The sequence below is a fragment of the Strongylocentrotus purpuratus genome, unplaced genomic scaffold (genome assembly GCF_000002235.5).
Source record: "Strongylocentrotus purpuratus isolate Spur 01 unplaced genomic scaffold, Spur_5.0 spur5_scaffold_19, whole genome shotgun sequence".
Lineage (NCBI taxonomy): Eukaryota > Metazoa > Echinodermata > Echinoidea > Camarodonta > Strongylocentrotidae > Strongylocentrotus > Strongylocentrotus purpuratus.
The window spans coordinates 6,599,774-6,728,393 of record NW_022145604.1 but is presented as its reverse complement, the minus strand read 5'-3'; the positions used below and the strand labels follow the sequence as shown (position 1 = coordinate 6,728,393).

Here is a 128,620-nt window from a genome sequence, read left to right as displayed (position 1 = left end):
TGAATAAAGCCATTGCCATGAAACTTTCAATGATGATAGATCTTAGTCTAACTTAGAACTGCGTGACTTTTCAAAGACTCAAAATTATCGTGACGTCATCTAGACGCCATTTTGTTAAAATCAACTTATGATCATATCTTCATAACGGAAAGCCATTTCTCATTCATATTTGTCATGATCAAAGTCAATATCCGCCCGGTCAATTTGAGGACAATATATGCGCGTAAAAATGCGCGTACGCGTAGGTGCGCGCGTTTACGCGCGCTTAAAAATTTAAAATGCTCTAAATCATCCCAAAATTTTTTTGCATACGTTTAAGGCCATATAGAGCATTTGACAAAAAATCTCGCTCACGCGCATGCGCGCGCGTTTTTTGCGCGTACTAGCATTTTGCAACATAGAATCCCAATATTTTCTCCGTCATCGTATTTTGTACATTTTTCCAAGCATTTTGATAATTTGTTCACCTTTTAATAACGCAATGAGCGTCCGTCAAAGTTGACAGCACGCGCGGATTTGCGTGATCTTTATCCACAATACATGGGCAAAAAATGCCTATACAAAATTCATTGTAACTCTTCAGAATAGATAGAAACTCCCAATATTCTTTCATATGTGGATAGATTATGAAATGGAAATATGATTTCATGTCTCATTTGACTCTCAATTAACTCATAATGTCATCATAATGGCCTCCGAACTCGAAATTTAAATTTGCATATTATGACGGATGCATATTTTTGGAAAATTGATTGTATCTCTGTAAATATTGCTTTTTTTTTCTTTCAAATTTTGATATGTTCTAGCTGAGACAATTTTCTACAAATGCAGTGTACATAATTGTCCAGTTTGACAAAGGTATCATGGCGTATTTTTGCAATTAAAGGAGGCATGTCAATTTTTCAAATTTTGCGTGTATTGTCTATGGGACATGACTATTTCTCAAAACTGCATTCTACATTTCCGTCTTTCGCGAGCAACATCTCCGTTTTTTTAACTTTGTTTTCCGTGAGCTTCGGATATGTTGTAGCTGAGACAATGAGCTATCTCCAATGTGACTTCATTTTTCGATCATATGCCGGGATCATGCTCATATTTTACTTGCAAAGTGGGATTTTAGAATTCCATTTTCGTTTACGTGTAATCGCTATGAGAAATGTTTTGGTATATGGGTAACGCACTTGACTTCCGACCTTGAGATCCCGGGTTCGAGTCCGGGTGTCTCCAACAATTTTTTCTCCACCTTTTTTTTTCCTTTTGACCTTTCACTGTACCATCTCCTTTGATTATTTAAACACGTAGAATCGCAAATAATGTAATAAACAACCCTATTTACTTTAGTGTTTCCCTTTTTTCACTTAATCCATTACTTTTTGCGTGTAATCCCTGTGGGAGATAATTTTTTCTCAAATCTGGATTCTACATTCCTGTCTTTTGCGAGCAATATCGCTGTTATTTCTGCTTGGATTTTGTGCTATGTGCTATCTAAATCACCCCTCATTTTTTCAATAAGATGTCAGGATCCCGCTCATGATCATGATCTTCATCATGATTATCATGATCATCAATATCATAATGATGATAATCATTTATCAATTACATTTTCATTTCTTTGAATAAGATAAAATCGTCAAAATGTGTTCTTCGTGATATAAATTAGAATCAAAGGTGTAACTGGTTACTGCGCAGGGTCAATGGTCATATTTTTTCAATCTATCTTCCCTACATCTATAATGATCAAGGGGACACAATTTAAACTTGACATATGGATAGATCTTAATGGATGAAGCATTTCATAAAATAATATGATATCGTATAATGCATTCTTTATTATGTAAACCATTAGCATACGTATCACCTAATTCGTCAAAGTGACGAATTAAAGTCTAGTTTATTATTATTCTTCCTCGAATTTGTTCGCAGGATATCTCAAGACTGAATAAAGCCATTATCATGAAACTTGCCATGATGATAGATCTTAGTCTAACTTAGAACTGCGTGACTTTTTAGAGAGTCAAAATTATCGTGACGTCATCCAGGCGCCATTTTGTGAAAATCAACTAATGATCATATCTTCATAACGGAAAAGTATTTCTCATTCATAATTATCATGATTAAGATAAATGTCCGTCCGGTCAAGTTGAGGTCAATAAAAGTGCGCAAATGCGCGCGTGCGCGTTCGTCCGCGCGTTTACGCGCGCGCAAAAATTTAAAATGCTCCAAATCATCCCAAATTTTTTTTGCATACGTTTCAGGCCATATGGAGCATTTGATAAAAAAAAATTACGCACACGCGCATTCGCGCGCGTTTTCGCGCGTACTGGCATTTTGCAACATAGAATCGCCGATTTTTTTCTGTCATCATATTCGTTACATTTTTCCAAGCATTTTGATAATTTGTTCACCTTTTATTAACGCAATGAGCGTCCGTCAAAGTTGACAGCACGCGCGGATTTGCGTTATCTTTATCCACAATACATGGGCAAAAACATGCCTATATAAAATTCATTGTAACTCTTTAGAATAGATAGAAACTTCTAATATTTTTTCATATTTGGATAGATTATGAGTCGGAGATTTATCCTCAATTAACTCATGACGTCATCATAATGGCCTCCAAACTCAACATTTCAATTTGCATATTATGACGTCAGCATATTTTTGGAAAATTGATTGTATCTCTGTAAATATGGATCAATTTTCTTTTTAATTTTAATATGTTCTAGCTGAGACAATTTTCTACAAATGTAGTATTCACAATTGTTATTTTTGACAAAAGTATCATGGTGTATTTTTGCGATTAAAGGAGGCATGTCAATTTTTCGCATTTTGCGTGTATTCTCTGAGGGACATGACTTTTTCTCAAAACTGGATTCTACACTCCTGTCTTTCGCGAGCAAAATCTCCGTTGTTTTAGCTTTGTTTTCGCTGAGCTTTGGATATGTTGTAGCTGAGACAATGAGCTATCAAAAGTGTGTCTTTTATTTTTCGATTAGATGCCGGGATCATGCTCATATTTCACTTGCAAAGTAGGATTTCTGAATTCCATTCCCCGTTTACGTGTAATCGCTATGGGAGATGTTTTGGTATATCGGTAACGCACTTGACTTCCAACCTCGAGATCCCTGGTTCGAGTCCGGGTGTCTCCAACACTTTTTTTTTCACTTTTTTTTCCTTTTGACCTTCACTGTACCATCTCCTTTGATTATTTAAACACGTAGATTCGCAAATAATGTCATAAATAACCCTTTTTACTTTATTATTACCCTATTTTCACTTAATCCATTACTTTTTGCGTGTAATCCCTATTGGAGATGACTTTTTCTAAAATCTGGAGTCTACATTCCTGTCTTTTGCGAGCAATATCGCCGTTATTTCTGCTTGGATTTTGTTGATTTTTTAGTATGTTGTAGCTGAGACTATATGCTATCTAAATCAACCCTCATTTTTTCAATAAGATGTCATGATCGCGCTCATGATCATGATCATGATCATCATGATCATCATTATCATAATGATGATAATCATTTATCAATTACATTTTCATTTCTTTGAATAAGATAAAAATCGTCAAAAGGTGTTCTTCATGATGTAAATTAGAGTCAAATGTGTAACTGGTTACTGCACAGGGTCAAAGGTCATATATTGTTTCAATCTATCTTCCCTAGATCCATGATGATCAAGGAGACACAATTTAATCTTGACATATGAATAGATCATAATGGGAGAAGCATATGAATGGGAGAAGCATTTTACAAAATATTATATCGTGTAATGCATTATTCGTTATGTAGACCATTATCATACGTATCACCTAATTCGTCTAAGTGACGAATTAAAGTCTAGTTCATTTTGATTTCGTTTATAAAGTGGATAAAGATATTGCATAGTGATGCATACTCTAGGGTTATGGTTAATGGGCAAATAACATCAAGATTTCGTGTAGGAAGGGGATGTAGGCAAGGGGATCCAAATTCACCATACTTGTTTTTGTTGAGCGCCGAAATTCTTGGGATGTTAATTCGAAATTCACACTCTGTGAAAGGAATTTCTGTCGGTTCAAAGGAATTTAAGATCCTTCAGTATGCAGATGACACAATATTGTTTCTTGATGGCACAGCTGCTAGTTTCTGTAATGCACTACATATTTTGGACCTATTTGGAAACTGTAGTGGGCTGAAGATCAATATCCAAAAAACAAACGCAATTTGGATTGGGGCCTCAAAATGTAATGAAGATATAGAATTAGAAGGAAGACAAGTGAATTTTGTACATAATGATTTTTTTCGTTATCTTGGTGCTGACTTTCATGTTGTTATTGACAAAATACCAGATTATAACTATGATAGAATTTTTGACAAAGTAAAACGCCAGATGATTTCTTGGATCAAAAGGAACATTACGGTTCTTGGAAGAGTTACAGTTGCTAAATCATTACTGTTACCACAGTTTAATCATCTTTTTATGGCAATCCCAGATCCTTCAGCTAAGTTAATGAAAACCATAAAAGTTAAGTTCTTTAACTTTATATGGAAGAATAAGCCAGATAAAATTAGTAGGAAACAGGTTGTTGGTACATATGAAGAAGGGGGACTTAAAATGCCAGATATTGAGTTTTTTAACATGTTACTGAAGTTAACGTGGCTTCGAAGAATGGTTTTAGGAACATGTAATGATGTTAGTCATTTAATGCAATCGTTTTTAACAAAACCATTTGTAGTAGGGTTTGGTGATGAATATTTTCGGCATTGTCTCATGAAGTTGCTAATCCTTTTTGGAGATATGTGTTTCACGCTCTGTCTATGTTGAGTCGTAAAGAGGGAGATGATTGGTTAAGTTATCCGTTGTGGAGAAATAGCTCAATAAAAATTGGACAAAAATCTGTATTTTTTAAATCTTGGTATGAAAAAGGCATCAGATGTATAAATGATTTGATTGATGATAAGGGAAAACTTCTGACTCGTGAGCAATGTGAAAAAAAAATTCTGCTTGAAACTAAATTATTTGTCTTATTATTCTGTAACTCAAGCTAAAAAGTGTCGATATCAAATGCATATTGAAAAATGTGAAAAAAATGTAGTAGATCCTCTAATGCCGTCACATATCAAAATATTAGTACATGACATAAACGGTTGTCAATATATTTATAAAAACAAATTGTGTTAACTCAATATGTATGAAATGGGAACGACATTTAGATTATACCACTGAATGTATAAGAATGCAGAAATATCATAGAATGATATTTCGTTTTACTCCAGATATTGGTTTACGATATTTTCAGTTTAAGATAGTAAATAAGATTCTGTATTTGAACAAGCAACTGTATAAGATGAAAATAGTGAGTAACGATAAATGTTCGTTTTGTAAAAAAGAGTTGGAAGATATTGTACATTTCTTTTACAATTGTGAAATCAGTAAATCAATCTGGAAGGAAACGGTGAAATGGATAAATGAAGGTTCTCGATTACAGATGGAGTTCTCGATTCGGTTCTCGATTACAGACAAAAGAAACAATGCTTTAAATTGCACGGTGACTTTGATTAAGCATCAACTATTTGTTCAAAAGCTTAATAACAAAATTCCCAATTTTAGTTCTTTGAAGAAGAAAATTATTCAATATTATGAAGACGAGAGATATATCCATCCTATATCTGGTATGCATAACAATTTTTTTACTAAAAATGGCAGGCACTTCAACATTTGTTTGTATGAACAACAAGGAGAGAAATGTGAAAGTATTCTGTTTTGTTTGAGTTAAGGAAAGACTTAATTTCATTGAGTTGTAAAAATGTTTATTTGACTCAATAAAATAGCTTATGGAGGGTTAAAACGTTAAAAAAAATGATTATGTATGGAATAAGTGACGAGTCGAATATTATATTACATACGATCCACAGAACAAGGACTAGTACTAATACATATTTTTACACTTTGCAGGTTTTTAAAAAATATACTTTATCACCTAAAATGTACTTCTGCTATCAGTAATATGAAGACTATAATCGACCTATATTCGAATTGTAAATTTTTTCATTCTATAGATCTGTAATTAACATCAAATTATTTCAATCTGGACAGCAGAAATCCAAAATTTATTTTGTAAGTGCTTTTACACGTATTAAGAACCAGAGCAAAATAACACTGAGTTCCTATAGGAAATCCATTTATTCAGATGGCCATATCTCATCCAATAATTAACATATTCAATTGGTTTTCGATATTTGGACGTAAATTTAGATGCCCTTATGGAAAGTGAAGTTCAAATTGAGAAATGTTAAAAACAGATTTTTATGATTTCACAAATTCGGTACTATATATTTCACAAGCTCGACAACTTCCACTGGGGTAAAACGTGTTTCTTTTCCCACCTTCCCACCCCTTAATTCCTTTTGTTTGAGGATAAAGCAGAATATAAGTGTGGGGTTTCATTGTTCAGTTGCTCTGTGTTGAAATGGTTGCAGGGTTGACATCCTGTTTGAAGAAGAGGGACTGACGTGATATTAGGGACTTTTAGATTCACACGAAGACAATAGGGATTGCTACGATCGACGTCCTTTTAATGCACTGCCTTGAATGGACGTTACACGTATCAGTCCACGCAAATCTAAAAGTCCCGAAAGATAATCAATGAACATGAACGTAATTCTTGTGTGAAAAACTGGTAGTATCGATGGATGGTTGGTTTAAGCTTGAAATGGTTTAATTTGTTGGAATAAATAATTGGTTATATACTAGTGGTTTGTAGGTTGGGCCAAAATGTACTATGGTTGGGCTTGAAATGGATGGTTGGTTGGGCTAGAAATGTCCTAATTCGTTGTTATAAATGTTTGAATATATTCGAAGATAGGGCCGAAATGTATTGATGGTTGGTCGGTTCGGCTAGAAATGAATGGTTGATTGGGCTAGAAATGTTTCTATTTGTTGTTATAAATGTTAGAATATATTCGCAGGTAGGGCCGAAATGTACCTAAGGTTGGTTGGGCTAGAAATGTTCCGATTTGGTGGTATAAATGTATGAATATAAACTTCGCAGGTCTGACCGAAATGTACTAATGGTTGGTTGGTTGGTTGGTTGGGCTAGAAATGGTTGGTTAGTTGGGCTAGTAATGTTTCAATTTTAAATGTTTGAATATATTCGCAGGTAGGGCTGAAATGTACTTATTAGGGGATGCGATCCCAAGGGGACAGGGAGGGGGGGGGAAGGACACGTCCCCCATTTTTTTTTCAGGGGGAATCGTCGCCCACCCCCCTCCCCAATGGAAAATTTGAAAAAGTGCAACTAAAAAAGGTATAGCAAATACTGACTAAAGACTGCAACACACTTTTAGGCTTTGTCCGGAGGGCCCAAGAGTGCAGCGTTTAGACTAAGAAAAAAAAATCTTCTCGCTCGATCGCTACGCTCCGTCGCATGATACCAATTTAAAATATATGAGTATAATATTGTAGAAAAACTCTATTCCGTTGGTATCACGTAAGCACAGTTTACACTGTATATTAAACAAGATTAAGAATTATAGAAATCATGGAGTTAAATAAACACACAGTAACCCTGAACATCACGTCTAACTCTGCTACTTTATTGACTCGTAAAGGCATAACATGGGGGCAGCTGTAAAACATAAGAATGTTTTATCTTATGAACTATATACAGAACTAAATTTGTTCTTGAGTATTTATATGTATCACACTACACACTGATTGTAAACGTATACATGCATGTATCACTGCGCAGATAACCCGAAAATCATGGAGTAAATAAACACACATTAAATCTGAACATCACGTCTAACTCGGCTACTTTATTGACTCGTAAAGATAATTATAAATGTTTGAATATAAACTTCGCAAGTTGGACCGAAATGTACTAATGGTTGGTTGGTTGGTTGGGCTAGAAATGGATAGTTGGCTGGGCTAAAAATATTTCAAATTGTTGTAATAAATGTATAAATTTCGCAGGTTGGGCCGAAATGTACTAATGGTTGGTAGGTTGGTCTGGCTAAACATGGTGGGTTTATTGGGCTAGAAATGCCTTTTATTCGTTGTTATAAATGTTTGAATATATTCGAAGATAGGGCCGAAATGTATTGATGGTTGGTCGGTTCGGCTAGAAATGGATGGTTGATTGGGCTAGAAATGTTTCTATTTGTTGTTATAAATGTTAGAATATATTCGCAGGTAGGGCCGAAATGTACCTAAGGTTGGTTGGGGTAGAAATGTTCCGATTTGCTGGTATAAATGTATGAATATAAACTTCGCAAGTTTGACCGAAATGTACTAATGGTTGGTTGGTTGGGCTAGAAATGTTTCAATTTTAAATTTTTGAATATATTCGCAGGTAGGACTGAAATGTACTTATCAGGGGATGCGATCCCAAGGGGACAGGGGAGGGGGGAGGACACGTCCCCCATTAATATTTTTCAGGAGGAATCGTCGCCCCCCCCCCCCATGGAAAATTTGAAAAAGTGCAAAAAAAAAGATATAGCAAATACTGACTAAAGACTGCAACACACTTTTAGGCTTTGTCCGGAGGGCCCAAAAACGCAAAAATTTTCTCGCTCGATCGCTACGCCCCCTCGCATAATACCAATTAAAAATGTATGAGTATATATTGTAGAAAAACTCTATTCCGTTGGTATCACGTAAGCACAGTTTACACTGTATGTTAAACAAGATTAAGAGTTATAGAAATCATGGAGTACAAAAAAAAAAAGTAACCCTGAACATCACGTCTAACTCTGCTACTTTATTGACTCGTAAAGGCATAACATGGGGGCAGCTGTAAAACATAAGAATGTTTTATCTTATGAACTATATACAGAACTAAATTTGTTCTTGAGTATTTATATGTATCACACTACACACTGATTGTAAACGTATGCATGCATGTATCACTGCGCAGATAACCCGAAAATCATGGAGTAAATAAACACACAGTAAACCTGAACATCACGTCTAACTCGGCTACTTTATTGACTCGTAAAGATAATTATAAATGTTTGAATATAAACTTCGCAAGTTGGACCGAAATGTACTAATGGTTGGTTGGTTGGTTGATTGGGCTAGAAATGGAGAGTTGGCTGGGCTAGAAATATTTCAAATTGTTGTTTTAATAAATGTATAAATTTCGCAGGTTGGACCGAAAGGTACCAATGGTTGGTAGGTTGGTCGGGTTAAACATGGTGGGTTTATTGGGCTAGAAATGCCCTAATTCGTTGTTATAATGTTTGAATATATTCGAATATATTCGATGTCCAAAGATGTAATGCATCGTTCTAGCTTCTGCTTCATTAGACAACTTTTAATTACAATGAAAGTGCTATGTTATGTTACGACAGGCGCGTACGCAGGGGAGGGGGGGGGGGGTTAGGTGTCGAACCCCCCTCAATTTTTTTAAAAATAATAATTTAAAAAAAAAAAAATTGTGCAAATTGGTGATCAAAAAAGGTGACCTAAACCCCCCCCCCCAAAAAAAAAAAACCAACCGAACAAAATATCGATCGGTCAAATTTCAGGACAAAAAAAAAAAATGTGATGTTACCCCCCCCCCCCCCCCCCCCCGGCTGATTCGTTGCAAAATTTTTGGGACCGAAAAAAAGAAAAAAAGGTCCTCTTAACCCCCTAATTATCGGACAATAACATAGGATCTGGTATCGCCGAGACTATTTGCCTGTGTCTGTGATGTAGTAGATGGTTATGGCATTGGTGATCTAAGTCAGAGACCCGGTTGCGATTCCCAGCGGAGATGGTTTTTCTTTTTTAATCTTTGCAAAAATTTAAAAATGAGGAACAGCATTGAGAAACTTCTAGATCTAAGCACAATTAGTAACTCATTTCATAATTTCAATGATTATTTATATATATTTATATATGTGTGTACCGTTATTTATACACATATTCATTTATATATATATATATATATATGAGCAAAATAAAGTACATTATGATAAAAATACGAATTTTTAATATTTTTCATTGTTTTAGGTTAATTTGACCCGACTTCAAAATGGCCGAACGACCAGTCTACAATCCCCATGGACATCAGAATACCGCCTACGAACATCCTGGAGCATATCCACAACGTCAACCGGTAGCTTTTCCGCAAGGCCAACCAGGGATAGTGTATCCGCCAGGTCAGGTCGTCATCACTCAAGGGGGCGCCACACATATGTACCAAGTAAGAATCTCTTATTGAGGGATCCATTTGGTGTTCCACAGGGTTACGTGGCAGTGGCGGATCCAGGGGGGGACCCGGGCCCCCGGGACCCCCCCCCCTGGCAAAAAAAAAAGAAGGAAAAAAAGAAGGAAAAAAAAGAAGGAAAAAATGAAGGAAAAAAAGAAGGAAAAAAGGAGGAAAAAAAAGGGGGGGGGGAAAGAAGAAGGAAATAAAAGGGGAAAGATATCAAAGGTATCAAAATATGCTCATCTGACCGTAATTTAATGCTTAAAACCCCTGAGCTTCTGGGGTCTCGGCCCCCTGGACCTCACGCCAATTATTGTCATGCCAGTGTCACAAATAAGGTATCAAAATGTGCTCATCTGGCCGTAATTAAATGCCTAAAACCCCTAATTTTCCGGGGCTCCACCCCCTCGACCCCACCAGTAGCCCTAAGGCGGACCCCTGCATGCTTGTCTGACCGTCATTAAATTCCTAAAACCCCCGAGCTTCTGGGGGCTCCGCCCCCTGGACCCCACGCCAATTATTGTCCTGCCAGTGTCACAATTAAGGTATCAAAATATGCTTATCTGACATAATTAAATGCCTAAAACCCCTGAGCTTCTGGTGGCTCGGCCCCCTGGACCCCACGGCAATTCGTGACCTACCAGTGTCACAAATAAGGTATAAAATATGCTCACCTGACGATAAATTAATGTATAAAACCCCAGAGCTTCTGGGGGCTCCGCCCAGTGGACCCAGTGATGGATCCAGGGGGGGGGGAGCGACGTGTAAAAACAGGTTAATTTACCCTTTTTAGGGAGATGGCCCCCCCCCCCCTACTGAGCGAAATATTGACCGGCATGATTTAATTTCTGCGCACTAAATTTCAAATTGATTTCAAATTTGGGCCCCCACCCCTAAGAAATCCTAGATCCGCATCTGCCGGATACGGTAATACACATTGGATATTACTTCCTGTAGAAAAAATGTGAAATGTACATTCATCAATATGCAAATGAAAAACTTGAAACTTAGGATGAAGTGGCATTTCTAACTTGTGCACATCTTAGTTTACGATTCATGCAACTGTTTTCACTGTGATTGTAAAATGACATGACGAACTCGTATATGTATGTATGAATATCTTCTCTTCCAATCCATGTCCTTAACCTAACCCCTTCTCTCTCTCTCTTTCTCTTTCTCTCTCTCTCTCTCTCTCTCCCTCTCTATACATGTATAATATACAAATGATGCATGCGCATGAGTTCATTGTACGATCTATCCGCACTCGAGTTGAGGCTGTGTGTATCTATCGCACAAAGCCGTTAGGCTGAGTGCGATAGATACATACAGCATCAACGAGGGCGGATAGATCGTATAATAAACGAATAAAAACATGCATCATTTGTTTTATACAACGAAACTCCTTAGATCCTTGTTATTTGATGTAAAAAGAATTAATTCAAGATTGTTTCGTGACAGTATATGGCTGACAAATAAATCTCAAGTTTTAATAAGTCTCAATGTAGTGCGCACACTTAAGTATAGATATAGCAAGCGCACTTACCTCTATACCTATTTACGCATGATGCTGCGCAAGAATAGGCCCACGCACTTTAAGCGCTCTAACATCTACGCGCACTACTGCGCGCTCTGAAAACGAGTTCAATATATTGCACTCCTTTTCATGAAAATGAGTGCAATATGTTCAGTAAATGAATCACACGTGATCGCGCATGACCAATCATTTGATAAGGATTTGGGAGTGAGTTGTATAAAAATTTGTATACACTCGGAATAGAAATTATTTATAGTAAGATTCCAAAAAAAAAATTAATATATACTTATCTTTTCTACATGAAAATAAATATGAATTAATCCTCGTAAAGATGATATGTAATTGGAATAGACCCATTAATGAATATGAGTGAGTATAGCCATTTAATCATAAACGAGTCTGAGAGAAAATTGCAAAAATGGGGCATCTGGTCTTTCAAATGTTAATGAGCATTGGAGGTATCCCATGGCTCGTCCGCTATCTTGGGTGGAGATAAGAGGCATATTGGCCTTCAGTGCTTGTCAAAACCGTGCAGTCCTGATACTGCAGTTGACATCCAGAGCACATTTCTCCTAATTGTTTCTCATTTATATTGCTGACCGAGAATGTCTTGCACATATACACAAGTTTACCAACACTTACATGGCTATTTGCTCTATTTTATCAATTTTTTGTTTGATCAGACCTTCTAACGTTTAAATGATTGGGCCCATCCAAGCATGACAATTTAAAGACTTGACCCTTACTGATGTTGGAAGAGAATGAAGTCTTTTAATTTATATGTTCTTATATTTCATTGACGGTTTATAAAAACAAATTAAAGTATTGGGGGTTACCCCCCCCCCTCAATTTTTTTTTGCTCAAGGGGGGGGGGGATGTGCTGACTAGAAAAAAAAAAGATTGCTCACTAACACCCCCCCCCCCCCCCCCCCCCCCCCTCCACTGAGCGAAATATCGGTCGGCGCGATTTTCAATGTCCAATTTCCATGAATTTCATCTCAACATATACATCACTAGCTCTCAGTTACTTAAGATTCAAAAGCACTCCACTCCTATAGTTAAAGATTACCTCGACAAAAGATTGACATGCTAATATTGTCAAAATCTTATTTCCCTACTAATAATGAATTACCAGAGTGGAACAGAGAGAACAAGGGTGAGATAGACACAAGCACACACGACCACATTTTAATGCACACGCTCCGGAACATTGCAAAGAAAAGTTGCACCTGCTAGGCCACCACCCCTGTCTAATAGACATATAATGAGAGAGAGAGAGAGAGGAAGGAGGGGGGGGGGGGGGGGTGTACGTGTAAACTACCTAGGAAAGTTTTCATGCCGCCTCTTTTGTAATTCCCAATAATTTATCATCGTCTGAACCCCGTGACGTCATGGGACTTTAAGTTCATTTGCCGTGAGGCCCGTTGAAGATGAAGGGAGACGCGCGAGCGCACACATAGTTATACACACACATGAATCATTTGCAATTCTAAAGCACACCCGTTTAAACATTGCACAAACAGTTGAACCCACAATCCCCCTGCCAAAGAGATGGATAATGACAAGGGAGAGAGAGAGAGAGAGAGAGAGAGGATGGGGAGGGTTGTACGTCAACAATACTAGGAAAGTTGTCATGCTGACCTTTTAATTCCCAATAACTTATAATCGTCTGCACTCCGTGTGGTGATTTTGCCGTGTTAACCGATGGAAATGAAGGAAGATGGAGAAAGAGAGAGAGAGAGAGAGAGAGAGGCGCGCGCACACCCACGCACACACACATACTTGTAAGGACCTGGGGGGTGTTTCACAAAGATCCTAAGTTGAACTTATCTCTAAGTTTGACTTAAAATTTATGGGAAGCCATTAGCATCCTTGAAAACATTTTGTAATTTTTTTTTAGAAGGCATAAAATGTTGATTCAAATCATTGTATTTTCTATTATCATGGGAGATTTCATGTTCTTGATGTGGAATTGATGAAAAGTCTAAAATACTCCAATTTTTGCTTTTGAATATATTTCATTTTAAGGCTCCAATGGCTGTCCATACTTTTTAAGTCCAACTTAGTGTTAAGTTCTACTTAGGATCTTTGTGAAACACTCCCCTGGAATTGGGGGTATGGTTTTGTCACCGGAAAACGGGGACATTTTACTTAATCAATTACTTGAATTCTAATTATCAGAATGTTATCATAAACAATTCATTTATACCAAAAACAGTTTGCTTTCACAATAATTTTGATAATTTTCATTTGGGTTTGTTTGCATTCGAAGTGGGGGTTCTCACACATAATTATTTTTGTTCTTTTTAAGGAACTCTATATAAACGAGTGGGAGCAATGGCGGCTCTGATTTTTTTAAAACCGTTACAGTTCTCCTTGGATCAGATATAGACCTAATCAATTTTTGTAGAACTTTGCAGGAATTATTAATATGTGATGTATGTCCTATCTGTAAAATTGAAACGTTAGCAGTGTCCTAGTATTCACACTCTCAATCTCTATCTTTTCCCCTCTCCCCTCCGCCCCCATCCCTCTCTTTCTCTCCTCGATCCGTCCCCCTCTCTCCCTCAATCTCGCTCAACTTCTCTCGATCTCTTTTTAAAAATATTTGTATACCTTTTTAATACTTTTGTGGGACTTCTGTAGATTCTATTGATCCGTAATCATCTGAGGTAAGCTCTGCTTCAGGATAAGGAAAGAAAGATCAATAGACTAGTTCAAAATAACAGGAAAAAGCACCCACTTCTTATTCGGCCTAGGCCCATTTTGTCATAAGATAAGACCAAAATATGCGATTTCCAGATGATTTTCTTCGAAAGCAACAAGGATTTGGTTCTTCTATGATTATAAACACGACGATATAGTTTTTCACATATTTTTATCAAATGCATTTTTTACAATGTGTGACCAAGACAATTTTCCATGTGTTCTTCTGAATTTGGATGAATACAAAGAATTTAATTTAACACAAAAAATGAAACCAATAAACAATAAATATCAATAACAATGTAATATAAAGGAGGGCTTTCTTTCCAAATCACAGTTCAGTTGCACAATTACAAAAAGCATGCACACATTTTGAATGTACATACATCTTCTGCACTTGAATCACAGGTTCTCCTCTTCCGCCTGCTACATCGGGTGGCCACAGTGGCGTGTAAAAACAGTAAAACACGTTAATTTTACCTTTTTTTTGGAGATGCCCCCCCCCCCCCACTGAGCGAAATATTGGCCGGCACGATTTTCGAATTTCAGCACACTAAATTTCAAATTGATTTCAAATTTGGCCCCCCCCCCCCTAAGAAATCCTGGATCCGCGCCTGCGTGATATGGCCTATAATTTTCGGTTGGATTTTTCTTATTTCTTGATGAATCATTTGGGCGTAGACTAGTGGGGTCGCTGTGTTAATGATAATGTTTGTAAAAGAAGATGTTTGTAAAAAAAAAAATAGACAATGGGTATGTAGTAGGTATTGTAACGCTTGACTTAGAAAAAGCGTTCGATTTTGTATCATTTGAGATTTTGCTTAAAAAGCTAAAATATTATGGTTTTGATCAAAATTCAATATGTTGGTTTCAGGATTATTTCCATGATAGGGAACAATGCACTTTGGTAGACGGTAGCATGTCACAGAGCAGAAAAGTAACAAGCGGAGTGCCCCAAGGAAGTATCCTTGGGCCATTGATGTTTGTTATCACTCCGAATGATTTATATAAATCAATAAACAAATGTTCCCTTTCTCTGTATGCGGATGACACCTGCATGTATTTTTGCATCAAAAGACCCAAATATATTAGAGAAAGTAATCAATGGTGATTTGAAATCAGCTACGACATGGTTTTCAAATAATGAATTGTTGCTGAACGTTAACAAATGTCAGGTCATGTTAACCGGCTCAAAGTCAAATTTGAGTCGTTTCTGTAATGTTGATATTCGTCTGAATAACAAAAAATTACTTAGAGTAATGGAATGAAAATATCTTGGGATCTTGCTTGATTGCAATTTCTCATGGAACCCACAAATAGACCATGTAAAGAAAAAGGTTTTAAAGACGTATTTTGCACTAAAGTGAATGAGACAATTCACAGATGAAAAGATAGCATTAATACTGTACAAAACCTTAATTCAGCCTCATTTCGCTTATTGCAGCACGATTTGGATGAACGGTAGAGAAACTTGGTTAAAACAACTTCAAACTCTACAAAATAGGTGTTTGAGCTCTGTACTTGGAGTGAATAGTAGATATCACACTGAAATTCAGTATAAAACCCTTGAAATTGACATGCTAAAAGAATACTGGGTCAAACAGGCTTCAGTTACTATATTTAAGTTGTTACATAATCTTGGTTCACCTATTTTATCGTCATTGATCCAATTTAATACTAATTTAGGCTATATGTTCCGTTATGCAAATTCACAAATCCCCCTTCCAAGACCTCACACAAATTTTCTTCAACATAGTCCATCATACCAAGCATCAAAACTTTTTAATACCCTACCCAACGATATCAGAATTATAAATGTTTTAAATCTTACAACATTGAGATTAGTAAAATTCAAGATATTTGCTCACTTCTTTCATCTTGTAGATAATTTTTTTTCCCCCTCACTTTATCACTATGATTCTATTTTGTACTTAAATTTCTGTAAATATGTTCACTTATTATAACTTGCATATTGGTTTGTAAATTGTATTTTCATTGTTTTATATTCTGTTATATGTAATCACGGCCTCGCTGAAAAACAGCGTTTGCTGAATGCGGGCACAATTGTATTATGTTTTTAAACGTGAATAAATAAAATATACCATACCATACCATAAGAATACACATTTATAAAGCGCATGCACTATGCAAATATATTCTACTACGCTGCAAGAGCTCCTGATATGCATAAAGTTTGTTTCTTTCTCTCTTTACCTTTTCGGACGGATGTTATCATTCAATTTCCAAATACATATAGACTATTTACAAAACAAGTAAAATGAAACAAATTAATTATATGCAAGATCAACATCATTTCTTAAAAATGATCATTATAACATTTATATTACTTTCTTAACTTCTTCATTAGCGAAGTATCTTATATTTTCTTTGTATTTCAAATAATATTTCAATGATGAAATCAATGTATTCATTAATCTCTTTGGATTCGTTGGTACTTCCCCAAAGTTCCGCTTTACGTAATCTTTGTATATTACCAGTTGTGCATAATTTATTAGGAAATTAAGTAAAGTAAATGTTCTGTTATTTATTTATATCCAATCAATAACATTTTCGTATCAATTTCCATTTCTATTTTAAAGATGAAATATATAAATCTTGAGATAATTTTTTAACTTGCTGTTGTTCTTTGATTTATGCGTTTCCTTTTCTTTCGTCGCGCTAGTCGTGGCGTCATACTCTCCATCAGCGGCAGTGACATTTCTCTCGTCGGATACACGAGTCGACTCATCGTGACTACCCTTCGACTTGTTGGATGTGTTGCTTGATGATGGTACTATGCTAGTGGCCTTTGCGGCTAGAAGTAAATCTTTTAGATTCGTTTGCTTTCGAGCTGTATCGCTATATGATCCTTGTGTGAGACTATTGGTGTCTGAATACTGATTCTCTCGATCGGTTGCCTGGTGAGGAGAAGCATTCGGACAATTACCTTTCACATGCCTATTTGCATACACATGCGACACTTTACAACATTGTTGCACTTCGACACATGATGGCCATTCTCTAAGCATTTCGAACAAGTGACGACTCCAGTGCTGCTTTGTTGTGGTTGCCCTTGGTGATACACACTCGCCATGACTATGTCTTTAAATTGATATTTTCTTGGGAGGGGCTTTGATGGAGGGTTTATATATAAAGAACACGTTCTCCATTTAGGCAACTTACAACTTGTAAGTTGCCCGTTATCCCTCAGTTCTTGCCGGAAAATGTCCCCTTCGACATTCACTTTCTTTGCCTGTAGATCACTTTTATGATCTCATCACTTACGGATAGTGGCACATCCTTGGTTAAAACTCTCACATGATTTTCTTCTCGGGCCTTGGTGAATGGGTTTATGTCGTGTATAGGGGCGGCGGCCCCTCGGATCTCTAATCCGGTTGTGATTAACTTCACACGGTCAGATTGATTTTCCAGATAAATCCGCCACAAGTCGCCGATATGTTGTATGCCAGTGATATTTGTTGGCATAACATAACTTGGCTAAAGCAACATATTCTCACTTTCTTCAACTAAAATCACTTAAAAAGTGGAGTATTACAGCGTAATTATGGTTCAAGTTCAGTCTTACCTTTCGGATTCAACTGGATATTCAAATTTAATGTGTTTTTTTTTATGAGTTTTTGTTGGTAAAGCTAGAGGATGCGAAAAAAAAAGTCTTGACGTCGACAGCGCCCTCTTTCTGATATGCATAAAGTTAAAAAAGTTTTTTGTAGAAAAACATAACACTTTGGGACTAAAGAACAAAATTTAGGCCTAACGCACTCTTTGCTTTCTCTAAGGCCAATGCAGAGACCATTTCCTGAACAATCCTTCCAGGGGTGAGATGTTGGTATATCTTTCCCCTGCTAAATGTAATTGCAATTCAAAGTGAATTTAAATGAAAGGTTAACTTATTGATTTGGTATCGAATCATTTTCGTTTACATGACAATATACCAACACAACGACGTGGAATTTTCTTTTTGCAACGCTACAGAACAAAGTCTGTATCAGGTAGAGGCATGTGTTTATATTTACGCAATAATAATAATAATCCAATTGAAAATTATTAATGATGTGCTGGTGAAGATGTGCGCTATTGACTTGGATAGATGTTATAGATATAATAAATGTAGGACCTACTTTTAAATTTCTGTGAAATTTTGCTTTCAACATTTTGAATCCATGGCTTCGTTTTCCAGACTTTATCTTCTTTGCTTACTTTTCAAACTTGTCCTCAATTTTTGTTTTACCCCTTTAGCCTGGCAGCAGCAATACCTCTGAACATTACAACGGAACAGCCGGCCTTGGTACGGGGATAGTGCATCTGATCGTAGCTATCCTGTGCATCATTCTCGGCGGGGTTGCATACGTGTTTCCAGTGTATCAGATCGGTTATGGAATCTGGTCTGCCTTCATTGTAAGTTAATCCTTGTTTCATTGGCGATTTTATTTTTTTCGGGGGAGGGGTCTTTTATTTTTTTTTATTTTTTGTTAATTGAAGCCCTAGCTACCCGTGTCATAGATAACTTCTCCCGAAGTTTGAAAACAATCCCCAGTCCCCTTCTTCATCTTGTCAAGTCCATAAAACTGGAAATCTGGGCTCGAATGCTTGAATCGTAAATCCGCTTTGTTGGCCCTACTCTAAACTGCTGTCTGGATACGCCACTGATGGCTCAGGATGCCTTTCAATTTCCATGAAATATTATTGAGTGTTTTATTGCTTCACCTGTTCCGATGTCTTTAAAACGTTTTGTTTTATTGGTCAGTAAAGGGGGGGGGGCGGAAGGGGCGGGGAATGGGTGGCATCCCACATTAAAATCTCCGTCTCTATTTCGTGTACCCCCTCTCTGGCAGCTATCAAAGAAGATCAAAGAGGTCCTGCTTACACCAGCAACTTAATCCTTTCTTAAATGTACGTTATCAAAGAACAGTTGTGGATTAAAAATTTACGTCGTACTTTCTTCTCTAAGATCTCTAAAAGACGGTTCTGCCAGACAGAAAGCAAGAAAGCAAAAAGGGTAACATCGTCTTTTGGGCGATGTTTCTTTTTGACTTTTAACATCCAGGTGTACTTCTTCGTCTGTAATGTATTGAGTACACAATCAAAGGAAAATATTGATCAATTAGGCTGTTTGTGCGCCTTTTGCATTAGGTACCTTTTTTTGTCTCTTTAAAAAAATTCTTTACAGTTCTACATCCCTACAGGAATCTTAGGGATTGCTAGCAAGAAGAAGAACTCGTGCGTGGTAAGTGATGCCTAATAGTCTCTTTTTCCAATTAGGCCTATCTTATTTCTTTGATTTGATTGAATAAATAATTAATTCAACAAATAAATTAATAAATAATTAATCAAATAAATAAAGGCAAACAAACATGAAAACGGGCTTGGTAAATCTGTAAGGGCATACATTCTTTGTCTTGTGTATTTAAGATTTACCATTTTTAGATTCTAAGAGGAGACCAGGGCCGGACGCCTCCTCCCCCCCCCCGTCTAAACCCCTCCCCTCCCCTCCCTCCCAATGTCCCATCCCTCCATTCCTTTCTCATAATGTGACGTCATTTGTTTTCAGATCATCGCATACATGGTCATGGCAATCCTGAGTACTTTCCATGCCTTCGGGATGATAGCATACGAAGCATTTGTAGCCACAGTGCTGACCTCCTTCTATTCTTGTTATTATGAGTCTTACTACAAGTATACCTGTGACTATAATCGTTCGGTGGTAAGTCATGTGGACTTTATCTTTACATTCTATGAATGGGACATTTCACCAATTAAACCTCGTTCAGAAATGACGAGGCAAAATCGAGGCGGGTTTTTTTTCTTCTTCTTTATGATGACGTTGAGTGTATTACACGTCACATTTCTGTATCTTATAACGCAGAATTCATTAAAGACGGGTAGAACCTTTATGCGCGCAGTTAAAGGGAGTGTATCATGACGAGACATGATGTGTCTTCCCCATGGCCCTACTCGGGGCCAATAGGGTATAAAACGACTACGAACGACGCGGCCGCAGCATTCACGTGCGTGGGTTCTAGGACAATTACCCCCTGGGCAATCACCCCACGGAAAATTACCCCCCGGAAAACTACCCCAAAGGACAATTACCACCTTGAATATTACCCCCGGAGAATCACCCCCCCCGAGGACAACTACCCCCCAAGGACAATTACCCCCCGGGAAATTCCCCCCGGAGAATTACCCCCCGAGGACAATTACCCCCCTCCCCCCCAAGGACAACTACCGCCCGAGGACAATATCGCCCGAGAACACTTACCCCCCCCCCCGAGGACAATTACCCCCCGAGGACAATTACCCCCTAAGACAATTACCCCCAAGGACAATAACCCCCGAGGACAATTACCCCCCGATGATAATTACCCCCCGAAGACAATTCCTCAGATAACAATTACCCCCCGAGGACAACTACCCCCGTGGACAATCAGGATTCAATAGCAAACGACGATCTGACACATTGAGAGATGGCTACGAGCCCATAAGGTCCGTGCATGAACCCATATACTTTCAAATACTATATCACGTTGTCTTCCTCATTACTACACATTTCCCTTTATTATAGTTTATGCAACGCCAGTGCGGTTGCTAATTTCCACGAAGGATGTAAGTTTTAGGTAATTGTCCAGCGCTTTGCAAAATGCATAGCGTAAATACATTTCTCTGGAGCAGCGTTATTTTAACTTTTTGTTAGTCACGGTACCCTGTTAAGGAATGAAAAGTTTCTCCTAAATCCCAAAGTCTTTACAGATTATTAATTTTGCATGACTCTGGCTCTCGTCAAGTGCTATGCACATTTAAGAATAAAAAGGAGAAGACATTTTTGTAATCCACACACTAGAAACTATATAAAGTACTGTATGCGGGCACCTTGCCGCCAAATGTACATAAATAAAAAGTGATATATTCGGTCATGATCTTGACACACGAATTTGAGGATATTCGGGCCTCTCGTTGCCCTTATTTACCTTGCTGTCAAAATATTGTCAGCGAGCGAGGAAGGAAGACACTTTAGTATCTTCAAAACAATTATTTTCTCACGTAATTACATATTTTAACCGGTTTTGTTTGTTTTTGTTTTTGTTTTTTTACAAAATCAACGTTTTCCAAACCATTCCCTTGCGGCACCCCGGTTGAAAAACGCTGTGCTGGCGTTACAAAATCAATTTTTGTTTGTTGTTGACATGGCATATCGAATTGAATAATTTGAAAAGACTGAAATGACCTTCATAAATAACATAGAAAATGAAGGTTTATGCAATTTTCTGTAAAAAGCAAATTGGAGAGAAGCTTGCGTTATACGTAACAGTGTTATAAATTCCTCGGGGGGTGATTGTCATTGGGGGTAGTAGTCCTCCGGGGGTTATTGTCCTCGAGGGGGAGGGGGAGTTGTCCTCGAAGGGGGGAGGGGTAGTTGTCCTCGGGGGGATAGTTGTCCTCGAGGGTAATAATAATAATAATAATAATAATAATAATAATAATAATAACGTTTTATTTACCCAGGGTAGCCACCTCAGTTATGAAACTGCTCTTCCAGCGGGCCCTGCATAACATTATATGTTACTAATACCCTTCTCCAATCTAATATGCTGGGCGCCTAGCTAGAAGGCAGAAGGTCCCATTGTTATAAGTCTTTGGTATGACTCGGCCGGGGTTCGAACTCACGACCTCCCGTTCATGAGGCGAGCGCTCTATAACCACTGAGCCACCATGCCCAGTAGTGTCCATGGGGGGTACTTGTCCTCGGGGGTTGTTGTCCTCGGAGGGTAGTTGTCCTTGGGGGGTAATTGTCCTCGGGGGTAGTTGTCCTCGGGGGGTAATTGTCCGCGGGGGGGGGGGGGAACTGGTCCTCGGGGGGTAATTCTCCGGGGGGTAATTTTTCGGGGGGTAATTGTCCTTGGGGGGGGGGTAATTGTCCTTGGGGGGTAATTCTCCGCGGGGTAATCGTCCTACGGGGGTAGTTCTCCGGGGGTAGTTTTTCGGGGGGTAATTGCCCGGGGGTGATTGCCTAGGGGGTAATTCACCTGATACGACGTGTGTGCAACATGCGCGAAACCGAAGCGTGAGGAAAACTTCGGTCAGTTTCGCGAACACTATAGCGCGCTAACCCAGTTAACCAAATCCATTCGTTTACATGCAGTTGTCCAAAAGAAGATGTAGATGGCGTTAAACAGCATTTGCCATGATACACCCCCTTTAGGTTGTGCTCAAAGTTGTAACATGATGCTTGTTGAACATCATTTTACTGACGTTGCATACTAGCATTGCATTATCGTTAATGAACCGTGTGGACATCGCGTTGCAAACTCAGTTGAGACACTCCGTATACACCGCCTATCTTCATGTATTTGTCAGTTTTGTTTCCTTCTAAACCCTCGACCCTTTCATCTTGTTTTCTCGACCTTTCCAACAACTAGGGTGCCGTTTCCGTTCACGCCATACTCGTTATCCTGGGCTTTGTCGAGTTTATTACATGTATCGTGTCTGCTGCCTACTGCTGTGGGGGACACTCCTGCTGCTGTGCCGAAGCCCCGACCACTGTCACTACTGCCACCACGGTATGATAACACGTATACATAACTCACTTAGGTCCTATGTTACCCATCGAATAACGGGTCATGTTTTGAACTTTTCTTCTTCAAAGCGAAAGTTTTCTACGTTAGAGCGAAAATCAGGTGAGAATATACACAGGCCGGGGATCCATGATTCTAAGGAAGTTAGGGGGGGGGGGAGGCTGGCTCACATTAGATAAAAGCTTTCATCATTTTCTAGTGGCTATCTTCAGCTATCAAATAAATGAAGTACTTCTTTCCTCAAAATTGAAATTTTCTATTTGCAGTGTGTGCGCGTGCGCATGTTTGTGTGCGTGTGCGTTTTCATTAGAAAACAACGACAATTTCAATTCAGATTATTGCATGGAGCCATTATATACTAATGAGCATGTTCATAGTTTTGGTTTTGTTGGCGATAATTTATGTTCGTTTTGTAAACAGGAAACAGAAACGTATAGACATCTATTTTTATCTTGCGGGAGTGTTCAAAGGATATGGCAGGCTTTAGTTCAACTTTTTGAGTTAAATGAAATCAAAGATTTAGAATGGCAAGATATATTTGTTGGGTTGGCAGGCAGTTCATATAGAATGAAAATATGTAATACTATAATGTCCATGGTTAAGTATGTTATATTTGAGGGGGGGCAAGTACATTACCAACTTTAGAAAAAAATGAAGAAAAGCATTTTTAACTAAAAGGATGAGGGAAATAAAATAGCCATCAGAATGGGAAAGCTGGAATTATATTTTCTAAAGTGGGAGCAGCGTAGAGTTAATTAAGATTGGTTTTTCCTCTCTACCGTGAGCTTGTTAAAGTGTAACTCTATTTTCGGCCTGGTTAACTTAATTATTTAGTAAATTTTTCTTCAGTTGAGAATGTTATCAGACTTCCACTGAGTAAGTATTGTATGCGTGTGTGGGTGGTGTGTGCGTGTGGGTGTGTTTATGGGAGGGAGAGTGCAGGGTGGGGTAGGCATTGCACCAGCGAAATAACCTCCAAATTTGTTTAGGTTTTTTTTTTTAAATAAGTGAATAACGTGCAATTCTCGCTACCCCAAATAGCGATTCTGCCGAGATCCGGGAAAATCCTGAAATCCGCATTGCATTATGGGATAGCTTTTCGACATTACAGCTTCCTGTGCAGGCGTTCGTGATCACAACCCTCTCTTTCACGGTAGAGTTTAACGGCCTTTTGTGCTAAAGTCACTAATTCTGCCCGAAGCTTTCCATTGCATATTATAATCTGTACCAATTACACTGATTAGCATCGATTTTAGCGTGCGTGAAAACTCTGCACAGCGAACACAGGCGCTAGCGCCAGCGGGATGGGACTCTATACCGGAAGTTGTAGTGACGACCCGAGAGAGTGAACATTACCTCGTCTCGCGAATTTCGAGATTTTCGTACCTATTTAGGGTAGCGAGAATTGACTTATAAAATATGTTTATATACTTTAAGTTTACTTTGTTGCCAATTTTTATACTGCAAATGAGTTTTTGTTTAATTATGTTTATGTATAAGCAATGCATATCAATATAGAAAACGTTTATTTGTTATATTCAATTGTATGTTTTTGCTTGTATTACACATTTGGAGAAATAAAGCAAAATTGAAAAAAGTACGTGTGAGTGTGTGCGTTTGGATTTGTAAGACGTGTGTGAGGGGCGTATTATATGTATACATAATTTTCAAGTGGGGATACACTGGCAACTGTGGATATCCCCAGTTGATAACTTTCTTATTTTTGCTAATTTTGGTAAAAGTGTCCCGAGAGGAGTCTACTACCATTGCCTGCAAGAGTTCCAAGACATCCATATTTTCATACAAGACTCCACATTTTCGAGCGCTACTTTGTGTGTATCATCTGAGATTTTAAAATTCTGATAAATGAACAGCACCTAGTAAGCTCTTACATAAAACAGGAGGTTAAATTCTTGTTATTCTTTGACAAAATGTTATTGTATTCATTTATCTGGCCGCCAAAGAAAAAGAATATAATATAAAAACACCTCAAATTCTAATATCCCCAATGTCATAGTTTTTTTTTATTTTTTTTTTATTCAAGTCTTCTTTATACAGGGTGGCCCTTTCAATAACGAGTATTGCTCTTCCAAGGGGCCCTGTCAAAAAAATAGTTATAGTTAAATATCCCCAGTTGGCACATGTTGTGTGTATGTGTGTGTGTGTGTGTCAGGGGTGCATATCTGTTCTCTACTGTTTAAAATGTAAGCCAGATTTGGTTTTGTTGGGGGCAAGTCGTACTCCCACCGTCCCCCTCTGGATCCGTCATAGAAGACGTATCTTTCCAAACTATAAAAGAGGTCACAGTATGAATAACGTGATCCATGACAATTTTGATTTACACCATTTTGAATAAAATTTGATTGAATCAACTTGAGGACTGACAACAATGATATTATTAATCACAATAAATACAATACGTCTCCAAAGACGTTGTTCTGTCTTAACATTTATGTTTTGGTATTCTGTAAAAAAAAATGTGTCCGTAGTAGAAGTCAAGCTTTATCATTATCTTGTTATTTACAATGGTCTCATGGATTATGATATTCGCTCCTATAAGTAATAATAATATACCGTACTTATATAGCGCATATCACAATATGTCTCTATATGCGCTGTAAGAAAGAGTAAGAAGGAAAGGTGGATAGCATAACATAAGAAGAGTGAGATATGCTCAACATAATTCCTCTCGTTAACATTGGAAAGTATTTTTGAAAAGAAATGTTTTAAGACGCTCCTTAAAGTTGTCAACAGTATCACAGATTTTTAGATTTTTCCAAAGTTCGGCCGATGCAACCTGAAAAGAGCGAGACCCGTAGAATTTAGTTACGAGATCCGACAAAAATACAGCAGTTTAAATCGTAACATTTTTGTTTCTCGTAACAGATGCAGTATGGCCAGGCACATCCAATGACAGTCCAGGGTCCAGGTATTGTGATATTAATCGTCTTGAAGAATAAGCGAGTTCGAAACATAGCTCTGGAACGCATGACCCCAAAATATCCACAGACCTTAGACACGATGAATACTTCCCACCTGTGCATTTTAGAATAATCACTGCAAAAGTGATGGAGGTGCTTCATGAATACCCTTTTTTTGCCTCTTGAAAATAATACTTCCACCTGTGTATCAGATAAATGTACTGTTGGTGCATAAATGAATACTGATAACATAACTTTTATGAGCACGATTCGAGTATTCGCCTCAATAGTTTTACAATTTGGGTACGAATGACCTTTATCTGCCCATGCGCAAATCCTGATTTCGAACTCGCTTGTATTGTATTTCTTGAAAATCGGTTGATTACCGTATATGTTTGTAAAGTTGTCGTGGTCTGGTGAATGCCGGGGATGGATGCGTCAACGGCCGTGGATCACATGGTTCGGCACTAATGTCCATTGGCAAGACACAAATCTGCATTTGCCACTATCCACCAAGGTGTTAAATGTGTACCCGACAGCATGCGAACGTTAATGTGGTTGGATATAAGGCATGTGTGCGCTTGTGAAATGGCGCCTGGCCTGGTCGCAGGCACTATCTTGTGCTGATTAGCAATTTGATACAATGACTGGTATATAGGCGGAGGACCAAAGTCAAGTATCATGATAAGTTTTTTAATTGGTTGCCACTACAAACTAAGCACACCTTGTTTATTCGACATTTTCTTAATCATCATAGAGTAAAGAAGTACTTATCAATTGCACTCAGCACTCCTAATCCTTTGAGATGTCTACACTGCCTAATGTCCAACCACTATCGCCCAATTAATATACCGAGATACTGGCCAAAATAATCCGCAAAAAAACACACGAAAAAACCGACTCAAAATCTTTATTTTTTCATACTGCAGTAACTTTTTCGAAACCGAGACCACGGGGGAAGGGGCACATGCCCCCCCCCCCCCCAAAAAAAAAAAATAAATAAAAAAATAAAAATAAAAGAATCCAAAATCGGTTAAACTTTTTTTTAGACCCCTCCTCAGGACGCAGGACGTCGATAGATTATATGCATGTGCCCCCCTCCCCCCAAACATCAAACTCTGGCTTCGGCCCTGGACATGATTATTTCCGAAAGGGACTTGGTAAAGTTTTCCTGCATGGGTGCATTGTAGTATTATCCAACGGATCATTTATGATGAATAACCTAAAGGAAATAAATAAATTTCCGTTTCCACAGATTAATGGTTGTTAATATTATCATCATTATTATTATTATTGATAATATTATTATTATTATTACATGTACAATTATTGTTGTTGTTACTGTTAGTATTATTATCATTGTTAGAAGTAGTAATAGTTAAACTAGTATCATAATGATTATAATGATGATGGTCATCATCAATATTGATATTAATTGTATTATTTTTATGACTATCATATCATTACTTTTAATATATTTCAACAGAAAGCGGAAAACAGATGTCTCAATACTGATCAATGACATCATGATGACGTGATATCCAGTATCTACACTCAAAAGAATCTCAAACCAAACCTTACTTCAAGATGATTGGCACTAATCGACATATTTACTGAAGAATGTATGAACCAAAAATTTGATATGTTACACATGGTTAAGCTTCAAGTTAATATAGGGATGCCCTTTATCAAACTTGCCGGAGTTGATCTGTCCACATATGAGGGATAATAAGGAGTCACTTTCTTAGGAGTTAAGGCCAATACAAATTATAATGGAATGTATTCCAAGGTTGTGGTTGAATTATTGTTTCAAAAGTTGGTATCAAACTTTTTCCGTCAGGATTTCTATTTTCATTTTTTTTTAATGATTCATCCCACGCCCATCCCCCCATAACGAGTGATTTCCATTCCTATTACATTTTACATACATAGTAAGATTTGTCATAAAGCATGTCGGCACCCCCCCCCCAGGGATTTGCCAACAAGAATAAAATACTATCCAGGTTTCGTGACTTATCCCAAAGCTATAGGCCAGCCTGCTAATTCGGCGGATTGAAAGCTAACGGTGCAAAAACAATTAAGGACACTAATTCAGATTTTATCATCTTCAAAAAGAATCTAAAAGGTATGGCAGTTTCATAAACTGGCTGACTATTGATATTATTTTAACTCTCATATCTTCAAGACAAGAATGGTGTTTCTGAAATGTCACTGTAGGGGTCTCTTTATTACATATCTGTACAACATCATGTATATTTTTGAATACATTATGATTGATAATACACTTGTAATGATTATTCTAAATATTTTTCCAAATGTAATCATGTATTAGAAACAAAATGAATATGACGCATTATATAAATATCATAACAGTTTAATTAAGTAAAAAAAAGATGTACGCCATGTCAATATTGTATTTTTTCCTTCTTCTTTTTACCTTTTAAAATTTTTAATTTTTATCGTAGAATTCAAGAGGCTTATTATGTATATATTAAATTCGGATGGTTTAATATTCGGTTTTGTTGTATTTTAAAAGAAAACGTGTGTATTATATCTTCACTGCTTTTTAACATATGTTTCACTTATTCTAACTCTAGTAAGTTTTTGCACAAATCAGAAAAAATATTTCTCAATTGCATATATGTATTATTATACCTAATAATATGAATAGGAGCAGAGGTGAGTGCTTTTGTCCGAAAAACTGTTTCCGTGATTAAAAGTTTGAAAATCTTTACATCTAGGTCACAAAATGTATGACAGGAGAAGAGAAGTTAAAGATATACCCAAATCCAATCCTTATAGATTCTAAACATACCCAAAATCAACTAAATCTTCATCTATTGTACGTGGTGTCGGATGAGACCGTGGCTTTAAAGGACTTTAACGTCGCTGGTGCCTTTAACATTTAATCAGTATATACGATTATCTTTGTTATTTTGACTTTATCTCATAAAGTAGGCTATCAAAAATTACATACGATATAAAGGTTTTTATATAAACGGATGGTAGCACAGGCAATTTATTGTTACGTGAATATATTTTGTGTATACTATTAAACGAGGTGATCCAACAGGCTTGGTACTTCAGAATAATGTACCATACATTAGGAGCGTTTTCACATTAGGAGCGTTTTCTTATTAGATTATTGTATCATTGTGATGGCGTACTAACGTTTGAATAAATTTATCGAAGATTTATCGCTAGATTATATAAAGTTTGTGTGAGTTTGCGTTTTGGTGTAGCCTGTATTCCACAGCTACTTTCGAAACATCAAGTCGAGGGCATTTTCAATACAATCAGTGGCGGATCCAGGGGGGGGGGGGGGGCACAGGGGGCACGTCCCCCCCCCCCCGGCCAAAACAAAATATGTTAAAATCAGCCCTAAATTCGCCCAAAATATACTGAAAAACAGGGGCGTGCCCCCCCCCCCCGGCCCCTCAAAAAATTATATATATTTTTTTTAATTTTATTTAAAAAAAGAAAGAAAAAAAGGTGACCTAACCCACCCCCAAACGGAGCAAAATGTCATATTAAAAAAAAATTCACGCACCAAAGTCCGGCTCGTAGTACACAAAAGCCCGTTTTACACACCGGACTTAGGGGGTGTTTTAAAAAGGAGGGAACATGCATATGCGTACCCTAAATAACACTGAGTGGAGGGGGCCGGGGTTATACCACATTGTCGAGTGACAAGTTCGCGCATTTCAATGGGTTACAAACAAGGCTATTTAAATTGCCTTATAGGTTGATTTTTCGGAAGTAAATGTGATTGTGTTTTTGTATATTTACCGTGTGAGTTGAATCAACCAATGGGTTTTAATAGACTATATTTGGAAGACCATCTTTTTTCGAAGGAGTTTTAAAGGAGAGAGAGAGAGAGGGGGAGAGAGAGAGAGAGAGAGAGAGAGATAGAGAGAGAGAGAGTGGGGGGGGGGGGGGGGGGGGAGAGAGAGAGGATTTGTGGGGAATAGAGGAGATAACAAATGCAGAAAAAAAGTAATACTGATAGGTATAAAAAGATAATAAGAGACAAAGATTTAAACCAAAAAAAAAGGAGAGACAGCTAGAGATGGAGCAATCGTGTGAAAGAGAGAGAGTGAAAGACAGAAGTGGTGTGTGTGTGAGTGTGTGGCGGAAAAAGGCAGATATATTTGATAAAAAGTGAGTTGCATGTAAACTCAATAAGCATTTCTCTAGCTCTAAAACCATAAGAAACATAATTAACAGCAAACCATCTTCTAATTGATAACATTTATTTGAACTATATCTCGTTTGGAATAAAAAGAAAACACAATAATCATTACCCAAAGATCTATAAAGGCCTATGTACAACTAGTTTTGACCTAAACTTAACTACACCAACACTTGGAACAGAAGAACAGATATTACAGCTTTATACAGGTACCTTCTTACATTATTTAATTTAACAAAGAAAAGGAGAATAGAACAAACAATTAAGGAGAGAAAAGGGCGGATGAAGAAGATGAGTTTCAAAAAGAGCACTATTATGAGTACAAAAATATTCACCATGAGGAACATAATACATGTTAAGCTACGGTCACAAAGGTTTGTAAGAACAATGCCTTCGTACAAATCTCCCTGGTTTTCCATTGTCTGAAAATCATTCGTAAGGCGTTCTTATTAGTTCGTAATGGTATTTGTGACCGAGGCTTAAGGAAAGAATAAGAGAGAAGAGTATAGAATAGAAATAGTGAGAGGGGGAGGGAGGGAGGGAGAGAGGGGGAGGGAGTGAAAGAGAGAGAGAGCATCATGTTCACATGCAGTTTGTGAGCAGTATAAATATGTATATTCATATGTACTGCCATGGTTTAGATTCAAGAAATACAATGCACGAAATTACCGTCCACTTTGTCCCACAAAAATATATAAATTGTGCAATATGCTTTTATTTCATATTATCTACATTTAACACTCATAATAACACATTTATAAACATGATGCAAACATTTCGAAAGCTGGAGAATGACGTCTATCTCAAACTCGTAATGGTCAGTTATAAAATATCTGCATTGGTCCATAAAAAAGGCTGCTACAAGAACTCCCAAGCATTTTTAGACTTTGTATTCTCTTTAAAATTTTGAAAAATTTCCAAGTTTTTGGCGTGATCAATAAGGCAAGTAATTATGCTAATTCAAGACACTTTCAAGCCCTTTATAATTGTAATGCCAAATTCATGATTAGGTGTAACACTGCACACTTATCATTTACACAACATTAAATACAAATATATTCAGTCTCTCAAAAGTCATATTAAGTCCAACTTACTAGGCTATATTTTTACATACAATACAGTGTGTTCTAAAAATTGTACTGAAGGCAATGTAATGATTAAATGGTCATTCTCGTAAAGATAAGATAATGACCATTCAGGTTGCTATTTGTAAATCTAACAAATATGAATAGAATGCACTTGACTATTCTTTGAACTTCACACATATAGAAAAGTCTGATTAGGAGATAGAGGTACATTATTTACATTAATTAAACAAAATAACTACAGTTATTTTGCCAATAAAGCTGTTCTGATATACAAGCTGATTCTTATCTTGAGCAAACTCATAGGGTGGTATTCTCATAAGTTAACCGGGGACTAAGTCTAGACTAAACAAGAATTTTAGTTCACACTTCTATGGAATGCTAGGTATTATCTTCCTCCTTCAATATTCATAACAAATATAATCTATCAAAGACTTTGTTAAATTCAGTTCATACTCATATTATCTTTTCTTCCCATTTCATTGCAAAATTAATTTGTTGGACACTTTTCATTGAAGGATTAAAATAATCTGTACAGGGTAAATGAGTTTGCAACAGGCACTCCATAATAGTGTGGACTAACTTAGTACGCGCTAACTTAGTACACGCTACCGGAATACCACCCATAGTCTTTTGTTTGTTTGTTTTATTGTTTCTTTAAAATTGTTGATAGGTACAAATACAAAGCTTGCAAGACAGAAAGACTTGGGTTATTCTACACAAATATATCTTAATAACTCTACAGATTAAGCATAATGCACTGATATATTACAGGTTATCTTTCAAACAAGCAAGCACTACTTGTATTCTTTCACAAACACACTGGTGAAATGTAGAGTGATACAGAGTTATATAAGGATTTTCTTTCACAGCCTGAATTTTTGTGAAAAAAAAGTTTGTTTGATTATGTAATAAAGATTGCATTGGATAGTGACCCTTTATATACTTCAGCCTCAATGCTTTTACAACGCAGTCTACTGCTATGCAGAATGGTCTCTCAAAACCCATACATAAAATCTTCTGTTGAGAGTCAGAAGGGACGTGGACTCATGGGCTATAAAATAGAGGTACACGGCTTGACCAGACAAAATCTTTGTGCGATTCTGACAAAAAGTTCTACTTTTGCAGTTAAAAAGAAAATGTGAAAGACTCACAATCATGATGGCATCTTTGGCGTAGTAAAACCAATTTGGAATGTACTCATGTTAGGTCTACCTTCAAATTCTAAAAACTTGGTTTGACACAAAGTACTGATATTAGACAATTTTTCCCATGAAGAATATTGACACAGTACTCCGTACAAAGGTTTAGATTTCCTTGAAGAATATGAAGACAGTATTTGGTATAAATATTCAGATTTTTTTTAAAGAAAATGAACACGGCAATTGGTCTTAAGTGTATACAATAAAGATTAGGAAATACATGTTTATGTATATTTACATTGAAGAATACTGCATCTAACAATCTTACAACTTCCAATCAGGGTTCCATTGCTGTCTTTCACTACAGACCCAAATCATTCATAATGGATTTCAAGTAACGTTTAAATGTGAAAGCCAAATGTGCTTTCAATCTAAAATAGCAATCTGTGAAATGTATCATGATGATCACTGTCCCTTTGCAGCTTGGCCCCCTGGATTTTCAAACTGAACGAAAGTGCATTTTAATTTTCTCTACATGATTCTGAATGGTTGGTGATGAATACATGCTCACCAGACAACAAGCTTTAGACATTAGGAAATGAGAAAAGATAGAAATATAGCTATGGATATATACATGTAAGTATACCAAGGTGCTCTAAAAGTAAAAGTGAAAAGACAAAGAGTTGGACAAATTCTTTTTTGGTTTTTTCAAACACACAAACACATATACCAGACACCAAAGCTTGAATAAAGTCTATAGTTTTTCCAATTGGGAAAGAATACAATAGCTTTAAATGAGGTACATGAGTATTGATCACCAACTTTTTAAAGCTAATTATGAAAGTGTTATCAAATGTTCTAAATACAGTTACATATAAGCCACTTGCATGTACAGTACTGATTGGGTTTAGCCACTATCGAAAACATGTGTGCATTTAGTAGCGAGGCCACATATACAAGAACTACAAAGCACACTCATCTGGTAAGAGCCATAAGGACACTTGCCCTGTGCTAAATTATACGAGTTTACCCCCTGCTGGTTTACAGAGAAAGATGTATATCATACAATGAAAGAACAAAAGCATTGCCAACAAATAAAACTTTGAATGTAACAGGCCAACAATAGCAACCTCTTTCAGTACTTATGGTTCAGCAAAAGTTTTACAAGAAAGGAATATTGCCAACATTTAAAACTGTAAATGTGACAGGCAAAATAATTCTATGGAAATAGTGGTCAGCCTCTTTCAGCAAATATGGATCAGCAAAAATTGTACTAGAAACAAGTACCGCCAAAAGTTAAAACTTTTAATGCAACAGGCCAGAAATTTCTTTGAATACAAAGCAAAAGCACCATTGCAGCCTCAGCTTGCAGTACTGTACTTGTGGATCAGGGGATACTGTAATAAAAATTATGTATTGCCACCAAATAAAACTTTGCTGGGTAACTGACCAACAAAATCTTCTGACAAACATGTATTGGGTCAGCCTTGTAGAACAGATTAGTGAATATTGTAATGACGTTATTGTTATGTAAGTAAATAGTACAAATGAAGCCTCGTTCACATAAACATTGCATATTATAAAGTGAAGTGAGCTACATTTTGATATTGTATACCACAAGTACATGTGAGTATGCTTAGGACCCTTTGTTGCATGCAGCTGCTTTTATCACAACCACTTGCCAATCATTTACATGTTAATACAGTTATTAATTTCCTGTGACATTATTTTTTCTTTATCTTTTTCTCTTAAAGGTTGTTTTAAATCACTTCATCGTAACTGAACAAGGGTTGACGAGTATTGCCACGAATCATTTGAGAGAGTGACAGGCCAATCAAGGATATATGAACAAATTAGTTTAATAGCCTCCTAATAAAGAAAATATGGAAAAAGGGCCTCTTCTCTTTGCGATGCACAGCACACACACAACAAAAATCAGCCTTATGCAATACATCTGGTGTATCTAATTGTGTTAAAAGCCTCAGATAATGATAATGATAACAAATAATGATCACGATACAGAAAAAAATTGACACTTTTTTTCCCAAACGAATGAAGATCCCACACTAAGCAAAGTGTGTATTAAGTACAAAAACAGGTGCAGCCTTACTTACTTTACAAAGCTTAGGCGCGGCAAAAAAACCTTCATCAATAGTTGCAGTGATAACAATTTAAGAGATTATATTCATAAGTATTCAAACAAGTATATATCCACTAAATAACAATATGTAAAAAAAAAAATTCTGACATTATGCGAAGATAATATAAGAAATATATTGGATATTTATATAGCGTACATATCCACCACACAATTTTCATACATTACATATAAAAATATAGGTGCTCCAATATCACCCCTTTAGGATACTGATTTTGGTGCTCAGAGTATTCAAGGAATTCCTTTCTACCGGTACCCATTAAACACCTGGGTTAAAAGTGACATATACAGATTAAAGGACATTAGTGCCATAGCGGGCCTGAATCGCTAACCATGTGATCCACAGTCTTATGACATACTAACTAGACCATGACACCTCTAATAAGAGGTAGAATTTTTGCTCCTTTGGTATTATAAAGTTACAGTGTTATGTTTGAATAAGTAAAAAACGACAGTATTTTACACCTTTTTTCTCTCTTATGTTCTTCCACACTTGCATAATAACAATGAAAACGCTCACAAATTATATTTTCACCTCTCCCCAGAACTCAATCTTCTCTATGTCGAAACACATTATGTCGAACCACATTATGTGAGTTAACACGAATCAGGCTCTAAACAGAAGTCAGTTTTCATAAATACTGTACAGTGCTACAAATCCCTTCACCTTACTTGATATAGCTTAATATATATATATATAGCTTAATATATATATATATATATACAGACAGCATACAGTTGTGCAGTGGTATATACATTTAAGTGCAACATATGAAGTGAATAAATAGCATCTACATTTTCATACATACAAAAATATAATCTACGTTTGAGCTGTGATCGTTACATGTGATACCAATGCTGCAATGACTACATATGTATATTGTTAAGTGTAATTAACATTAAATGCTGGTCGTAATGTGGGGCTACGCATATTTAGATCCAAAGCGAGGCGATTTTAGACTTCAGTGTTTATCCTGTATGTGTTAACATTCACTGTACGAATCACGTATTTGGTGCATATCGCCCATGATTTTCATCTTAATCACTCACTAATACACTTCAAACTTCAGAAGGAACATTGCCTCTTCACGATGCAAATTTACTCACTACTTCTAGCACTGACTTTATACATCATTCATCTTTTGTCAGTTCAGAGAGGGTATGAGGCTCTAGAGACTGGGCGTTCAAGAGGAATACTATTACATCTTTGTGATGCAAACTACTCAATACTTCAGCAAACAAGCCAATACCTTGATACACATCACGCATCTCTGTCAAGTACCGAGAGGGTTTAAAGCACCACTGCACTACTTATAGCTACTTGCGCCCTCTATACAGCAAACAATGCCTAATCGGTGACTATTGGTCCCCCATGATCCTCTTTTTCTTATGTTAATTGAGAGCTGATTTGATGAGACAACCACCTGTCAGTGACCTAGCAGGGTGGTCTTTTCCCTTCTGTAAACTAATACAGATGGGCTTTAATGCTGCATAGACTGGGCAGTGTAGAGGGAATAATATTGCTGCTTCATAGCCATCAGCTCTTCGTGCTTGCCGAACTCGGCGAGCTTTCCTTCGCGGATGACGGCGATCTTCTCTGCATTGTGGATGGTTGAGAGGCGATGGGCGATGGTGATGCAGGTTCGGCCCTTCTTGGCTTCATCCAGGGCGTCTTGTACAACCTACCAACCAAGAAACAACAAAAGAGAAAGACATCACTAGAGTGAAACCAGCGAGTACGACCAAAGAAAAAAAAAAGCGGTCTTACAGGCAGGTAATCTGTCAAGGGGAACCAAATATAAAGAGATGTGGTGGCTAGTCTTGATTAAGTTTCTATGGCTTTGTCATTTAAGGTGGGTTTAACGCATCAAGTGTCAACTGGTGTTCAACCTACTCTTTATGTGTGGAACTGATATCTTTGATCTCTTGAAAAGGAACCTTTGATTTAAAGGCATCGTTTAACAATGTTAAATCTGAAATGCATGGTCCTAGGTGTTATCAGTGTCTGTGATATGGTGTAATATTGAAGCCCTAAAAAAAATTCCGCTTCAAAATGATCATGAAGTGCCTCAAAAAAGTAAAAAATCTTTGAGTGACCGTTTTACCATACTAATTTTCCCCGATTTTTATTTCCAATCATAAATATCTTGATAATTAGACAGGCGATTGGCTGGTAAAAGTCATGGGATTCCTGACTGACCTGAAGGTTTATAATTATGATTGCAGCATGAGCTAAATCCAGGGTTTTGATTAGAATCTGAGGCAAAGATACCTAATCCCTTTAAAATTTGATTTCTAAGTGAACGTCATTTCATGGGTCACTTACCCTTTCGCTTTCAGTGTCCAGGGCTGATGTGGCTTCGTCCAGGAGCAGGACCTTGGGGTTCCTGACCAGTGCCCTGGCAATGGCTATCCTCTGCTTCTGACCGCCGGACAGCTGGGTGCCCTTGGATCCAACGTTGGTGTCGTATTTCTGTTAGTTTGGAAACATGGTGAAATGCACGGTGATCAAATGGATAAGCTTTGATTTTGCAGGAGGCTGTAGGAGGGAGGAACTGGCAAGGTTTTGAACTAAACTTTGTAATGAGGCCAGCATGGAAGTAAGATTTTGCTGGCATTTACTTTTACTTTTACTTTACTTTGTGGTTTGTTGGTGCACTCACGGTTTGCCTTCACCCTTATTGGGGGAGGGGGAAGAGGAAAGGGGGATGGGAGGGGAGGAGAGGGGAGAGGGGGGAGAAGAGGAAGGGGGAGGGTGGGGGAGGGGAGGGGAGGGGAGGGTAATCTTTGCAAGCCTTGTGCATTGCTTACTTCCTCCATTGTCAAAGTGACATAGAAGAAAAAGGAATTAAAGTTCTTTTAAAAATGCTTAAAAATGGATTATATTAACTAACCGACATACAACTTCTTTAGTCATTGTCTAACTTTAAGAAAAGATTGGATTTCTTTAGGGGTTTACATCCCTGAGGGGAGGAGGGTGATTTACCCGTCAAGATCTGGAAACATGCTGAAGTGGGAAGCACTGCACATTAAAGGTCTTATGCTAGTTGAACTCCTAACTGCACCCCTAGACCTAACACAATTCCATATGTACATGTATACCTAACCCTAAACCTACATATTTTTTTTTTAGCTCTTTGACAAAATAAACCTTAATGAAATGGGTTTTTCTTGTTTACTCTGGCAAATTTTGCTCTAGGCTCTTCTTCATCAAAGATATGAGTAAAGAGTTATGGTTATTATTGTTGCGTTTTGGTTTAATGTTCGGCTTTAGATTTAGGGATGGTCAGGTTACGTTAGTGGTAGGTCTAGAGTCAACGTAAGGACTCTGATCTAAAATTGATGCAGAACAATTGTTGCAGGGGCATGAGTCACGGAACGAATCAAATGTTGCCAGAGTACATAATGGATCATGAAGGGTATTAGAAGTGTCGTAGTCTAGTGGTTTAAGCACTTGGCTTGAAATTTGAAGGTCGTGGTTCGATCCAGACACGGCACTAACGTCCTTTGGCAAGACGTTAATCTACATTTGTCACTCTCCACCCAGGTGTTAAATGGGTATCCGGTAGGATGCGAAAGTAAATGTGGTTGGATGAGCAAGTGGCGGCCCAGGGAGTAAAGAATTTGCATACATTGTTTGTGGGTAAGCCTTCATACTGCGCCTAGAAACAAAGTATTAGGCGCATTACAAAATTAATGTGAGCTATTATTATTATTATGCATACCATGGGAAGAGAGTCCACAAAGTCATGGATGTTGGACTTTTTGGCCGCTTCGATGCAGTCTTCGATGGAGACTTCCCGAGAGTTGTCTCCGTACATGATGTTCTCTGCGATGGACATGTCGAAGAGGCAGGGTTCTTGGGATACGAGGCCCACCTGGGCGCGCTGCCAGCGAGTGTTGAGCAGCGAGGCGTCGTGGGAGTCAAACATCTGGAAAGAGTTCAAGCATTCCGAAGGGAAGGAACATTGTCAATGACGTGGTGATGGAAGTATTTCAAGTGATAGTGCTGTTGTAGCTATTTACATTAATTGTCATTTTAAGCATTACGAATGGAAGTGGCACTTAAATGATCAAGTTCAATACCATCACTATTGCTACTACAATCATCATTATTATCATCACCACCACCATGATCATCATAATTGTCATCATCAACATCATCATCATCATCATAATCATAATCATCATCATCAGGACAAACACCATTATCACCTCCATCTTCATGACCATAATCATTGTTATCATCATCATCCTCATCAATATCATTATTGCCCCCATCATCACCACCATCTTCACGACCATCACCTTCTCCAAAACTGTTATCAGTAGTTTATTTCATCCATAGAGTGTGGCCAAAAAATGACCGAAACACGATTGTGATCAACTGATTGCACCGCTTTACAAAGGATGCTTCTGGGAATGCAACAAAATACCACAGTCAAACCTGTCTACAGCGACCCCCCAAGGGAAACACAAAAAGTGGTCTTTGTAGACAGGTTCCTTTAGTACATGTTTCAATGAGAAACAATTTTCAAGGGAAACAAAAAATGAGATTGTTGTAGACAGGTGTTCTTTGTAGACAGGTGGTCACTATAAGAGCAGGTTAGACTGTACTTACCACAGTCCCTGAGTGAGGGTCATAGAAGCGCTCCATCAGCTGTATAGTGGTGCTCTTGCCGCAACCGCTGCTGCCGACCAAGGCCAGAGTCTCGCCAGGGTCCACCGAGACGGACAGCCCCCTCAGGACAGGGACATCAGGACGGGTCGGGTAGCGGAACCGAACGTTGTTGAGACTCACTGATCCACCGTAGCTTGCCTGTAGGGATCATAGTAGGGACAGGAGGAGATGAATCAGTGATGATGATGTGGATGAGTGGTTTAAGTCGCTTGACTGGAGATGCGAAGGTCGAGGGTTCGAATCCCCACACGGCACTAATATCCTTCGGCAAGATATTAACCTGCACTTGCTACTCTCCACCCAGGTGTTAAACAGGTACCCGGTAGGATGCGACCGTCATTGTTGGTCAAACAGTTTTGAGCGTCAAGTAATGCCTGGCTGGAATACTCCCCAGTGAGTGGAGATTGTGCACACAGTATGTGCGGGCAAGTATTGAATCCAATGACCAGGGTAATGGTATATCTGTAAAGCCCTTAGAGACATTATAGATGTATTGGGCGCTATATAAAAGTGGAATTGTTATTATTATATACAAGGGACCTTGTTTTAAATAAATCCTTGGTGCCTAGGAATCTCTTTTGTTACATCAAGATTTTGTTACACGATGGCTAAGAGACAATAGAAAACAATGAGCTGGGACCAACAAGACTAATTGGTTTGCTATTATGGAGTACTTTATACAGACATTGCAATTTTATAATGATAGAACATCAAATAGAATTAATAGAAATAAAAAAAGTTGGATTTATAAATTCTTCATTCTAAAAAATATAAGTAGTACTCCAGCTTGGGCAAAACTTTGATGATATGGTATTTTAACACTGAAGAAATTTATTCAGATCAGGGTAATATGTTCATCACAGGAGCTGTGAATAATTTTCAAAAGATTGCAAAAGTGAACTGATTACACTCTTCTTTTATAATTTTTTAATTCTGAGAAAATGAAATTATTGGAGTTCACTTTTTCAAACAAAATTTGAGAGAATCATACCGGTTTCTCCCCGTCATCGCTGAAAGTGTCAATGTCTGGACTACGGTCGACCAAATAGAAGAGCTCTCCTGTTGCCACCTTAGCCTTGGAGAAGTCTGGCACAGATCCTGCAGCGCGACCGAGACCAAAGGCACCAAACATCAAGGCAGAGAAAGACCTAAGGGAGATAAGTAACTCACTTGTAACACACTTGATCCAGGATAATTCAGTCTTAGACTGTTGTCCCTACCCATGGTTTCCTTTGTTTGGGGTCGTCATCATATTTATCTGGGTCATCTTCCACCAGTTCTCAAGTCCAGATTTGAAGCGATTGATAGTGGTACTCTCCACAACATCGCCTGGAAGACCATTCCACACATTGATTATTCTCTGGCTGAATGAGTTTTTCCCTAATGTCTTCTGGCATTTTAGCATGTAAAGCTTAAGTGAGTGACCACGAGTGCGTGGGTAGGTGAATAGAATTGAAATGAGTATCATGATCAAGGAAAATAGTGGCGGAACTTGGTTGGATGGGGGAAGAATTAGCTTGAAAGTAGCTTTGGGGTTACAGTTGGGTTAAGTTTAGAGTTAGGTTTATTTAGAGTTTAAGTAAAGAAATAATCAGTGTTGGGTCCTGGGTTGAAATTAGGAGTTCCTCAAGTATAGGAAATGGAGGTTAGGTTCAGGATTAAGGTTATGAATAACTATAGTCAGAGCTGCCAACCTTGTGCAACCAAACAAAGGAACCATGATGGCAAAAAAAAAGGAATTCATGAAAACAAAACTGACAACCACGCCCGACACTTTTCCAATGCAGAAATGTCCATTCCTCATGCTGTTATTCCCAGATTAGGACCTACATGTATAGTTTATTTATGGGTAGGTAGTTTTTTGGTATTATCGTTGTTTCATTCTTTTTGAGAATATTTACGACTTTCACTTTTTTCTTTTTTCTTTTCGTTTACTATTTCTAAAATTATAAATCTCTATGGAAGTAGTGATCAACATTTAAGGGCATTTAGTTGATGTGCGTTATGTGCAACAACAAAAATACCGTAATTTTGAGAAAAAATTGAATATTTCCGGGAGAAAAGTAATGGTTGGCAGCTCTGTGTAGTGTTAGTGTTTGGTCATTTTATTTCAATTCAGATATTTTGTTAGTCCAAGAGTAAGTCTAAGATATTCTGCAGATTAATTGTCCCCCCCCCCCCCTCCCTGCCAAAAATGAAAACAACTCCCAAAGAACTTACAGGAAAACATCAGGGAAGGTGAGGTCTCCAGTACCCACAAGGTGGGCACCAAGCCGGAAAGTAGCTGAGTATGCAAAGAAGATGGTAGCCTGTGAGAAGCCGAACGCAAGACCGGCGGCGAAAGCTCCCTTGATCCCTTGTCTGTGTGAGAAGAATATGACATGTTTAGTTGTTACAATTAAAAATGGCCTTAAAAATGATATGAAACATGACAATAACATTGCTTTAAGCAAAGGTTTAAATGAAAAAAAAGCATTTAAAGACCAATACAATAACTAGCAAATAAAAGCAAGTTTGAATACTGGAATCCCCGCTTAAAAATGATCAAGAAGTACCTCAAGGAAATAAAAAATTTTGAGTGACCGGTTTTACCATTCTCATTTTCCAAAATAGACTGTAGTGTTATAAAAACATAAACAGTGTTTGAAATTTCGATTTCCCATCATAAATATCTTGATAATCAGACAGGCAATCCGCATGTAAAAGTCATGGGATTCCTGACTGACCTTAAGGTTTATAATTATGATTGTAGCATGAGCTAAATCCAGGATTTCGTTTAGAATCTGAGGCGAAGATACCCAATCCCTTTAAAAGAGGTAAAAGTCAAATAAATGCTAATTATAATAAATTATTGTAAGCATACTTACTTGTACGGAGGGTTCTGGAGTTCACAGTACTTCAGATGGAAGGTCTGTCCTCGGTTGAGGGACTGAACGGTACGTATGTTCTCAATACACTCGGAGACAAGCTGTGAAAGAGGAACATACAAAATAATGATTTTCATCATTAATGAATTTTTTTTTTTCATTATTTTTTTTTTTCTTCATGAGTTTGTTGACCTTGTAGACTATATGATGCATAAAATAGGGCTTGGACAGAACCCAGACTAGTAACCCAGAGTTAACCTGTTATTCTACGGAATTATCCCATCTCCGTAGGCTTTATCAGGGGTGAAAGTGAAATTTAAAAAATAAAAAGGTTTTAGTGAGAGAGAAAAAAAGAAAAAGATTTTAGTAATGCGAGAGTTTGCTCAAGGTACTCAAGCAAGTCATGCAAATATAGCAACTCAACCCCCTAATCTCAGGGACTATCCATTTTTGGAAGAACAAAATCAACAACGAAAAAAATCATCGAAAAAATAAAGAAGAAAAAAACTAGATGGACCTTCGACCGCGCGCAGTCGAAAATGATGCCTCCGCCATGGAGCAATTTTACAAACCAAAACAGAAGCAAGCTATTTTTGCATACATAATGAGTCCTGTGATCTTTGACCTTGGATCTCGCGAACCCAAAATGATAAATCTAATCAGTTCATTGGCTCTGCAAGATACATACATGACTCAATTTTAGCGGGAATCCATGAATTGGTTCTTGAGATAACGCGATCACGAGAACAAGATGTACAGACGTACGGACGGACAACCTGAAAACATAATGCCTCCGGCTACTTTGTAGCGGAGGCATCAAAAAAGGGGGGGGGATAAAAACTGGGGATTTTTTTTTATATAGGGAAACCTATTTAAATCTGGAAATTATCAGGCCTGCTTCATGCAAGACCTAAGATTGGCCTAGGGATGATTCTTACCTTCCCAACCTCAGCCTGGCCACCGGCCATCCCAATGGAGTTACCAGAGACCTAGGATTGGCCTAGGGATGATTACCTTCCCAACCTCAGCCTGGGTACCGGCCGTCCCAATCGAGTTACCCGAGACCTAAGATTGGCCTAGGGATGATTCTTACCTTCCCAACCTCGGCCTGGCTACCGGCCATCCCAATGGAGCTACCCGAGACCTAAGATTGGCCTAGGGATGACTCTTACCTTCCCAACCTCGGCCTGGCTACCGGCCGTCCCAATGGAGTTACCCGAGACCTTAGATTGGCCTAGGGATGATTCTTACCTTCCCAACCTCGGCCTGGCAACTGGCCGTCCCAATGGAGTTACCTGAGACCTAAGATTGTCCTAGGGATGATCCTTACCTTCCCAACCTCGGCCTGGCTACCGGCCGTCCCAATGGAGTTACCCGAGACCTTAGATTGGCCTAGGGATGATTCTTACCTTCCCAACCTCGGCCTGGCAACCGGCCGTCCCAATGGAGTTACCTGAGACCTAAGATTGTCCTAGGGATGATCCTTACCTTCCCAACCTCGGCCTGGCTACCGGCTGTTCCAATGGAGTTACCAGAGACCTTAGATTGTCCTAGGGATAAACCTTACCTTCCCAACCTCAGCCTGGCTACCAGCTGTCCCAATAAAGCTACCCAAGACCTAAGATTGACCTAGGGATAAACCTTACCTTCCCAACCTCAGCCTGGCTACCGGCTGTTCCGATGGAGTTACCCTGGAGGATCTTCCAACCAATCATACCGGCCAAGGACAGGATGGGGAGGAAGGCAAAGAGAAGGAGACAAGCGATCTGCCAGCTGTAGACGAACGAGATCACGATACCAACACCGATGTTGAAGAGCACTTCAAAGATCATACCAAGTCTTACTCCAGTCACCTATTGGTATATAAAATGAGAAAGTGTCATGCCTGAATTATAATAGTTGCATTTATATACCTCTCATTAGAAATCTAGCCATCTGATTGGTCGAAATTGCAGTCGTGATTTTAGCCATGCCCTCATACTCGCCTACCAGTCAATAGTCTTTTAAAAAATGCCCTCATGCTGCAAGTTCCATTGGTTTGCGGGTGAAAATTGTCTTTGAGCGAGCGTGGACACCATACAGTGCTTTTTGTCTGCGACTCCCAAATGATTGAAACTTTCAGTCATTTTTCCAGTGAAGATTAACAGACAGTGTCTCAGGTTTTCCATGATGTTTTAACCAACCTTTAGTCAATAAAAGTATAAGGTGAGTATTCTTGGTAGATTTTTGTTTCAATTCGGCATATAAAAGACAGGCGCGCCTCAGGCAGACCTCGAATATTAAAGCAGTCGATATGTCTTTTATATTCCGAATTGAAACAAAATCTACCAAGAATTCTTACCTTATCTTTTTATTGAATAAAGATTGGTTAAAACAACACAGAAAATCTGAGACACAATAATCTTAATTTGAAAAATGACTGAAATTTTCAATCATTTGGGAATCGCAGACAAAAAGCACTGTATGGTGTCCGCGCTCGCAGAAAGAGCCATAAAAATCCGTCCTGATATTTATGATGTTACATGCAATATTTAGAATATTAAGGCACTTGAAGAGCCATGCGTTTCAGGGAATATTTTTTATCTGATGTTCTTCCACACTTGCATAATACAATGATAACGTTCACAAATTATTTGTAACCTCTTCCCAGAACTCAACCTTCTCTTTAATTTATCATTTCATTATGCAACATTTAAAGTCAAAGCATAAAAATGGATTTGGTAGAGAAATGTGTAGTCTTACCCCTTGTATCAGAGAGACATCCGTCGCCAATTTAGTTGTCAAGGCACCGGTTCCATTCCTCTTGTCATCAAAGAAAGAAATGTTCTAAGAAAGCAAAGTAAAGATAACATAAATATTTCATACCCATCAGAAATTTGCCTTTGATTTGTATCGCTCATTATGAAATTTGGAAGATATTATGACACAGTGAAATATAAATTGAATTTAATCAAGGACTTTTAATTTATACATGTACATACACACAAACGCAAATACAGTCAAACCTACTTTAGTGACCATCTGTCTATAAAGACCACATTTTTCCCCCCTTGAAAATGGTCTCTCATTGAAACATGTACTATAGGCACCTATAAATGAAGACCACTTTTCTTGTCTCCCTCGGGTGGTCTTTATAAACAGGTTTCACTGTTTTAGCCAACCTTCCACAGCAAAGATTAGTGAGCTATGAAAGCCAATGAGGAATAAAATGTACTTTGGTATTATAGAAAAAATATTGGATAAAACAGGAATCTAGGGTTTATTACAAATATTTGAAGGTCCAACATTAGAAATAATAATACCTTTATTGTACCTTTATTGTACCTTTACATGTACTGTAACTAATGGTTAGCAGCTTCACATCAATTTTTTTTGGATTTTGTTTTGTTTTTTGTTGCAAGACCTCAAATGACTTAGAGTCTAAAGACTTGGGTACATAAATAGATATTACGTAAAATCATCTGTTCGGAATCAGAAGGGTATTAACTCTGATACCGGTACTTTAAAACAGAGCGTTAACACCCTTCTGGCCTTTAACAGCATTAATAAATTAAATTTTTTAGAATAATAATAGTATAAAACTGAGGACCATATATAGATGTACATATTGTATGTTCAGAGCCAGGCTCTCAACAGCATCAATATTAAAAAACACCTGACGATAGTATAAAACTGAGGACCATATATATATATATGTTAATTTAGGACATACTGTACTCATAAGCTACTCATGAGGGACCCGAATTCCACAAGCCTCGCTTTCAACCAAGGTCACCTCATCTTTCTATTGTAACGCCATATTCTGTCAACTTGTTATATTCATGTCATATTTGTAATGTGTGTTATGAAAAAAAGCTAAATAAAAACTTGAACTATATAGCTAAGATAAACTATATACAGAATACATATATATAAATGTATATATTGTCTTCTGGTTCTGAAGGACCAAAATGTAAATATCTTACCTGTCTTAGGATAGCTCTGAACATCATGTTACGAAGCCTCAGTGTCAGCTCACCTCCGGACTTGCCAAATCCAACACCCTGGAAAGAAACATCACAATAATAATAAAATAATAATGAATCTCTATAGCTCAGAGATGAACAGACTGTATCAAAATGGACTGCAACATCAGACAACTTGACTTCCTGACTAAAGCCACTAGGCTGACAGAGGAAAGGAAGGCGTGGCAAGCCGTTGTGAAACAGAAGCCATCATACATCCCAGTGATGGTGTGGACGGCCCAAGTCAAAAATAAATCAATAGCGAATTTCTCTATATATGTTCAAATGCGTTTTACGATTATGTTATTAACAGAAGAGGTGAGTGTTTAGATATTTATCCTTTTTGTAACACCTCAGTCAAAGCCGCCAAAGTGAACAATTCTTGGCCTTAATACGCGTAATGAAATTTTTATATTCAATTTGTAGTTAGTCTTTTGTCGGTCTTGTTGATGGGATTGGGGTATTGCTACATTTGTAAAATCATTATTGTTCCTATTCTGTGCAGTGCACTGCAGTTCAAAGCAGTTTCATAAAAATTAGTCAATTCACATCAAAATTGCAACTCTTTACCAAAGAAATTCAGAGTTTGAGATAGAAATGATTATAGCCATTTCTATCCTAGGACGGCATGAACAGCTACATTACATATCATTTACAAATGCAGTTCCTGTCACAGTTAAAGACCCTGTCGGAAGTGAATAATTAAATAGACAAATTATATATATCAACGGAAAGCTTATAAGCCATAGATTACAGTGATATCATATATATATGCTACAGTCAAACCTGCCTATAGCGACCACCCAAGGGAAACACAAAAAGTAGCCTTTGTAGACAGGTTCCCTTAGTATATGATTCAATGAGAAACCATTTTCAAGGAAAACAACATATGTGGCCTTTGTAGACAGGTGGTCTTTGTAGACAGGTGGTCACTAAAGCAGGTTTGACTGTATTTAAGTGTTTGTCAGACGAGTAACTAGCTATTGACTTAATGACATTATCTAATGTGGAGTACATATATTCACAATGACTTTGCGTTAACCAAGCACGGCCCATCACGTCAGCTATACAGGCGAGCCGATCAGGTCCACATGTTTAGTCGTCAACCGTTACTGCCGCAAATTTGACCCATGTTGACCAGTAATTTATGGAAAATCAAGGTTGTATTCTGATTTTGTGTAATACCAAAAGGAAAAATTAACTAGAAATATCGCAATCTGTATTGCCGCGCAATGCGAATGTATCCCCCGGCAGTGGCAGCGATTTTGTGTTATCCTTATGTGGAAGGAGGGACAAAGATTCCCTCTCCTCTTTGTGAAACAAAAGGATGACGTAGAGATTGCCGCAAGTGGCTCAGACTATTGTCAAGACTAGGAGCAGCATAACCAAAACAATAGGTGTGTAGATCAGATTATGATGCATATTTATAGAAAATTTGAAAGAAATGTGATTTGCATAGCGACACAAGATATTCCTTTAAAAATGACCTTTGACCCTATAAGAGATGGTACACTGGGGGGTAGCAGCACCAAATTTGTGGAGGTCTAGAGTAAACTATAATGAACCTTAATACAAATTTGAAAGAAATCTGTTAAGAAATGTGAGTGCACACAAAACATCTATCAAAATATGGCCTTTGACCCTATAAAAGACGGAACATTGGAGGCAGCATCACTAAAATCTATAAGCTTGTAGACTATACCAAGATACACCTTCGTTCAAAATTTGAACAAAATCCCTTTAAAAATGTGGCCTATAGAGCGCACACAAACCATCCACAAAAATATGGCCTTGTACCCTATAGAAGACGGAACACTGGGGGCAGCATCACCAAAAGTTATAGGTATGTAGATTAAACCAGGATACACCTCCATACAAAATTTGAAAGAAATCCGTAGAGAAATGTGGCAGTTAGAGCGCACACTAGAGTGCACACAAGACATCTATCAAAATATGACCTTTGACCCTATAAAAGACGGAACATTGGAAGCAGCATCACTAAAATCTATAGGCTTGTAGATTATACCAAGATACACCTTTGTTCAAAATTTGAACAAAATCCCTTTAGAAATGTGGCCTAAAGAGCGCACACAAACAAAAATATGGCCTTGTACCCTATAGAAGGCGGAACACTGGGGGCAGCATCACCAAAAGTTATAGGTATGTAGATTATACCAGGATACACCTCCATACAAAATTTGAAAAAAATCCATCAAGAAATGTGGCAGTGAGAGCGCACACAAGAATATGATGCGGCGGCGGACGCGTCCGCGGCGGCGGCGGCGGCGGCGGCGTAACGCTGCTGAATCCAAAGTACCCTACCGGCATACTGCCGGGGATACAATTAGATATATTTGTATTCTACATTCATTCAGCTTTCCATTGATATAAAGTTGTATCTTATGCCTGGATTACATTTGGCCTGCGATTAGTCTACGAAGCCCGTATCCTGTCCGTATCCCCTTTTCCATGCGGCCTCTGTGCGGAGGCAGGAGGCGGTCGTGAGATTTTCGTACGGATTCACGGCTCCGCAGCCTTTACGATTTTGTTTCACGAGAAGTTAAACAAATTTGAAAAAATAATTGTAAGCCCGTAGCCCGTATACATGTCGTAGGTGGCATTGCACAATCCCCCCGCTCGGGCATCGCCCAGAGGTCTCGCACTGATTGCGCAGCAAACGTAAAGGTACGATTTTTCGGGGAACATGGGGGCAAAAAATAATTGTACAGAGATTGTAGACTCGTGGGGCATTCATACGACCATTCCACAGCTATCGCAAGGTTGCTGCTCGCTGCCCGTGCAGTATCCGTGATATTGAGCATTCAAATTGCACGATTTCCGTACAATTTCCGGGAAGCCTCTGTACTGATTTGCCCCGGCCTGCCCCCGAGGGCCAATACAATAAATGGCACGATGCTAGTAGATAATGAAAACACAAACATGGTAGCACATAGCCTCCTACGATGTCTACAAAAATTTGTAGACTAATTTATCGTACGGCGCCCGGGGCAAATGTAATCCAGGCATTAATTGGATAGGGTCTTTATAGCTAACCTGTATGATACTGGCGAGTAAGGAGAGTAGGCCAAGGGCAGCAAACAGAACACAGTATATAGTCACTTCATCAAAGAGGGCAGCTCTATCTGTAATACTGTAAGCCTGAAAGTAAAACAATAATGATAATAATAATAATAGTGGCTACTTGTATAGCGCACAGGTCCACCTTTCAGCGCTCATGGCGCTTAGAGAAAAACACATGTAACAAACATAAGAATGGAAAGAAAAAAAATCTCCTAAAAAAAAAAAAAAAAAAAAAAAAATTCAGTTGTGATTTGAATATTTCTGTTGACAACAGTTGACGTATTTGTAGAGCGAGTTCATTCCAGAGTTTCGGACCCATGGCTGAGAAAGCCTGATCGCCCCAAGCACGTTTTATTCTAGGTGTATGAAGCAATAGCGTGTCTGATGACAAGCGAAGGCTTTGTGTGGGATTGTATAACATGAAATGAATAGATTACAAAATTGTGATGAAGATAAAGGAGGAAGAGGAGGAGATGAAAAAGAAGAATAAGAACAAAAAGAAAAAGGAGAACAACAAAAAGGAAAGGGAAATGAAGAAGGAATAGGAAGAAGAAAAGAGGAGGGGAGGAGGAGTAAATGGAAAAGTAAGAGGTTACTATTGCTACTACTGCTAATTCAACAACAAAACTACTGCTGCTGCTGTTCCTACTTCTATTTCTACTAGTCAAACCTGTCTATAGCGATCGCCCAAGGGAAACACAAATAGTGGCAATTGTAAACAGGATCTAGACAGCCTGTGCGCAAACAATTACAAGCGAGGCATTGATCGCAAAGTTCAGGACAATGACGCTCTATTGTTATGTTTTCAATAAGCACAGCCCATAATGAAATGTGCAAGAAACCATCTCCTGTCCGTAATCATTTGTTTTTATTGAAGTTTTTTGTGCCCTCTCATGCTTATATATATCTCCTTTCTAATGCACATTTGTCTTTCCTCCTCTTCTTCATAACCCCACAGGTAGCTCATTCTTTTGTATTATCTTGCCTTACCCCGAGAATCTTACTGAAGACGACAGCGAATCCCGGCTGGACGGCCCCATTGATTGCGGCCCCAATGCATCCAAGGAGGATGAAACCACACTCTGGGGTGTTGAGCTTCCAGACTCGCATCATGCTGAAATGCTTCTCAAGCTCCTTCTCATACTCGTCTTCATCCTGGAATTCAAAGAGAAGATGGCGGTTAAGGGAGGGGAATATTTCAATGTGTGAGGACAGACATGATTTTCACTTATATGTAGGTAACTGTAATGCAAGATAAGCAACAACAAAAATTACTTTTGTGAATTTTAATATGTTTTCATCAAACCATTGATTTAATCCCCTGTAAATTCATTATTGCATCCATCTGTATAGTGCTGTATAATGCAGATGCTTTTATGTGATCTCTTTTGGGTTTTTATTTTACAAGTGCACCTTGAGCATTTGATTTTGTTTCTGTGCCTTATAAATGCCATATATAGTCAAACCTGCTTTAGTGACCACCTGTCTACAAAGACTACCTGTCTAGAAAGATCACATTTTTCTTTCCCTGAAAATGGTTTCTCAATGAAACATGTACTAGAGGAACCTGTCTACAAAGACCACCTGCCTACAAAGACCGCTTTTGTGTTCCCCTATAATCTCACAAAGGGTCTATGAGGCAAAGCCGCATGCATGCATTATACCTGTTTTTCTTCATCTCCAGACATCTGTGACTGTGTCCGTGATAGCACCCGTGTCAGCTTCTTCTTTCCAGAGCCTGCTCTGTAGACCTTCTCACCTTGGCTATCATCTTTGAGAGGAAGACAAAAAGAAAGAAAGAAAGAAAAAATTAACTCAAATGTTGTCCTTTTGTGACATTTACGCATTTAAAAAAAAACCAGAATGTTACATGTATGAATTACACATATTAACAGGGCCCCATTTCACAAAACTTGTCATCAGTGACAAATGACAGTTTTTTGTTATAAGCTACTGAAATCCTTGCTTCTGATTGGTTATCAGCAGATTTGTCACTGATTATTGTCATTTGTCATTGAAAAAAGGCTTTGTGAAACGGGTCCCAGATGAGCAGAAAGAGCAACAGTCACTCATAAATTCTAATGCATTTTGTTGCAGCCTTTACAAATAAAAACAATTTCATTGCAAACAATCATTAAAGACTCTAAACAGGCAAAACAAAATGAAATTGTAAACACTATGTATATGTACAAATGTGCAAACTTTGATTGCAATTTGTAATCTCAATCATGCATTCACAATAGATCATTCAATGGTTATACTGACTTGTCTTGAACTTTATGAGATGAAAAAAAGGGAAAAAATTGGTGGAGTTTGATGAGGCAAAGCTGATTCATTTTTTAGAACTTTAGAAAACTCTGAGCTGGGTTTATTATAGAGAACAACAACCACCAGAACTCTTCATGCTCTAGTTTGTTTGGAGGTCCAGGATGATGACATCTAATCAAATATCAGCTTTAAAGATAAAGACCAGTTATGGTCATGCGATTGCACTGTGAAAGAAACGTGGAATCGATCAGAAAAGGTTGATCATCTAGCATATAAGTATTGGTGTGTACTGCAAGGTTCTGTAATCATCAAAATGATAAGAAATTTGGCCCAGTCTTTGTAAAGTTACAAGCACTGTACACAGAAAGATGTATATGGGACTACGCACAGGTGCGCGACACGTGCATTATATCTATCACGTCCAAATAGATAAACTAATTTACCAAATATATCAATTAGTAGGTGGTTTCCCGACAAATTTTTTATCATCATGTATTAGTCAAAACATATTCTTTCACATGACTGGTGATAAGAGCTTCCATTTCATTTTTTGAGAGGGGGGCGTTTCCAAAACTGGTCTTTACCTTTAAATATCACTTCTCTAATGAAATATTGCAAGTTTAAATTATGAAATTACATTCCACATGACTTTGTCTCTCTACAAGTAAAACCAACCTCAACACAATAACCTATAATGGGATCTTAGATCATACATATTTATGATGCAAATACATGTAATAAAAATACCATACACAATTACCTTAAGAAATATGGATATGGAAGTAACAAATAACATAATGTATTTCTAAATACAAATGTTAACTAAAACTAGGTACACAATAGTGAACAGAAACTTTGGGAAAGCAAGATATTTTTTTTTAATGAAAGGAAAGGAAAACCAATGTAATGCATCAAAAAAGACTAATTACAAAATCCGTTGATAATTTCCTCCCCCATGGGTTAGAGGGGGAGATGGTTCATTGAATGGTAACAATTTTAAACAAAAGGCAAGTGCACAAAATTGTGCAAAACATGCAGAAATTTACACATACGCTTTTCAAAATAAATATGTTTCACCACATGCACATGCAAACATGCAAATAAAGAAAGGACGAGTAGATGGAATACAACGAAAAAATCTTACTGCTTTTGTATATTGTAAAGATAACTAGTGACATAAAGGGGTGTAACATGATGTAAATCATTGATATTCTGGGGAAGCGTGAGAATTAAAGCTAAACTTGAGGTCTGGTCCTGGGGGGTGTTTCACAAAGATCCTTAGTCAAACTTAACTCTAAGTTGGACTTAAACATTATGGAGAGCCATTTGTAGCCTTAAAAAAATATTTAAAAAAGTGAAAATTCATGTATTTTAGACTCTTTATTAATTCCACATCAAGACCATGAAATCTCCTTGATAATAGAAAATATGAATGATTTGAGTCAACATTGTATGCCTTTTAAAATAAATTGTAGAAAATTCAACTTAAAATCTTTGTTAACCCCCCCCCCCCCCCCCCCCCCCCCCCTCCTCCTCCTGGAATCTTATTATCTAGAGAGATGGCTCCAGCAAGTGAATCAGATGGCTTGTTTTTGGAAACATCCAGTTTAAATTTCATCTTATTCTTTGCAAATTTACCTGCCATTATTACCAGAACTCAAGATTACATTAAGATTGGTTGAAAACAACACATAATAAAGAACATTTATAGTTTTTCCGATGAACATCCAGAACTATATGGTAGCACAAGATTCATTTTCTCATAGCAATATTACAAGCATTCAAACAATATCACCTCATAATATTTCATGAATTCAATACCAGTTGCTATGTCAGGTATTCCATAAATAGCCTACAAAGAAAGTGAGATAACATTGTTTGAAGTCTTGCATATCTTGCTAATGAGGATAAATGCACGTTGTTACCCTAAAAGTTTCTAATTCTCCATCTATTAGCTCAACTCTATTCTACACTGTATTATGCACATCTATGCCATGCTATGGTGACAATGTGGTGTTGGTGTTGGTCTTAATTTGGCCTACTGTCTCATATCAGTCAAGGTCTGATATTGGACAGGTGTTGGTCTTATATTTGTCTTGTGTCGGTCAGGTGTCGGTCAGGTGTCAATCTGGTATCGGTCTGACTTTGGTCTAGAGTTAGTCTGAAATTCATTAGGTGTTTAATGTTAGACTGGTGATGGTGCGGGTGTCAGTCTGACAACTGTCTAGAGTTTCTCTGGTGTTGATTAGGTGTTTAGTGTGAGACTGATGATGGTCTGACAACGGTCTAAAGTTAGTCTGGTGTTAAGTGTTTGGTGTTAAATAGACTGGTGATGGTCCGTCGTCAGTCCGGTGTCGGTCTGGTGTAGGTTAGGTGTCGGTCTGGTATTGGTCTGACATCAGTCTGGTGTTGATCTAATGTTTGGTGTTTATCTGGTGTTGGTCTGGTGTTGGTCCGGTCATAGTCTGGTGTTAATTTGGTGCTGCTCTAATGTCAGTCTGATGTCAGTCTGGTGTCAGTTAGGTATCAGCCTGTTGACATTCTGATGTTAGTCTGGTGTCGATGTCATCAGTGTAACTGTCGTGTTACTGAAGCAACTTACCTTCTTCTTCACTTTTACCTCTTACGGCACTAGGGGGCCGTTTAGTAATGATCAATGTTTCAACTTTTGGGTAGCATTGGGTGAAAGTGAGGAATATAAGCAAGTATACAAGGGAAGTTTTTAAATATTGTTCACTTTACATGTGTTATTGTTTAGCTAAATGAAAACAGCATTTTATGGAAATAAACATTACAATACACAACTCATGTTAAATCTTAAAAATATATGTCTACTTTCAATCTACAATGATTTTCAGTATTAAAGTTTATCTTCAAATGTGCATGGTTTAAAATGCAATGACGTTAACCATTTCTGGCAAACAAAGGGTATAACTACTACAGCATTTGTTTCAGTCATATATATATACATTAAGAAAAAGAGAGTTCAAAGATTCAATGTTACCAATCGTTTTTTATGTTCTTTTTTTTTAGATTCAGATTTAGATTTAAATCTAAATTTTTTGATTTTTTTTTTTTTAGATGGTGATGCAGACACACAGAGCTAAGTAGAAAACCAAGGTGAACGTAATCATGACTCCAATCAGATTTTTCTTTTTAGTCCTGAGAATTCAAATCCTAGTCTAGTTTTGTGTGTCTTCAGACAAAGAATTCTAGGCCTGCATGTGGTGGAGTAGGGGTGGAGTGTGGGGGGGGGGGGGGGGGGGGGGGGGGGGGGGTAGGAGGGAGTAGGGGGAGTAGGGGGATTCCTTGAATGATGTGAGCTCTGCGGGAGTCCATACTCATATAGCTAAACCTAGGGTAATGCTGATCAGCCTTGGTTGAAAATAAGTGATATCCAATCTAATTGAATATCAATACCATTATCATCATCACTACCATCATCATAATCATCACCATTACCATCACTATCAACAGCAGCATCACATCATCATCATCATCTTAGTTATCAAAAATATTATTTTTATCATAACTATCATCAATAATAATAAAAATAATAATAATAATACTAGGCATTTTTATAGCACCGACTATCTAGAAATTCTATTCCGAGGCGCATTTATTATTACCCTGGCTTTAGCCTAGCTGCCATTACAGCGCTTCAGCATTTCAAGGAATTAATTCCTGCCAGGTACCATTTTACCTCGCCCTGGTCGAGTGTGGCAAATGAAGATTAATGTCTTGCCAAAGGACATTAGTGCCGTGTTGGGGATTGAACCACGACCTTTAAATTTCAAGTCAAGTGGTTAAACCACTCAACTATGACACTTTGATCATTATCATCATCGTCATCATCACCATCATCAGCAGCATCACATCATCATCGTCATATTTATTATTTTTATCATAACTATCATTACAGGTACTAGAACTTACCCTCTTCGTCATCATCATCATCGAGCGGAACCTCGTTCTCTTTCTTCTCCTCCTCCTCTTTCTTCATGCCCTGCTTCATGACGAGCGTGTGATAAACACCGCCCTCGTTCTTCATCAGCTCTTCGTGGGTGCCCTGCTCGGAGATGACGCCCTCCTTGAAAGCGCAGATGAGGTCAGAGTTGAAGATGGTTGAGAGACGGTGAGCGATGACGAGGGTGGTTCGACCATGCTGGGCCTAAACAAAGACAATACATTACAAGGGTCAACTTATATCTTCATTATATCGAGGGTTTAGTGACACAAAGACGTAACTCCATATTTTGCCAAAATGAGTATACGATATCAAAATGTTCAGAAAAATGTGGGCTTTCCAGGAAACACAAAGACTTAACTCCATCCAACACCCCATTGAAGTCAATGGCTAGTGAAACATAGACTTAACTCCTTAAGGCCCAAGTGCTCAGTGACACATCAACCACTTTTTTTCAAAATGGAGTTACGTCTTTGTGTCACTGACCCCTCGATATATATTCAGTTTAAAAGCATAAAACGCTGCCAGCAATGATGTAATCTTTATTTTTTCCAAAGTAATTTACCAGAATTTTGTATAGAGTTGGAAAGCTGGGAAAAAAAACAGTGGAAGATAGATAGATTACACAATAATGTGGGTTTTCCTGATTAATCTTTGGTAAACTGGCAACGGAGTGCCACTGTTTGCTCTCACCATTTACTGGCATTGGCCTCTCAAGGGAAATACAATTCATGGTCACAAATCTACATTTTTTAATAGTTCATTATTGAAGGAAAAAATATTATCTAAAGATCATAATTGAGAGACCAATGGTGAGAGCAACTAGTGGCATGAACGGCCTGCCATAGTTAAGTCCAACTTAAAGTCGATCTTAGTCTTTGTGAAAGACCCCCCTGGTTCTACACAGATGATATGTGCATGTAATCCGAGCCCCAGCCATTCTTACCTTTTCGAGGGCGAGTTGAACGGTAGCTTCACTCTCCGTGTCTAGAGCCGATGTGGCTTCGTCCAGGAGTAGGATTGTAGGGTTTCTGACCAGTGCCCTTGCAATGGCTATCCTCTGCTTCTGACCACCGGACAGCTGAGCTCCACGCTCTCCAACCAATGTGGAGTAACCCTGGAGTAAGTGGGGGAGGGGGAATGGTTGGGATAGTTAGGAGGGTACTTTCCTGTTGAGGGCAGGAATTCTTAAAGCAGGACTGCACTACTTGTAGCTACTTGCGCCCTCTATATAGCAAACAATACCGAAGCGGTGCCCGTTGTTCCCCAATGATTCCCTTTTTGTATGTTAATTGAGAGCTGATTTGATGAGATACCACCTGTCAGTCTGACCTTGCAGGGAGGTCTAATCCCTCCTGGCCAAACTAGTACAGGCGAGCTTTAATGGGATACTTTAATGAACTTCTAACCTATATCTGTCTGAAACCTAATCTAAGACCTGACTACTACCTTATTCCTGAACAGAGATCAACACTGACAGGTGCCTAGGGCACATGGGTGCACAAACACTTTATCCAAACCAAAGTATATCAAAATTGTAACATAGGCCACATGCATACAGATTATGCAATGTTTAAATCTGAAACCCCTTTCAAAAAGTTAATGTGGAACCCTTCCTTAGTTCCATATCACTGACAAAATAAAGCCTGAGGTAAAAAGTCAGGTTTACCATCTGGTATGATGTCAGTTGTTGGGCATTGGTGCCTTTCAAACTGGTTGAAGACCTGTGAATATCCACAATACGAAACATTTGGGACAAGAAACGTTTCATAATTTGTGAATAACTGCCTTTTTCAAGACTTGGAAAATTGAAGTAAACTAGATGGATCTTCAACTGCGCACATGCCTCCGCCATAGAGCAATTTTACAAACCAAAACAAAAATAATGCGATCACGAGAAAGGGACATACAGACGGACAACACGGCTACTTCGTAATGGAACAGAGGTATAACAAATGATTTTCTTCTTTTTAAAGTGAAAGAATTACTTTTGCAGCAGAATCTTTTGCAAATATGTTGAAATTTCTTGCATGTGAAAGTTTCTGGTTTTACAGGACAATGCCTATATATACCTCTGGAAGTTTGGAGATGAAGTCATGGGCGTTGGCTTCCTCGGCGGCTTTCTCAATCTCTGCCTGGGTGACGTCAAGACGTCCGTAGCGGATGTTCTCTTCGATCGTGGTCGCAAACAGGATCGGTTCCTGGCTCACGACACCGATGTGATCACGAAGCCAGCTCACGTTGAGGTCACGGATGTCGATGCCGTCAATTTTGATCTGATCACGGAGAGATGGAAGTGAGTTATGATTAAGAGAGGGCAGATCATACGCAAGAAGAATTCTGCAATAGAAGTGTACGAACATCAAAAGGCAGCAAAAATGGTAAAATAATTTGTTTACCGTATTTCCCGGCATTAAGGCCGAAACCCTGATTTTGACATTTTGAAGAAAAAAAAAAATTAATTATAAAAAAAAAAATTTTGTTTTGCTTTTTCGCCGACAACGTAGGCAGCAAGCCAGATGATGTATTATTTGAGCTTTCTCTTCAGCCGCAGTTACACAGTCGATCGTGTATTGCGCCATAGCTCGTACTGCGAGGATTGAGGTTGCTTTAGCGATGGCACAAATTTAGATCTAGATCTACCGGTAGATATTGGTTGGTAAGTTATGAAGTTTATTCACGAGATTGACAAAACTTCATGTCAACAGTATAACACGGAATTGTCGGTAAGACATGTGTGGAGTTATTCTAAAAAATGTCCTGTACCATTGTTCAATAACTGGTATAGTCATTGTACTTAGCTTAGTCCCAAATATCTACGAATACGTGCTGTTTCGACTGTTGTTGCGCATAGGCCGCACCCAGACTTTTTGATATTTTCTCTTCCAAAAATACTGCGGCCTTTACGTCAGCAAATATTGTAGCCTTTTTTTAAAATGGTGGTTGATAATTTACATTATGAACTGCAGTGATCTCCCTTCCTAAAGCAAGTCCTTCCTTCTCCTAGACTTGACTGTTTGCTTGTTGTTTGTTGTTGTTTTTAAAGGGATCCGGTAACTTTGTCTCAGATTCTGAAACAAAATTCTGGATTTAGCTCATGATGCAATGATAATTATAAATTTTTAGGTCAGTCAGGAACCCCATGACTTTTACAAGCCGAACGCCTGTCTTATTATCAAGATATTTATGATTGGAATTACAAATTTTGAAAACCGTTCGCCTGACGGTTTTTATAACACTACAGTCTATTAGGGAAAACGAGTATGGTAAAACCGGTCACTCAAAGATTTTTACTTTTTTGAGGCACTTCTTGATCATTTTGAAGCGCGATTTTTTTAGGGCTTCAATATTACACCATATCACAGACACTAATAACATGTAGGGCCGTGTATCTCAGATTTAACAATGTTAAACGATCCCTTTAAGATTCATTTATGGTAGGCTTTATAGATCGCATGTACATGTACCAATTTTTCTCACATCCCACAGCCCCAAAAAAATTTTGTTGCTAAAGATACATCTGAGTCAAAGTCTGTTGTCCAGGGATGATTGTCAGAATTCCCATAACCAACGGACCAAAGGAAGCAGTCATCACCAGTACATATGGTGAAGTGAACAGAATTTGATCAAGTACTTAAGAAAGCGACTGGGAAGTTGTGAGGTTTGGTTCCTAAGAAGGATGCTTTAGAATTCCATGGACAGAAAGAGTTATTTGTGTTAGCAGGAACAAGACGAAAGCTTCTGAGTAATATAAGAGGTTGACAGCAGAGCTTCTTGGGTCATGTTATTCGAAAGAATGGTTTGAAGAATCTTGCACTGACTCAAAGAATAGAGGGGAGGAGGAGTAGGGGGAGAGGGAGGAGTCTGTGGATGAGTAGCTTAAGGAGTGAATTTCTGAAAGTGGAATTGATCTCAGGGAGAATGAATTACTTCATAGAATATGGGACAGAGAGTTGTGGCATTCCATGGTCTCCAACGTCTCAGGACATGGGCCGTAAAGAAGAAGAACTTACACTGCCTTCAGCAACATCATAGAACCTCTGGATGAGCTGGATGCAGGTGCTCTTCCCGCATCCACTGCTGCCGACCATGGCCACCGTCTTCCCAACGTCCACCTTCAGGTTGATCCCATTGAGCACCTTGACCGATGCTCTGGACGGGTACGAGAAATGGACCCCTTCAAAGGTCACCTGTCCGGTAATCTTCTCCTTCTTTCCGTCGGTCGAGAAGCAGTCGATGGTAGGGATCTGGGAAGGCACGAAAAATTCATTTCAGTTTCATAATTCCATATCTGATGATTTAAATGGTATACCCTGGGCATTGTTTCATGAAAATGTCTGAAGTCCAAGTAAGCAAACATCCCACTATTAAAAACACATTTTAATTTTAAAGCGATACTGAACTGATGAACTTTCTGCCCTAGCGTACTGTTTATTGCACAGCGCCATCTCATGGTCAACTTGCCAACAGCGTGTAACCCAATACCTGATTTCAATCTCGCAGACAGAGAACTCAATACAAGAACCAACAGTGCCGCTAAGGAAGCAGCAAGTTACAGGACCATACTGCTACAGCTGTCCTGAGATGGATGGCACTAGTGCCGATTTTGCACTAGTGCAGTATTGCTTTAATAATCATACAAATGTCAATGGGATGTTGGTAAACTTGGGCTTGTGACAGTATCGTGATACAATGCCTTAGTGCGCCAACTGAAATCCGTTGTAGTCATTATTTCTGGGCTGTACTCCGGGTCAAGAAAAATGGTATATATTTTTGCAGGAAGCATAGTACTAAGTTCAAAAGCTCTTATTTGGCAAACACGTTTTCAATTTTACAAAACTTTAATCGCAGCAGAAAGGAATGAGAGATAAATTACAACGTTCACGAAAACACTTTCTTTACTGATGTAATGTCATGCGATTCTTGCTCTAAGCAATGGAGCTGAATACCCATGGAAAACAGCGATTAGATTCCCTGTTTTAGCTCCTGTAAAACATTGCTCATGATATATTATTTACACGTTGCTTCAGCAAATGAAATAATAATAATAATAATAACCTGACAGTCTGACAAGATTTTATAACAGACAGGGAAATCAACTGAAGAAAAAAAAAATGGAAAAGAAAAGAAAAAAAAACGAAAATAAAAGAAAAAGAGAAGGTATTCAAGGATTCTCACCTGGTCTATGACTTCCCAGATGCTAGATGCAGCCGCCCGAGCTGTTGTGAAGTCACTATAGTTTGGACCCGCTTGGCCAATGGCAAAAGCACCAAAGAGCACAGCCAGGAATGTCTGCAGAGGAAAATGAATCAAGGAAGGCAAGATTTAAGATCTGGGACCCGTTTCATAAAGCCTTTTTTCAATGACAAATGACAAAAATCAGTGACAAATCTGCTGATAACCAATCAGATACAAGTGTTTCAGTAGCTTATAACAAAGACTGTCATTTGTCACTGATGACAAGTTTTGTGAAACGGGTCCCTGTTTGTAAGATCTTGGTCTTTAAAAAAAAAAAACTTTAAGTCCCTAGTCCCTTTTCTTTTTGTATTTTATTAAAACAAATCATGATAATCACATATTTACAAGATTCGATAAAGTGAAGAAAAATACAAAATACACAAAAATAAAATGAATATAAAACAAACTTGGCTTGCTTACCGTTAGGATATCTCCAGGTGTAATTTCATTATCTAAATACAGAACTGTGCCATACCTGTATTATGATCGGTAGGGTGGAAAACAGAAATATTAGAAGTGAAATCAAACGAAAAAGCATTGGCATTCTTGGAAATACAAGTCAAACCTTACATATTTCATTGGTAAAGTTAAGGCTAGTTCAGAAATGATGCGACAAAATTGTTGTATCTTATAACATAGAGCTCAGTGAATACGTGCAAGTCCTGGTTGCGTAGAGTTACCATTCATTTGAAGTATTATTTTTTTAAATCGCTGCGGTTTACCTTACCATATCTGAACAAGCCTTTATGGAAGTGGTCTGACACATGCTACAGTGTGAACTAGCCTAAAATTGGGCTCAAAGGCAAGAAGAGCAGCACAATATATATTTTGATACACATAATACTACATTTCAAACCTCAACCCAAAGATTTGGAATACAAGAATAATTACACAGTAGGCTTACGGATGCACCATGTGAGAGAGGGGTGGATTGGGGAGTCTTGAAAAGGACTCTCGGTAATCTTTCTTTCTTTCTTGAGTGTGTGTAGTCCTGAAAAAGACTGTTGGTTATCTTTTTTAGGCAGCATCTAAGAATAATTACTTTGAATGTTTTTTGTAGTCACAGAGAACATTCATGTTGACTTACAAGATTTTAGAAATTTCGAACATTGAATGGAAAGTTAAGTTCTAAACATGGAATTTATTTTCATTGAAAGAGATAGTACACATTGATCCAATGACCAAGAGTGATCATATGGTGTTTGAAACAAAAACAAAAACAAAAACAAAACATTTGCACTTTGGAATGGGTGTGTTCTCACCAGAAGGCAATGGCATAGCTGGAGAACATGGAGAAGAAAAGGAAGCCCTGGGCAAGTAGTGTGGCAAAATCCTTTTTGACCGTCTTTAATTTAGCTTGGTCCAAGTTGCTGGAGTACCTGTATGTGGAACAGTGAGAAGGAAAAACAAAATGGTTTTCTTCACAGGAGCTTGTTTTGGATCGTCTACAAATATCTCAAAGATATTTCCTGTTATTAATTTTTAAGTTTCCTTTGTTTTTGTTTGTTACCAGAGCACTTACCGGAGCTACATGAATCATCTACTTTTTCAGAGCAAGGCTTAGAGCAAATTCACTCATCGTTCCTGTGATGTGGAAAAGTTAATCTTTCAGTTACTGTCATTTAATAGATACACCTGAGTTCTGTTTTATAAGCTTTGTTAATAATAATATTACAAAAATTTAAAAAATGGTGCTTATAAAGTGCTTTCCACCAAAGTCTCTATGCACTATAACAAACAATTACATAACAACTAATAATAAGATAAAATAAATGATATAAGCTCCTGAAAATCTTAGTATCTGATTGGGCCTACCAAGGAGGCTTAACAGAATTTGAAATACAAAAGATTGTTTGCCTTGTTCTAAACTTAGAGTTGATCAAACTAAACTTGTACTCGAAAAATATCAAAAGGAAAAGATTATCTCTACCATAATTAACGGTGTATAAACCGCCCTCGTGTATTAACCGCACCCCTCTTTTTCGCCTTAAATTTTTGTTTTGCCCTCTGTTGGCAGCAAGCCAGGTCAGTGTTAAAAAACACACGCAGGAAGGCCTTTCATTTAACTGCGAGGTGCAGCTGAATGTGAAAGATCATTAATGTAAATTAAAAAACAGTAGAGGACCTAGGATAGAACCTTGTGGTACGCCGTGTAATAGAAGAAAATGTGGAGGAATTATTATTATAAACTACATATTGAGATCTATCAGAAAGATTACTTTCTAACCAAGATGACAGACAAATTTGAGTGTTGTTCTAGTTTCCAAGTGGTGAGTCAACACACCGATTACAGAGCTGGGAGACATTGCCAGGCATAGTGCCAGGTGGAGGGCATAAATCGAAACTTAATCATTTTTTTTTTTTTTTGTTGTTGTGTGTACCGTGTATAAGACGCACCCCCGACTTTGAATTTTTTCGGCAGCAAAAGAGTGTAGTTAATACACCGTTATTTACGATATACATCTTTAATAAATAATTGGTTTCCTTAAGTGAGAAGATGGCTGATTAACCCCTGGGTGCTAAAGGGTTAAGCTTTTGTTGAAGTAAATGATTTAATGGCCTTCTGGCTCTAAAAAGACAAAATTGTACTTAGAGCCCCACTGTATTACTTGTAGCTACTTGCTCCCTCTATATTGAAAACAATGCCTAAGTGGTGCCCGTTGGTGCCTGTTGGTCCCCCATGATCCTCTTTTTTCTTATGTTAATCCTATTCTATGCTAGAGTTGATGAGATAGCCACCTGTCAGTGACCACGCTGGGTGGTCTAATCCCCCTGGCTAAACTAGTACAGACAGGCCTTTAAACTCTTACCTGACCATCTCCTTCTCCTCCCCGTTGAATGCGACCACAGTCCTTATGCCTGAGAAGACCTCACCCGCGATCGCCCCTGCCTTAGCATAGGCATCCAGGGCTTGCTTGGTCATCCGCTGGATAATCTACACGGAGAACAGAAAAAAAGTGGCAAGATGCGTCAAAATTGTAGAGGTGTCACAATTGAGTGGTTAAATCACTTGCTGAATTATAAAAAAAATAAAAAGTAATGGGTTTGAGCCCCAGTTAGGTACTTTTCTCCGTGAGCAAGGTGTTTGATCTACATTGCTCCTCCTCTCCACCCAAGTGCTAAATTCTCCTCAAGAAGGGTACAAAGTAAATTTGTAATACTGCTCTGGTTCTTGCAATAAAGAACCCTACCCTTCCCCCTTCCCTCCATTTCTCTCCCCTCCCCTCACCCATCTCTCTCTCACTCTCTGTCTATCTGTCTGTCTGTCTGTCTGTCTGTCTGTCTCTATCTCTCTCTCTCTCTCTTCCTTCCCTTCCCTTTTCCTCTCTTCCTCCCTCCAATCCCTTGTCTTTTCCCTCACTCCCTTCCCCACTCCTCTCCCTCCTCCTCCTCCCCTTCCCTCCCCTCACTTCCCCCCCCCCCCCTCCCAGCTAAGAAGCATGTACATACCACGGATGTAGATCCCACCAGGGGTACAATGAGTATCAGAGAGACAGCTAAGATGACCAGGGTGAGCTTCCAGCTCTTGACGAAGCCGATGGTGATGCCAGCAACGAACGTGGCCGTGTACTGCAGCATGATGCCAAGCTTGTCTCCAATGCCATTGCGGATCTTGTCAATGTCACTGCATGATAAAAACAACAGATATAATAATTATTATAGTTCGTTTTTATATAGCCCTTTTCAGGACCGAAGGCCCTCTCAAAGCACTTTACAGATATATATTAGAGATGAAATAAATGTCAAAGGGCTTGAAATAAGCAGTTGCCCATGTAAAATCGATCATGTACATGTATAATATCAGGAGGCAACCTAAAGTCATGCCTCGTTGCTAATTGAAACAATTACATTTTTTAATTTTTGCTCCAGCAAATAGCATTTGGCTTTATTTATCATTAAAATAGGGTCAGCTAGGGTTGCAATATTCAACCTAGTTCTTAAATTGTTACCTTACCTTGTTTAATCTTATGTTTGATAATTTCACTTTTGTTCTCTTGTCATTTCTCTGTTTAGTTGTACTTGTATCAATATTGTAAAGCGCTTTGATATAAATCTCTTATGAAAAGCGCTATATAAGTAGAAGTTATAATTATCATTTTTATTGTAATTAATTTTAAGTTATTTTAAGAATCAGGGTTAAATTGAAGTATAGATTTGGGTCAGGGGTTTAAGTTAGGAATTCAGGTAGTGCAGAAAATTGGATGGGGAGCCATATAGTGGAAGGAGCATCTGTCTATTACCATAGCTCAAATATTATTTCACTTACTCTGCAAGCCTTGTGTTGAGTTCGCCGCCTTTATGGACATCAAACCAGGCAATCTCTTGACGGAGGATGGCATGGAAAAACCGAAGCCTCACTTTGTGAATCTGTCTCTCGGCTGCCACGTCCCACAGCACCACCTAAACAAAAATATTTAAAAAAATAAAAAATGAAAAACTGATTGTTCAGATGTTCTGGAGATTGCATTTTTTATTTCTCTCATAAAAAACGAGGTTGTACAACATAGGCTCCTGCGACAATAAGCCAGTTCATAGTTGCAATCTGAGCATGAGCAGATAAAGGTCATTGCAGAACAAAATGTGAAATACACGGAGACAAAATACTGGATACGTGCTCATGAAAGTTATGTAATCATTATTCATTTCTGTACTAAGCAGTGCACTCCATGAAACTCAGGTGGAAGTATTCTTTGAAAAGGGGAAACAAAGGCCATTCATGTAGCACCTCCATCACTGTAGGAGTGATTATTTCAAAATGTACAAAGTGGAACCTCTTCATGTTTTAAAGATCTGTGGATATTTGGGGTCATTGCAGCCATTTACTGACCGTGAACTAGTCTATTGGCCTGCAGTCCACATCCGACACATTTCTGGTCTAAACAATAAAGATGTACCTACATGTAACACTGGCCCTAAAAGTAGTAACCATTATGATAGGTTGTACTTAAAGCCCCTTTCACACCGGATCTGCGTAGAGTTGCGTAGTGTGGCGTACCGACTACGCCGAAATTGGCTGCGTATTCATGAAAAACTAGATGGAATTCGACTGCGCGCAGTCGAAAATGATGCCTCCGTTATAGAGCAATTTTACAAACCAAAACAAATTGAATTCACGTTCAATGGTAATCCATTGACAGGTTCTCAGAATATTGTGATTACAAGCAATTTCTCATATACATATATGACCCTTTGATCTTTGACCTCATGACCATAAAATCTACTCAGTTCATTGGCTCTGCAAGATGTTCTGAGTTAAATAGTAATCCATCTGTCAGTTCTAATGAGAATGCGTTCACAAGCTATTTTTGCATACATAATGGGCCCATGACCTTTGACCTTTGACCTTATGAACCAAGAATCTACTCAGTTCATTGGCTCTGCAAGTAACAAACATGACCTAATTTTGGCATGAATCCATCAATCGGTTCTTGAGATAACGCGATCACAAGCTGTTTTTGCATTCATAATGTGCGCTGTGGCCTTTGACCTACGTGCTCCAAAATCTAATCAGATTGTCTTCCTATGGTGATACACACTATCATTAAGTTTGAAGTTTTTACATCTCCAGTGGTTCTTGAGATATCATGATAACAATCTCAATGTATGGAATTTCATAAGTTGACCTCTGTGACCCTTGACCTTTGACCTACGTGCTCCAAAATCTAATCAGATTGTTTTCCTATAGTGATACACACTATCACTAAGTTTGAAGTTTAAATCTCCAGTGGTTCTTGAGATATCATGATAACAATCTCAATGTATGGAATTTCATAAGTTGACCTCTGTGACCCTTGACCTTTGACATACGTGCTCCAAAATCTAATCAGATTGTTTTCCTATAGTGATACACACTATCACTAAGTTTGAAGTTTAAATCTCCAGTGGTTCTTGAGATATCATGATAACAATCTCAATGTATGGAATTTCATAAGTTGACCTCTGTGACCCTTGACCTTTGACATACGTGCTCCAAAATCTAATCAGATCGTCTTCCTATGGTGATACATACTATCCTTAAGTTTGAAGTTTAAATCTCAAATGGTTCTTGAGATATCGCGCTAACAAACTCAATACAAGGAATTTCATAAGTTGACCTCTGTGACCTGTGACCTTTGACCTACGTACTCCAAAATCTAATCAGATCGTCTTCCTATGGTGATAAATACCAATCCCGAGTCTTAAGTTTAAATCTTAAATGGTTCTTGAGATATTGTGATAACGGTCAAACGGGACGGACGTACGGACGGACGTACGGACGGACGGACGGACGTACGGACGGACGGACGTACGGACGGACAACCCGAAAACATGATGCCTCCGGCACCACCTTCGGTGGCGGAGGCATAAAAATGTTGCTTCGACGTAGTCCCTGTGTAGATTACGCGTAGGCTGGCGTACGATGGCGTATGGTTACGTACCCTGTGCATGGGCACAGTGTTGTTTCAGCGTAGGGTTGCGTACGTTTACGTAGGCCTGGCGTACAGGTTTGCTTACGGTTGCATAAGGTTGCTTACTGTGTGAGCAAGCTTTTACTGCTTCGTCGGACTTGCGTAGAGTAGCGTAGTGTTGCGTAGTGTGGCGTAGATTTGCGTACAAATTGCGTATTTTCCGCTTATAGTGTCTATGCCAAGGGTACGCAAAAAATATTAAACATGTTTAATTTTTTGCGTCCATCTCGCGTACCCATTTGCGTCCCTCCGCATACAGTTACGTAGGCTGGCGTAGGGTAGCGTACGCTCAGCGTAGTCGGTACGCAACTACGCAACTCTACGCAAGGCCCGGTGTGAAAGCCCCTTTAGGGCCAACTTACCCTGTCGAAAAAATACGTGGCTTTCTGTTATCACCACAGAAGCTTTCAAAGATTACGGTACAACGTTTTCACACTAACCTGAAAGTAAGCCAGGGCGAGTACTCCACAACCCAGGTAGGAATAGTAGATGGAGAAAGTTATAATACTGTCCACTGATTCCTCAAAGGCTGCCAAACTGGAATAGAAAAAAATACATATATACAAATTAAAAGTGCAATGACTCACTCATCAATGTATTTCTCCCATTACATAATAAGTAGAACCTCATTATAAAGAGCTCTGTTATGACAAGGTCAATCAACACGCCAATAATATAGTATTAATGACTGCTTTGAGAGAAATAGTTGTTTTTATACGCTCAAGGGAAGGTTAGAATTGTGCTATTACCCGAGGCGTGCCGAGGGTGATAGCCCAATTGTAACCTTCCCGAGAGCGTATAAAAACAACTATTTCTCGAATATTAAAGCAGTTATTAATACTTTTATATGCCAAAAAAAAAAATTTTAAAAAAGAAAAAAGAAAAAAAAAAAACTTTTTTCGAAGATGGGATTCGATCTCTTGCGTACAAAAGGTGATATAACCAAAATCAGCGCCTTAAACCGCTCGGCTATCGCGCTCTGTTACCATTCATTGCAGTTTTTTCTTATATATACATTAAAATGGATTGAAACGGCTTCGCGTGGTGGATGCTTCGCGGCTGCTCCATTAAACAGGCCCTTCTTTTACTTTTGCAATGCATATTGGCACGAATTTAGATCAAGATCTATTGGCAGATGTTGTTTTTTTGTTTTTGGAAGTTTATTTTCGTCTTCATGTCACCAATGCAAGATAAAATTGTCGGTAAGATCGATCGAGATTCAATTGTATTGAAATTACCGACCAATTCTTCGCACACGTACGGTATCCTCGATCGCTCAGACCATTTTTTAACATGTAAATCTATGGGGTAACCATGGAGACTGACCTATTTTCCCAATAACCATGGTTATTGGGATTTTGAACTGTTTTTTAACCATGGTTACCGGGAATTTTCGGGAACAGTTAAAGTTTATGAATGCAATTTCGACCAATCAGATTGCTGGATTACTTAAGTGAGGTATATAACATTGGTTACTGAACTGCAGCTCAGATGATGTTTGATAGACATGTCTTTTTATTTCATTTTAAAGATACAATTGAGTTCTGCTTATGCAAGTACATTGTTATAGAAGATGTCTTTAGGCTAGCAACTGAGAACAGTTTCTTATGTAGTACTTAATAACTTAAGTGTACTGTGAAGTTTTGGAATTACCAAAATGAAAAGAAATTGACTCAGTCTAGCTGAAGATCACAATGAACTGTGCATAGAAAAATTGGACTACACACAAAGGTCTGGTAAAAAATGTTTACCTATATCTCGTCATATTTTGAATATGAGGGCTTTTGAAGAGCAATTTGGGAACATTTCTAGTATGATATACTTCCAAACTGACAAAGCTCACAAATAATTTGTCATTTTTGCCACTACTCGACTACTTCTTAAACAAAACAAAAATGAAGAAAGCGAGGATTACTACAATTTTGATATAAATTTGTATATATATTTTTATACACCATTAGTCTTTTTCAGGACTACACATATTCAAGAAAGAAAGATTACGGAGAGTCCTTTTCAGGACTCCCCAATCCCCCCCCCCCTCTCTCACATGGTGCAACCGCAAGCCTAAGTATAATTGTTATATTAATCACGACTATGAATAATACAGTTGATAAGCACAAAACTAACTTGTCTGTCACGTTCACGGAGGCTGTAGTGATGAAAGAATCTGTGACTTCTCCGAATAGGAGAAGAACGGCAGGCAAGGCCACACCGTGGCAGAGAGAGATCACAAGAGCTAGCAGAATGAACACGACGTCTAGACCAGTTGCAAAGCGAAACTGCAGGATAAAAAAAGGGAATTGAACTTGTAAGTGCTGGTAGGATCTTAAAGATAACATATAATGATAAACTATATAATTCAACGATAACGATAATAGTGGTCAAACCTGGGCCTCCTACCACAAAGGTTTGTAATCACTTGCAGAATGACAATGGCCAATCAAGATCTTTGTTTCATACACATAATGCCCAAAAGGCTGACCATTAACCAATCAGAATCATTGTTTTAAATTTGCAATCGATAGCAAACCTTTGCGTTATGGGGCGCAAGAGTATTTGGAAACTATAATATTGTTAGGGTTTTGTCAATCACACACGATGGTATCGCCAGCATGGATTCATTTGAAGTGGTATCAAATTGAATCAAATCAAATCAAATGTTGCAGTCCTCTTCTTTTCTCTTTCTCCAAGCTCTAGATCTTCCTCTCCTCCTTGCCTATCCCTTTCTTCCTTTCTTCTATTTATAATGTATATTATGTATTTGTGTATTCGGGCGTACCCATTACAAGCTGTTTATCAGGATTCGCGCCTTCTTCCTTGTAATACAAGTTTTTTCATTATATTTATGTTCCTATGTATAAATTGTATTGTTTGAACAGATGTCAAAAAGTCAAGTTGAATGGAAGGAAATAAATGTTCATTTGAATTGAATTGAATTGAATTGAAGGAGTGATATCAGTGGCTCATATATATTATCGTTGATGGCTGTCCTTTTCCTTCCCTCTGCCCTCCTCTTCCTCCATCCTCATTCCTTCCCCCTCTCCCTCCCCCTCCCTCCCTCCCTCCCTCCCTCCCTCCCTCCCTCCCTCCCTCCCTCCCTCCCTCCCCTCCCCTCCCTCCCTCCCTTCCCTTCCCTTCCTCCCCCTCCATCACTCCCTGCATTAAGTGGCTGTTCTTCAGGTCTTCAATTGAGAAACATAACGCTTTGTACGAAACAATCTGTTTATTACCATTTTTAATGGATATTTTAATGGATTCCAGAGACCCTGGGGAACCATCTGAACAATGAATGGTGATCTAGAGCAAAGACCTGAGAACAAAAACTAGGAAATAATCTTGAAATACAAAAACTACGCATAAAACATGGTTCTTACCAAAAACAAAGCCTGTTGCTACGCATTTCTAATAGAAAGTCACGTACGTGGTAGAAAAAAATGGATGGATGGACACTATGCCCCAAAATGAAGAAATTGCTCATTTTTCAATGAATTAAATAGTGATTCTGCAAACTTCATGAAGCAAATTCTTACCACTTCAAACGTGCCCACTACTTTTGTCTCTTTCTTTTCTTCCTTCTCTCCACCCTCTCCTTCCGCAGATCCTCCGTCTCCCTGTTCCTTCGTTCCACTGACATCATTGTAGGCAGGGGGAGGAGAGTCTCTCGCATGCTTAGCAGAAGGAGCGTCCTCATGTATAGGCGACACATCGATCACGGCTGGTCCATCTGAAAATTAGGGAATATTCATGGTTACACTTGCGATACATTTCTGTTAAACTTTTAATCTACAGGAATACAATCCATATTCAATTATTGGTCCATCTAAAAAGGACAACAAATCAAGGAACGTTCTAATATTGGTACCTACTTCAAATTTTATACATGATCTATGGCCCCTATCATTTATTTAACAAACAAAAAACAACAACAACATATCTTTTACAGTACATACAAATAAAAAAAACAGAAGCAACAATTAACTCAACAAGTTGATTTCCTCATTAGGAAATGAGAAAACATCAAAAAATATCTTTGGTGTATTGAGCATCCAGTTTCTCGGTTGTAATCTGACATAATTAGTTATTTATCAACCAGTTGAAATTAATATCACTTGACAGTACGGGTTACTGTTTCAGTTTCAAGAAGAAAGAACTAGCTATTAATAGCTTGTTCACATATGATATGATGCAGAGAAACCTTGGCGTTGTGTGTGTTTGTGTGTAAAATCAAATGGCAGTGAGGTTGAAAATACTTCAAAATAGTACCTCCATGCAACAAAGGTCCAATTGTACATGTTCTCACTATCTGTGTATTATAATATATGTGAGCAATTAATCCATTGATAACTAGTTCTGTTTTCATGGCAATGAAGCTGACATTGTTATGCAGAAAAACGATGCAGTATACATATAGGCCTATATACTGCATGCAAATGAGCCTGTTAATAAAGAGATGACATACCAAAGCTAGCTCCATTTCCATTCATCTGCACTGTTCCATTGCCATTGGAGAAACCCACAGCAGGTGGGTCACCCTCTACCATCTTGACACCGTGTTAGTTATCTCTTGGTTTATCTCTCTTTATCTTGGAGGCCAGGCGCACTGGGATGATTTGCCTGCTTTCTGTTTTGGGCGGGTTGCAAAATGCAGGCTCTCACTGTTCACACCTGAAAAGAAAATAAACAAGCAGAAAATAAGTAGAATTGATGTACAAGGAAGAGGTCTTATAAAGGTGAAATTAAGCTTACGAAAATGAACACACATTGTTAGCAAAAGTTGGTGAATTATAAAACAACAGTAATTAAAACAGAGATGATTGAAACAGTTTTACATTTTATTGAGAGTAATTTGCATAGATGGATTTCGACCAATTAAAATGAAAGTTTGAATCATGCAATGGTCATCTATCGGAAAATGTCCGCTGAACTAAGACACGCAACAAATCACTCCAGTACATAAGGATCGACATCATTCAACACACTGGCGTATAAACAGAGATGCAAACCGGACTAGATATTAAACATGCATGAATCTGAACGGGGTGACCCAAGCTTAGGAGTTTGTGAAAACACACTGCTGATCAAAAGAACACTAGTGGTACATGTACACGGATGATAGGGTAGTTTCTATTATGATGACGATCCAACAGAATTCCAGAAGATTTATTTTCCAAAAAGTGTGTATGATGTTTCATTTTCAGAAGGAAATATGAAACTTTCACAAAACATTTTCAAGTCACAACACACATACCGTACATGTAAGGATATACATATACAATATATTGTTTTGAAAGGAGTCTTGTCAATTTTTATCATACTTGATTCATAGCATGCAATCTGCTCTATATCCTTGTGTTCTGATTGTATAGAAACTTGGGTGGCCAAAGCTGAATTATATACCATATAGTCAAAATGAACAGCAATAACCTGAAAGTTCAAACAAAGCGATTGTTAGCTCGAATAGACCATATGTCAAATTTGACCCAGTACAACATGCCCTCTTCCAATTCAATGATCTACAGTACATGTAGATGCCACTGGGGGATAGGAACTGTGGACCAATAAATCAACACCAGAGCATATTGTACATGCCAGAAAATAGGAAACAACAACTCAAACTCAACATTTTAATGTGACAAATCTTTCCATCCTGGCAAAAACACGAGCAAATGTAGATTAATGTCTTGCTATTATATTTATAGGGCACTAGCTGTAAATTTGAAATGTTCCTGATTGAAAATGTATTGCATGTACATGTATAATGGCTACACTAAAATGAAATTCACACTTGAATATTTAGTACTTACCAATTATAGATTACTGTATTTCACACAATTATCCTACAAACTACAAATAATGTATATTCATGTTTAGACACACTGTTAATACGACATAAGGATTTGTTTTCAAAATTTGCCCATGAATGATTTTCTTGATGACTTGATTTTTGTTAATTTTTTTTACTTGCTGAGTTTACATTAGTACATTTGAAATTTAATCTGTATTCTTTCTGGTACCGGTATATCATTTTTTATTATATACCTCACTTAAGTAATCCAGCAATCTGATTGGTCGAAATTGCATTCATAAACTTTAACTGTTCCCGAAAATTCCCGGTAACCATGGTTAAAAAACAGTTCAAAATCCCAATAACCATGGTTATTGGGAAAATAGGTCAGTCTCCATGGTTACCCCATAGGTTTACATGTTAAAAAATGGTCTGAGCGATCGAGGATACCGTACGTGTGCGAAGAATTGGTCGGTAATTTCAATACAATTGAATCTCGATCGATCTTACCGACAATTTTATCTTGCATTGTTGACATGAAGACGAAAATAAACTTCCAAAAACAAAAAAACAACATCTGCCGATAGATCTTGATCTAAGTTCGTGCCAATATGCATTGCAAAAGTAAAAGAAGGGCCCGTTTAATGGAGCAGCGGCGAAGCATCGACCACGCGAAGCCGTTTTCAATTTATTTTAATGTATATATTAAAGAAAACTACTGTACGTGGTGACAGTGCGCGCTGGCCTAGCGGTTTGAGGCGCTGACTGTAGTTACATCACCTTTTGTACGCAAGAGTTCGAATCCCATCTTCGACAAAAGTTTTTTTTTCTTTTTTTTTTTCTTTCTTTTTTTCTTTTTTTTGGCATATAAAAGTATTAATGACTGCTTTAATATTCAAGAAATAGTTTTTTTTATACGCTCTCGGGAAGGTTACAATTGGGCTATTCCCCTCGGCACGCCTCGGGTAATAGCACAATTCTAACCTTCCCTTGAGCATATAAAAACAACTATTTCTCTCAAAGCAGTCATTAATACTATACTATTCACCATGTAATGTTGTTTTCATGTATAAGTATGTCTTTACATGTATTTTTATGTTATGCAGGGCCCCCAAGTATAACAGTATCTTAACTACTGAAATGATGAAATAAAACAAAATAAATAAAGTAATAAATAAATGAAAAGTGAAAATAAAATGGAAACTTTCAAAATTCTATGCATGTACGCATTTCTATAACAATCTGGTTTTTCTTTTTTCATTATAAGCAACCTGGTACAGATCGATACACAAAGGGTTGCCCTTTAAAAACCAAAGCTCTACACTCTCAACTTTGCTTCGTCAGCTAGTGGCCAGTGTTTACATATCATCCAAAGACTGGCATTCTTAACATATACAAACCGCACATATTATTATTGCCGCACATGTACATGTGCATGCATATGTACTACATGTACACATGCATGAAATAGTCATTGATTTGGTTTCAGAGAGACACCTTATATGATTGTACTACAGCCTTTTCACACACAGCTAGAATTCTATAAACATGATTAGTTTAAAGGGCTTTAAACTAATCACTTGTACATAAAACATCATTCACACACAGAAATTTTGGTGTGATAGTTAATCGTTTCGTGATTAACTACTGCTCGTAAAATGCGCAGTAGTGCCATTGTGCATTGAAGGTCATGTCATATCAATCAAAGCGCACGCTCCATCCAGTTTAAACACGTTTAAACATGAATAACCTTTCACACACAAAATGTCAAGCTCTCTAGATACGAACTTCGTATCTGCAGCCTGCTTTTAGGGGCGTATGTATCACGACTTTGTGTCTATCCCAACATCGTATAAACGATGTTCACACAGGGAAAATTTTCTATAAAGATGTTTAAAACTGTTGAGTTAAACACGTTTATACTAATCATCTCTAGATACAATGAATTTTAGCTGTGTGTGAAAAGGCTGTTGGACGTTAAAAGGGTAAAATCAGATGCACATCTACATGAATATACAGTTAATACTATCAAAAAATACATAAATTTAAAAACAAATTACACACTATGCCTACACCCCCAACTCCTCCCCTAAAATATGTGAATAAAACAGAACAAAACAAGAGAAAAATTATGATGTTATGGCAATGAAAATTTATCTGCATAATTCCTTTTATCAAGGTCCGCATTAATTATCATCTTAATTATGCGCAAAATAGCAGCACTAGCATATTAAATGTACACTATTTTGATGTGGATGTACATGTATCAGTACACAATGATAAAATCCTATCCATGCTTTGGCTTCTGATCTGCCCCTACTTGGTTTACGAAAGGGAAATAACTGATACAAATATTGATGTTGGAAGAGTTACAAATGTCTTTATCATACTTGTTTATGTTTTTATAATTTCATAACATTTCCAAACTTGTTTTGCCCACACTATATTTCAATTTTTCTAAATAAAATAAATACAGTCTAAAGAATGATAAATGATCAATTTCAATGTTTCCCCATCTGCATTTATAAAGCATACTTGCTATCATTTATATACGGTAATTACTATAAATTTTGCCCTAATGCGCGGTTTACTGTAAACTACGTGTACATGTAGGTTGGGTCAAGCTTCACTCAATACACATTTGTTGTTGCAATAAATCATTGCGATAAAGTGTCAAATACAGGGTCTGTGCTTGCAGTCTAGTGTGTGAGAGTGACCACACTATTCAAATGCTTGTGTGTATACACAACAGCTTTGAGAAATGCTGTGTCATCCCCAGAGTGGTTGATGAATGGATGGAGATGCTAATTTCGGCCAACTTGACTTGCTTTTTTTATTTCGTATTTGTACACGTACATTTTGTAAAACACGTCACTGCCATTTTTCACTTTCACGTAAACACATCACATCCATCTTTCACTCTCATATGTACACAGGTAAACAAGTCGTATTCATCTTTCACTTTCAAATGTAATGTGGGCTTTACAATGAAGAGACCATTTCAAAATGTGTTTATTTATATCCTACAGCATGTGAAACTTAAACTACATGTATATGTACAATGATTACTGTATGTTACATAATTCATCTTTCCCTTTCCCTTATAGAGACCATTTCAAATACTTTTATTCACATACATGTACATGTACATGTACAATGTTATGCTTGTGATACTAAAACTATATGTACAATGATTATTATGTTATGTAATTCATCTTTCCTTTCCCTTATAGAGACCATTTCAAAATACTTTTATTCACATGCAATGTTATGCTTGTGATACTAAAACTGTATATACAATGATAATTATGTTACATAATTCATCTTTCCCTTTCCCTTGTGAATGTTTTGCTTTAATTACAAAGAAGAGACCTCTTAAAAACATGTTTATACTGATGTGATACTTAAACTATATACAATGATGACATAATTTGTTTTTCCCTTTCCCTGATGTTTTTGCTCTAAAATGAAAAGACCACTTAACAAATATATTTAAATGTTATGTACTGTATATCTATGCATATACAACAATGATTACCTGAAATCAATCCTAGCATGGCTATGAGGCCAAATCTTGCCAGATGCTAATCAGGTATAGCAACCATTATTGAATACAAACTGCTTTTTAACTACTTTTATTGGGATTAAACATGATCTTTAAAAGCAAAGAACCTATTCAAATGTTGAATGATGTTTTGGAAGTATTTGGTACTCCAAAATAATTTTCTTTAACAATGTCCAAAATCATGTTTGTTACAAGTTCATTTTCTAAAAATATTATTGAATATTAATAAAATGTGTCAAAACTCTGCATGGCCTAATAGAATAATGGAGAACCTTCATTATTTCTGACAAGCCTTTTACTTCATGTTTAACACACACCCACACACACTTTGTTTTTCTTCATTTGGGGAAGGCTAAAAGAACAAGCTATAATCATACACTGAACACAGCTAGTCATGTCATTACCAATTTTTTCTGTCGACACACCTACAGTATGGAAAACTTTTGTAGACATTGATAATGTTTAGACATACATGTCACTGTGTTGACTAAATTAAGTATTCTCTAAAACCCTAGAGTAATTACTTTTCCCTTTTCAAGTAATCTGCTTTGGTTAAAGGATATAGATGAGATATAATGTAAGTCTGTGATGTATTAAATATTATATAAAAGCTTTCAAAAAGTGATCCGCTTTGGTTAAAGAATCTCTCACAATATTAATAGCTTTACAGTTATTTGAGAGAGAAACAAATTGTATTCATTCTAATGTCTCACTATATATTTTTGTTTTCTATTTTGTGTAAGCTTTAATACAGAACAATTTGTGTCAGCATAATTCCAAAGTTTTTTTGTCAAAGTAAATGCTGACAAAAGGCTTTTGATTTCCAACAAAGATACGATTCTCTATAAGCCCACTTGTCAATTTGTTCCCCCCTCCTATACATGTATGCCGATATCTTTATGCACATTAAAAGAAAATATTACAATTGCAGGAAAAAGATTTACTAGAATCCAGGATTTCACTGTGAGTCACCCCCAAATTTACACCATCCTACTTCTATCCAACTGTCGCATTCCAGAAACGCTGATTTTGTATGATGAAATCCTATTATTCTTATCCCAACTCAAACTGAGCTACAACAGTAATGATGGCAATCGGTACAAAAGAGACCATATATGGTAAATGTATTAGGTGCAGGACCACAATACATTCTCTTTCCCTCTTCTTTTCAACCAACAAATCCTTTCAGAGCTCTCAAGTTAAAGAGAGGGTTGAGTTCCGGGAAGAGGTGAACAATTATTTGTGAGCATTATCATTGTTATTATGCAAGTGTGGAAGAACATCAGATTAAATTTTGGTTAAAGAATCTCTCACAATATTAATAGCTTTACAGTTATTTGAGAGAGAAACAAATTGTATTCATTCTAATGTCTCACTATATATTTTTGTTTTCTATTTTGTGTGAGCTTTAATACAGAACAATTTGTGTCAGCATAATTCCAAAGTTTTTTTGTCAAAATAGATGCTGACAAAAGGCTTTCAATTTCCAACAAAGATACAATTCTCTATAAGCCCACTTGTCAATTTGTTCCCCCCTCCTATACATGTATGCCGATATCTTTATGCACATTAAAAGAAAATATTACAATTGCAGGAAAAAGATTTACTAGAATCCAGGATTTCACTGTGAGTCACCCCCAAATTTACACCATCCTACTTCTATCCAACTCATTATGTCACATTCCAGAAACGCTGATTTTGTATGTTGAAATCCTATTATTCTTATCCCACTTCAAACTGAGCTTCAAAAGTAATGGTGGCAATCAGTACAAAAAAGACCATATATGGTAAATGTATTGTGTGCAGGACCACAATACATCCTCTTTCCCTCTTCTTTTCAACCAACAAATCCTTTCAGAGCTCTCCAGTTAAAGAGAAGGTTGAGTTCCGGGAAGAGGTGAAAAATTATTTGTGAGCTTTATCATTGTTATTATGCAAGTGTGGAAGATCAGATTAAAAGTGTTCCCTGAAAAGCATGGCTCTTCAAATGCCTTAATAATATTCTAAATATGGCATGTAACAGCATAACAATCGGGACTGATTTTTATGCCACATGTTTGTGTAGTCCATATACATCTTTCTGTGTACAGAGTGCTTGTAACTTTACCAAGACTGGGCCAAATTTCTTATCATTTTGATGATTCCAAAACCTTGCAGTACACACCATATGCTAGATGATCAACCTTTCTGATCGATTCCACGTTTCTTTCACAATAGGCGCGTCTTCATCATCTCGAGATTGCCAAATAGCCCGCTATTTGAGAAATAATCCCGAAGTAACAAATCGCGTCTTCACTATCTCGAGATTCGACCTCGAAACTCGACCTTGAGAAATTAGCTCGAGATATTTTGCTCAGCGTTAGCGTGTATTGCGAATCTTCGGTCTAGTGAAGACGCACGGGACAAATAGCTGGATATTTTGCCAATAAACAGGATATTTGCAAACTATCCCAAGATATCTTGGGATATTATCCCGACCAACTATCCAGATAATTTGCTACTTCGGTCTAATGAAGACGCAAATTAGCTGGATAGTTTTCAATCGGGATAGTTCAAATAGCTGGATATTTGGCAATCTCGAGATAGTGAAGACGGGCCTAATGCAATCTCATGACCAGAGCTCAACTTTATCTTTAAGGGTGATTGAGCTTTCTTGGCAATGATATGGTACCAGGTAATTCAATGATTCAAGTCACGCTATCTTTTCAGCTCAACACTTGAGCAAAAATGGGTTGAAAAGAGGAGCAAACTTTCTTTGGAAATTGCAAACAAAACCCATCCCCTTGCTCATTGTGTAAATAGCTCTTAAGTTCCTGGCCATGGATCACTGTAGGGATATGGATCACAACAGCTACATGTGGATGGGCTCTCTTTTGTCAATGTTTGGGTGTAAACAGGCCCATTTTACATTGCAATAAAAAGAAACATTAACTACCAAATGCACTACTGGAAAACCCCAGAAACCTGTTGGTGTTTACTTACTCTCTTTTTTGGTGTACATACGGCACTTGTCGCTGCTACATGTATCATTAATTAAGTTTTCTTCTTTACCAGTAAAATTAACTTTCTTGTTCTCTTTTCTATATGGTGTAAATTATTCTGCAATTTATTGTCAGCAGTTATTAAGAAGTGGTAAGAACAACTTTTAAATAACATTACTCTCAAGATTGTTTTCCTTTCTTCAACTTTTCAGTTGATAATTACTGGGAAGTACAGATATCTTATGTAACAGATTTTCCTCTTTCAGTTGTAGTTTCCTACAATGTTTCTTTAAATACGACGTTTCTTCAATGTTTCTTTCTTTTATTTATTATTCTCTTTTTTCATATGTTTCTTTCTACTTTTCTTTCTACAATGTTTCTTTCTACGACGTTTCTTTCTACAACGTTTCTTTATGTTTCATTTACATTTCCTATAGTCTGAACAGGCAATGCATTCAACTTATTTTCTTTTGTCGCTGAATTGTAGGTAATATGTGTGTACAAGGGTCAAAAGGGTACGGTAATTCGCTTCCCGTTTGTAAACAACGCATCTTTTCAGAACCTTTCAAGCGTGCCAGCAGCCTTATTAGGTTCATGGTTCTACAGGAGTGTTGCAATAGAGTGATGTCATCTTCCACGTCATACACAAAGCAAATTTATACCAAAACGAAGACAAAAGATGTGCAGAGCAAATTGACAAGATCAGTAAGATCATGCTATCAAGAGTTATTTCATTCATGTCAAATTGTTTCTTTCTTTTTCACAAATCCACCTCGGATTGAGCAATTACAAATCTTTTCAAAACCTTTCAAGCAATGCCAGCAGCCTTGTGGAGATCTACAATGTACAGGAGTGTTGCAATATACAGTATAGTAATGCCACCCCCCACATCATAGACAAAGCAAATTTGTACAAAAATGTAGACAAAAGATGTGCAGAGCAAATTGACAAGATCACGCTATCATAAGAAGTGTTAATTGTTATTTAAAAAATTAATTTAAAAAAAAATTGTTTAACAAATCAACCAGACCTCAATTTGAGCATGTGGCACTAGTAGCTTACAAATTGAATTGAGACAGCTAAATTTGTAAAGAGTTTAGAAAATTCTAGATACACCTGTACAAGTATTCAAAATTTACTCTTATCAACATTCATGCCTAGCGCTCCAATGTATTTTAAAAAGATATAGGAAAATGGTTTTCCTAGGTGCTTTTAACAAAATATATAAGGGAAATTATTAAAAATTGAGTGAATTGTGATTTTTTTTTTCCCTCCATCAACATCATGAATATTTACCCTCTACAGACATGCATCTTCTATCAATTCTCTTTTTTGAAATACACCATAAAGTGATATCTTTTTTTTTTAATTGCATCATAGTGTGAGAATATTTCATGATAAAAAGCATTTTTTTCTGAAAACCCAACACACAAAAACGTCACAAAAAGGTATCTGGCCAGGAATGATAAAGAAATTTAAAATGTATGATGACATTCATCATACAGCAGTATGAAAATATCTCATTACCGGTGTAAAAAGCAGTTTGTTTGAAAACCCCACAAAAGAAAATCACAAAAAGGTCTCTTGGCAGGAATGATAAAGAAATTAAAGATGTATGATGACATTTATAAAATTGCATCATAGTACGAAAATATCTCATCATAAAAAACAGTTTGTTTGAAAACCACACAAAGGAACGGCACAAAAAGGTCTATTGAAAGGCACGATAAGGATCATCTTTTCAATTCCAACAACAAAGCGTAATTGAAAATTCCACCACTGTTCATTTTTCATCATTACAGATTCAATACCAGGTGACAGCATATTTCTGGGTCAGGTTCGCTCACCATTCACTGCAGGTAGTGCATCTATTATGGCAGGGAGGTGGGATCTTTTTATTGTCGCATCAAGCGTACCATCAACAAAGCATTTATCGGGATGGGATTTGGAGCTATTGAAAAAGAAGTATTGCATGATCGTAAAAACACAAAGTTCAGTACAGATAGTGAACTTTATGGAAGTGTATGGATACTATACTGTGAGTTTTGTAAATGTTGTTGTTGTACTCGTCTCGTACTTCAATAACAGTGCAGCTAAAACCATATAGTCTTAATAAAATAATAATGAACTGTATTCCTATTACGCATAATCGCATATTAAAGGGAAATCCAACCTTGATAAGAAACTGCTCTAGAAGAAAGCAGGAAACTCAGAGAAGCATTTATTATTTGTGAAACTTTGAATGAAATTGGACAGAAAATGAGAAAGTTATGAATTTTTGAAAGTTGCAATCACAGTACATGTTATGGGCTTTTCAAATTGGCTGAATCTGTAATGTCTCTGTGATGAAGTAGAAGACAACTTTCCAATTTGTTCCAACACAAAAAATGACCAAGATTTAATTTTTTGCGAAAAAATGTATGACTCGTGAGAGTTTTTCCTCTTAATTAGAGGACAATAATATACTATCCATAATCAACCTGTATTTTGAGAAGTGCTCCAAGGGAGAAGGCACTTGGGAGAAAAGCAGAAATTTATGATATTTTTGTACACGAATACGGGAGAGGTGTCCGTGTCTATGTCACAATCCACTGACAAAATTGACAATTTGAGCTTTGCGTAGCTAAAATGATCTCATATTTCAAGCATTCATAAGTTATTGTTGGTTTGATTTATTTCAAACTTTCTAATTTTCTTACATACATGTAAAATCTCCACTTTCATACAAACTAACTTATTACATGGGTTGTACACAATTACACATACATGTAGCCCCTCAATCTACCATCTCTTGGAGACTTGGAGAGAAAAAGACGAATAATATCTAAAAAGAAGTACATGTATGTAAAAGTTTCATCAGGATTGTTGTCAGAAGATGTCTGAACTCTAGACATCGAAACTGATACAGGTTAAACTCTTTTGGATGTGATACAAGAACTTTCAAATCATATCTTAAAGCCCAACTGCACTAGCTTGGCCAGGAGGGATTAGACCTCCCAGCAAGGTCACTGACAGGTGGTTATCTCATCAAATCAGCTCTCTCTCTAAGATAATATTCATTGTTAATCCTAGCAACTCTAATACTCTTTTCACACTGGTTTTGCTTAACCCCATACTTTGCTTAGCCCCGTACTATCCTTAACCCCGAACTATTTTTTTGGCTTTTCACACTCGCTGTTTTTAGTCCCGTACTAGCGCCTATTCCGGAATAAGAAAATTCCCGCTGTTCTCACTGCATTTCGTTAACCCCGGATATCGTGTATGTTATGATAGGACATACTTCGCATCTGGCCAGCTGCGATACGCTCCATTGCGTAGTACCGGACTATTTTTCGTTTCTGTTCTCATTCATTTGCTTAGCACCGCAATTGCGGGGTTAGCAGGAGTTAGCACCACAATTGCGGAGTTAGCCCTGCTATTTTGCAGGGTTAGTTAACCCCGTACTATAGGTGGGGTTAGCCAACTTTAGCCCACTTTGGTAAAAACCAGTCTGAACAGAAAGTGGAATAGGCTTAACCCCGTACTATAGGTGGGGCTAAGACCCCCCCTTAACCCCACCTATAGTACGGGGTTAAGCAAAATATTGCCAGTGTGAAAACAGCATAACATGGTATAACTGTACCACTCCGTACACCTATAATGCTTCCCAGTTGCCCACCCCCCCCCCCCCCCCCTCCCCTGAAAACTAAACATTCCATGTGCTATTTAAAAACATTATCTATTTGTTTTCCATTATCAAATCTTCAGTAGCTCACAGGTGTGTACACATACTCCAAGACAGGAGCTCTTGTTCACCCAAGGATTAATTTGGCTCACCCTAGCAACTCCCCTTCCCCTATTGTTTAGTGCCACACGTAACTATTTGAACTTACCGAGGAGATCTTATTGATTGGTATACAAGGGCAGACAGTGTTACGAAACCCTCTATTATGTCATGAGACAGATGTCCTAAATGATGCTAATGGTCAGTCATGACTAGGCACAATCTGTTGTCAGTCGTTGTGCGTAACAGTGTCTGCACCATGAGACTACAAAAGACTCTGTACTTTAGCCGCTCCTGACACAGCCAGAAAGTGACAGATCTAGGCTCTGCTCAAGGATTTAGGAATTGTGGTCAAGTGTCAAATTGCAGTCTGCGCTTGCAGACTAAGCGAGGACCATCAAAAGTGTGCGCTGAGGATTATGGAAAGCTGATCAAATGCTCTCGCCATGGCACAGTGATTACTAATTTAATCCGATCTTATTTGATCATGTTTCCCATTACTTTAAATGACCAATCAATTATATCTGAATAAGGTGTACATTTCGCATTAGGTCTCTTGCTCTCTCTCTCTCTCTCTCTCTCTTCCTTTCTCTCTCTCTCTCTCTCTCTCTAGATCTCTCTTCCAAGACGCATTGAAATAAGACTATTGATTCCATTCTGGGATGTGGACTATACACAAACACAAACATGAATAATAATGGACGGTCAATATTAGTCTATGCAGTTACCATGTCACTCTCTCTTTCTTTAAATAGAGAAGGGTTCACTGAGAACTTAACACCACATAAAGGTATTGAAAGGAGAATCCAAGCAAGATATTAAGTTAATGATACATGTAAGAGCAAGAAAGGACAGGAAATTGGTCAAGAAAAGTACCTGCTAAAAATAAGAAGTTTTATTAAATCTCTGTACCTAAAACATACAATTAAAATAAAACATATAATTTTACAGCTTCATCCACATTATACATGTACATTATATGAAACCCTGCTGAACATCAAAAGTAGGGATTTAGTAATATAAATAGAGGCACTCACCATAGAAATCACAAAGCTGCCAAGTGCCAACTTAGATTTTAATGTCACGATTTTCACAATTTTAAACATTCATTACTTTCAAATTCTAAACAGTTAAATTGTTCAAGTTTTCACCAACTGATTTCTATGATTTCTTTTTCTGCATTTTTTCTTCTTCTTTTACTAATTATTTGTTATTGTTGTTCCTGTTTTGCTGTTATTTCATTTGACCAGATTTATAGGGGTGGGGCATCATGCCCTTATTAATGGACGTCAAATCTGATGTTACGATGGTTTTAAAAGCATTACACAGAAAAATCTGTGAAAGTGAGAAAAAGTAATAAATAAGACATTAGACAGTAATGAACTTCCTGTGTTTTATAATTGATTACAGGAAATTGGCTTCTCTGTGATGTACAGTACATGTGTTCAAGGACCTCTCCCATTTGCTCTAAGCCTCAACTATACTAACAAAATCATTACATTTTATTTTTCATGAAACCATGTTTTATCATGACCCATCCAACTCTTCATCAACAACCAATGAAATGGAAATTGTTGAACATTTGTGTACAAACAAAAATTTGAGAAATGCTTGAAAGGTACTCACTCTGTACATGTACGTCATGGAGTTGCAAATTTAATTCTGATTGATCAAAACTTTATCTCTATAATTTTACTCAAACTATAACTGATCAATTTATGTTCTTTTTTTGTTGCCTTTACTATAACCAATTTAATATCAGGGTAGACTTCCCATAATGAGTAATCCCATGTTTATTATATATCCAGTTGCTTTGGCAAAAACTAATTAGAGAAATATGGAAAAGTAATGATTTCAAAAAGAGATATAATTTAAAGTACAAGTCCACTCCACTGAACAAGTGAGTCATGACGATGAACTGTTGAGATCAGATACATATAAACATGGGAAATTGGTGAATGTACATGTACGTGTATGCGTTGATGTGAAGTTGATACAAAATTACAAAACAAATAAGATACAATCTCTGCTGCAAAATAAATGAATTATGAAAAACACTGAAACAAAAGCTTAATTTATTCAAAGTTCAATATAACTCACACATGCAACAAATAGAGTCTAGATCTAGAAAGAAACAACACCAAGGTATACAAAATAAATATGTTATGTGTGTGATTGTGAATGCTATCATAATGACATAGCAATCACAAATTGTCACATTCACAGACAGACTGCAACTTGCAAGTGCAACACAATTCAATGAATTCAGTGATTCATTTTTGTATAAATGTAAAGCACATAAAAATCAGAATATATAGAATGAGAGTAGCGGAGTTTGGCTAATACTATAGTAATACTAAATTACTAATCATGCTAATATTATATTACTTAGTGAAGCTGCAGTTGGCTCCATACCCACGGAATCGACCCGGCCCGAGGATCGCCGGACCGCGACGGAGACGCAAACTTAACGGTACCTTTCAGCCTCAGCTCTGGCGCTGGCAGCCGCGCATGCAGCGACGGTCAAGGTTCACTCTCTCTTTCTTCTTATTATAACAAAAACGAAACATTTGCGCTTTCCAAGCTAAAAGAAAATATTCGGGTTAAGATTATGAATTATTAAATAGTTAATTAGTAGAGTGTACTTACACCTAGTGGAAAATCACCTAGTGGCTGATGATGGACTTTCGATGATGTCCCTGTTGCAGTCGCATCTATCTGAGCTGAGCATATATGCATGGCATATTATACACACATGATGGGATGCGGTGTAAGAAGGCGTTATCAGCATTACGTCATGCATCGATCAATTAATACGCATGCGCATAACTATCAATAACGCAATCTCGACCATAATATCTAGAGTAGACGGAGAGTTTGTACGTTGTCATTTTATTGTAATAACAGCAACAAAATTATAACGGAAAGAGAGAAACTGAGAGAGAGAGAAGTATAAACATATATGTAAACACCTATATGTAATTGTGGTTTATAAGGTAGTAAATTATAGATGTTGAACTCGAACTGCAGCATGCATATACGGATCGGGGGGGGGGGGCATGGAGAAGGGGGAGAACCATATCTCTATGGGGAGAACTTGGTGGTAGGGGTAGTTATCCTAGCTACTATCCGGCCCGTATTGACTTTACACACACGGACTTAGGGGGTGTTTTCAAAAGGAGGGAACATGCATATGCGTACCCTAAATAACACTGAGTGGGGGGGGGGGGGCAGGTACATAGGAATTAAAGTAAAAGAAGAAAGAAAGAAAGAAGTGTACATATTAATTTTGTGCATATTAATGAGTCTTTCGGAAAAATATGATAATTTTTTTCTTTGCTTTATCATCTCTCTGATGTAATTGCTGTTGTTGTTTTGTTGTTGCTTGTCAGCAGTCAGCACTTAACATATGCCCCGGCCAGAGAATCCTTGATCAGATACTGAATTCTGCCTATCGTTTGCAATTTCAACTTTCATTTCACTCTTGAATTTCCAGCAGTAAATTCAGCCGTAACTGTGATCATGAATTGCAATTTACGATGCATTTATGAGCACCCCCCCCCCCCCCCCTCCAAAAAAAAAAAAAAAATGGTATCGTCCAAGCTCATTCAAAGTCATTATCTAAGCCTAAGCCTTTTCTGTCGTTTGGAGTAATGGTGTATTACTCATTTCAAGACTTATGGTCAGGGGCGTAGACAACGGGGGGGGATGAGGGGGATGCATCCCCCCCACCTCACAAGGTGGGGGGGGGGGTGGCATGTACAATCATCCCCCCAGGTTTTTGGGAATGATATTTGCTTACTTAATAAGTCATAATGATGATAATAATAGTAATAATAATAATGATAACAATTATAATATTAATAATAATAATAATTATGATGATGATAATAATAATCCTCATCATTATTGTAATTGTGTTTATTGTTATTAGCCGCATTCATACGGTGAAAGCCAATTCAGACGGTAAAAAAAAGAAAATCTTACAAGTATTTTGTGGTTATCTTGTGGTTTGGAAACCACAAGATAACCACAAGATTAAACAGGCGCGGATCTACGGGGGGGGGGGGGTAGGGGGTTTAAACCCCCCCCCCCCTTGGGCGGCCCAAAAAAAACAAACTAAAAAAAAAGGAGAAAAAAAGAAGAAGAAAAAAAGAAAAAAAAAGAAAAAAGAACGCACGCTGGAGAGAAACCCTTTCAAGTGCAAATATTGTGAGAAGATATGCAACTCATCTGGTAACTTAACCAAACACATGATAACTCTGGATATAACTGTGTATTTAACTGTTACTTGATTTAAAAAGACGTTATCATGCACTGCTTTTTATGGTCTCCATTGTGTTAATAGATGCCAGGAAAACATCACTTACGGGGTTCAAATAAACACCCAAAAAAAAATCGGCTCGCCGCTTCGCGGCTCGTGGACGATGCTCCGCATCGTCATTATTGGTCAACCCCCCCCCCCTTAGCAAAAAGCTAGACCCGCCCCTGAGTCATCCCCCCCCCCCAGGTGTACGAACCTGTCTACGCCACTGCTTATGGTCCAGGTGTATTTCCTAATTATTATTTTTTAAATGAAGTACGCTGAAGAGACCCTAAAAAATTCGCTGCTCATGCATTCAACTTTAAATTCATCTCAATTCATCTGTGATATAGGCGAAAATCCCCTCCCCTATTGATAAAGAGGGTTTAAATGAAATACCTTTTCCGGCTAAAATATATTCCAATTGTGTTTTGCGCCGTACGGTATTGTCATAGATTTGTGTGCAATAATAATTGTGCATAGAAATCGTAATGTACGTGGGTGGCCGCCCTCTAGCGGGCCGGGATGTTTAGCGGGCCGGGATGTTTATTAAATATAAATTATGAAAAAGTACAAATTTTGTACTTATTCATAATAAGTAAAAATTGTGAACTCGAGTTTCATTGCAGAGAAACATCACAAAAGTAAAAGAACAAGAACAAGGCGATCGGGCTCGGTGATTTTGGGAAAGAGGATACAATAATCTAACCATGTTTACGTTGACCCCCCCCCCCCCTCTCTCTCTCTCTCTCTCTCTCTCTCTCTCATTTATTCCCGCTCTCTAGTCTCTCTTCCTCCCCATCTCTCTCTCTCTCTCTCTCTCTCTCTCTCTCTCTCTCTCTCTTTCTCTCTTCCCCCCCCCCCTCTTTCTCTCTCTCTCTCTCTCAAAGTCCCCCTCTCTTTCTCTCTCTCTCTGTCTCAAAGTTCCTCCCTCTCTCTTTCTCTCTCTCTCTCTCTCTCTCTCTCTCTCTCTCTCTCTCTCTCTCTCTCTCTCTCTCTCTAGGGACACATGCCCCTCTGCGCATTATGTCTGTATCTTCACCACTGGTCTTTCAATTCGAATGGGAATGGTGGGGGCAAGGGCGGAGGCAGCAGAACATCTGAAACTTAACAACAATTAAAAGACTCTGGGATCCCAGAACGGTAGTTTATTGCAGTTACATTTCAGTTCATTGTTTTAATAGTTTCTCAATAAAAGAAGAAGAAAAAAGTTCTATTCTTAACAAAACGAAATACAATACACTGAAACGGGTTACATAATCTGAAATATTACATATCATCTTTATTATATACATGATGTATGTTAAAGATATTCATAATCTTGCGTATGGAATCTGGGGTAGTTCACTATATATTAGGAATAATTTATGGACCTAGAATACGAGTGAAATATGATCAACCTTGAGCGAAAATGATCACAACGAATACCATTTGATCTTTAGCAATTAGATTTACTTTCCTTAAACAAATATCAAAAGAAGATAAACAAGATATACATCATAATACATTGAAGATATTCATAATCTTGCGTATGGAATCTGGGGTATAGTTTACTATATATTAGGAAAAAATTATGGACCTAGTATACGAGTGAAATTATGATCAACCGTGAGCGAAAAATAATGATCACAACGAATATGATTTGGTATTCAGCAATTAGATTGACTTTCCGTAGTATGTAAAAGAAGATAAACTAGTGTAAGTCAGCGAACTGTCAATCCATGAATTCGGGAAAACAGGATGGAATATTTCCATTAAAGCCTTTTCAATTTCAAAATATAAACAAAATTGATCAATTATATTTCCAGCTGCCAACCGCTTTTAATACATGACGTATTCTTGATGAAAGCTATAATATTTAAAGTAAAACAAAGCACATTTAAATGTTCACATTGCATTCAAAAAAGAAAAATCCATCATAGACCAGCTTTATTTATAACCCTAACTAAAGTAGTAAATTTAGCCACGCTTTTACACCAAGGCTCTTGGGATGTCAGTGATTTGTTGTTCCTACCATGTTGCCTTTACCCTACGCCTGGGTGGAGAGTGGCAAATTAAGATTAATGCCTTCCAAAAGACTTTGGCTGGAACCCTTAAACACTCGACTGAAAGTCAAATAAATGAATTACCACACCACAGCATAGAAACATTCAATTCAATTCAATTACATATATTATTAATATATGTAATCTATATTATTAAAGATTACATATATTATTTCATAACCATGAAAGGTCTGTAGTTGTCAGCTCTATAACAAAAGATTCTTTTCCTGCAATACCGGTAATTATTGCCAAGATACCAACGAATAATAACATAACAATACAAGAAAATTAATTTTGTTCAAGGGCATATCGGATAAATCACTTTGATTTATAAAAAGCACACTGGAAATTTTGTTTCTTCATCGCAAGTTTTATGGGAATTTCCATTTTTATTTTGTGCACGCGTGTGTGACTATGCATGTGTGTTCGTGCAACGGATGGCTATCATAATTCTTTCTGAATTTGATGTCATGAAATTAAATTATTTTAGTTCATCTCCAACCAACAATCTGCGCAATCAACTTAAGATAATTATATAACAGTACAATAATCATAAGACATTAGGAATTTCAATTCTGATGTCAAATATTTCTGTTGATTTTAAAGTTTGGCAGATAGGAGTAGGTTCGCCATTTTGTTGAGGGCGAGGGTGATTTGGCGGAAGAATAGGTTAGGATTGGTCTCAGCACAGCTCTTGAAGGAACTCACAGTGAACTCGAGCCTGGATACCAGAAGAGGGGATAAATGTTTCTATCTATTTATTCAGCAATTATTAATCGATCGACCTGTTCATGGATTCATCAATTAGTAAAGTCATCTGTCAATATATCCATACATGAACGAACCCAAATAATTTATCATTTTGACAAATCAGTGATTGACTGATCTGTCAATTAATCCATCAACAAATCATTAAGTTATCTCTTTTTAAAAAACTTCATCAGTCATTCAATATCATCACAAATCAATTTATCAATCAACAAATGAATAGAACATCCATCACAATCCATCAAACTATCAATCAATCAATTAATCAATCAATCAGTTCGTATTCGAAGCTTTATACATATACTTCTGCTCTCAGCAGTCTAAATAAGCTCATCCGCAGAGAGAGAGAGAGAGAGGGGGGGAGGGAGGGGAGACAGAGACATGGAGAGACAGAGAGAGTGGGGGAGACAGACATATGAAGAGGGAGAGAGAGACATAGACAGAGGAAGACAGAGAGAGAGATACATGTAGAAAGAGGGAGGGGGCAGCGAGAGCCACATAGAATGGAGGAAGAAGGGAAGAGGAGAGAGAAGAGAGAAGAGGAGGGAGAGAGAGGGGGAGAGAAAGGAGTCAGGAGTAACAGACATAGGCAGAAAGAGATGATTCAAATTACTTACTGCTCTTTGCCAATGGTATAGCAGCACATGTACCCATCCTGTCTCATAGGGGACATGGCTGCAACCCCTGGTGTGTAGCCTAATGTACTGGTAGACAGCGGAAAGTTACCCCCTCCTCCACTGTAACGAGATAAATGGTTGAAATACGATCAAACCAAACACAATTACCAATACACACACACTTATATCTATACGACATTGTCTGTCTCTCAGTCTGTCTGTATGTCTGTCTATTATGTGCACAATAGGCAACATTATACCAGTGATAAACAAGTATCCAAATTGACAATTAGGCGCAGATCCAGGGGGGGGGGGCGACAGGCCCGACCCCCAGCAAGAACAAAATTGATAAAAAAATAAGACCGTAACAATAATTTTACCTTTTACAATTTTTTTTAGCGCCCCCCCCGACAAAAAATATATTTAAAATATCAAAAAATCTCCCCCCGCTTATTTTAAATCAGAAAAAGTGTTCCCCCCCCCGCTTATTCATTGACTGGCGGAGTTGCCGCTAAATATTTCCTCACAAAAAAAAAAATTGCCCCCCCCCCCTTTTTTTGTTGTGGCTGGATCCGCCCCTGTGGAAAATAACATTTAAAATTTCAACTTTATATTCAATTTCAAGTCAGAGGTAGGCCTTTTGGGGTCTTCTTTGTCCTGAGCGTTGGCAACTATCAAGGAATACTGAACATACTTAATATCGAAAGTATCTTTATTCAAAATTATTTTTCTTACGATCAAAGCTGTCATAGGGTTATCAAAATTGATACTGACATAAAAATACTAGAATCGTTGATGTAGACGGCAACATTGGGGGGGGGGAATTATTTTTAAAAAATCAAAGAATTCTGAGTAAAATTTACCATAACTATTTGGCTTTAAACCTAAACATTACAAGAAATCAAACCGTGGCACTTTATTTTGTATCCTTATTTTCAACCCTTACCTGAGAACGAAAGCCTTATCCATGAACAGGTCTGGTATGGGCAATCCCATTTCTTGAGACAGGATGTAGAGGCCAAGAAGATGGCGGTCAATGCCTTGACCACTGGCAGCTTCGGCCATCAGGGTGAGATGCTTGTCATGGGCTTTCCTCAGTAGAGATCGCTGGTGTGTGGGCTAGACGGAATGAACAATGAGACCAAAGGAGGTGTTTCACAAAGACTAAGATCGACTTTAAGTTGGACTTAACTATGGCAGGCTGTTCAAGCCACTGGTTGCTCTCACTATTGGTCTCTAAATAATGATCTTTAGATAATATTTTTCCTTCAATAATGATCTTTTTAAAAAATTAATTCTATAGATTTGTGACCACGATTTGTACGTCCCTTTCAGAAAACAATGCCAGGAATGGTTAGAGAAACTAGTGGCATGAAAGGCCTTCCATAGCTAAGTCCAACTTAAAGTCGATCTTAGTCTTTGTGTAACACCCCTACGTAATACTAATACACTAAAAAAAAAAGTGCTAAATTTAGCACTTAAAGATTCAATTTTAGCACTTTTTAGGAGCTCGCATAGTGACTGCACTCGAAGTGCTGAGTTAGCACTTGCACCCGGGCTACTTTGCTAGCACCCAAAGGAGCTGACTGTTGTGCTAAATTTAGCACTTAAAGATTCAATTTTAGCACTTTATAGGAGCTCGCATAGTGACTGCACTCGAAGTGCTGAGTTAGCACTTGCACCCGGGCTACTTTGCTAGCACCCAAAGGAGCTGACTGTTGTGCACTTAAAGTGCCAAGTTTTGCTCTCTTTTGGGTGCTAGCAGAATAGCCCTTGTGCAAGTGCTAACTCATGCGTTGTTTGACATGCCCCATCTACATTTGGTATGTGGTCAAGGTGGATGTCCTTCGTCATTTACCACTTTCAACTCTTACAGGAAACATTTATTAAACCAACATCCACAAGAAGAACCTGAACCTGAAGTTGTACAGGGTATGGAGGGTCTAGTTGATGCTGATTTGGGTGTTGCTGTTGGTGAAGTGCATAATCCTGCAGCAGATGATGCATTTGATGATGATGATGATAGGATAGGCCTACTACAAGAACAAGATGGAGCAATGCATAATGACAGTACAAGACACTATGAATATGACAGACAATGAAAGCGGACAAAATATACAGTTCCTTAGGTAGACAAAGGAACATCCCTTCACTGCTATTATGTAAAAATGTGTAGAACAGGTGTCACATGCATATTCACCTGTTCTACACATTTTACATAATAGCAGTCAAGGGATGTTCCTTTGTCTACCTGAGGAACTGTATATTTTGTCCGCTTTCATTGTTTGTCATGTTCATAGTGAGACCAGCTGCATTTTTCATTGGTTCTCTTTTATCAAACACCAACATGACCCATGCTATGACAAACAGAGTGTTATCTGCTGCAACAGCTTTGAATACTGATGTTGTTGAGACTTTTGAGGCCTTGGGTATTGACCTGGAGAATGAAGAATGTAAGAATCTCTTAGCTGAATTTGATTCAAAAACAAATATTCACAAGGTAACAGCTATTATACTAACCGACCAATCAGACCAGGTTATGCAGTCAGCACTCGATGTTAAGTGCTGCATATTGTTATAGCACTCGTTTTCTGCACTCAAATATTCAGCACGTTTCGGTTTCCTTGTTAAAGTTAACCCGTCAAGTGCTGATTTTGGCACTTCAAGTGCAGAATCTCACTCAGCACCCAACATTTAGCACCTCAGTTTTTTGCGTGTATAAGTGTGAAGTGATGCTAAGAATACATTGGGGCTCAGGGATACTTTGCCTCTGGAACCAGGGGCGGATTCAGAATTCGGTTAAATGCGAGAAAATGCGAGGGGACATTCTGTTTAAAAACTACTCATATATGAGAATAAGATATCATTATAAGATATAATAATATTACATATTCTTATTCTTATATGTATAATATGTTGTATATTGTTTCTATCAATACGTACTTACATCTGCCTGACTGTCCAGCATAGCTTTACACCAATCAATAGCTTCCATGGAACAAGATCTCATTGTGTCTGTTCGTCCATGGTAGAATTGACGAGTTGTTGCTGTTTCATATGCTGCACCAGGTCTGGAAATGCAAAGAAAGAGGTAGAGAATGGAAAAGAGAAAGAAAGAAAGAGAAAAGGAGAGAGAGGGGGTGGGGACGGAGGGAATTGGAGAGAGAGAGAGAGAGAGAGAGAAACAGAAAGGGAGAGAGAGAGAAAGAGAGAGACATAAAGAAAGAGAGAACGAGAGAGCAGGGAGGGGGCGATGAGAGGGGGGGGGGGGGACAGGCCGGGCAGGGGGAGGGGAGAGAGAGAGAGAGAGAGAGTAGATCGATTATTGCCTAGTCAATTGTTCTACAACTTGGCACATACCTTTTGCAGAATTGAAAATTTTAATGTAATTTCTTATTTCAAAATATAATAATTTGACGCTTTTAATGTTGGGTGAACACATAAACAATCTAGTTCCTTTAAAAGAAAATCTATCCTTAAATATTTTATCTCCCTTTTCAAAGGTGTATAGCAAGTATGCAGTTGAAAATGAATTGATAATGTGACTGCTTATAGATGAAAACTTACTTATCGAACGCTGTATAGTAGGCTAGCTGGAGAGCTAGCTGTATTGTTGCATCTGGATGCATCTTGTGTTCCTTCATGAAGTCTTTGCCAAAAAGTTTGTAAGTACTATACACTACTTCATAGTTGGAAGCCTAAATGACAAGGGAGGTTTAGAAATGGTGGGGTAGCGGGAAAAAAAATGAAATGCATACATTTCTTGAATATTGTGCAACATTATTCTGCCTTTATGAAGAAGAAAAAAGGATTACTAGATATATAAATGTACATTCCTTGATTCCTGATCAATAATTATAGTGCCAATATCTGATTGTGACCATTCTCACGGTAACGCCAAATCAATGCTTTCGGGCACATCTGTCTGCGCCGGAACTTATCGAAATAAATGTCACGACAGGTGTCCCTTCAGGGCCACCATAGTTTAGAGTTAACGCATAATCCAAGTTGCCTTCGAGGGGGGGGGGGGGTATTTTCTTTTGTCCATCAATTTGAGAATTTAAATTAGTATCATTTATTTCGAATCTTTTGTTTGATATTATTTTGAACTCTTGAGTTTAATCTCCGACCCTGGTTCTACATGTGCCTCATTTATCCAAGCTCTTTCCTTCATAGGGGGGGGGGGGGGGGCTTGATTTTCTTTTTCGGGGGGGGGGGGGCAGGGGTTTAAGCCCCCAAACCTCCCAGAACCGTGACTGGTGAGAAGGGTGATGAAGGCAACCTACCAGTTTGTGATAAGTGTCAGTAGCATGATGTATATCATCCCGAACCCTCTGATCAACAGTGAAGATCATTTCTATCGGCATAAGAATGTCAGATCGTACTGTAGACTCACCCTGATATTTAGAGAGAGAGAGAGAGAGAGAGAGAGAGAGAGAGAGAGGGGGGGGAGAGAGAAACAGAAAGAGAGAGAGAGAGAGAGGGGGGGGGAACAGAAAGAGAGAGAGAGAGAGAGAGGGGGGGGGACCGAAAGCGAGAGAGAAAGAGAGAGAGAGATGACACCGAAAGCGAGAGAGAGGGAGATAGAGACAGACATAATAGAGAGAAAGAGAGAAAGAGACAGAAAGAGAGAGAGAGAGAGAGAGAGGAAGAGAAAAGAGAGAAAGAGGAGAGGGGATAGTCGAGGAAGGAAGAGGAGAAGAGAAGACGAGGAGAAGAGAAGACGAGGAGAAGAGAAGAAAAGAGTTGCGTGTGAACAAACATGGGAAAGGAGAGATAAATAGAAGGATGAGACCACTAATATGGAGAAGACAACATTAAGATAATCAAAAGAAGTCAAAATATTGTAATCACATATAGTGGATAGAAAATTTCTTGGATATGTTTGTGATTCATTGAGGGGGATTCACTCCAAGTATTAGGCTTGTAAAATGAAAGACACCCTCAATTTCTCAATCGTTCATTATTTTTGGTTCTTTTATTTTCTCTTTAAAAAGCTAAAACAAACAAATATAATAACAACAAACAAATACAAAATATTAAAACAATATATCGGAGTCAGGGGCGGCGATTTCCTTCAATGACCGGGGGGGGGGGAGAGGGAGTGGGGGGGGGGGGACGGAATGCGAGGGAAATCTGTATCACCGTGATACCAACGGAATACAGATTTTCTAAAAATATTTACTTGTACATTTTGAAGGATTTTATGCGAGGGAGCGTAGCGACCGAGCGTAAAGATTTTTACATTTCCATTAGTCTTTACGCTGCACTCTTGGGCCCTCCAAAGCATAAAAGAGTGTTGCAACCTTAAGTCAGTATTTGCTATACATTTTTTTGAGGGGGACATGTACCCCCGTCCCCCCCCCCCCCCGGATCGTCGCCTCTGATCGGAGTTGACTCGCCCTCTTAGACATTTTGAACTCACTGGCCATTCTCCTCCATCCTTGACCATCCGTGAATTGATGAATAAGGTCAAGACTACTACTGCCATTCCGTCCATGGGAGCATGCTGCAAATTAAACAGAGATATATTCATCAGGTAAATTCCAACCTGTTTCATTGTTAGTCAATAATATGTCTACAGAATCAAAGCAAAATATGAGGGGGTGCACCCTGCATCCACTGCTAATGATCGATTTCTTTCAGCATTCAGATAACTCTTATTCTTAGTCAAATAATTGCTTCATTTTTTTTTTCAGGGCTGTTGCCAAGTCAAATTTCCTTATGTTTGAGAAGTATTTAAGCTTCGAACTACATGCGTCTCAAGAATGTCATCTTTTTGTTTAATTTTTTTTTATTTTTATATGCATGCAAATTCCAAGGGTCTGTAGTTATTATTGTGAGACTGTTGGTGAAATGCATCACTCCTTAATAAGAGAAGAAAAGATGTAGCTTCGGAGAGTATTGGAATGTAAATGGATAACTCTTATTCTTAGTCAAATAATTGCTTCATTTTTTTTTCAGGTGTACTTATCTATTATGTCACGAGAAGCAATACACTTATTAGCATACTGGAAATGCTTTCGTTCTCTCAATGGAAAATCTATTTGACAGTTCTAGAGGAGCGGGAAAAAAAAGAAAAACATTTTTTTTTTTTTATATGCATGCAAATTCCAAGAGTCTGTAGTTTCTATTGTGAGACTGTTGATTGGGTGAAATGCATCACTCCTTAATAAGAGAAGAAAAGATGTAGCTTCGGAGAGTATTGGAATGTAAATGGATAACTCTTATTCTTAGTCAAATAATTGTTTCATTATTTTTTCAGGGCTGTTGACAAGTCAAATTTCCTTATGTTTGAGAAGTATTTAAGCTTCGAACTACATGCGTCTCAAGAATGTCATCTTTTTGTTTAAATTTTTTTTTTATATGCATGCAAATTCCAAGGTCTGTAGTTATTATTGTGAGACTGTTGGTGAAATGCATCACTCCTTAATAAGAGAAGAAAAGATGTAGCTTCGGAGAGTATTGGAATGTAAATGGATAACTCTTATTCTTAGTCAAATAATTGCTTCATTTTTTTCAGGTGTACTTATCTATTATGTAACGAGAAGCAATACACTTATTAGCATACTGGAAATGCTTTTGTTCTCCCAATGGAAAATCTATTTGACAGTTCTAGAGGAGAGGGGAAAAAAAAAAAAAAAAAAAAAACTTTTTTTTATATGCATGCAAATTCCAAGAGTCTGTAGTTTCTATTGTGAGACTGTTGATTGGGTGAAATGCATCACTCCTTAATAAGAGAAGAAAAGATGTAGCTTCGGAGAGTATTGGAATGTAAATGGATAACTCTTATTCTTAGTCAAATAATTGCTTCATTTTTCTTTCAGGGCTGTTGCCAAGTCAAATTTCCTTATGTTTGAGAAGTATTTAAGCTTCGAACTACATGCGTCTCAAGAATGTCATCTTTTTGTTTAATTTTTTTTTTTTTATATGCATGCAAATTCCAAGGGTCTGTAGTTATTATTGTGAGACTGTTGGTGAAATGCATCACTCCTTAATAAGAGAAGAAAAGATGTAGCTTCGGAGAGTATTGGAATGTAAATGGATAACTCTTATTCTTAGTCAAATAATTGCTTCATTTTTCTTTCAGGGCTGTTGCTAAGTCAAATTTCCTTATGTTTGAGAAGTATTTAAGCTTCGAACTACATGCGTCTCAAGAATGTCATCTTTTTGTTTAATTTTTTTTTTTTTTTTATATGCATGCAAATTCCAAGGGTCTGTAGTTATTATTGTGAGACTGTTGGTGAAATGCATCACTCCTTAATAAGAGAAGAAAAGATGTAGCTTCGGAGAGTATTGGAATGTAAATGGATAACTCTTATTCTTAGTCAAATAATTGCTTCATTTTTTTTTTCAGGGCTGTTGCCAGGTCAAATTTCCTTATGTTTGAGAAGTATTTAAGCTTCGAACTACATGCGTCTCAAGAATGTCATCTTTTTGTTTAAAAAAAAAACTTTTTTTATAGGCATGCAAATTCCAAGAGTCTGTAGTTTCTATTGTGAGACTGTTGATTGGGTGAAATACATCACTCCTTAATAAGAGAAGAAAAGATGTAGCTTCGGAGAGTATTGGAATGTAAATGGATAACTCTTATTCTTAGTCAAATAATTGCTTCATTATTTTTTCAGGGCTGTTGACAAGTCAAATTTCCTTATGTTTGAGAAGTATTTAAGCTTCGAACTACATGCGTCTCAAGAATGTCATCTTTTTGTTTAATTTTTTTTTTTTATATGCATGCAAATTCCAAGGGTCTGTAGTTATTATTGTGAGACTGTTGGTGAAATGCATCACTCCTTAATAAGAGAAGAAAAGATGTAGCTTCGGAGAGTATTGGAATGTAAATGGATAACTCTTATTCTTAGTCAAATAATTGCTTCATTTTTTTCAGGTGTACTTATCTATTATGTCACGAGAAGCAATACACTTATTAGCATACTGGAAATGCTTTTGTTCTCCCAATGGAAAATCTATTTGACAGTTCTAGAGGAGAGGGGGAAAAAAAAAAAAAAAACTTTTTTTATATGCATGCAAATTCCAAGAGTCTGTAGTTTCTATTGTGAGACTGTTGATTGGGTGAAATGCATCACTCCTTAATAAGAGAAGAAAAGATGTAGCTTCGGAGAGTATTGGAATGTAAATGGATAACTCTTATTCTTAGTCAAATAATTGCTTCATTTTTTTTTCAGGGCTGTTGCCAAGTCAAATTTCCTTATGTTTGAGAAGTATTTAAGCTTCGAACTACATGCGTCTCAAGAATGTCATCTTTTTGTTTAATTTTTTTTTATTTTTATATGCATGCAAATTCCAAGGGTCTGTAGTTATTATTGTGAGACTGTTGGTGAAATGCATCACTCCTTAATAAGAGAAGAAAAGATGTAGCTTCGGAGAGTATTGGAATGTAAATGGATAACTCTTATTCTTAGTCAAATAATTGCTTCCTTTTTTTTTTTTCAGGGCTGTTGCCAGGTCAAATTTCCTTATGTTTGAGAAGTATTTAAGCTTCGAACTACATGCGTCTCAAGAATGTCATCTTTTTGTTTAAAAAAAAAACTTTTTTTATATGCATGCAAATTCCAAGAGTCTGTAGTTTCTATTGTGAGACTGTTGATTGGGTGAAATGCATCACTCCTTAATAAGAGAAGAAAAGATGTAGCTTCGGAGAGTATTGGAATGTAAATGGATAACTCTTATTCTTAGTCAAATAATTGCTTCATTTTTTTTTCAGGGCTGTTGCCAAGTCAAATTTCCTTATGTTTGAGAAGTATTTAAGCTTCGAACTACATGCGTTTCAAGAATGTCATCTTTTTGTTTAAATCTTTTTATTTTTATATGCATGCAAATTCCAAGGTCTGTAGTTATTATTGTGAGACTGTTGGTGAAATGCATCACTCCTTAATAAGAGAAGATAAGATGTAGCTTCGGAGAGTATTGGTTGTTCCCAGGTGTACTTACCAGCTGCATGTTTTTCATGTTGGTATTTACTTGGTAGTTAAGCTATTATATGGGAAGATACTGGTTTACAACCCTGTGATTATTAAGGATGTTCCCTTTTTATATGTTGATTATTGAAATGTAATTTACTCCTGAATACTTAATCAATTTGTGATTAATAGATTCAAGAGCCTTCAAAGATTTTCGTACATGACATGTTTTTTTTTTTATTTTATAATTGCAAGGAAGCATTTATTTTGTGTATTCTGTAAGTCAGGCTATTATAGCACCTTCAATGTGGAGAGGGTACATAATCCTTTATAGCCTTATTTTCGGGAATGTTACCTTCAAATAGAAATTTTTAGAGTGGGAGGGGTGGGGCGGGGGAGCTGCAATATTGCATGCCTTACATGTATCAGTTTCTTTCCCAGATGACGGGGTTTCGTTCTTGCTTTTCGTGGGGTCCTTTAAGGTGGGGGATTGGCTCTGGGACTGGGTTAAATTTTCTTGTGTGTGATAGGTTATGGATGTTCTGATTAATTGTAAATTGTTCTCCCTCAACGTGAAAGGGATCAGGGACAGAGATAAAAGGGAACGCATATTTTTCTGGTGTAAAGATAAAGGGGCGGACATTGTTTTCCTACAAGAAACATTTAGTACTAGCGATTGTGAGGACAAGTGGGCTTCAATGTGGGAGGGTTCTACTTATTTTAGTCATGGTTCTAATCACAGTAAAGGAGTTCTCGTTTTGATTGCGCCGAGGATAGATATTGAGATATTGCAAGTCTTAAAAGACAGTGAGGGTAGATATATTTTTATAGACTGTAAGTTTCAAGGTGTTAGGTTGATTTTAGGCAATGTGTATTTTCCAACAAGAAATTTTGAGAGTGATCAATTGCAATTTCTTCGAAAATTACGCAATAATCTGGCTAAGTTAAATAAAGATAACTACCCGGTTATAATAGGTGGTGATTTTAACATGATTAGGGACATTGAATTTGATTATAACGGGAAATCTTTAAACAGGATTTCGAAAAGATTTAATCGAGAATTTGAAAAATTCATGGAAGATTTGCAGCTTTTGGATATTTGGAGATGTAGGCATTCTTTAAAAAGGCAATTCACTTATATGCAAAACAATCCCTTTATGCAAAGTAGACTAGATTACTGGATAATATCAGAATGTCTAGAGGAAATGGTTATGAAGTGCGATATAATTCCATCTGTTGCCCCTGATCATCATTCAATATTTTTACGTTTATTTGACAAAACAGTCAATAAAACGAATGGAAGAAAAGGGTCATATTGGAAATTCAATAATAGTTTATGTGAAAATGAAGATTATGTTAGAGAGTTAAAAAAGAAAATTTGTCAATTAAAAAACGAATTGCAAACTAAAATAAAAGACAAAAGGTTGTTATGGGATTTTTTAAAAATGAAAATTCGGAGCTTTACACAAAAATTTTCAAAAAAATTGGCTGATCAAAGAAGAACAATAAGAACAGATTTAGAAAAAGAAATACAATGTTTAGAACAACAATTGACGGAAAGCACTAATGCAGATACTTTAGAAAAATTGGAAAATACAAAAAAGAAATTAAAGGAAGTTTATAGCTATGTAAATGAAGGAATTAGGATTCGATCACGAGCCTCGTGGTACGAAAGCGGAGAAAGGGATTCGCGTTATTTCAATCAATTAATGCAAAATAACAAAAGAAAGAGTACTATTAAAAAAATTAAAACCTCAGATGGTGCTATTTGCTGCGATGAAAAAAGGATAACTGAAGAAATCCGGAAGTTTTACAGCATGTTGTACAGTAAAGTAGAGTACGAGTGCTCGGATAATTGTTATAATAGTTTCTTTCAAGGTTTACCGAAATTGACTGAAAAATCTCGAGAATACTGTGAAGGATCTATAAGTAATAAAGAATGCCTAGAAATTTTAAAAGAATTAAAACAGAACAAATCACCTGGAAATGACGGTTTTTCTTCAGAATTTTATCGTACCTTTTGGCCGAATATTGGAGATTTAGTTAAAGATGCCTTGAATGAAGCATATAGATTAGGAGAATTAGCATCGTCTCAAAAACAAGCTGTAATTACGTTAATCGCTAAAGATGGGAAAGATCCCTTTTCACTGAAAAATTATAGACCCATTTCCCTTCTTAATGTCGATTATAAAATCTTAACAAAAATTTTGGCTAAGCGAATCAAGAAAGTATTAAATGAGATCATTATGGGAGATCAGGTGGGCTACATGAAAGGGAGGAATATTGGTGAGGCCATTCGCATTATAGATGATATTATTTTTCATACATCCCGTTACAATTTATCTGGTTTTTTGTTAGCTGTAGACTTCGAAAAAGCTTTTGACTCAATTTCACATCAATTTCTTCAAAAAGTTCTGTCGTCATTTGGTTTCGGTCCGTCCTTTCAAAAGTGGGTTAAAGTTTTATACATGAACACTCTAAGTTGTGTATTAAATGAAGGAGGGTCCACTGGTTATTTCAAAGTAGAAAGGGGAGTAAGACAGGGAGACCCTCTTTCTCCGTACCTCTTTATCTTGTGTATTGAAGTAATGGCACACAAATTACGAATAGATAAATTGGTGGACGGAATTAATTTTGGAGATAAGGAAACTAAACTAGTACTTTATGCGGATGATATGACAATTTTTGTTCGCAATAAAAAATCAATTAATAGGTTAAAAGTATTATTTGCAGATTTCGAAAAAATTTCTGGACTGAAAATAAACAACGACAAGACTAAAATATTAAGGTTAGGTTCATGTCAACGTTTAGATTGTGATTTTGCTTTTGGCGAAATAGTTGACTTTCTTAAGGTTTTAGGGATTTTCTTTTCCCTCGATGAACACAAGAAAGAAGATCTAAATTATAAAGAAATCTTAAGTAAAATAAAAACACTTTTAAATTTTTGGAAGCAAAGGGATTTAACACTTATGGGTAAGATTCAACTATTGAAAGTGCACATTTATTCTAAAGTTCTTTATCGGGCGTCACTTACTCCTGTTCCAAAATGGGTTTATGATTCACTGGATGAATTAACTTTTGATTTCATATGGAAAGGAAAAACAGATAAAATCAATAGAAACACCATGTTCTTAGACTATAACCAAGGGGGGTTAAAGATGTTAAATTTTTCTGCACAAGTTAAATCGCAGCGAATTATGTGGATTCAAAAACTTCTAAACAAAGATGAAGACATGAAATGGAAACAATATTTTAACTTTGTCACTGAACACGTGGGTGGAGATTTGATATTTTCATGTGACTATATACCAAGTTTATTAAAAGTGACAGCTCCACAATTTTATAAGGATTTATTAGAAGATTGGGTGAATACGAGACATATAAGGAGTATAGACATTGGTGATGTGGTAATTTTTAATAATAAACTTATTCGATATAAAGGAAGTTGTATATACGATAAGAGGTTGTATGACAAAGGAATTTACAAATTAAAACATATTCTGGAAAACGATGGTAAACTAAAAAGTGACAGGCATTTTATCGATTTAGGTGTTGAAGTAAATGAAATTGAAAAGATCAAGCACTTTTATACCTGTTTACCAGTTTGTTGGAAAAATAATTTTAGAAAGGGAGAAGAAAAAAATAATTCTGGAACTGATTTCACTTTGGGGAAGAAAACAACTAATATAGCTGATTTAAAATCAAAACAAATTTATGTACAATTAATAAAGAAAGATGATTTTAAACCTTTGGTTTTTGAGAGAATTGGAAGGAACTATGGTTTTTCCTGTAAGGAAATAGAAAACATATTTTTAAGACTAAGACAGTGTACACTTAACAGTCGATTAAGAGAGTTTCAGTTCAAACTTATACATAATATATTATATACAAACCATCACCTCTTCCGTTTTGGTCTTGTCTCGACTAACTTATGCTCATTTTGCGAAAAAGATGAAGAAACATATAAACATTTATTTTATACTTGTGAATTTGCACAATCAGTGTGGGAAATGTGCACGAGATTTTTAGACTTTGAAATACATAACTGTAGTTTGGAGGAAATTCTGTATGGGAAAGAGGAGAGAAATAAAGGAAAATATCAATTAATGAATCATGTTTTAATTCTTGTTAAATATCTGATTTATAGAAATAGAGAACTTAAAAAACCACCCTCTTTTAATGAAATAAAGAATAGTATAATAGGGGATAAAGTAGAAGAAAGGAAATTGGCAGCAATGAGGGGAACTCTCACTATTCATTTTTCTAAATGGGAAAACCTGAGTATTAGACAAACAATTGGAACCCAGAGCCAGTCGTCCACCGGTTAAGAGGGGGGGGGGGAATGGGGATAAGGGAGAGGTCGGGTAGGGTAGGGTTAACAAAAAGAGAAAACTTTTCTCTCAGGACAACAGTATAAAAAGAAGTATAAGTTGCTACATTGTTAAAACAAAAAAAAAATTGGATTATACAACTGCATATGTTTTCTTTGAAAATATGAATTTTTGTTTCAAATATGATGTATAGGAACTATGTAAGTTTCTTTTGAAGCCGTTTGTAAGACAAAAATTTATACTGATTTATAATGTCATCACATTTGCAGTGAGAGTTATGATGATTGTAATTTGTACTATGATTATAATTTGTTTCAAGAGAGAAAAGAATAAAAACTGACCATAAAAAAAAAAAAAAAAAAATTACTGGGCCCCATCTAATACAATGAGTTGATATTAATCGCAAATTATTTGCGATCGATATCAATCGCTGCAACTATGTACATAAGAGAGAGGAGACTCCAAAGTTGCGATTGATTGGAGGGCTTACGATTTAATTGGATCAATCGCAACTCTTTGTAAGACAGGGCCCATCAGATCGATTACAAAATATCAGAGAATGTATATTTTTTAATTGCACTATAACATTCCCTAAAGCACAAAACAGTATTTAAGAATCAATGGGAAGCCCGCCTTTTCATAAACATGGGGGGGGGGGGAGGGGGTGTGGTCCAACGGTTTCAGCCAGCAATCCCTTAGGTCCATCACTGTTCTTTATTCTTTATGTAATTCCTAATACTCACGTCACAATTATAACAGACGACGCCGTTGGAAGTGACAATGGCGCTAAAGGTTTTGTCAAACCAGCGATTATGAGGCGTGGGACCCGCAACACCATGCAAGCAGGACTGGGAAATTAGAAAACAAGCAAAATGATAAGAATATTAGCAAAGGAGATGTTATGACATTTTAATTTGGATTGTTAAAACATTGATTAACATTTCATCGTGCTATATAGAAGGTGATTATTGACTTATAGGACACCAGATTGATCTAGATTACAACTAAGTTTCAGGGCAACTATTAGAGCGAATTAATATTATTCTTATGAATGGTATTAAAAATCCATAGACATGATGTATCTTAAATCGTTCTGAGAAAAAATAAAGCATGACAAAGAAAAAGACAATGTCAAAGAACGGCTGATATTCTTTGCTGGTGATCATGTTGACTTTGGTGATGATAATGGGAATAATGATGATGATGATGAGACGAATAACATTACACAGAGCTATCGATGCTGTATAGAAGGAAATAATGTTGATAATAAAAAGGATATTTATTCGAATTCCATTCATCATGATGAACACCCTACCTCTGTGTAGCTCTTGGGACTTCCATCATCCAGAATCAACCCCATGATACTTGTCTTGATGATCTCAATGTGACTTCTGTTGCATGAATCTAGAGATACCAGATGATCGAACGCCTGCAAACAGGAATACAAGTGACAAGATTGACATATTCAAAATATATTAGGCAAGGCAGTGAGATGAGAGAGAGAGAGAGAGAGAGAGAGAGAGAGAGAGAGAGAGAGAGAGAGAGAGAAGAGAGAGAGAGGGGGAGATAGAGAGATAAATAGAGAGATATATATGTAGATAGATAAAGAGAGAGGGGGAGAGAGGGAGCGAGAGAGAGAGGGAGAGGGAGATAAAGGGGGAAATGAACAGTAACGGAAAGAGAAAAGAAGGGCAAATAAGGAAAATAACAAGAAATAGATAACATACCTGAGCATAACTGACCCTGTCGTCTGCAGTCAATGCCCCGATACCTTGCCCTCTTTGACTGCATGATTCTTTGATAAATACCAGCTGTCTGCATGAACCATAGACATAATTGAAAGAGAGATAAATTCAGATTTAAAAAAATGATCTTTTGCTCGATGGCCTTCCCATCTGCCGCTACAAAGTATGATGATAGAGAAATGAATTATGAACAACATTTTGTGTTCATCTGCTCTCCTCTTAGAATTACAGGGGGGGGGGGGTTGTTTCACAAAGATCCTAAGTCGAACTTAACTCTAAGTTGGACTTAAATATTAGGGAGAGCCATTTGTAGCCCTATAATGAAATATATTCAAAAGGGAATATTCAAGTATTTTAGACTTTTCATAAATTTCACATCAAGAACATGAACTCTTTCATGATAATATAAAAATATGAATGATTTGAATCGACATTTTATGCCTTTTAAAATAACTTTTGCAAAATATTTTTCAAGGATGCTAATGGCTTTCCAACTTAGAGACAAGTTCAACTTAGGATCTTTGTGAAACACCCCTCAGGTGTAATATTCACTATAAAAAATCAACCAATTAGGCAATCTCAATAGCTGTATACGTCATTATATTTAAAAGTGTAAACATTACAATGACACCTTCACTGCTATTATGTAAAAAAATAAGTAGCACAGGTGAATGTACATGTGACACCTGTTCTACACATTTTTACATAATAGCAGTGAAGGGATGTTCCTTTGTCTACCACAGCAATTGTTGAGGGTAGAATGAGGAACTGTATATTTTGTCCTCTTTCTTTGTCCGTCATGTTCATAGTGATATAAAGGGACATACATTATAATATGGTATTGAAGTTGCAGGTGATCTAAATGATTTTTAGAAAATAGTTGCGATCGTATTGGAGATAAACTGCCTTGCCCCTTCTACATACCTTAATTTTTTAAAATCGCATTTTAACCTCTTTTTTTTTTGGGGGGGGGGGGTGGGTTATTTTGTTGAGAATTCCCCTTACCTGTGTATCTCTGGAGGGGTCAGAACTTGACCTTCCAGATCAAAGACGGTCATCTTGAAGATATGACCGTTACACATCACATGAATGTGGGTGGGACATGGACCCTCCTGCTCTGTAAGACATTGACAAATTAAACAGGGTTCATTATGTTCAAATTAAAATTAGATCAAGCTTTTGAAATTGAATCTATACTTTTGGATTATCCTCACAAATACAAGGATATAAAGAATTTAAAGCCCCTCTAAAGTGTTGGGAGCCCCAAATTAGCCCAAAACTTGATGGCAAAATTTCACTTAAATTGTATCATGATGTTAAAGAGGATGTCATTTAAGACACATTTCTACACAGATCCCCCCCCCCCAAAAAAAAAAAAAGAAGAAGAAGGGTTTGAAAGGAGTACACAATTCGGGTTTTCTGATGTTTTCCTAAATTTTATATTCATTCATCAATATTCGACTTCAAACACATTTGTTTTGAAAACCCTTGAAGAAATGTGTCCTATATCCTCTTTCACATTATGATACAACTTCAGTGAAATTTTGTCATCAAATTTGTAGGGCTCCCGACACTTTAGAGGGGCTTTAAAGAAGTGAAAATGAAAACCCTCATTAGATTACGTATATGATAATCGCACAAAGGATTTTCTTGATTGAAACGAAACCTTTCATTAATATCATGAAACAGACAAAGTCAATATACAAGAGGAAATAAATAAACATAGAGATATTGGGAAGAAGGGGAGGAGGGGTAAAAAGATGACGAAAAAGAACAAATGAACAGAAGAGAAAAAGACAGTGAGAGAGAGAGAGAGAGAGAGAGAGAGAGAGAGAGAGGGGGTGGGAAACAAAATGAAGAGAAAATGGGAAAATATAGAGTGAAAAGCAAGGCGAGAGAAAGGAGACTGGAAGGGAGAGAGAGAGAGAGGGAGAGAGAGAAAGGAGAAAGTGAGGGAGAGAGAGAGAAAGAGAGAGAGAGAGAGAGAGAGAGAGAGAGAGAGAGAGAGAGAGAGAGAGAGAGAGAGAGAGAGAGAGAGAGAGAGAGAGAGAGAGAGAGAGAGAGAGAGGGGGGTGGGGAAGGAAGTCGAAAGCTTAAAACAAAAATCTTAACCTGTCTTGAAGTATCTGTAGAGGGAGTCCTTCTCTTGTCCTGGTTCCCGACATGCATGGAAGAGTCCTCTCATCTGGTCCATAGAATATCTTTGGGTTCCAGCCCGGTTCTTGTCTCCCGGAAACATCTCCCTACAAGGATCGAACATTTCCATTTTAATTCCTAGCTTCTCTCTCCTTCTCTCTCTTTATTTCTGTCTTTTTTTCCTCTTTCTCTCTTGTATTCATTTCCCTCTTCACCATCTTTTGACTCATCCTCCTCTCTCTTTCTATTTAATCCTTCACAATGATCTAATTTTTCAGTTTGGGTATATAATGATCATCTGGCTTGATATGCCTCAGAGTAATCCAACAGTCTACAGTCTTAGAAATACAGACTAAAATTATTAATGTCCTATTGCTGTTGAGAAAGTTCAATATAAAGGAAAACAATCTTTTTAGTTAAACCTCATGTTACTTAGGTTCTTTTCTAAACATTTCAATTAATTTGTTTCAGCTCATAAACGAAATAATTCTTGCGTTTTATACACAAGCCTAAAATGCTTAGGTCAGAGTTTTCAAATATTTTGAAAGAGAGTTGAGATGAAATCAGTTCTTTTGTCAGTAAGTATATACATTTCTTTCCAACTGAGTTGGGTTGCCGCCACCCCCTTTTTTAAAAACTACTCCGTATTACGCGCGAGTGCAGAAGACTAAACAACTTTTAAAAATATGTCGAGATATTTTTTGTGGCGTTGTATTTGTTTTTGTATATAAACAACTTTTTGCGATTCAAACTGTCATGGCTTACTTTCTGAGAATTTGATAAAAGAAAAGTAGATGCCAAAGGAAGATGGCAGCCCTCTCTAGCTGAGTCCCTTCTTCAGGGGGCCACACCGAGGTCTGGGTGGGCAGAGGTCCGCAGGGATTCTGGAGGACTCCTAAGGGAAGACGTGTTTCCAAGTAGGCCTTATCCTCCCACCATTGCTCAAGCTATGCAGAGAAAGAGACATGCAAAGAGAGAGAGAGAGAGAGAGAGAGAGAGAGAGAGAGGGGGGATAGAGAGAGAGACAGAGGGAGAGAGAGAGAGAGAGAGGGAGAGAGGGGGATAGAGAGAGAGACAGAGGGAGAGAGAGAGAGAGAGGGGGTGAGAGAGAGAGAGAGAGAGATAGAGAGAGAGAGAGAGAGAGAGAGGGGGAGGGGGAGTGGGAGAGAAAGAAAGAGAGCGAGTGTGTGAGAGAGAGGGGGGGGGGGTGGTGAGAGCATATTAAGAAATGTATTCCTATGTAAGCTATGTAGCTTGAGTTCTGCTACTATAAGGAAAGTTTTTGTTTAGGGGGGGGGGGGGTAGGGGGTGACAAGGGGGGGGGGGGGTAGCGGTAGTGCTCCATAGGGATTCTGGAGGACCCCCTATATAACGTAGGCGTGTTTCCAAATAGGCCTCGTCTTCCCAATCATTGCTCTAGCTGTTACAAGATAAACAGAGAGAGAGAGAGAGAAAAAAGAGAGAGAGAGAGAGAGAGAGAGAGAGAAAGAGAGAGAAAGAGAGAGGGGGGGGGGGCGTCAACCTCTGAATCCCCCTATACATTAAGGTTTGTAATTTCACAGATGTTCTCGAAGTGCACATTTTAATATTACCCAGACCTCCTTCTGGTTTCATAGTTTGAGATACGGTACAACTTTAGAATATGCCTATGTTATCTCAGGTAGATGTGAAGTTTGTAAGTACATTGATAGCTTCAAGAGGGAGGTACACGTTAGAACGCTTCATGAATTAACATATTAGGACTACTCTACCCAGTGGCGGATCGAGGGGGGGGGGGGGCGGGGGCCCGGCCCCCACCTGGCCCCAAAAATAGGTTTTTGAAAAAAAAGATGGTAACGCTAATTTTACCTCTAAAAAAGAACGGTAGGGAGAGTGAAGGTGCCGGGGGGATGCAATCGTAATTTAAAGGCAATATACACAATGTTGGTCAAAATCAAGAGTTTGGTTTTAACATTTTGTAGATATAGGTGGGCTGATAACAATCTGATAACCTGTGCGCTTCAGTTAGCCTTGAATGTAAAAATAGGACAATAGAAGTTGCGGTTGTCTGTCCAACCGGCCAAATCTGTTTTCTTCTTTAAACCGAACCTCTTCGTTTTTAAGGATGGATAGAATCTAAGGTCTACATATGATCTATTTAGCATTAATGTCATTTTAATATTATGAGATTCCAGTATTTACAATTAAGTCTCTGTATGAACACGACAAAATGTCGATGACGGATAGGCAAAAAATAATTACTAATATTTATCGATGGTACTAGAGCGAGCCTTTTAGGGGTTGAACTCTTACCTAAATATATCTAACTATTAAAAGATAAATAACCCAAGGAAATGTATTTCTGCCATTTCTGCTTTTACCAACAGGGTGTAGGCTATTCCCTGAACAATAACAAATAATAACAAAAAGCTATGTGAAAATGCATGAATGATGATTGAAACGATACAAATGATGTTTTTACAGTTTTAATTTCATTAATTTATTTTGTATATAGCTCACCCAGTTTTTCATCTTTTTAGACTTCTCTACAAGCTTGGCATGTAACGTCTTGCCAACACCATGACCGAACTCTCCCACAATCCTCTTTGTTTCCTGGTATTCATCTTCCGAAAGAAATGGCTTTACTAAAATAAAGAATAATAATATCTAAAGTTTCTATATTTCCCATGAATTGATTATCGAAATACATGTAATTATTGCACCTAACAAACTTCACCTACAGTGTATAATGTGAAGCTCGCACTCTATCGAGATAACCTTTATGTGGCATACGGTGGCATATTTTCGCAAATGGGGGGAGGGGGGGGGGGGGCAGGCGCGGATCAAGGATTTCTTTTCTCAATTCGAAATTTAGTGTGCTGAAATTTGAAAATCGTGCCGGCCATTATTTCACTCAGTTGGCGGGGGGGGGGGGGGGGGGGGGGTAGTGTGCACAATTTTTTTTTGGCCCTTGAAAATTTGAAAAATCGCCCCCCCCCCACCTTGAACGCCAGGGGATGGGGCTATCTCCAAAAAAAGGGTAAAATTATCGTTTCTTTCCCAGGGCGGAGCCCTCAGAAGCTCAGGGGGTTTTATACATCGAATTATCGTCGGATGAGCATAATCTTATGTGTGACACTGGCAGGACACAATTCGGTGTTGGATCCAGGGCAAACGCGTAGACAGGATTTCATTTTAGGGGGGGGGGCGGTAGTGAGCACGCGAAGCGCGCTCCTATAGGGGGGTGGGTGCAGGATAGGGAGAGTTTCATTAAATTATTAGAAAGTTAGACGATTCGTTGGACCGTTCTCGACTCTTAATCCTTGTTTGAAACAAGTTCCCCTTCCTTCGCGCGTAGCGCGGAAGCTCTGACGTTTCATTAGATTATTAAAGAAAGAAGACGATTCGTTGTACCATTCTCGACTCTTAATCCTTGTCTGAATTCAGTTTCCCCCGCTCCCGCGCGAAGCCCGGAAGCTTTGACATTATATAAATTATTAGAGAAAGAAGACGATTCGTTGTACCGTTCTCGACTCTTAATCCTTTTTCTTCCTACATCTTCTTCCTTTCTTCTTTCTCTTTTTTTTTGGCCGGCGTTTTGGGGGGCGACCGCCCCCACTGCCCCCCTGGCTAAGCGCCTGATCCAGGGGCGAAGCCCTCAGAAGCTCAGGGGTTTATACATCAATATATCGTCAGATGAGGATAATTTTATACCTTTTTTGTGACACTGTCAGGTCACGATTTGGCTTGGGGTCCCCGGAAGCTCAGGGGTTTTGGGCAATAAATTACGGTCAGATGAGCATCCAGGGGCCCGCCTTCGGGCCATTGTTAGGGTTCGGGGGGGGGGGGGGGCAGAGCCCCAGAAGCTCAGGGCTTTAGGCATTTAATTACGTCAGATGAGCATAATTATTCCTTATTTGTGACACTGGCAGGACACTAATTGGCGTGAGGTCCAGGGGTCCTAGACCCCAGACCCCAGACGCTCAGGGGTTTTAAGCATTAAATTACCGTCAGATTAGCATCCAGCCTTCCGCCTTAGGGCCCTAGGTGGGCTCCAGGGGGCAGAGCCGCCGGAAGTCAAGGGGTTATAGGCATTTAATTACGGTCATATTTTGATACCTTTGATATATTTCCCCTTTTATTTCATTCTTTTTTTTCCTTTTCTTTTTTTTTCCTTCTTTTTTTTTTGCCATGGGGGGGGGGGGGGGGGCAGGCTCCCCCTGGATCCGCCACTGCTGGTTACACCCAAGATTTTTCGGAGGCAGGTCATTTCGAAGGTAAAGAGCCTGGTCTCATCTTCTTCTTTTTTTTTCTTCTTCAGTGTCCATGTTTCTGATCCATACATAAGGATGGATTGGGTGAGTACCTTATATAGTTGAAGTTTTGTAACATCTAATGTCTTTGGCTGTCAATATGCTGTGAAGACATTGAACAGCACCCAGGGCTTTTCCAATCCTATTCTTTTATGTCCTCTTTACATTTTCCTGATTGAGTGATGGTACCTCCCAGGTAAACAAACTTTTCCACCTGTAGAAGTTTGGCTCCACCTATGCTGATGTTAATGTCTTGCTGCTGTTTACTGATGACCTGGACCTCTGTTTTGGCAATATTGATTTTGAGGCCAAAGTTTGAGCTCCACTGGTGTACACAATCTACATGCAAGAAGAACTATGTCGTCAGCGAAGCGGAGGTTGTTGATCAGATGGCCTTGGATGTTTGTTCCAATAGGGGTGTCATAGGTGGCATGTATAACCATTTCTAGGATGATGTTGAATAGCTGTGGTGATAATACACAGCCCTGGCGTACCCCCACAGTTGTTGGTAACCAGTCTGTAAGTTCTCCATTTACCCTGACTGCACTAGATGAGATTTTGTACAGTGCTTTTAAGAGACAGATGTGCTTATTTGAGTAGCCAAAGAATCGCATAGCTTTCCAAAGTCCTTCCTGCCATATCGAATCGAATGCCTTCTCGAAGTCTATATAACAACAAAACAGACTTCTGTTCTTTTCAAGGTGCTTTTCTGCAATTTGTCTTAGAGTAAACAGTTGGTCTATGGTTGATCTCCCTGGCCTGAAACCTGCCTGGGACTCTGATAAAATTTCCTCTGTCTTCTTCAAGATTCTTCGTTGAAGGATTGATGCAAATATCTTTCCTGCATGGCTAAGCAAGCTGATTCTCCGGTAGTTTCCGCAGTCGAGCTTATCCTTCTTCTTGAATATGGGTGTTATAACCCTCTTAACCCGAATTGTCTGAATTTCGTTTTCCTCCTCCCACGCGAAGCAAGGAAGCTTTACCGTTTCCTTAAATTATGAGAGAAAGCAGACGATTCGTGGTACAGTTCTCGACTCTTTTCCCTAATCTGAATTCATTTCCCCCTTCCGTGCTTCGCGTGGAAGTTGAGACGTTTCCTTAAATTATTTAGAGAAAAAATACGATTCGTTGTACCGTTCTCGACTCTTTATCCTTGTCTAAATGAAGGTTCCCCCTCCCGAGCGAAGCGGGGAAGCGTTCTTGGCATTTCATTAAAATATTTGAGAAAAGAGACTATTTTGATGTAATGTTCTTGATTCTTAATCATTATTTAAATTTAGTTTCCCCGAAAATTGTAAACCTCTGATTTCTTCAGCTGATATTATAGGAAGTGAAACGTCGCGAAAATACAAGTATTATAGTTGCAGTCTCTCTCGAAGTCGTCATAGCGGATAAAAAGTCACAGCTCGTAGGAAAAAAGAGGACACTTTTTTTTTTCTTCTGGTCTCGAAATTTGAAAATTTGACATTTTGTTCAGTTGGGGGGGGGGGGGGGGGGTAAGGTCACCTTTTTTAGGTCTGCCATTGGCATAATTTTTAATAAAAATTTAAACATTTTATTACAAAAAAAAACAAAAAAACAAAAAAAATCAAAAGGGGGGGGGGGGGGTCACAAAAATAACACACAAAATATACACATAAAAAAACTCAAGGGGGGGGGGGTTAACCCCCCCCCCCCCCCCCCCCCTGCGTACGCGCCTGTTCAAACATGATTGGCTAGTTTGATAATGACGTCGAACGAGCTGCGTTTGTGCTGGCAGTGGTCCAGCGAGCGAAAAAGAGACAACCGGAACAATGAAGAAAAACTGCATGTAAAGTTCAGTAACCCTTGCTAAAGCCAGGGTAATAATCGGGGCAGCGCCAGGAGCGTCACAACGTGACGGACATGCGTGCTATATAAGAAGCCACCATTATTATTATCATTATTAATAAGAAGTTGATGCTTGCAGCTAAACAGCGCCTTCAATTTCTCTGAGTCTTGTAGCTTAATCAATATAGTTCTGAGAAGATATGAACAACTACAAAGCTGGTCTCCATCTATTGCGCTTTACGGAGAAACAGACTCTATCGATTGGGGGACATTGCTACATTTTTGTTTCGGGTCAATAATTTTCATATCTCTACTATTTCTACGTTCGCTAACTGAGCGGAGAGCAGTTCAACTCATTGTGTTGCTGCAGTGACTTAATGTTATAGAGGTGGATCGTATCTTCGTCTGTTAAACAAATTTTATGAGGACAATTTGTAAAATTGGAGTGGCTAATTGGCAATATCGACAGTATTTCAAATTTTCACCACGTTTTATCATGATCAACTACCAATTGTAACCAATTTAACAACACGTTTAACGCAGTTAGAAAATAATGTAGACTTGATCTCTCTGAAAATACAATCATCAATAATTAGCCAGCATACTAATGGACCCTACTCTTCTTATCAGTGGAATTAACCAAGTAACACGATGAGATATATGAAGTCGCTGCTTAAGATTTCTGCGTTCTGCATTGCTTCTGCATTTACTATCATCTACCATAACTGCTCCACGACTTTTCGATTACAAACAGTCACCAAAGGAAGATTACCATCAAGAGCTGGTTTTTCAAATGTGACAAATAAATATGCCAACGCTGTTGGGTATAATGTCACGGCACAAATGCAAATACTACCAGAACCTGTGGGATATAATGTCACGGCACAAATAAGACCCGAACAGAAACCCACTTCGGTTCCGTTGCGCGGATGGCGGAAAAATGTACACTGGGAGCCAGGAGCTGAGCTGGATATATATGATTTTTTAATCAATCCTGTCGATAAGTGCAACGCTGGAAAAGATGATATCACATTACTTGTCTTAATCAAATCAGCACCATGTAATACTGATCGCAGGGATGCTGCCAGGCGGACGTACATCAGTGGGGCCGCGAAATACAATGTGTCTACAAGGTTGCTATTTATCGTGGGAGATTCCGAAGCACAGGACGAGAGGGAAAACATCCAGGAAGAGGCCCGAAGACATAGAGATATTCTGAAGGTTGGCTTCCACGACGGTTATTACAATCTCACCATCAAACTGGTCATGGGGTTTAAATGGGCCTTGCAATTTTGCAACAACAGTAAATTCTTGATGTCGACGGATGATGATACCATGATTGATATCGTGACCCTGGTCAAGGACCTCGACGCTTTACCTTCGAAGGATCATTCTCAATTCGTGCTGGGATTTACAGAAGAGGGGTGCAGACCACGTCGCAACGTAGATAGTAAATGGTACATACCAGAGGACCTCTACCCAGGTAAGACGTACCCTCGATTTCCATACGGGCATGGGTATGTTGTGTCACATCACGTACTCGAAAAACTGTATCTGCTATCTAGAGAAACCCCAGCGAGGATACCGTTTGACGATGTTTATTGTGGTATACTCTTGGACAAGTTAAGCATCAGAGTACTTGACCGATCTACATGGTTGAAAGACCGCCATCCGCAAAAGAAGAAACAGGATTATTTGACGATTGAGGTATCACTGCAGGACATGGAGAAAGCTTGGACAAGTTTTGAAGAAGACTTTGAAAAATAGAGTTCTCGGCCCCATATTGTAGAGGTGTCGTGGTCGAGTGGATATGTCACCGGACTGTGGATCACAAAGTCCACGGTTCAAGTCCCGCCGCGGCACTAATTTTCTTTGGCAAGACATTGATCTACATTTGCCACTCTCCACCCAGGTGTTAAAATGGGTACACGGTAGGATGCGAAAGCTAATGTGGTTTGATCAGCAATGGCGCTTGTAAAATGGCGACTGGCTGGAATGCTCCCCAGGGAGTGGAGAATGTGCATACCTTGTATGCGGGTAAGCCTGAATCCGAAGACCGGGGTAATAATATGTTCCGCGCCTAGAAACGTAGTATTAGGCGCTTTATAAATGTGAGCTATTATTATTATTATTATATTATAAAGAGTTGCGATTGATCCGAATCAGTCTCCTATCTCTTATGTTTATAACAAGGATTGATATCAATCCTAAATAAATATTTAATCATAACTACTTATAACACAAGGCCCTGGTTCGTTTTACTATTGGGCTTATACATTTATAATATTGATATCGGATAAATTATTATAGGGGCCATTATTTGTAAAGTAAAACAAATTTGATTAAAAAAAATATGAATACTTTATGCTATTTGAAATATAACTTGGCTAATAGAATTCAACAACAACAAAAGATCGAAAGCGTCCGAAAACGAATATACCGTCTTTTGCTTGGACCGCAGTACCATCCCTACAAACATGCACTCGAACCTCTGGGTCTGACGAGTCTTCAAGAAAGACGAGAAGAGTTGACAATTAAGAATGACGTAAAAATGAAAACCTTGAAAATATTAAATATATTATGAAGCTTGAAAGTTTAACTGTAATATGTATTATAAATATATTTTTCTAAGAATAAACCCATCAATAAAACTGAAATTAAATATATCTAGGGTCGAAAGGATGGTTGTTGTAGTTTCTTGGAATATATTGATATATAATAATAATATAATAATATATAATAATAGCCTAATAGTCCACTCCAAATTTTATTAAACCGAAACAGAAATTCTTTTTGCCCAATTGATCGTGAGCCCGGCAGCCACTGAGCAGCGCCAGATCGACGTTGCTCTATCCCTTATTGTTGAACGCCAAACAAGGTAGCAACAACTCCCATCTTTTAACGTCTTTTGGTATGACGCGGCCGGGGTTCGAGCCCACGACCTCCCGGTTGTGAGGCAGACGCTCTAATGACTGAGCCATCACTCCGGTATAATCATTACTATTGACGAACTCTATTTCATTTTGTTCATATTATCATTACTCTTATTATTAATTAAATAATTTATTGTAGCCATTTTGTGACACTAAGGAAGAACTGATAAACTCTGTCGGTTGATCCGAAGTGGGTAATCCGTCGATCTTCATTTTAATGTTAATATTTTGTTTTTCTAGAATAGTCCATGTAAACAAATAGAGTTTTTTTTTGTTAAGTGTTGTGCTTTTTGTAATTCATATTTAATACTTGTAAATAAAACCAACCAACAAGCCAACCAACATTGAATCGTGGTAAAGACTAAGTTACACTACAGTTACGACCTGTCGGAGATGCTCCCGACAACCACTGGTCGGGAGTTAGTTGTCAGAGGTCGCTAAGAGATTGTTGACAGTTTTAAAATGTTATGAGTCTTAGGTGATTACAGATCTCCGGAGCGTTTTGGTTTGCTAGAGGTGTACACTGCAGCATCGAAAACCAATAAGGAACGAAACTGGTCTTGGAAAGATTTTTCTTGGTTTTCGAACGGATGGCGACAGTTTTCAGACTGATTGGCGACTGATCACCGACGGGTCGATATTTGGTTGGGAAAAGGTCGACAGCTGATTGACGAATAATATACAATCCGTTGTCGATTGATCTCCAAAGTTTCGTCGAATGCTGCACATTCTGAAATATATTGAGAGCAATTCAGCCATCGGCTGAAACATGCATATGGGAATTTGGCATAAAAACCCGTCCGATTTGCATGCTGCATGTTACATGCCATATTTAGAATGTTAAGGCATTTGAAGAGCTTGCTTTTGAGAGAACATTATTTTGTTATCCGACGCTCTTCCACACTTGCATAATAACAATGATAACGCTCACACATTATATGTCACCTCTTCCCAGAACTGAACTTTCTCTTTAATTCTCTAAATTGATTGTTTAACGCTATGATCGAACTGTGATTCGACTTATGTATCATAGTATTTTCCATCGAAACGGGGAATTGCTGTGCTCCTATTTCCTTTTAGAAATTAGTTTAAAGCAATCTCATTGACTGTATAGTAATACATCAAGAGAAAAGAAAAAAACATTACAATATAGATTTTAAACTAAAGTAAACAATTAAGAAATATTAAACCATAAGTACAATACAAAAGAGAAAATATAAGGTAGAATGCAGGATAAAATAAAGAATAGACTTAAATGCATAATAATCATGTCAAAGTATATTAAAGTATATTATAATGGGTGATGAAACAATTTCTCCTTTTTCAAATTAAATTATTACAATAATCACAACCTAGTGAGTTTGTATTTTGTCTATGTTCTTATTCTACTATTATTTAGGTGTTGTGCTATTTCCCAACGTTGATCCTTCCAACCATAGACATTAACGCAAGATGCATAGGAGAGAATGCTTACTGCTCATGTCATTACTCATGACCCTGCATCTGACGTCACGTTTACACATTATCACCAATAGCCTTGAGTCTATATTTGACCTCTCATCCCGACTTCGATTGCTTCAAAGAAGACGAAATATTCTGTATCTTTTAATTCTCTTCCCATTTGTCCTAGGGAAGGGTCCTAACTACCAGAATAGGCAATTCCTTGAGTTTGAGTTTTTCTCTCCTTTTTTTTTCTTCTCACCTTTTATTTTTCAAGTGCCTACCTGTACAAATCAATGTTAATAAGTGATAGGGACTTTTAGATTTACACGACGAGAACGTGGACCGCCACGTGTGACATCCTTTTAAGGTAATGTGACGTCCTTTTAAGGCACTGCCTGGCACGGCCCAGTGCCTTTACACAATGTCACACACGGCAGTCCACGCTCTCGTCGTGTAAATCTAAAAGTCCCTAATGGTATTTGGAGTGAGATCACACATACATAATGACTTTATATTCAGTGCTTCAGCTCAATCTTGGTACAAGAGGATTTTGACAATACCTTTTGAAAAGCTTACTGCTCAGTCACCCTTGGCAGCATTTGACCATTAGACAAGGTATTAGTTACCCTCAAGGTATTGTACAAAGTGCCAAAAGAGGGTTTAGACCTCTATATAAATTCATGTGAAGGTATCATCAGATTGTCCTAAAACTTGGCACACAACTACATACATTGTCTTATTTACTTTGTATAGGTATTAATGCAAAAGCTCACTCAGTTTTAAAGTTAAAGGGTCTCAAAATAATACACTTACTACCAATACCCCCCCCCCCCAAAAAAAAAAAAAAAAAATCAGACAAAGTCGGCCTAAAACTCTTTCTTCTAAATTGTGAGGCTATTACAAAATTTAAAATTAAATAGAATAAAGTATACTTTTTCAGAGATTTTGCAATCATTCCTTTTTCCTTTTCTATCTTTGTTTATTTGTTCCTTCTACTATTTTCTCCCATTATTTCCTCCTTTTAAAACTTTTTTCTATGTACATGTATACTTTGTTTTTAACTCTTATCATGCCACAGGGCTAATCCCCATTGTGCCAAGCCCCAAATCCCCCCTTGCCAGGTTGTTTTGGAAATAATTTGATTAACGCCATGGTTCTATGAATAGCGAGTGCAAAACACACAGCACAGTCCAATGAGCATGGACAATAACTATTACGAATGCACCCTTGCATGCACATGGTATTGTAAAACAGCCTTTGTAGAACTAATACTTCATCAAGCTCAGCTTCTAGTTCCTGTTTTCTCGTGCCATTACTTATTTGTGTCTGTTTTTATTTTCTATTTTCTAAATAAACCTATTCATTGCATTATGTTTTGCCTGAAAATTAAAGAATTATTTAAATTTGAAATACTAAAATCTGAAATTTGATCAAACTGACCAATACACCTTTATTGAGCTTTAACTGAAAATCAAACAAAGGGGTTATTTTTTTTTTTGGGGGGGGGGGAGGAGGGTGCCTGATCACAGAAATAGATATAAATATAATTTTAAAAATCAATACATGTGCATGATAAAGTAAACAGGAAATAGAAAAACTCACCACAGATAAAGACAACATAGCAATAAAATACATTACATAGGCAGGGAATCCGGGAAACCTAGCAAATAGTTAGAAAATATGCTTCACATTTATTATCGAGGAATTCATAAAATTTTTGTGTGTTTTTGTTCAAAAAGCAAGGTCATGAAATCTGCATCTATCATTACAGTAAATAATAAACACAATACCACTTTGCGTTGCATATGATATATTCTAAGTTTAAAAAGTTATTGGGAGGGCAGCTGCACTGCTGCTGCTCGGAGGAAGAGTACACAAAGGTATGCATGGAAATGTCGGCGGGCTCATGCCAGGTGGCTCCCATGCCAACCATTGTTGTTAACTTGGACACTGTGGACACATGTTCAACAACCTGGCACGCTTCCGTCAAGGACCCCGAGCTAAAAATAAAGGGCTGATTCATTTAAGACCAATTACAAGACTTCCTAAAATAAGAAATACGAAATCACTCACCAAATGATTAATGGGTACTAAAAGTCACAAGTACATATTTTTCTGTCTTTCCTATATGTTATTCTTAGTTTCTTCCTTCTTCTATTCTTATTATATTCATTGTTTTATTATCCTTTATTTCTTCCTTCTATCACTTTCTCTTTCTGTCTTTCCTTATCTTATTCCTTGTTTCTTCCTTCTATCACCTTCTCTCTCTGTCTTTCCTTCTGATTTCTTTGTTTCTTCCTTCTATCACCTTCTCTTATGTTACTCTTTGTTTCTTCCTTTTATCACCTTCTCTTATGTTATTCTTTGTGTTTATCGTCTATCATTTTCTTCCTACCATTCCTTATGTTAATCTTTGTTTGTCCATCTTTCATCTTCTCTTCTATCTTTCCATTATATATTCTTTTTATTATTCTTTGTTTCTTCCTTATATCACCTTCTCTAAAACTTATCTAATTCTTTGTGTTTATCACTCTATCACTTTATAATTTTTTTATATATTTTTTTATTATTATTATTTTTTTCCAAGCAAGATGATAACATACAAAGCATCAAGGTTGACAAAATTAATGATTTAGCATAAACATAATGATATTTAGCACCAGCCAATGCCTGAGGATCACCTACAAGAATTTTTAAATTCTGTCTAGAGGCTCTCCACATTGGCTAGTGCATACATTCCTTTTGTTATTCTTTGTTTCTTTTTTTCTATCACCTTCTCTCATGTTATTCTTTGTGTTTATCGTCTATCATTTCCTTCCTACCATTCCTTATGTTAATCTTTGTTTGTCCATCTTTCATCTTCTCTTCTATCTTTCCATTATATATTCTTTATCATTTCTCTTTCTGTCTTTCCAAATGTTATTCTTTGTTTCTTCCTTCTATCACCTTCTCTTATGTTATTCTTTGTTTCTTCCTTCTATCACCTTCTCTTATGTTACTCTTTGTTTCTTCCTTTTATCACCTTCTCTTATGTTATTATTTGTGTTTATCGTCTATCATTTTCTTCCTACCATTCCTTATGTTAATCTTTGTTTGTCCATCTTTCATATTCTCTTCTATCTTTCCATTATATATTCTTTATCATTTCTCTTTCTGTCTTTCCAAATGTTATTCTTTGTTTCTTCCTTCTATTCTGATAAAGCTATAATTAGCAACATTTAGACTTTGGATATTTACTAGAATGCCTTGAATGATCAAAACGGTTTAGGGGAGCCCAATATTCATAACTATAATAAAGATGGTCGCCCTTTTACCCGGAACCGGAAATTAGCCATAAATCAGGATACGCCTATCTTATCTTTCCTATATGTTATTCTTTGTTTCTTTCTTCTATTCTTATTATAATCATTGTTTTTATTATGCTTTGTTTCTTCCTTCTATCACTTTCTCTTTCCGTCTTTCCTTATCTTATTCGTTGTTTCTTTTCTATCACCTTCTCTCTCTGTCTTTCCTTATGATTTCCTTGTTTCTTCCTTCTATCACCTTCTCTCTCTGTCTTTCCTTATGATTTCTTTGTTTCTTCCTTCTATCACCTTCTCTTACGTTATTCTTTGTTTCTTCCTTCGTTCACCTCCTCTTATGTTATTCTTTGTTTTTGTCGTTCAATCATTTTCTACCTACCATTCCTTATGTTATTCTTTGTTTGTCCATCTTTCATCTGCTCTTCTATACAGGATGGTGTCCCAAATTACCAATAAATACCTTATATAGCAAGATTTGAGAGGTTCTTGTACAGTACGAAGTTATGAAGATTAAATGTATTTTTTGAGGTATGGATTTCTATTTATTAAAGAAAAGATCATGTAGCTTTATGCAAGTTTTTTTTGTGATATTGTTGCTACTCAGTGGCGGATCCAGCCGGCGGGAAGAGGGGGGGGGGGGCCAATCCGTGAGAAAATATTAGTTGGGACTCAGCCGTCGGTGAATAAGCGGGGGGGGGGGGGGGGGGGGGTAGGAGTCACTTTTTTTGTCCAATTTTTCAGGAAATATTTTGCGCCGACTCAGTCAGCCGGTGAATAAGCGGGGGGGGGGGGGGGGGGGGTGAGACCACTATTTTTTTTTATTTATTTATTTTTTTTTTTGGGGGGGGGGACCTAATTCGTGAGATTTTTTTTGTTTAATTCTTGTTTTGTTGTTGACCCGTCAGCCCCCCCCCCCCCGTGGATCCACGCCTGCAGAAGATCCAGCGGGCGTCAAGTGGGGGGGGGGGGGGTAGCCAAATCTTAATACAACATTTAGTGCCGTCTCTTTACGTTACTATCCTATTTGTTATCGTTTTGGGTGGCTGGGGGGGGGGGGGGGCCGGGCCGGAAAAATCGCTACGTGGATCCGCCCCTGTTGCTACTGGTCTCTTCAATTTGGCTGCTGGAACTGGCATGAAAGCGAGAAATATGTGTTACTGAGGTACACAAGTCATGGTAGCTTTGGATGAAAAGTTATTTACAATCATGGTTTCTTAGACCTGCGTCCTTGATATAGTGTACGGCAGAGAAGAAAAAGAAATTGAGTAAAGACAGAAAACATACAGGACAGTATTTGTGTCTGTTTCTCTTCAAAATGCAATATTTTTCCACTATAAAGGGGCAAGGGGGGGGGGGGGTAGTGAGCAAATATCCGGGTACCTCGTTGCCCAAGTAAGGGCGTGTTTATGCTTCACTTTTGAAGGCAGAATGAGCGATTTGTAACGCTCATCGTAAACGCTCATCGTAATCGCAGTTCCACGATGTACTGTTTATGCTAGCTTCTCTGGCTCCTCAAGGCAATTCTCCCTGTGTGGGTCTTCCAGCTGGATTCGCAAACCTTCACTGTGCATGCTTCGTAGACCCACTAGAGGTCAGTGCGTTGACCCCATTTAAACGCGTTTACAAATTGTAAACGCATCTTTTTGTGAGTTTACGATCGGCGATCGTGATCGCCGTTTTTCGGTGATTCTACAAAAGTGAGCATGGACGCAACCGTGTTTTAAACTAAACGCGTAACAGATGCCTGATTCTGGCCTGAAAAAGTGAAGCATAAACACGCCCTAAGACGGAACAACGGGAAACGTACTCACTGCCCGAATATGAGTTGGTGGTTGCCCGAATATTGGAACTACATGATAACAATTCTTTAGCAGGTTGGGTGGGGGTGGGGGGGGGGGGGGGGGGCAGCTGCAGGTTGAGTAAATACATGAAACCATGGCACCCATTCTGACACTCCAAGAAAGATGTACTCTTACCTGAATCCAGGTATTTATTGAGAGTTTGTTGCAGTGGTGGAACCGGCAATGATGGCAGGCCCTCGTCATACTTGAAGGTGGGTTCCCACTGGGAGGTCGACTTCCGGTCCATTTCTCTTTTCTTGATATGGGAACACGCTTCAGGCTTTGAAGATTTGAGGAGGACAACAACAATGATATCGTGTATTTTGAATATCAACAATGGTGCAACCTGAGTCATCTATCATTTCTGCCAACATTGAGCTATTCAGATTTTAGTGTCATTATTAATTTATGACTATGAGTTAAAAGAGTTACGTGCTCTGTTACAGCTGCCGTGTACAATCGCAACTGTTGTGTTTTTAATTACTGCTACCCACCGTTCTGTGCATTGTTTTTCTTCAATAACCGAACATCTAATCATATATTCCTAGCATTATTTTAAAGAATAACATTCGAAGAACTTCCAAAAAATCTTATTCGGAATTAATTTGATGTTTATGTTATATATTTTCTTTTGGAAGTATAAACGATCAAACGTATAATTCTTAAGTGCCTTCTATGTAATCCCGGTGTAATCTACTGTATATTTGTAATTCAAGTACATATACGTACCTGAATATTATGGTTGAGAACGATTCCGTGTTACAGATGAATAAGGTGCAGTAATACAGGGTGTCTGCCTTTTGAGTTTCTCCTAATTGTCACTGATAGGATTTGACAGACATAATTTTATATAGCGATTTGTGTCACAGACTGTACATAAGATAAATATGTGGACAACAAACTTATCTGTTGTTTAGTTTGTAAATGCTCATTGGTTGATCCAAAAACCAGAGGCGGGGGGGGGGGGGGAGCACGTACCCCGTAAAACCCGTTTTAAATCTCTTTTAAAGGCAGCTAGAGGTGAATTTTGTACTCCAAATTGTCTCTCAAGCAAACGTTTTGCAAAACGTGACGACCTTTTTTCTCACTTACTAATTATAAAGATATATTTTGACTTATGCCCCCCCCCCCCCGAAAGAGAATCCTGGATCCGCCAATGATATTGTATCAATATTCGAAGCCTTCTACTGATAAGTGTCCTTCAAGAAATCCAGAGTTCAACTTCGTATCAGTTTCGTCCTTGAGTGGCTGATTGCCAAGTTGATCTTTGAACTACTGTGAGATTTCTTAACTTTCAAACAATCTGAACCTCGGGGCAGTCACAAACACTATTGTCAGTCGTTGTGCGCATGTCTGCACTATGACACTATGGTGACGGTATACTGCATTATGCTCTGTATACTGTAATTAGGACATCTATAGCCTATAGGCTGGTAGAGCTAGGCTCTGCTCTATGAATTCTGGTAATGTAAAAGTGTCAAATTAGAGTCTCTGCCTGCAGACTAACCTGAATCAGCCCTTGTAATTAAAAAGGTGTTGATCAAAGTGACATAGCCATCAGGGACATGGGGGGGGGGGGGGGGGGGGCTTTCACCTAATAAAAAGGTAGAGAGTGAAGAAAGAGGAGTGTGGAAGTGAGAGAGAGAGAGAGAGAGAGAGAGAGAAAGGAAGAAGGGCAAGGGAAATATGAAAAGAAGATGCTACAGCCCTTACCACAATCATTCGCCCTATAGCACCTCGGAAGTGTTGGGAGCCCCAAATTAGCCAAAAAAAATTGATGACAAAATTCACTTTAAAGGGATCGTTTAACAATGTTAAATCTGAGATGAATGGCCCTATGTGTTATCAGTGTCTGTGATATGGTGTTATATTGAAGCCCTAAACAAATTGCTAGTTCGTTGATGTATTTTAACATATTAATGTTCAGACATTTCAAAAGGTGATGTGCAGGGCTATTGTTGAGATTTTGGAAGTCTTTGCGACCATGTCATTTAGAATTTATTTCAGTACAAACAATCTCTTTCTCTCTCTCTCTCTCTCTTCCTTTCTTATCTCTTCCTTTCTTTATCTCTTCTCTGATTCCTTCTCATCCTTTCTCTCGCATTGCTTCTTGCTTTATATTTTCCTTTTATCTTTCCATTTTATTTCCAAACTTCTATCTCTCTCTCTCTCTCTCTCTCTCTCTCTCTCTCTTTCTCCTCCTCCTCCTATCATCCAAGTTGAATGTACATACACAGGTATAAAATTATGAACTTTTATTTACGTTCTTTTTATAGCTAGTTTAAACAAGTAAATATCTACAACTTTTCATCTACCTTCACAAATATATGTTTCTACACACACATCTCTAGCACACCATCTGACTTCACAATACACCATTCGTCAAAAAAAGTAAAGCCAAAGATACATATAAATTGTGCAGATTTTATAATTTCATGTATTTCCATAAAAATCATGTATGAATCCAAGAACAAATTTATATCAAAATTATTTACATCGATATATTTTCAAAGATAGTACTAGATATGAAATATAAAATATATAGCAAGATGATAAAATAATGTAATGTGATCATTCGATGGAAGTAAATGTATGTATATATATATATATATATATATATATATATATATATATATATATATATAATTATACATACATATACATATATATATTCATATATAATTATATTGACTGGGCTTGAGGGGTACATCAGACATATTGACCAAGCATAAACAATACAGCGCGTATGCACTTTAATAAATGCGCACTGACAAGAAAGAGTCGAATATGGCAGAATGTTGCCCTCTAATTTAGTACTGTGGTCTACGGGGAAAACCCAGAAGGGGGCAATATGGCAAATATTGCCCGCTCTGGTTTCGTATTCGGAGCAGCGTGCAAAATACGACTTTTTATTATACAGCTAAAATGCCTTGTATGGGTAACAATATAATATATTCTTCAGGCGACACATGATAAAGTGCACTAGCTAAACTCTGATCGTTCGGTCAGGCAAGGACTGTAATAATCATGTAGTGTTCATTTTTTACATTATTTTTTTCTCCATGCCGTGACTTGCAGAAACTTGTTGGAGAGATTCTAAGATTACTTGCATGCACTTAATTTACTTCACTCATTGAAACAGGTAAATTGATTCTAAATGATTTCAGGGTAGTTCTAATTCAAAGTAGCCAGATGTCGAGGAAAAAAAAAATTCTGGCGGATAAGGGCGACTTTCATCATTATTATTGTTATTTCATTTGGCAAATTAAGTCACATAAATACAACAATAATATTGAGACAAAATCAATAGAAAACATATGCACCTGCAATAGCAGGTGCATCCGGTCAAGCTGCATTGTTCAAATCTGATTTTAACATCAAATCACAATAAATTGATTTTAATTCAACTAAAGAGGAAGACATTATTTTTTTGCTTCTGACAATATTCAATGATATTCATTTAAAGTTGTCTGTCCAGTAGAACGGCTCAAATGGATGAAAGGATAACGGATGTACATTTAGAAATACATTCAAATTTTCAACATTTCAGTCCGTTCATCATTGCCTAAAACTGAAGTTTGTCAAATAAACCACAGTACATGAAAACCATGTAACTGAAAAGGCAGTTCAAATTACATACGATCTTAAAAACTTACTTTAAAAGAAAATAATTTGAAGGGGTTAAATGTTGCTGCATAGCTTTGCTTCATGAACAACATGAACAACAATAATAATTAACTAGATGGAATTCGACTGCACGCAGTCGAAAATGATGCCTCCGTTATAGAGCAATTTTACAAACCAAAACAGAAAAAAAAAATTGAATTCACGTTCAATGGTAATCCATTGACAGGTTCTCAGAATATTGTGATTACAAGCAATTTCTCATATACATATATGACCCTTTGATCTTTGACCTCATGACCATAAAATTTACTCAGTTCATTGGCTCTGCAAGATGTTCTGAGTTAAATAGTAATCCATCTGTCAGTTCTAATGAGAATGCGTTCACAAGCTATTTTTGCATACATAATGGGCCCATGACCTTTGACCTTTGACCTTATGAACCAAGAATCTACTCAGTTCATTGGCTCTGCAAGTAACAAACATGACCTAATTTTGGCATGAATCCATCAATCGGTTCTTGAGATAACGCGATCACAAGCTGTTTTTGCATTCATAATGAGCCCTGTGGCCTTTGACCTTGGACCTACGTGCTCCAAAATCTAATCAGATTGTCTTCCTATAGTGATACACGCTATCATTAAGTTTGAAGTTTTTACATCTCCAGTGGTTCTTGAGATATCATGATAACAATCTCAATGTATGGAATTTCATAAGTTGACCTCTGTGACCCTTGACCTTTGACCTACGTGCTCCAAAATCTAATCAGATTGTTTTCCTATAGTGATACACACTATCACTAAGTTTGAAGTTTAAATCTCCAGTGGTTCTTGAGATATCATGATAACAATCTCAATGTATGGAATTTCATAAGTTGACCTCTGTGACCCTTGACCTTTGACATACGTGCTCCAAAATCTAATCAGATTGTTTTCCTATAGTGATACACACTATCACTAAGTTTGAAGTTTAAATCTCCAGTGGTTCTTGAGATATCATGATAACAATCTCAATGTATGGAATTTCATAAGTTGACCTCTGTGACCCTTGACCTTTGACATACGTGCTCCAAAATCTAATCAGATCGTCTTCCTATGGTGATACATACTATCCTTAAGTTTGAAGTTTAAATCTCAAATGGTTCTTGAGATATCGCACTAACAAACTCAATACAAGGAATTTCATAAGTTGACCTCTGTGACCTGTGACCTTTGACCTACGTACTCCAAAATCTAATCAAATCGTCTTCCTATGGTGATAAATACTATTCCCGAGTCTTAAGTTTAAATCTTAAATGGTTCTTGAGATATTGTGATAACGGTCAAACGGGACGTACGGACGTACGGACG

General features: G+C 37.7%; 5 protein-coding genes and 1 long non-coding RNA gene across 8 annotated transcripts; 3 read left to right on the top strand and 3 right to left on the bottom strand.

Moving 5' to 3' along the window:
• Positions 1 to 9,995: 9,995 nt before the first annotated feature.
• Positions 9,996 to 20,218, top strand: LOC105443490. Its single transcript, XM_030990826.1, has 5 exons — positions 9,996 to 10,177; positions 18,681 to 18,839; positions 19,612 to 19,668; positions 19,993 to 20,145; positions 20,213 to 20,218. The coding sequence occupies exons 1-5, from the start codon at positions 10,007 to 10,009 to the stop codon at positions 20,216 to 20,218; spliced, it is 546 nt and encodes a 181-aa protein (XP_030846686.1). The 5' UTR covers positions 9,996 to 10,006.
• A 2,240-nt stretch (positions 20,219 to 22,458) lies between these two features.
• Positions 22,459 to 28,363, top strand: LOC115925987. Its single transcript, XR_004064909.1, has 3 exons — positions 22,459 to 22,999; positions 25,901 to 25,943; positions 27,422 to 28,363. It is a non-coding gene; the product is annotated as an uncharacterized LOC115925987 (long non-coding RNA).
• Positions 28,364 to 35,473: 7,110 nt separating this feature from the next.
• ABCB1 (egg permeability glycoprotein) lies at positions 35,474 to 85,924 on the bottom strand. Of its 3 annotated transcripts, XM_011676698.2 has the most exons (29): positions 85,811 to 85,924; positions 71,527 to 71,732; positions 70,598 to 70,791; positions 69,195 to 69,346; positions 67,508 to 67,604; positions 64,886 to 65,019; positions 64,069 to 64,243; positions 63,429 to 63,553; positions 61,881 to 61,997; positions 61,039 to 61,093; positions 60,559 to 60,672; positions 59,394 to 59,627; positions 57,453 to 57,656; positions 56,327 to 56,497; positions 55,350 to 55,584; positions 54,016 to 54,078; positions 50,810 to 50,916; positions 50,136 to 50,300; positions 49,119 to 49,223; positions 46,026 to 46,103; positions 44,803 to 44,886; positions 43,707 to 43,913; positions 42,061 to 42,161; positions 41,414 to 41,554; positions 40,185 to 40,341; positions 39,134 to 39,331; positions 38,238 to 38,444; positions 36,839 to 36,985; positions 35,474 to 36,194 (listed from the first exon to the last, which is right to left on the bottom strand). In XM_011676698.2, the coding sequence occupies exons 2-29, from the start codon at positions 71,606 to 71,608 to the stop codon at positions 35,994 to 35,996; spliced, it is 4,050 nt and encodes a 1,349-aa protein (XP_011675000.2). In that variant the 5' UTR covers positions 71,609 to 71,732; positions 85,811 to 85,924; the 3' UTR covers positions 35,474 to 35,993.
• Positions 85,925 to 88,791: 2,867 nt separating this feature from the next.
• Positions 88,792 to 96,397, bottom strand: LOC586928 (peroxisomal carnitine O-octanoyltransferase-like). The gene is made up of 7 exons (XM_030990141.1): positions 96,320 to 96,397; positions 95,181 to 95,291; positions 94,462 to 94,592; positions 93,842 to 93,965; positions 91,841 to 92,013; positions 90,895 to 91,014; positions 88,792 to 90,230 (listed from the first exon to the last, which is right to left on the bottom strand). The coding sequence occupies exons 1-7, from the start codon at positions 96,392 to 96,394 to the stop codon at positions 90,110 to 90,112; spliced, it is 855 nt and encodes a 284-aa protein (XP_030846001.1). The 5' UTR covers positions 96,395 to 96,397; the 3' UTR covers positions 88,792 to 90,109.
• An 8,453-nt stretch (positions 96,398 to 104,850) lies between these two features.
• On the bottom strand, positions 104,851 to 108,157 carry LOC100893742 (peroxisomal carnitine O-octanoyltransferase-like). Its single transcript, XM_030990821.1, has 5 exons — positions 108,004 to 108,157; positions 106,897 to 107,008; positions 105,874 to 105,961; positions 105,462 to 105,575; positions 104,851 to 104,994 (listed from the first exon to the last, which is right to left on the bottom strand). Exons 1-5 carry the CDS (start codon positions 108,155 to 108,157, stop codon positions 104,851 to 104,853), a joined length of 612 nt encoding a protein of 203 aa, XP_030846681.1.
• Positions 108,158 to 114,713: 6,556 nt separating this feature from the next.
• LOC100890863 (beta-1,3-galactosyltransferase 1-like) lies at positions 114,714 to 115,948 on the top strand. The gene has a single exon (XM_011676708.2). It carries the CDS (start codon positions 114,780 to 114,782, stop codon positions 115,893 to 115,895), a length of 1,116 nt encoding a protein of 371 aa, XP_011675010.2. The 5' UTR covers positions 114,714 to 114,779; the 3' UTR covers positions 115,896 to 115,948.
• Positions 115,949 to 128,620: the final 12,672 nt, after the last annotated feature.

Coding starts and splice junctions, on each gene's coding strand:
- LOC105443490 (XM_030990826.1), top strand. CDS start 10,007: ATGGCCGAACGACCAGTCTACAATCCCCATGGACATCAGAATACCGCC. Junction 18,840..19,611: donor GAATCTGGTCTGCCTTCATT/GTAAGTTAATCC, acceptor AATTCTTTACAG/TTCTACATCCCTACAGGAAT. Junction 19,669..19,992: donor AGAAGAAGAACTCGTGCGTG/GTAAGTGATGCC, acceptor ATTTGTTTTCAG/ATCATCGCATACATGGTCAT.
- ABCB1 (XM_011676698.2), bottom strand. CDS start 71,608: ATGGTAGAGGGTGACCCACCTGCTGTGGGTTTCTCCAATGGCAATGGA. Junction 63,554..64,068: donor TGGTGGGATCTACATCCGTG/GTATGTACATGC, acceptor TTCTCCGTGTAG/ATTATCCAGCGGATGACCAA. Junction 59,628..60,558: donor TCTGGGAAGTCATAGACCAG/GTGAGAATCCTT, acceptor GTGCCTTCCCAG/ATCCCTACCATCGACTGCTT.
- LOC586928 (XM_030990141.1), bottom strand. CDS start 96,394: ATGGACGGAATGGCAGTAGTAGTCTTGACCTTATTCATCAATTCACGG. Junction 92,014..93,841: donor TGCTGGACAGTCAGGCAGAT/GTAAGTACGTAT, acceptor CATTCCGTCTAG/CCCACACACCAGCGATCTCT. Junction 90,231..90,894: donor TATACCATTGGCAAAGAGCA/GTAAGTAATTTG, acceptor TCTGGTATCCAG/GCTCGAGTTCACTGTGAGTT.
- LOC100893742 (XM_030990821.1), bottom strand. CDS start 108,157: ATGGAAATGTTCGATCCTTGTAGGGAGATGTTTCCGGGAGACAAGAAC. Junction 105,962..106,896: donor ACCCCTCCAGAGATACACAG/GTAAGGGGAATT, acceptor TGGTTCATGCAG/ACAGCTGGTATTTATCAAAG. Junction 104,995..105,461: donor GTCCCAAGAGCTACACAGAG/GTAGGGTGTTCA, acceptor CTAATTTCCCAG/TCCTGCTTGCATGGTGTTGC.
- LOC100890863 (XM_011676708.2), top strand. CDS start 114,780: ATGAGATATATGAAGTCGCTGCTTAAGATTTCTGCGTTCTGCATTGCT.